Source organism: Anabrus simplex, chromosome 5 (assembly GCF_040414725.1).
Source record: "Anabrus simplex isolate iqAnaSimp1 chromosome 5, ASM4041472v1, whole genome shotgun sequence".
Classification (NCBI taxonomy): domain Eukaryota; kingdom Metazoa; phylum Arthropoda; class Insecta; order Orthoptera; family Tettigoniidae; genus Anabrus; species Anabrus simplex.
In genome coordinates this window covers 348,911,197-349,055,375 of record NC_090269.1, presented here as the reverse complement: position 1 = coordinate 349,055,375, position 144,179 = coordinate 348,911,197, and the positions used below count along the sequence as shown (strand labels likewise).

At 40.4% G+C, this 144,179-nt stretch overlaps 1 protein-coding gene across 1 annotated transcript; it reads right to left on the bottom strand.

The window, feature by feature from the left end:
- Window positions 1-26,476: 26,476 nt before the first annotated feature.
- On the bottom strand, window positions 26,477-137,230 carry Hdc (histidine decarboxylase). The gene is made up of 15 exons (XM_067148166.2): window positions 137,185-137,230; window positions 136,786-136,958; window positions 113,184-113,297; window positions 107,926-108,048; window positions 93,179-93,313; window positions 90,275-90,418; window positions 73,262-73,328; window positions 64,848-65,010; window positions 61,041-61,111; window positions 59,513-59,532; window positions 55,204-55,302; window positions 49,667-50,006; window positions 36,737-36,913; window positions 30,624-30,797; window positions 26,477-26,682 (listed from the first exon to the last, which is right to left on the bottom strand). Exons 1-15 carry the CDS (start codon window positions 137,228-137,230, stop codon window positions 26,477-26,479), a joined length of 2,052 nt encoding a protein of 683 aa, XP_067004267.2.
- Between the last annotated feature and the right edge of the window lie 6,949 nt (window positions 137,231-144,179).

Sequence of the window (144,179 nt, the reverse complement as noted above, 5' to 3'; positions counted from 1 at the left end):
CAGGAAGTTGAAAATTTCAGAAGCGAGATTTCCACTTCCGGTGGGGTATATAACCCTAAGATTCACTCAGCTTACAACAAACATGAGTGCCAAGTTAATTCCTGGACCTGGCATGGGGCTAACACTATATCTCACTTTGTGTCGAGATTACGAATATTGGAAGCCTTCTGCTCCACCAAGGACCTTAGTGGCCTGTATGAAGATGGCTTTTCTTTGTTTTGACATATATGAGTAATTTCTGAAACCATTAAAAATCACTCCTTGCACATGTTGCTGTTGGTTAATAATCATAAAGGCATTAAACTACTTGGGCTCCACTACGCGCTCCATGTACTAGCAATGCAGGAGCTAACTTAATAAGTCCAGGTCTATCACCTATTCAGCTGATTATTAAAAAGGAGAACGTTTTGGTTGTAAAGCTACTTTTTGCACCATGACGGGAGTATACTTCCCACCACACACCCATGAATGAATCATAATAGAGGAATATAGCACAGCCTTCAATAACATAAACAAAAATGAACATTTCATAAACACCGGTGATTTGTACTGTAGAATAGATCCTCACACCACTAAAACAAAACCCATTCTAGATTTCCTAGAAACAGAGGCTTTGATGCTTCAATGGTTCAGAGAAGAAAACCTACTTCTCATATGACGGGAGCAGTACAATCGATCTCGTCTTCTCAAATATGAAGGGACTCAACCTCAAGAAACAGGGAGTTCCTGAAGACATAATTGTCAGGAAGCACTTACCAATATAGACGACCCTCATCATAGGCAGAGGATACGACGGGGTCTTACATTCACCACAAGAGACGAATTCGAGGATGATTAATAGCACCCGCTTAGTTGAGGAATTTTCAAAAACACCAGATTTCTTAGAGAGGATATGTTTGGGAAATCTGAAGGAATCGTAGAAAATATACTGGAAAACTCAAAGGTAACAGAACTATCAAACAAACGTAGAGCTAAACCATGGTTCAATGCTGCTTTCTACTAGACAAGGAGGAATGCATTAGATGCTCTACATAAAGTGGCCAGATTTCAAACAGAAACAAACATACAAACATAATCAACACTAAGGAGGCTTTACAAGAAGGTGATTAAAGAAGCCAAGGAAGCATTGTTGCTTTTCCAGATAACCTATTTATTGAAAACTTGTAAAAGGGAATTACAGAGCTCAAAGACGCTTGGGCATCCGTCATGAATCAATGCCTCATAAGAGGATTAAATCCGGACAGATGGATATACACCACATTAAAGGTACTATACAAGGGGAAAGAAAGTCATGAGGATCCACACGCTTACCGGGGCACTGCATTACAATGCATGCCATTTAAAATACTGACTAAGCACGTTGCAAAAAAGACTAACAGAACTTGTGGACCGTGTGATACCTGAAGAGAAATTTGGGTTTCGAAGGGGCAGATCTACTCTACACGCATGTTCAGTGCTTACAAAATGACATACTAGAAACAACAGGGAGACAGAAAGGGAAGCTACATGTAGCTTTCATCAACTTCTCAAAGGCCTTTGATTCGGTCAACAGAGCATTACTGATAGGAAAACTGGAGCCTCTTATTGGAAGGGATAATGCCCTATTTGTTCTGATACGAAATATGCTTGCAGAGAACTACGTACAAATTGATGACAATTTGACAAGGTCTTTTCCGATAAAACAAACAACAGGACTGCTTCAGAGGCATCCGTTGAGCCCAATCCTTTTCAACTTTGCGACCATGGACGCAATCAGGAGAGTAAGTACGGAGAATGTAAAAATTTATGTCTATGTGGTTGAAATGGCAACTGCGCTTTCGTCAAGTGAAGATCTACAAGCAGTTTTTGACAGATTAGTGGATTGGGCAGGTGAAATGTCGTATGGCTTTTAGTGCCGGGATATCCCAGGACGGGTTTGGCTCGCCGGGTGCAGGTCTTTTTACTAGAGCTCTGCATTTGGAAGAAAACAACCGCTCGAGCATTGCCCACTTCGTGCCGCTGCTCGACGGCTGGGAAAAGCCCGCGCTGCGATAAGGCTGTGGCCGTCTAATTGACCATGTGGCCGGCAGTCCTTCACCTCTCGGGTGATCAGTGGAACTGTCGAGCACTGCCGGACGCTCGAGCGTAATCGTAATCCCGGTCGGTGACAGTAAAACTGCCGCGCGCTATACATTGCGGAATTCATTAGAAATCGTGTGTAAAATCAGTCGTTGACTGGGCTTTGAGCAGTGCAGACAGCGTTATAGATCAACCAAGTATAGGTCGTAAACGCCGCATTCAAGAAAGGAAGAGAAGTATTCTGGAGAGAATTAGCAGCGGCTCGTTAGTCCTGAAGAAGAAAGATATGTCGGAAGAGGAGGCGAAGAGTGAAGCTTGGAAATCGTTTGCACTTGTAGTGGATCCTGTCACGCAGGCTTCTTCTGGGTTCGTGCAGTGTGCCACATGTGATACTGTATTTTCGTACTAGCCAAGCACAAGCACAACATGTATGATTTGAACCAGATGAGAGTCACAACGAAGTTAGAAATACAGTATTTTTATAAGTTACGATCGTTTATAAACCTGCTGAATTATCGGAATTTAATTCTGTATATATTGTTTATCCTTTTCAGTGCAAGACGAAAATAAAAACGAGAGCAGCATACTTCATCATAGAGAAGTGCAAATTGGAGGCTATCCATTACAAAGCCACGGTTCTATGGCCATCACGACGTCATTTGAAGAAAGTCACAGCAGAAGAAAAGCAGGTCGCGTATGCTGAAGTTCGACGATTGTGCTCGGAACTGCCTGTAAATGGTGAGCTCGAATAACTGAAAAAAATTAGTAAACGAATGTTTCTGTATAGGCTTTTGGGCTTATGCCGTTTCAAGAAAATAAGGCATAAGCCCAAAATCCCATACAGGGCCATGTCTTTAGTACGGGCCGGGAAACCATTAATGGCAGCAAACCGAATGTTTGTTTGTCTAATCTTCCACCTTTCGTTAGATCAGCGATTATGCCGTCTAAAATCAATATTTGGGAAGGGTTTCACAGTCTAAAAATTCCACAATGCGTTTTGATGTAATTTTTGCGATATATTTAGGAATTCACTGGAAATATAGCTTTTCAGTAACCAGTAATCCTAAGTATTATACATATTTAAAGGTGACAGGAATGCATTACGGATGTTTTGTTCATTTTTATAGCCCATTCAAGCAAACAGTGACCAAGTTCTTCCCATGAAAAAGTCCAAGGTGGACTGGCGTTCGGATGAGGACGACGAAGATGGACACACAAATACTACTAATGATCTCGACAGGTACCTTTCGCTCTCCAAATCCGACTGTAGCTGTGCCGAAGGACACATTTTGAAGTGGTGGAAAACGCATGCGGAGTTATTTCCAAGGCTGTCGGTAGTAGCCAGAAGAGTACTCCGCATTCCTGCCACTAGTGCTGCCAGCGAGAGAAATATTAGCCAGGCCGCTCACCTGCTATCCAGCGAAAGATCGTGCTTGGAATCAGACAAGGTGGATGCTCGCTTATTGATCTATCACAATTTCGTAAGTATTATGAACATACCACGTAATCAAAAGAAAGGAAACATTCCTCAAACGCTATAAATGTATGATTCCACTTTCATTTACTTCACATGAAGAAGTGCACAAATGAATCCTGTGCATCAGGCAGCACCAATGACGAAAAACGAATTGTATATTTATGATTCACATATAAATTTATTTACAGGTCATAATTTGTTTATAAATTAACGCTTGTAAAATGAAAATTGATGAGTATTTGTTTAAAAACAATCCTGCATTCCTTCTTGATCCTGCATTTGATATTAGTACAGTGTATATGTGGCCGAGTCTGGAGATAGGCTACACATAGCCCACTATTACTGTGTCCCCGTTTTGCAGTCGCTTAAGTGCGGCCAGTATCCAGTATTCGGGAGATAGTAGGTTCGAACCCCACTGTCGGCAGCCCTGAAAATGGTTTTCCGTGGTTTCCCATTTTCACACCATGCAAATGCTGGGGCCACGGCCGCTTCCTTCCCACTCCTAGCCCTTTCCTCTCCCATCGTCACCATAAGACCTATCTGTGTCGGTGCGACGTAAAACAACTAGCAAAAAAAAAAAAAAAACTGTGTCCCCGTTTATCTAGCGAACGGAACAAAATACCATATGAAGACATTACAGTTCATAACGTTACAATTATTGGAATACATAATCACCTCAAAGACGAAAATCCAATAGTCTGCAACATTTTAACACACTTCAAATGTAACATTATTGTAATATTTAGGTTATAGAACTGATCGTAAAAAACGAAAGACATTTGTAAAAGAAATGGGTGAGGATTAATGTAAAGTAGTGGCCTATGATCTCGAGTCCGGCGAAGCGCAGCTCACTGGCTGGCTAGCACTGAGTCCGCCGGTTACTGGCGACCGACCGAGCGTTTGGCGCGCTCGGCCAGTCGCTGATGATCGATAGCCCGCAACCGGCTGCACAGGACGCTCGGCCGCATACTCCCGAGAGCCAGAGAGGCGAGCGGTACTCGCCGGTAAAAATCGGAGAAAATGCAGACCTCTACTTTTTACTGTATTTGACTCCCGTAGGCGACCTGCGCGTCGTGATGAGGATGAAATGATGATGAAGACAACACATACACCCAGCCCCCGTGCCGTTGGAATTAACCAATTAAGGTTAAAATACCCGACCCGGCCGGGAATCGAACCCGGGACCCTCTGAACAGAAGGCCAGTACGCTGACCGTTCAGCCAACGAGTCGGACATTGGGCAGGTCGAAACGATTCATAGAAGAGGAGAAAAAATTGCATCGAAAGACACAATTTATTATGAGAGTGAGAGATTATTGACTCCCGCTTCCTTTAAGTACCTGGGAATGACTCTACAGGTCACGGGTACCAAATTCTTGCTACATATAAAAGACAAGGTCGCTGCTGCGGTCATAGCCATGAATGAAATCAAGCATCTGAGGAGACCTCAGTGGATTCGGCGATGAAGTTCTTTAAAGTCAAGAACTCTCCAATAGTGAGTTACGGACTACAGCTAATATGAGAGACCATCTTCCAAGAGTATCTTTTTTCTTTTGCTAGTGGCTTTTCGTCGCACCGATACAGATAGGTCTTATGGCGACGATGGGAAAGGAAAGGCCTAGGAGTTGGAAGGAAGCGGCCGTGGCCTTAATTAAGGTACAGCCCCAGCATTTGCCTGTTGTGAAAATAGGAAACCACGAAAAACCATCTTCAGGGCTGCCGACAGTGAGATTCGAACCCACTATCTCCCGGATACAAGCTCACAGCCGCGTGCCCCTGACCGCACCGCCAACTCGCCCGGTCAAGAGTAATTTAAGAGAATTAGAGAAGACCAAGGCTGTTTATCTAAAGAAAGTTCTAAACCTATCGAAATTTACTCCTTCACGATTGGTGTATGAACTAGTAAGAGAAAGGTTCTACATAGAGGACCTACAAGAGTGGATGGTACTACATTCTGCCGTGTTCTACAAGAACTTTATTCAAAGAAGAAGAAAATATGGAGCACGTTTTATACCACGGATGCCATGATGACTCAAGATTGGAGACAACCAAATTATGAGCTACAACATGTCATGACACGATTTGCGGTACATGGCTTTCATCACAGAATAAGTCCGACTCGTTGGCTGAACGGTCAGCGTACTGGCCTTCGGTTCAGAGGGTCCCGGGTTCGATTCCCGGCCGGGTCGGGGATTTTAACCTTAATTGGTTAATTCCAATGGCACGGGGGCTGGGTGTATGTGTTGTCTTCATCATCATTTCATCCTCATCACGACGCGCTGGTCGCCTACGGGCGTCAAATAGAAAGACCTGCACCTGGCGAGCCGAACCCGTCCTGGGATATCCCGGCACTAAAAGCCATACGACATTTCATTTCATCACAGAATATGTGATAATACGAAACATCATGATCAGCAGGAGGATCCTTGTGATTGCTATCAGCTTCATGAATGTGGGAAAAGAGTGGTGTCTTTGATCTCATTTTTAGTGATTAACACAGAGTGCTGCGTATTGTATTCTAAGTGAACATTTATTTATGTATTTGTGTATACATGAATTCCATGGCCATTGGCTGCATTAAATTTTATTATTAAAACTACATGTCACCACAGATACTTTGATAAACATGCACACCCTCACTTTGCTTAAGGCTCCTAAGAACAAAATTCACGGACTTTTTAAAGATATTCCGGTTTTCTAATAAATTGGACACGAATTTGGCCTATTTAATAGCAGGGGGGAGGTGAATCAGTAATTGATTCTTTACACCATCTTCTCACGAGTAGATATGTCTTTTCTTTGAAAAGAAAAAGGATGATTAGTTCCGTGCTTTACCTCGCACCGACACAGACAGATTATGGCGACGATGGGATAGGAGAGGGCTGGGAGTGGAAAGGAAGCGTCCATGGCCTTAATTAAGGTATAGCCCCAGCATTTGCCTGGTGTGGAAATAGAAAACCACGGAAAAACATTTTCATTCCTGCCGACAGTGGAGTTCGAACCCACCATCTCCTGAATGCAAGCTCGCAGATGCGTGCCCCTAATCGCACGGCCAACTCGCCCAGTAATAGTTATGTAACAGCGAGATTGTTTTACTTGTCAGTAGAAATAAACATGAAGATTCTGGCGAAATACTGTGCATCTAGAGGGAAAATGTTCAACCTTGTGGTGGTATGACAGCATCATCACGGAAAAGATCACAATCAACATGCAAACTAATCTCCTGTTTGTTATTAGAAAACCGAAATTACGGTATGTCACACATGTACAGTAAATTTGTCATTAACTATCTTATGTAGAAATATTCGTTTGTATCCACAGATAGATCTCCCGTATTATGATAGTCAATATTCTGACATTCATTGACAACAGTACATGTATTTTGTGGCTATAATGTTCTGCGTGTCAAAATATGTGCCTGACATGTTCTTATTGATGTTGTTTTTGTTTGGGTCATCAGTCCATAGACTGGTTTGATGCAGCACTCCATGCCACCGTATTTCGTGCTAACCTCGACATTTCAACGTAACTACAACATCCTACATCTAACTAATGTGCTTGTCATATTCATACCTTGGTCTATCCCTGCCGTTCTTACCGTCCACAGTTCCCTTAAAAAACAACTGAACGATTTCTGGTTGTCTTAAGATTTGTCCCATCATGTTATCTCTTTTTCTGTCCGACTCGTTGGCTGAACGGTCAGCGTACTCGCCTTCGGTTCAGAGGGTCCCGGGTTCGATTCCTGGCCGGGTCGGGGATCTTAACCTTAATTGGTTAATTCCAATGGCACGGGGGCTGGGTGTATGTGCTGTCTTCATCATCATTTCATCCTCACCACGACGCGCAGGTCGCCTACGGGTGTCAAATAGAAAGACCTGCACCTGGCAAGCCGAACCCTTCCTGGGATATCCTGGCACTAAAAGTCATACAACATTTCATTTCATCTCTTTTTTTTGATTAAATTTCGTCAAAACGTTCTCTCCTCACCTGTTCGATTCATTACCTCTTTATTTGTGATTGGATCTACCCATCTTACCTTCAGCAATTCTTCTGGTAACACCACATTTCAAAAGCTTCCTTTCTCTTTCTTTCTGTGCTAGTTATTGTTCATGTTTCACTTTCATACAATGTCATGTTCCAGATGAAAGTCACACAAACCTAAAACGAACTATTCTAGCGGGGTCTGGATCCGTTTCTAGTCCCACGTCTTAACTATTCACCGGTCACACAGGACGTTTAGCTTCGCTCAAATGGGGAAAACCCGGAAAACCATCTTCAGGACTGCCAATAGTGGGGTTCGAGCCCACTATCTCCCGAATGCAAGTGATCCAAATCAAGCAGCCACTTGCTCGGTGAAGTTTATCCTCAGATAAGATATGATGTTACTATTACATTTCCCTGCAATTTTCCCATGTACATGGGCTCGGCGTTGAAAGTGGTTTGTGTGTGTGTGGTCATCCTTCCTGACGTCAAACAAAAATAGAGAAATATTTTTTTTTGCTACTAGCTTTACGTCTCACCGACACAGATAGGTCTTATGGCGACGATGGGACAGGAAAGGTCTAGGAGTGGGAAGGAAGCGGCCGTGGCCTTAATTAAGGTACAGCCCCAACATTTGCCCGGTGTGAAAATGGGAAACCACGGAAAACCATCTTCAGGGCTGCCGACAGTGGGGTTCGAACCTACTATCTCCAGAATACCGGAAAATGGCTGCACTTAAGCGACTGCAGCTAGAGAAATATATTCACTATTGCGTGTTTCTATGGTGGTCAGTGGTATACTGTGTTGCGAGTAATTGAAGATATGTATTAAGACAATCGGAAACACTGAGCTATAAACCAGAGGAATATAAAACGTGGCTGAAACTCGCGACACGGCAGATTGACAATTCAGCTTAAGGAACCGAAGATGAAATCATGTTACTGTGACTGAGGACAATATGGAAGAATCGAAGAATGTTGATCGAATACTATATTGAGTAGAATACTGTTTTATCTTGATTGTATGTTGGTCTGCCTTGACCTAGGAAACATTCCAATAATTGTTACGTTATTTACTCGTTAGCATCAACTGATACATATGAGCTAATTAAACTGTTGTGGTTGTACATTAACTTGTGGTGTGTGACATCTGTCTCTCCTCGGCTACGTAGCTACTTCTGCGTGTTTGTGCAATTGAGGAATTTTCCATAAGTAGGGCACGTCCGTATAGGTTTGCAAAGGAGACGAGCTGATCGTCTAAGTGGTATGTTCCGAGCTGTCAATGACGTTAGTAGACGGATACATCTGCGTAGTGTTTTAAAAAGTGTACCGGGAGGTACACCCACCCGGTTCATTTACATGAAGCGCCTTGAGGAATGCCATCTGATATACGAAGATTGGAACAAATAGTGCAAAAATTTTGGACTTTTCTCTACAGATGTATCTACCAAAAAGAACTTATGTTATGCCCTCTAGTGGGAAGAGGAACTTTCTTTCTTGAGAACCGGCCAAACTTAGGATCACTCCAATACCACTTCACTTCCTTCTTATCATCCCTTCTTCCTTCCTTCCTCTTTCTCCACAGTGCCGTCGTTCTTTCAGAATGTTGCACTCTTCTCTCTTCAGCCCATCTTCCACCTCTGCGCTCTTTCTTTTCTTCCACAAAAACTTTTATGTTTGAAAGTCTTTTCCTGAATTGGTCTCTGTCACGATATTCTTCATCTGCAATTCCTAACCTCTTGAGTACTTCCTTCATCTGCTTGGCATATTCCCCCTGGCTCTTCAAGTAGTATATTTTATTAAAATTTTCTTTATTTAACCCTGCTGGATCCATTCTGACCATGTGTTCATAGAATCGCAGCCGTTTTTTCCTTATTGTTGTTTCCAGGTCTTCTGTCCTTTTGTATACCTCCTTATTTGATCGTAATCTGTAGTTACCCTCTACCACCCTTGGGCCGTAAATCCTCATTAATATTCTCCTTTCAATCTTTAGTAGTTTTTCCACGTTCGTTAGTGTTGCTGTTTCCACCCCATACAGAATCACTAGTTTTACCACAGCATCATAATGTCTTAGTTTGGCATTAATGGAAAGATTATTTTTGTTGTAAATGACTTTGGTGGCAGTATTTAGCTTTTCCAACTTAAGTCTCCTATTTTCCATGGCCTCTTTATCCATCCCGTTGCTACTGACAATTTCTCCAAGGTATTTAAACTGCTTTGTGACCTTCACTTCGCCACATTTCGTCTTCATTGTTCTTTTCACATAATTCTTGTCCGTGCTCATCACCTTTGTTTTTGTGAAGGAGATTTTTAAATGAGGTTTGGTTTTGGAAATTAGGAGATCTGTCTCCTTGACTATTGAGTGGATGAAAAAATAGTGCTCAAGTAATTTTTGTTAAATCGGGAGTTGTAAGCTCATATCGTTAATTAGTAATTATGTCGATTTTCTGTTTTCTCCTACCTTGTACCTAAGCTACCTAACGGGCTAGTTCTGTACCTGAAATCTTGTTCCATCGCTGAGCGACTTGTTTGTTCAAAATTTTGCTCTAAAGAAAACACACCAGAAAAAGAAATATAGCTCTGATTTTAAAATTTTAAATTAATCTTCCGATTGCCTCCTATAGACCCTTTCATGTCCGCACCTTCTTTCACCTCTGTCCACCACGGAATCTCCGCAACAAAAAGTAGGAAAGATCACAATACGAAGATAAAGTTGGAATTCAAGAGGACAAATTGGGGCAAATATTCGTTGATAGGAAGAGGACTTAGGTACTGGAATAATATATATCAAATAAATAAATCAAATCAATCAATACTGATCTGCATTTAGGGCAGTCGCCCAGGTGGCAGATTCCCTATCTGTTGTTTTCCTAGCCTTTTCCTAAATGATTTCAAAGAAATTGGAAATTTATTGAACGTATCCCTTGGTTATTCCAATCCCTAACTTTTATTCTTCTACTAATTCCATGCCATATCTCCGCTGATAGCTCGGAACATACCACTTAGTCGAGCAGCTCTTCTTCTTTCTCTCAATTCTTCCCAACCCAAACATTGCAATATTTTTGTAACGCTACTCTTTTGTCGGAAATCGCCCAGAACAAATCGAGCTGCTTTTCTTTGGATTTTTTCCAGTTCTTGAATCAGGTAATCCTGGTGAGGGTCCCATACACTGGAACCATACTCTAGTTGGGGTCTTACCAGAGACTTATGTGCCCTTTCCTTTATATCCTTACTACAACCCCTAAACACCCTCATAACCATGTGCAGAGATCTGTACCCTTTATTTACAATCCCATTTATGTGATTACCCCAATGAAGGTCTTTCCTTATATTAACACCTAGATACTTACAATGATCCCCAAACGGAACTTTCACCCAATCAACTCAGTAATTAAAACTGAGATGACTTTTTCTGTTTGTGAAACTCACAACTTGACTTTTAACCCCGTTGACCATTGCCTGCTGTCCATCTCACAACATTATCGAGGTCACGTTGCAGTCTTGTAAATTATTTATTACTCTATACAGAATAACATCATCCGCAAAAAGCCTTACCTCCGATTCCACTCCTTTACTCATATCATTTATATATATAAGAAAACATAAAGGTCCGATAATACTGCCTTGAGGAATTTACCTCTTAATTATTACAGGGTCAGATAAAACTTCACCTACTCTAATTCTCTGAGATCTATTTTCTAGAAATATAGCAACCCATTCAGTCACTCTTTTGTCTAGTCCAATTGCACTCATTTTTGCCAGTAGTCTCCCATGATCCACCCTATCAAATGATTTAGACAGGTCAATCGCGATACAGTCCATTTGACCTCCAGAATCCATGACATCTGCTATATCTTGCTGAAATCCTACAAGTTGAGCTTCAGTGGAATAACCTTTCCTAAAACCGAACTGCCTCCTATCGAACCACTTATTAATTTTACAAACATGTCTAATATAATCAGAAAGAATGCCTTCCCAAAGCTTACATACAACGCATGTCAAACGTACTGGCCTGTAATTTTCAGCTTTGTGTCTATCACCCTTTCCTTTATACACAGGGGCTACTATAGCAACTCTCCATTCATCTGGTATAGCTCCTCCAAGCAAACAATAATCAAATAAGTACTTCAGATATGGTACTATATCCCAACCCATTGTCTTTAGTATATCTCCAGAAATCTGATCAATTCCAGCCGCTTTTCTAGTTTTCAACTTTTGTATCTTATTGTAAATGTCATTGTTATCATATGTAAATTTTAATACTTCATTGGCCTTAGTCTCCTCCTCTATCTCGACATTTTTCTTGCAACAATCTTTACATACTGCTGACTGAATACTTCTGCCTTTTGAAGATCCTCAAATACACACTCCCCTTGTTCATTAATTATTCCTGGAATGTCCTTTTTGGAACCTGTTTCTGCCTTAAAATACCTATACATACCCTTCCATTTTTCACTAAAATTTTTATGACTGCCAATTATGCTTGCCATCATGTTATCCTTAGCTGCCTTCTTTGCTAGGTTCAATTTTCTAGTAAGTTCCTTCAATTTCTCCTTACTTCCACAGCCATTTCTAACTCTATTTCTTTCCAGTCTGCACCTCCTTTTTGTCTCTTTATTTCTCTATTATAATAGGGTGGGTCTTTACCATTCCTTACCTCCCTTAAAGGTACAAACCTGTTTTTGCATTCCTCAACAATTTCTTTTAACTCATCCCAGAGTCTGTTTACATTTTTATTTACCATTTTCCATTACTTCTTAGAAACTGCCTCATGCCTGCTTTATCAGTCATATGGTACTGCCTAACAGTCCTACTTTTAAGACCTTCCTTTCTATCACATTTATTTTTGACTACGACAAAAACAGCTTCTTGATCACTAATACCATCTATTACTTCAGTTTCCCTATAGAGCTCATCTGGTTTTATCAGCACCACATCCAGGATATTTTTCCCTCTGGTTGGTTCCATCACTTTCTGAATCAGCTGTCCTTCCCATATTAACTTATTTGCCATTTGTTGGTCATGCTTCCTGTCTTTCGCATTTCCTTCCTAATTTACATCTGGCAAATTCAGATCTCCCGCTACAATCACATTTCTTTCCATGTCGTTTCCCACATAGCCGACTATCCTATCAAATAATTCCGAATCTGCGCCAGTGCTACCCTTTCCCGGTATGTACACTCCAAATATATCAAGTTGCCTATTATCTTTAGAAATGAGCCTTACACCTAGAATTTCATGTGTCTCATCTTTAACTTTCTCGTAGCATACAAATTCTTCTTTCACCAGAATGAATACTCCCCCTCCCACCATTCCTATCATATCTCTACGATACACACTCCAGTGCCGTGAGAAGATTTCTGCATCCATTATAACATCAAGCGAGATAGATGTTCAATAAATTTCCAAATACTTTGCAATTATTTAAGAAAAGGCTAGGAAAACAGTAAATAGGGGATCTGCCGCTGGGTGACTGTTCAAAGTGCAAATCAGTGGTGATTGATTGATTGATTGGTTGATTGATTGATTGATTGATTGATTGATTGATTGATTGATTGATTGATTGATTGATTGATTGATTGATTGATTGATTGATTGATTGATTGATTGATTGATTGATTGATTGATTGATTGATTGATTGATTGATTGATTGATTGATTGATCGATTGATTGATTGATTGATTGATTGATTGATTGATTGATTTGATGTTCAGTTAAGACATGTGTAACAAAAGTTACTAAAGTTATTACTCAAGCTGAATGTCAACGATAGTTAACGGTTATAGATAGATAGATAGATAGATAGATAGATAGATAGATAGATAGATAGATAGATAGATAGATAGATAGAGAAAGAGAGAGTAGCTAGATGTCTTTCGCTGAATGGTCAGTGTATTAGCCTTAAGTTCAGTTGGCTCTAGGTTCGATTCCTGACCAAGCTGGGGATTTTAGACGCATCAGGTTAAATAATCTAGCTCGGGGGCTGGGTGTATGTGTACTTCATGATACTCATCTTCTTTTACGTAACGTATCACACTACCATTCGGTAAGTTTTTCTCTCACCTTTTCAATTATGATAGAGGCAGTAAGTGGCCTGTAATTGGAAAAGAATATATTTTCATTCTATAGTACATTATTAAATTGTTCTATATTTTTTATTTTCTGTTCGCCTCTGTCGTGTAGTGGTTAGTGTGATTAGCTGCCACCCTGGAGGCCCAGGTTCGATTCCCGGCTCTGCCAAGAAATTTGAAAAGTGGTTCGAAGACCGAAACTGGGTCCACTCAGCTCTCAGCATTGGAAGGTTATATCAGTAGAGGGGGTTTCCGATTCACAGCCCATCCATCCTCGAAGTGGTTTTCTGTGCTTTCCCACTTTTTCTCCAATCAGTTCCCAGGATGGTCCACGGCTGCTTTCTTTCCTGTTCATTCCTTATCCCTTCCAATCTTCCCATCCGCTAAAAGGCCCCTGTTCGGCATAGTAGGTGAGGCCGCCTCCTTCCGATTTGTATACCCGGCCAAAGTCTCTCGCTCCAGGACACTGCCCTCGAGGCGGTAGAGGTGAGATTCCTCGTCGTGTCCGGAGGGAGAAAACCAACCGTGAGGGGTAAATGGGTTAAATGGCACTTTATTAAATTATTCAATTTTTTTTACTTTCCCTGATAAGTTCTGAAATATTTGAAAGACTGCCTAGTTTTGTTAATACCTTTGTCCCGGCGGAAAAACGCAGTGAGAGTGCGATGTTATATATTTTCATCTTCTCTTCTTCTTCTTCTTCTTCTTCTACTACTACTACTACTACTACTACTACTACCACCACTTTTACCACATCTGTGGGGTTGCGGGTGCGAACTGTGTCGCAGATATCGATTTGGGCCTTTCCTGACTCCAACCCTATGTTTAGGGATATGCTAACTATTGAGTGTGTCTGTGGTAGTTTGTAGTGTGTTGTGCTGTCTGCATATGAAGAGTAGAGTGTTGGGACAAACACAAACAGCCAGTCCCCGAGTCAGGAGAAATGATCAGACTCGATTATAATCAACCTTCCAGCCGGGAATCAAACCCGGGATCCTCTGAACCGAAGGCCTCAATGTTGACCATTCAGCCAAAGAGACGGACTACGATGCCATACTACTACCAGAAGCAAACAAAAAATAAACAAATAAATCAGGTATCCCTGGTTTTTAGCTATGGTCAAGTACACATGACCAAACCGAAAATCAACCCCCATGGCACAACAGCCCCGAAGGGCCATCGCCTACCAAGTGACCGTTGCTCAACCCGAAGTACTACAGATCACGGGGTGTCTTGTGGTCGGCACGACGAATCCTCTCAGCCGTCATTCTTGACTTTCTAAACCGGGACCGCTATGTGACCACCAGATAGCTTCTCAATTGTAATCACGTAGGTGAGTCGACCTCGAATCAGCCCTCAGAACCAAGTAAAAATCCCTGACCTGGAATCAAACCCAGGGCCTACGGGTAAGAGTCAGCAACGTTACACCTAAACCTCAGAGCCGGCTCCATGTACCCATGGCATGACAGAAAAATAAATTTGCTGTCTATTTCCACTTCTTCCTTTTACTAAGTTACTTAGGGCCCGCACTACATGTAAATTAAGCCCAGATTAACGCCCTCATACACCAGCTCTACGTAGCCCTGGTTTCGCACAGCATACATCGGAAATTAGAAGAAGGTTGATTCCTGACAGCAAAGACGATAGGCCATTCTATGTCACTATAACAGAAGCATGAATAATGGTTTCTGATAACTTTCATTCCTTCAGGGGCCTTCAGGGTATGTATGGAGAACATTTCCTTTTTCTTTTAAAACTTTTAAAAGATGATGCGTATGACGCCAGTAATTGTACCCCACGAAAATTCTAACCATCCGTAAGCACGGCACGTTGAGACACTTTCTTTCCAGCGTAGCCACCTATAATCACTTCTATGTTAATTTACGGTGGTTGCCTAGCCGAGGCAGTAAGGCGTACTCGGCACATCTGGGAGGCCGCCGGTTCCAATTCCCGTTAGGATGCTGGAAAATTTTGAAACGAGGTATTCGCTTCAATAAAGGTATGTGTCTCTCAGCCTATACCAGAAAACTATGTAGTTTATCCCTGGGTACAAAGAAATGAGCACACTATCCCAGTTAGTGCCGAATTTTCCATCTCAGTGTAATGGATAGCGCTGTTAGCTGGCATCCTAAGGGACCTGGGTTCGATTGCCGGTGTTATCTGAAATTTAAGACTAGCAAAAGGGCTGGTATGTGGTTAAAAAGGAACATGCATTTCACCTTCATTGGGGGTGTGCCTGAAAATAGCTGCACTACCTCGGGACGAGGAAGCGCATGAGTGGCAACTCAAAAGACCTGCACCAATCCTCTCTGGAGGCCATACGCCATTACAATAGTGCTGAGGTTACGGATTATGGAAGTCTCTACCTTGTATTCCTCCGAGGCCCATCAAATCCTGTACGAAGATCGCTTTGTTATTTCATTTCATTATTCGTTAAACTTCCAGGGTTGGTTTTCCCCCGGACTCTGTGAGGGGTCCCCCATGTACCGCCTTAAGGGGAGTGTCCTGGAGCGTGAGACTTTCGGTCGAGGATACAACGGGGGAGGAGAACCAGTACGTCACGCCAAGGTGGCCTCACCTACTACGCTGAACAGGGGTCTTGTGCGGGATGGGAAGATTGCAAGTATTAGGTAGGGAAATGTCCGTGGCCTTAAGTTAGGTCCCATCCCCGCATTTGCCTGGAGGAGAATTGGTAAACCACGGAAAACCACTTCGCGGGTGGCTGAGGTGGGAATCGAACCCCACTCTACTCAGTTGACCTCTCGAAGCTGAGTGTACCCTTTCCAGTTCTCGTAATAATGTTCAAATTTCGTGGCAGATATAGGAATCGAACCCAGGCCTCCGTGGGTGCCAGTTCATCACACTAACTACTACACCACAGAGGGCGTTCTTTTATTTGCTATGTTATTATTTACAGTGCTTAATTAAAGTCATCCGAAATAAGAATCTAAAGATTAGTTTTATAATAGTAATATTATTTTTGCTCTACGCCCCACTAACTACTTTTACGGTTTTTGGAGACATCGAGGTGCCGAAATGTTGTTCCGCAGAAGTTCTTTTACGTACCGGTAAATCTACCGACACAAGGCTGACGTACTTAAGCCCCTTCAAATACCACCGGACTAAGCCAGGATCGAACCTGTCAAGTTGGGGTCAGAAGGCCAGCGCCTCATCCGTCTGAGCCATTCAGCCCAGATAACATTATTTTTACTTGTATTGATATCTATATCACTGGCTACCAAGGTCAGATGTAATAATAATAATAATAATAATAATAATAATAATAATAATAATAATAATAATAATAGTTAATGTCCGACTATGGAGTGCATAGAACCTAAGGCTATCTGGTTAGTATTCTTCTTCTTCTTCTCCCAGAACCTCTTCATTCTTTCACTTCTAATCTTGCTCTGCTCCTCCGTTATTATTAATTTGGTCCTACATTTTGGTGGTTACTCTGCGAATGTCTTCACCTTGTCAATTCCCCTACTGAACTCCTTTATATTGCTGATCACATCTGCTGTAAGTGCAATTTCCTCAACATTCCTCTTGACCTCTTCCATCCACTTCATTGTAGCCTCGTCAATTGGCTCTCGTCCATTCTCACCAGATGTGCATAGAAATATCAACCTTCGATTCCTCACTGAGGCATATTTTCAGTGTATCTCTAAAGGTACTCTTCTTTCTTTTCTTGCACATACCTCCAGTATCTCTCAGTGGCCGTAGAAATATTTAAAGATTCTTTTAAGTGAGGCGAATGAAGGAGTATAGGTTACCTAGAAGAATAATGTACTCTTTATTGGAGTGTAAGAAAAGTAGAGGGAGACCAAGACGATGGTTATATTCATTTTCTAACGATTTAAAGAGGTATAGAACAAAACGAGACTTCATAACTAGTTATAAATAGAAGATTGTCGCGGATATTATTAAATTCACAGAGGCTTGCAGACTGAACGCTGAAAGGCATAACGGTCTATAGTGAAGATGTGTGTATCTATGCATGTTCGTTTCTTTTATTTCCCTGTTTCCTGCAGTTCCCCTTTCTTATTCAGTGATAGTCAATCAGACCCATATAAACCCTTTGGTTTCACTACTGAGTTTTAGCGTTTGGTATTAGCCTTGTAGGATATTGCTCTCTTGTTTTGCCTGTTAGTCTGTAGGCCAGTTCCAGTTTTCTAGCTCTTGCTTTATATCCGTCTTTATCCAGCCAATTTGATTGTATCCAGATCTTTGAACCTCTTAGTTCCTTTGATGGTTCCATGTATCCATGTCGCTCTCCCCTTCATGTCTATATTCCATGTATTCTGTCTTCTCATACGAGATTTTAATACCGGTTTTCTCAGGGATTTCATGACGATTATCTAGCATTTTTGGGCATCTTGTGTAATATGAAAAGCTCATCAGCAGAAGCTAATCATTTAATATCCTGGTTTGTCTTTTTCTCCTAAGATAATAATAATAATAATAATAATAATAATAATAATAATAATTTGTTTGTCTGCCTTGACCTAGGGAACATTCCAACAATTGTCACGTAATTTACTCGTTATCATCAACTGATTCATATGAGCTAATTAAACTGTTGTGGCTGTACCTTAACTTGTGATGTGTGGCATCTGTGTCTCCTCAGCTACGTAGCTACTCCTGCGTGTTTGTGCAACTGAGGAATTTTCCATATGTAGGGCACTTCAGTATATTATTATTATTATGCAGGTCTTTCGAGTTGACGCCTTATGGGCGACCTACGCGTCTGTGAGAATATGGCCCTACCTTTGATGAATTCTAATGCTGAAAACGTAACAGACACCTATCCCATCACCCCCACCGAGCCATTGGAAATAACCAATGAAGGTTAAAATCCCCGACCCAGCCTGGAATCGAACCTCGAACCCCCGGGACCAAAGGCCAGCACGCTAACCATTTATCCATTAAGCCGGACTTTTTCTATGGTGTATTCCCTTTATTCCTTCCACATCAAAATCTTTCTCCCAGGCTCTCATGCTTTTTTTTTTTCAGAATGATGTTGAAGAGGATCAGTGATAGGCCATTTCCTTGTCTGATTTTGTGTCTTCATTTCAAAGGGACCAGGTATTTATCCGAACAACTTGATTTAGGAAATAATCATAATAATGATAAGAAGAATTGATTAATATCCCTTCAGTTGCTATAAATGTTAAGAGATATCATATTATCAGAATTTGGTCCCAATGGATTTTTTAGAGGTACCGGGAGCCAATGACACGGAATTGTCGCATATAAACATCCTCAAATGTCACTGACATCGACTTCAGCGAGCCTACTATCTTGGAAACAGAAGGAAAACGACTGTACTCCTGAAGTTAGCTACAAACGCTCGCGGTGGTGTCTCAAAGGCGCACTAGTCGAAAGCGTCTTTAAAAGGGCGGCAATCCAACTGAATTTTTTTTTTTTTGCTAGGGGTTTTACGTCGCACCGACACAGATAGGTCTTATGGCGACGATGGGATAGGAAAGGCCTAGGAGTTGGAAGGAAGCGGCCGTGGCCTTAATTAAGGTACAGCCCCAGCATTTGCCTGGTGTGAAAATGGAAAACCACGGAAAACCATTTTCAGGGCTGCCGATAGTGGGATTCGAACCTACTATCTCCCGGATGCAAGCTCACAGCCGCGCGCCTCTTCGCGCACGGCCAACTCGCCCGGTAATCCAACTGATGAACCCATTGCTACACTGTGGCGAAACACTGTTAATTTCACAATTGAAAATGTCTAAAGAGTTGAATGTTCTTAACATTTGAAATTGATTAAATCAAATTATGATTTCCTCCAGCGAAATTTAATTTTGATCACAATGTTTGACTCCCGGGACAGGAGCACTTGTCTTGTGTCTGTTATCAACATTACGACTAGAAAGGTATTTTTGTATGTTGTCAAGAAGAGCATGTGTCTTGAGTTGTGTCTAATCATTAAGAGTGCTGGTGGTTTCAGCTACAGAGAAAGGGGAGTTTTTCATATTTTTTTCTAGAGTGTTAAGGGAGTGTTCTTTCTGGTTGATATAGAGAAATCGCAATGCTTATGTTGATATCCACATATTCATGACTTGTGTCTGGTAAATAATCAGCAAATTTAGTTTCTGTTTGTGTGCTCCATTGTATGCTGTGTATCTTCTTTTGAAATTTCGACCAATGCAAAAAAAAAAAAAATCGTGCACGTTTTCACCCATCAGTATACTCTTACTGAAATGTATTACAGTGGTACGGATACTTTCAAAACTTTCACTCTGTCATTTTTTATTATGTGTACTGGGTTGTCATTAGATACCTCTAGAATTACGTACCAAGCGATAATGTAGCATGTTCCGTGACTATTGGACAGTAATATTCCTATCAGGGATAGCAACAAGAGATGAATTGGGGGTCTACCATTACGTCCCAGAAACGAAGAGACAGCCCATCAAATGGATCCATAAAATTTAATTACACAAAAACAAATTCAAGGACATATCTTCTAGGTTAATATCATGGCAATAGGATCTTTTTCTATTATTTTTACGTCAATCGACACAGACTTTTCTTATGGGGACGATGGGATATTACAGAGGTAGGAGTGGATAGGGAGCTACCGTTGCCTCAATAATGGTTTATCCTCAGCATTTGCCTGGTGTGAAAAGTGAAACCATGGATAATCATCTTTAGGTGCCGACAGTGGGGTTCAAACCTACCATCTCCCGAATGCAAGCTCACAGGTGCGTGAATGAAACTGCGTAGCCATCTCGTTCGGTATATAGCAATAGTGTTTTGGGGCAAAGATGTAGTGTTGATTGTGGATTTCATGGAGAGAGGTAGCACAATTAACTCACTCAATAATTTACTTTACGTCGCACCGACACAGATAGGTCTTATGGTGACGATTTGATAGGAAAGGAGTGGGAAGGACGCGGTCGTGGCCTTAATTAAGGTACAGCCCCAGGATTTTCCTGGTATGAAAATGGGAAACCATGGAAAACCATCTTCAAGGTTGCCGACAGTGGGGTTCCAACACACTATCTCCCGGATGCAAGCTCACAACTGCCCGCCCATAACCACACGGCCAACTCGCCCGGTGGACAATTAAATCAGAGTGGTTGAAACGGCTGGAAGATCGCATTCAAGGAGTTAAACCCGAAAGAAATGCGGATGACATCCTGCTTCTCCACCATATTGTACGGCATCCTGTCAGGCTGCACACAAGAGAAGCAGTTTCAGGACTGGTATAGACTGTTCTTGCTTATCTTTTCATTATCTCATTATCCTTCTGAGCCTTTCAAGGATGCACTAAGTGGTCATCATTTCACTAACAACGAGGAACTAAAAGAAACTGTCCGTGCTAGTGCTAAACAGCAGGAAGGCATATTTCGAGGTTGGGGTACAGCGCCGCTCACGGGTAACGAAAGTGCATTGTTGAGAAATAATAGCGCGTAATGTTCTCATACCGCTTACAGTATTTCAGATATTGCATAGAACAAACCACACTAAAATAATTAATGTGTCAAATCGGTCAGTACCGGGCGAGTTGGCCGTGCGCGTAGAGGCGCGCGGCTGGGAGCTTGCATCCGGGAGACAGTAGGTTCGAATCCCACTATCGGCAGCCCTGAAGATGGTTTTCCGTGGTTTCCCATTTTCACACCAGGCAAATGCTGGGGCTGTACCTTAATTAAGGCCACGGCCTCTTCTTTCCAACTCCTAGGCCTTTCCTATCCCATCGTCGCCATAAGACCTATCTGTGTCGGTGCGACGTAAAACCCCTAGCAAAAAAAAAAAATAATAATCGGTCAGTCTTAGCAGATGTAATAGAGACCAATCATGTCAAAGTTACTGACGTTAAAATACACAGCGTAACTCTCTTCGGAAAACAGCCTCACTGGAATTACATTTTTTGGAAAAGGAAGAATACAGAAAAGATAATCTCCAGAAAGTAACGTAGCATATCATTTATTTATTTATTCATTTATTTATTTATTTATATCATGAGCTATTGCACACTATGATACACACTATTGTGGACAATCTGAGACGAAACACGAAAGGTCAGTATCTTTTTAATTGTAACAACTGCATAGTTTAAAGTACAAGAATTAATAAAATATGTTGTAGCAATTTTCTTTTGTGAATAGAAACTCTCTGGGTTCTGCGAAATAAAAAAACGTAACTTTATTGTAAAAGGAAGTACGATGAAATTAAGTGATAAAATATCGTAACAATTAAGAAATAATGTAATGTTAAAAATCAAAACAATTGTACTTAATATAATACAGAATTTCTATTTTCAATGTAACTAAATTATGAAACATCAATTTGTATTACAATTTATCATCGACATTAATCCAGAAACTCAAAGTAATTACATGAGAGTGGCTGAGCGATGTCTATATTTGCAGATAAAATAGTCCTCAGTTTAATATTTTAGTCGTGTCAAAGATAAAATAACGCGCGACAAAATTAACAATCGTGAAAATAATATATCTCCAAGTATTAGACACATTATATATATAATACAGTAACTCAGATTATTAGCAATGGTCTATGTTTAACGTAATTCAACTTTATAATGATATTTTCAAGCCGTATACATATTACGTATCCACAAATACCTGTTAAGCCAACTAGTACTCACGGCAGCACGTAGGGTACTAGCACCATCCTTATTGACGAGCTTGGAATGATATTCATAGTTTAAAACCTGACTTCAACAGATCCGAGATAACAATCTTGAATGTTGCCTTCCTCCACTTTGATTGTGATAAATAATTAAGTAGTGATTCTAAACCACTAAATTAAATGCCAATGAAAAAAGTCCTGTTTTTTAAATAATCTCAAAATGTTAGCAAAATCTCGATCGTAACGTGCGTTCATTCTATTATGTTTATATTAACTATTTACGAACAGATACAGTTTCGGTCTGAATGCTTGGTTAGCTACATTATCCAACATTAGTTTTATTTGGAAGTCGGATCACTTTCAATATTTTTCGTTTTGTATTCAATTACGTGCAACGCTAATTTGAAGAGAAATTACAACACAAACATTGTGACAATCTTCCAACATCATCATTGCTATAATTACTTGAAACACAGCTAGTTCCTTTCTTAAGAAATCAATGAATGTCGTTTTCTTGATATCGCAGGATCATGCTGCATAACAACGTTTATCACAATCACAGTTCTCTCAGTTATTGACTTTGTCTCTTGTGAAGACACCTGGTACGTTAATGGGAGGTGCATGACGACATTTTAAATAAAACACAAAATACAAAAGTAGAGAAAGAAAAAACGAAAGATGAAGGAAGAAAAAGGAAGGACGGATATTATGTTTGGTTGGAGTTCTGCTAGCTTTAGGTAAAATATTGCAGCATAACACACAATCGCCAACAATTCAAAAGAATACTGACCAACATAATATAAGATAGAACATTCATTCACCTTTCTCAACGATAACTTGGATTAATGACATTTATGTTAATTTTACTCGACAGTCTAGCTGTTGAACAATATTGCGTGCTTATTAGTAGAAAGGCGCAAAGAGCCAAATTAAATACAACTTTGATTTTTTCTAGAAAGGTAAATAGTGTCAAGGAACATTACATATCATCAGGGCATGGTCCAAAGAAGAGAGTAAAAGGTTCTTATGTCCACCAAAAGATGGTAGTGGTATACATGATATCAACTTTTGGGCTTTTGCCATGTCAGAAAACAAGGTAAAATTTTTTACGTTTCGCAAAGAAATTCCTCCGCGTCTTCAGAAGAAAATCTCATCTGTTCACGAGCAAAACTCCTCTAATTATGAAGTTTTGAATTTAATAATGCTTCACCATTGGTCTATAGTGAGTGGTACTTTCGCTCGTCTCTAGATGGCTCAGTGTGCGCTTGGCTTCCGAGCTCCAGTTAATACTTTTCTTGTTCCATGGTACGTGCGCGCTAAGCGATCAGAAAGGACATAATACGAATCAGGGACGAATGTGATAGAAGAAATAATAAATAGAATAAAATAAAGTGCAACGAAAGACAACAATAGAGAAGAATAGAATCGTGCAGAAAATGGAAATAAAAGTGTGTACGACAAAGAAAAAACGAGAAAAATGAGTATGAATCAGGCCGGAGGTTGCAGTGATAGTTCACTCTGGCTATGTGCTATGGGCCATACTGTCATGATCCGTGTACACCTGTTTCTGTATTATTGTTACGTATTTTCACTCCCGTGTCTTCAACCTCGTTCCAGTGCGTCGTTCTCACCCCCCCCACACACACACACACACACAATCTCCTGCCTGATTCACACTCATTTTTCTCGTTTTTCTTTTCTCTTTCTGCTACACACTTTTCTTTCCATCTTCGGCTCTATTCTATTATGTTAGTCTTTATTTTATTTGTATTTATTATTTCTTCTACCGCATTCGTACTACCTGATTCGTCTGATGATCGTGCTGTTTGATTCACGCGCACATACTATGGAGAACAAAAAAATACACGACTCCTATATACCATCAAAGTGCGCAAAACACTATTGGAAATAACGAATCACACAATGAAACTTGGTCAACTATAACTGCTTCCTGGATCAGTACAGCGTCTTTTAAAGTACTGAAGTACTTCTTCTGTTCTTACTCTTTATAAATATAGTGTTGTTTCCGTGAAATATTCGTATTTACTGCCTGAACGAACTCTTAATTTTATAGTTAATACTCGTGGGTCAATTTTTATATCTAGAAAATGTTAATATTTTTAGTGCATGAAGAAATTAATAAATCGTCAAAAGCAATCTATATATATATATATATATATATATTAAAAGTAGCTTTGGCAAATCCGTCCGTCCATTCTACTGGACCTATTTGCTTCATTTTTGTTTTGTTCTCTCCGAAATTACTTGTCGGTGAATCATGAGGCATTGATAGGTCTCTTAAGTTCAGCCCAATTTGTGTAATCATAAAATAAAATCATTAAATGATCACTCCACCAATTGCAGGCGAAGGCTTACCCTAACCCGCAATACATTCTGTAATTAGCAGGTTGCTAAGCGACTAACACTTCAATTAATATTCTGATATGTTATTTCCATCCTTAGTAACGTCGTTGCATGCAGCCATGTTTGACTACTACCTGTCAAGCCAGAGAGTATACACTTCCTCTGATCACGGAAGAATACTATTCCCTGCTAGATAATCTTTGATTTTCTAACCTTCTCCAGCTTCCAAATATATTCAACAGATGGCAGAGCGTTCCTGTTGAGTTACGCGCTGCTAAAAGAAAAAAGTCTACGTACAAACAGACCCCATTATGACATATGCCTGAAGCATTATCTGGGAAAACCTATCGAAGGATAACTAGGTACACTAGAAAGAGTGAAGGCCATGTATCTTAGAAAAGTTCTCTGCCTGGCAAAAAACCCCGCTCCTTCGAGATTAACCTATGAGTTCATAAGACAAACCGTTCTGTATAGAACTGCGATTAAAAATACCATTGCCTTCTACGACACAATACCAAGCTTTACATCAAGAACTGCAGGATAAGAAAGTGAATATATGAATAAATTTTTACCAAACAGACGACATGATGACGTCGGATTGAATGAATTCTGACTACGAACTGCGGCAAACCATAACATGCTTCTTATTAAATGTTGATAAAACCATTGAAAAGTGCAGGCTAAACAATATGACTGACAGGGATATCAAGATGAGTTATCTGACCTATTTATAAGCACGGGTCCTCTAGTAAAATGATTAAAACGCAACCTAGTTTTTTCAAATTAAAACGTTCAAAATTTAGGACAATGTAGAATTAGATCGTGGGTACAAAAGACTCTGGATATTTTGGCAATTAAAACGTATGTAAATCCTCACGAGTAAGCCGAAAATTATTTTTCTTCTAGTACACTATATTTTTATTTTTACAAAGGTGCCCCCGTAATACAGTATAACAGAAGATTACCTCCGACAAAATCTTAGAATCCGAACCGCCGTGACAACTCTGAGCCAAAAGATAATAAAGTCAAGCTGGTTGCTAATATTTCGAACGGATAGTAGTCAAAAAAGGAATTGTAGTACCGACAAGTAGAGCTTAGTGGCCAGTTTGTGTCGTTTGGGAGACCGAATTGAATACAACTGTCAGTAATCCTTGAAGTTGATTATGATAATGTCTTTTTTCAATAGTAAGAACTTAGTCCTTCTTTCAAGGTTGCCTCCTTTCCAGTTACCCGAATAAAATACTGGTATGATCATGAACACAACGCAGGTCACAAAATTTAAAAGATACGCTAACATATTCAGAACCTCAGGTAACTCTAGAATGCTATCTGTAAAATAACTTAGTTTTTCTGCTAATTATACAATGAGCGTATTATTTGAACATATTAATAGAACAGTTTTGTTTTCACGTCAAATTAGGATTTCATCTATTAGGATGTGTCGAGTACCTACAGCACATTACAAGGAAATATTAAGTACACAGCAAAAATGGCCAAATGGACACCGCACAGTGGTCGGATTAACCTAAGCAGGTGGCTAAACCACCGTGCCGTTTCACCGGAATTGTCCAAAACTGGCGGAAAATGTATAGGAATATACACGTATAATATAAGAATTGAACGTATTAAATGTGGTTTCTGAGAGATATGACGTCCTGAACTGGAAACGTAGCATTAGTATTTCCGTGACCTCCTTTGTTAATTTAAGAACTCATTGATTCAACCAATGAAGTCACTAGCGACTTTAAAAATACTCGCCCACGTTCTATATATATATATATATATATATATACTAGACACAATCTAACAGTCGAAAGCATGACATGTGTTTTAATTTCTGTGACTTCAATGGAAAGCAGGTAACTGAAATGTTTTGGTGAATGTATGTTCTATTCTTTTGTTATGACTAGAAACTATTACTGAGATTGTGCTAACACGTGTCCACACTTCAAGCAGAGTTTGGGAGGATCAGCTACAGATAGAGCCTGCTGGATGTCAGACAAGCTAGAACTGCTGATACTGGAGGCCATGGTCAGTTCGTACTTGTCTAGGGGACCCTCGTCCACGGAACGAGATCGCAGTTTGCTCACCACACGACAGCTTTCATCATTCGTCTGAGAATCTGGAACAGGAAAAATAAAATATTGCTTGCATGGTGCTCTCAGACTAGAGTGTATTTAAAAATACACTTTCTGAACAAAAGTATCTGGACACTCGTCTGAACTCGTAAACGTTCAATAAATTTCTAAATTATTTGCAATTATTTAAGAAAAGGCTAGATAAACAAAATCTAGCATCATGATCGTGAGCCAAAAAATACGAGGACTAGGGCTCAAGGCTCAGACAACCACCTATAAAACGCAGCTGCCACTGGTTCGCAGACGACTGAGACTCATGATTTGGAGTGATGACTCTGCCATGTGGGAGTCAAATGGTAAGGTCTGCGTGTGTCGCATACATCCAAGGACTAGGGTTCAAGGCTCAGATTACTACCCATCAAACGCAGCTGTCACTGGACCGCAGGCGACTGAGACTCATGATTTGGAGTGATGACTCTGCCATGTGGGAGTCAAATGGTAAGGTCAGCGTGTGTCGAATACATCCAAGGACTAGGGTTCAAGGCTCAGATTACCACCCATCAAACGCAGCTGCCACTGGTCGGCAGACGACTGAGACTCATGATTTGGAGTGATGACTCTGCCATGTGGGAGTCAAATGGTAAGGTCTACGTGTGTCGAATACATCCAAGGACTAGGGTTCAAGGCTCAGATTACCACCCATCAAACGCAGCTGCCACTGGTCCACAGACGACTGAGACTCATGATTTGGGGTGATGACTCTGCCATGTGGGAGTTGAATGGTATGCGTGTGTCGAATACATCCAAGGACTAGGGTTCAAGGCTCAGGCAACCACCCATAAACCGAAGCCGACACTGGTCCGTAGACGACTGAGAGTCATGATTTGAAATAATGAACCACACTATGCCATGTGAGGAGTCAGATGGCAGAGTTGGGTTGTGTCGAATACCAGGAGAACGATTCATTCCAGACTGTACATTGCCCGCAGTAAAATTTGGTTCAGGTGGAATGACAGTGCGGGGGGGAGGTGCTTTTGATGGATTGGACTTGGTAATTTTGAAGAGCACGTTAAAGAACATTTTGACTATCTGCGTTCAGTTAGAAGACCAGTTCGGAGATCACCATGATAATACTTCCTGTCATCAAGCGGAGGCCGTTCCTGAGTGGTTTGTGGACAGAAAGGTCCCAGAAATGGACTGCTCATCCCGGAGCCCTTATCTCAATCCCATCGAATATCTCCGAAATCAGCTAGAAGCTGGAATTCGCTACAGATCCCAACGGACACAACACTACCTACACTTGTTACAGCGCTGCAGAAAGAATGGTCTGCCCCGGTGATGTTGCCACACCTGGTTGAAAGGCCTCCCTCGCAAAGTTCAAGCTGGAAAAGAGTGGTCAAATATGGACAAACCCACTCCGTATTAATGTCCACTATTATGCAATATAACGGAAGAGCACATAGAAGACAGTTTCGAGTAGATCTCTGGATACTTTTGATCAGACAGTGCAGTAAGACTTAAAACTACAGATATCAACTAGGTTGCAATTCGTGTAATGGCCTTTCGGTTAACAGCCTTATGCTTCCCAGTCAGTTGGCCTTCAGTCAATGGACTGCCACGTAGTCATTGCGATAGCATCCTGAGCCGTATTGCTTGGCTTTTGTGACCAGTTACCACCTAAAGAAAATACATATAAATCTGCTTCCACCCAACTTGATAACTGCTACACCTAACATGGTCAGCCTTTGAAGACATAGAAAATATAGTGAAATCAAGAGCAACAATCAGCTATAACAATTATCACATGAAAGAACAGGTAGGATTAGCTTCATATACTATAATAAACTGAACTGGCCTCAAAATCAATGTTTAAATTGTAAAAATAACATGGTTCACTCAATTTTAACACATTTTAAAAATTCATTGAAGTTTTTTTGCAAGTTTCTTTTTCGTCGCACCGACACAGTTAGGTCTTATGGCAACGATGGGAGAGGAAAGGGCTAGAATTGGGAAGGAAGCGGCCGTGGCCTTATTTAAGGTACAGCCCAAGAAGTTGCCTGGTGTGAAAATGGGAAACCACGGTAAACCATCTTCAGTGCCCTCGACAGTAGGGCTCGAACCCATTATCTCTCGAATACTGGATACTGGTCGCACTTAAGCGACTGCAGCTATCGAACTCGGTCATTGAAGTTTTACCTCCAAGCCTGCATAATCTTATGTTCTGATAGCAACATATTTTGTGACAATGCATACGCCTACCATCATGGCTTAAGTTTCAACGTTGCATGGTCGTCGACATCAAGTGGTACCAAATCTTCATTGCTTAAACAGAACAGTTGCATTTTCCATTCTGAATTCATTGATGTATGATACTGTCAACATAATTCCTTAACATATTGAAGAGTTTTGGGAATAACTATCAACTGTTAAGGATACATTTATAGGAAGTATTGCGTTTCAGTGCGTATGTTGTTCAATTTCGGACCGAGAAGTTAAAAGATATAAAACATGTTATATTCCTTCAGTTTTCCATTTCTTATTTCGTTTCTTTCAATAAATATCCTGATTTAATAACTTTTAATTAGAATAAACTCTCACCTTAAATTTAATTTCAGTTGCATTTAACTCAATGACTTTATTTACGATATACAGTGCTGCCCTTCTATATCTTGATTTTTATTTAATTCCAATTATCATCCTTGATTTAGAGACTTCTAATTAGAATAACCACTCACCTTAAATTTAATTTCAATTTCACTTGGTTTAATGAATTTACTTAGAAAGTTCAGTATTCCTTTTGATGTATTATTGAGCAATGTTGAGAAAAAGAACGATGCAATGAAGAAGCCTTTGAGCAAAGTGAAACATGTCTGCTTCAATAATCACTTAATAGTACTTATTGCCCGTAAGATTTATTAATGATTAATAACCGAGTTAGTGACTGTGCGGTTTGGTCACGTAACCATCAGCTTGCATTCGGGAGAAAGTGGGTTCTAACTCCACTGTTGGCAGCCGTGAAGTTGGTTTTCCGTGGTTTCCCATATTCACACCAGTCGAATGACGGGACTGTACCTTAATTAAGGCCACGGTCGCTTCCTTCCGAAACCTAATCCTTTTCCTATCCCATCGTCGCCATAGGACCTATCTGTGTTGGTGCGACTTTTAAAACATCTACAAAAAATTAAACCCCATGGCACTACAGCCCTTGAAGGGCCTTGGCCTACCAAGAGACCGCTGCTCAGCCCGAAGGCCTGCAGATTACGAGGTGTCGTGTGGTCAGCAAGACGAATTCTCTCGGCCGTTTATCTTGGCTTTCTAGACCGGGGCCGCTATCTCACCGTCAGATAGCTCACGTACGCTGAGTGGACCTCGAACCAGCTCTCAGGTCCAGGTAAAGATCCCTAACCTGGCAGGGAATCTAACCTGGGGCCTCCGGGTAAGAAGCAGTCACGCTACCCCTATACCACGGGGCCGGCTAAAAAATCTATAGTATGATTAATTAATCAAAACGCGTGACTTTCTTTTTCCACTACATACTGTGAATGCTCCGTGTAGTAGCTTAGATAGGTCCTTATTAGTGACATTAATTAGAACTCGACAGGTTTCTTTGGTTATTATACAGTTATTCGCACTACAGAGAAGAAGAAGCAAACGAATTGGATTGTTAATCCTTATTTTCATGATTTGTCACAGTAATTTTGAACTTTAGAGTTACCGTAACGTATATTTGTATTTACTATTCTGGATTTTATTCCTTCGTCTTATTCTCTTTTCGAACGGGTTCACTAAATTTTCACTCTTAGTTATTTTAAATAAATAAATAAATAAATAAATAAATAAATAAATAAATAAATAAATAAATAAATAATAACTCTGCAATTTGTTTCATTTCACTGAAAGGTTATCTCATTCTATACTAGTTTCATAGTGAATATCTTTCTCTTCGATGACTAATACTTCAACTGTTTTTATTTCTCTGACGTACCTGATGCGGCGGACTCCTCGGGACCCTCCTCCGCCATGAGCGGTAACTCAGCCCCAGGCTCCGATAGAGGACGACTGCCTGCCTGTGACACGATCCCGTGCACCAGGTCCATACAGGAGTCGAGTGAAAACTGCTTCCCAGACATGAGGATCCCGCGAATACGGCGTCTCATGGCTGGAACAGAGATATAATCGAGTTTTTTGATGAAGGATTTCACAGTTCGAGATACTAGGAATAGTGGACCGTTTGCTTATGCAACTTAAAAGTTCTCTTAAACGCTACAGGTTTCAGGGCACCGTTACCTTCCTTCGGACAGTACTAAGTGTCACTTAACCAAAAATGAGAATGGAATTGTCCTTAATTTTATGTTAACAGAAGCAGGTTGCTGTCTTTATGGAAAAAATTTCCACAATTCACTCAGAAGCTGAGTGATCAGTACCTTCTCTAGATTCAGCGACTCCGAGCTTCACACTGTCCGACTCGAGCGTGCAACCAACGTTGCCCTACCTGTAACTGGTATTGTATCTTTTTATTTATGACAAGATTTCTCCGATCACTTTGCCCCTGTCTAAATTGCCCTGAACTTGTTCTCTTCTTGTTTTGATTTGCAAGACCTAGAGGAAATGTCATTGGCCGGGCTGAGTGGCTCAGACGGTCGAGTCGCTGGCCTTCTGACCACAGCTTGACAAGTTTGATCCTGGCTCAGTCTGATGGTATTTGGAGGTGCTCAAATACTTCAGCCACGTGTCGATAGATTTACTGGCACATAAAAGAAGTCCTGCGGGACAAAATTCCGGTACCTTGGCGTCTACGAAAACAATCAAAGTAGTTACTGGGACATAAAACAACATTATTATTATTATTATTATTATTATTATTATTATTATTATTATTATTATTATTATTATTACTATTATTATTATTATTAATCCACCGCTTCTTTCAAACCTGGTGGGGTCATGGATGCGATCTGTATCACTCATGTGGACTTGGCCCAGTTTTACGATCAGGTGCCCTCTCTGACACCACCCAATATACAAGGGCGTAATCACTATTCTGTGTTGCTGTCGAGGCTGGTAGTACAATGCGCTGTGAGCAGATGGAGAGGATAGGGGATGCATATTAAGGCAATAACAAATACACGTATCCAGAGCAAGAGGTATTAAACCAGATGTGACTAAAATCCCCAGCCCGGTTTTGAATCAAACCTGGGTCCTCTCTTAATCATACCCGCAAACCACATTCCTGTTTGCAACCGTTATTTCTTAATCTCTATGTCCAGAGGCTTGCCGTAAACACTTCTTGAACGGATCCCACTGACTTGTTAGATAAAATTGTTTAAGGAATGAATGAACGAGTGAATGAGATGAACGAATTAATTTACAGTGTGCCTTACCACAAAAGGGTAAGGGTTTTATACTGTGTAAGAAATACAAACCATCCAATCAGTGGGTAAGAAAACCCGAATGTTTAACCAGCAGCGAATGGAGAAATGCCATAAAAGTGACAACAAATGTAGTTCCAGTTCGTGCATTACCTGGCAGGTCTCAAGACAATAACAACTGTCTGCGTTGCCACAGTGAGATAGAAACACTTGGTCACGTCTTGGGTTCCTGTCCATTTAATGACACACTGCGGAATTCACGACATCATCGAATAAGATCTATGGTTGCTGAAGGCCTAGGAGGAAATCATTATATAGTCTACGAGGAGGTACTTGGATTGTCTCAGGCTGGGTCAAGCCGCCGGATTGACTTGACAGCTCTACCACTGGGCTCAAGTAAAGGGTTTATAATACACCCTGTAACCGTACAACAGGGTTACAGATTCCATTCAGTATGTATGTATTATTATTATTATTATTATTATTATTATTATTATTATTATTATTATTATTAACCCGATTCATTAGATTTTATATTCTGTTTCTCATCATTTAGACTGTAATAATTAGGCATCACGCATATTATTGTATTTAATCATAGGTTAAGTGAAATTTGTTTGTAATTATTCTGTATTGCTGTAAGTGAGATTTGTTGGTTTCATATAGTCATGCTATGGCTTGTAACTCTGGCTAGATGAGCTGGCATAGTATTTTGCAATCGAGGCTATGTTTAACTGAGAATGTTGTGTGCAAGTAGAATTCCCGGTGACGCATGAAACTTAGTCATCTGCAATCCGCTTGGGCACGCTTAGACAACACTTGACTGATGACATCAGTGCGTGGGCACGTGATTGCGACCAAGTGTCAGTATTCGCCAGCTACTGTATGTTGAAGTGGAAGGGATTAACAGAGAGTAGGGAGATGAGTCGTCATCGCGAGGTTATAAAAGTCGATGCAACGGTGGTGAGAGGTATTCAGATCATATCGTTCAGATCATATGTAACAGTCAGATGTATCAAATGGAAGAAGTGGTCTTAGAGTGATGGTCAGAGCTAAGAGTTGTGTTTTCAAGAGGTCTTGTAATAATCGAGGAGGTCTACAAGTGGTGGTTGTATCCGAGCAGAGACGGGTACTATGCTGATAAAGAAACATCATCTTCTTGTGAGGATGGACTTCACAAGATGTTTCAATAATATTTTCCAATTACTTATAATATATTGAGTGGACGTAATTACATTGGAGCTCTCTACACGCGTACATGGTATGTAGGCCAACTCCTTGTTATATAAGAAGATAACAGCAGACGGTTCCCGACTTCAGCTCATAGGTTTTCTCAAGAATTTCAAGTTCAACAGCGGTGTATGCAGACATCAGGTAATTAAAGCATCAGACATGTTATGCATTCATAACATGAAGAAGAATGTAATCAACGGCGATATCACATCTCACTTCAAGTTCATGCCAATAGCTTTTTTTTGTTTAGATTAAATTTTCCTTTTATTAGTACCGCAAATCTCACTAGATATATTTTTTGTTAAATTAAAAGACGTCAATGATTGTTCATTGTGACGTAAATTATAGTCATAAACTCAGTTTTATTTTAATTATAATAAGTGATTCCAGCTCCATGTACAATCCTCAATTGTGGAAATGCAACAGTAATTTAATATTGTCCTGATCCATATCCCTGTATATTGCCAGATATGTGAGTTTATCACCTCACGCCTTAAGATAATTGATATAAGAAGTATGCTCTACCGAATTTTGTTGTTTTTCTTAAAAAAATTCTGGCGCTCAAACAAATGTTATTTATATTGTGTGGAAGATATGAAGGTATAAGAGTAGTGGTTGGAGTAGCCACAACCCCTCAATTAGAACCGAGTCATCATCCACTCAACCACATGATGTACACGAGGAGAAATGGGATATATATGAACCTATAATTTCATATTACGCTGAGAAATATCATCTGGGCTCCATAGATATATTGGGATCGATGATAGGAGCAGAAGGCATCATTACTTACACATTCCACAAATTTTGTTAAGAAATTTGATTTGGATAACCAATTTATTAAGGACATAGTGTTAGCAGCCCTGAAAGGTTCGTTAACTAGTAAGAAGTTATTGTATTATAATGAGTTCCTCATGGATTTCAAAATTATTGACCAATACTATTTTATTAAGCAATAAGTAGGCTATAATATGGTATACCAATCATTTATAGACTTATTTTATACAACCCTTCTAGTTGTCTATCAACTATTTATGTAAGCTTTGACTTTTTGGTAGCCTCCAAATGGGGGAAGGAGAAATAAATACATTTCACTCTCTCTCTCTCTCTCTCTCTCTCTCTCTCTCTCTCTCTCTCTCTCTTAGTGTACAGTAGTTACCATATTAAAAATAAATTATTTCATTATTATTATTATTATTATTATTATTATTAATATTATTATTTTCCTTTCATTTGTAAATATACTTATGCCTGTTGCTCACGGTAAAATTTTCTGTCAAATTTATTGTACAATAATTTAATTTTATAAAATTTCTGTTGCTCAAGGTCAAATTCAAGTTTTATAAAACCTTTGATAAAACTTTTCATAAAATAGGATATGTTCTATTCCGTAAAATTAATTTTATGAAACGAACCAATCAGCGAAACTGACATCACGATGATGCTGGCGCTACGTCGTGAGAAGTTTGTGAAGCTCGATTGTAAACAAACACTTCTTTGTAAAATGGCAGGACCCGGGTGGGCTAAGGAAGCTGTTAGTGTTTTACTGGACGAATACCAGAAATATCCAGATTTGTACGAGGTTAAATGCCACTTTACCATAATAGAAATGCAAGAAGAGGGACAGAAAACACAATCGCCGAATTCCTATATGAATGCTGGTCTTCTAACCTCAACTAATTTTCGAACAACGACAGCAATCCTCTACCTTCTTCTCTTCTTTTGATCCAATCCCGAGTCCAGCATTTCCTGGCATTTCTTTTCTTCCTTTTTACCACCGTACAACATATAATTGCAGCTAAAGCAGCAAGTTTTGCTTTGCTTGTTGGAGTCATACTCTCAAACACACTGTAAGCTGAACAGCTGATTCTTCGTTTATAAGTTTATCGATAGATGGCAGCACATATACATCTTAGTTCAGAAGTGAGTTCATAGATGGTCATCCCGATGTTTCCACGGATTTTATAAAATAATTTTACCGTGAGCAACGCAACTTGTTTTCACCAAATTTTTAAAAATTAATTGTACAACAAATTTTACGAAATAATTTACCGTGAGCAATAGGCATTAGATTTATGCTGTATGATTGCTGTGTGTAAGAGAAGGCCTTGAGCCCTAACTTCGCAACAAATAAAAGTACAGTAGAATCTAATTAATCCATGCCCCATTAGTCCGGGCTTCGCTTAATCTGGACAGCCATTTAATAATAATAATAATAATAATAATAATAATAATAATAATAATAATACAATTTTTGGTCCATGATTTTCAATTTCACGTCTACTGTCATTGATATAAAACCATCAACTTTGATTAACTCGTCGAAGATGCCTTTATTAAATGAAGTGATTGGACCAGATACGGCTGGATTGGAAACAGAGGATTTTCTCAACACCCTCCACCAAGGTGGTGAAAATTCAGCAACACTGGAAGACATTGAGTTGTGGCTAGAAGTAGATGAAGATAATCCAGGTTATCACATTTCAACAGAGGAGGAGATCGTTGAAAGGGTGATCGCTGCAGAAAGCTCTGAAACGGATGAATATGACCAGGATAAAGCAGGTGAAATGTTTAACCCTAAGCCAAAACTTAGTGAAAAGACCATGTAAACATTGTCATTAAAAACGTTGAAGATAAGAACGATGAATACATACCTTCGTACTTGTTACGACCATCTGAAGCATCTGAGTGAGTTAATTATTAAAGATATTAATGTCAAGGAAGACAAAAAAGATCAGCAGTTTCTTCAAAGCAGTAACTTGCATCCGGAAGACAGTAGGTTCGAACCCCGCTATCGGCAGCCCTGAAGATGGTTTTCCGTGGTCTCCCATTTTCACACCGCAAAAATGCTGGGGCTGTATTTTAATTTAAGGCCACGGCCGCTTTCTTCCCATTCGTAGGCCTTTCCTATCCCATCGTCGCCATAAGACCTATGTGTGTCGGTGCGACGTAAAACAAATTGCCAAACCAGTAAGCGTGTCAAGTGTGGTCAGTGAAGGTGTGCCTTGATTGCAATGTTCTAATTCTCAATTGCACTAGTTATTTTGTATTTTTAGGGCTTAATACTGTGTTTTTATATCCGTATTATTGTATTATTATATTACTGTATTACTATATTATCATATCTTGTATACTAAATAACCTTTGTATTTCTTACATTTAAAATACTGTACTGCACACGTGATTTGTACTGAAGAGAGTATTTATGTACGTCGGCTCTTTTCATAAGTTACTTTGTTTAATCAGGTCTCTCATTAATTCGAACAACCTAGAGCCTCAATTAGTCCTAATTAATAAGGTTCTACTGTACCATCTATCTATCTATCTATCTATCTATCTACGTATCTATGTGACCGAAGGCAACGACGCTGACAATTTAGTCATGGAACCAGAACCTTTCCTACCTTTTGGCCAATTTCCTAATTTTTGTGGATTCTGAATTCTTATTTTCGTTAATGTTACAAAGAACTTCTTGCTTTCTCCTCATAAAACTCACCAGGACTGTCCTTATTCTCCAAATGCCACTGTTGGAAGTAACTCCGAGAACACTCGTTGAGGACGCCATCTCCGTGGTCGAAGATGGCTGCGAAGCTGCCATTCACTATCTTCGGCGACATCGGTGAGTTGGCGAGCAGCAGGCTCGAGCCGAAGTGTTCGTTGCGTTGTCTAGTTTCTGGAATCATAGACAAAAATAATAGAGTTAGAAAGGTGACTTCCTGGTCTTCCAAAGAGAACCGTCTGAAGTGAAGATTGGGAAAACACTTCACGTTGTAATGACTCGATATGACAATTCACTCGTTAACATATAACTAATATCCATACTAATGTTATAAAGAGAAAGCCTACGAGTTTGTTTGTTTATTTCTTCGGTCGGTCGGTCGGTCGGTCGGTCGGTCGGTCGGTTGGTTGGTTGGTTGGTTGGTTGGTTGGTTGGTTGGTTGGTTGGTTGGTTGGTTGGTTGGTTGGTTGGTTGGTTGGTTGGTTGGTTGGTTGGTTGGTTGGTTGGTTGGTTGGTTGGTTGGTTGGTTGGTTGGTTGGTTGGTTGGTTGGTTGGTTGGTTGGTTGGTTGGTTGGTTGGTTGGTTGGTTGGTTGGTTGGTTGGTTGGTTGGTTGGTTGGTTGGTTGGTTGGTTGGTTGGTTGGTTGGTTGGTTGGTTGGTTGGTTGGTTGGTTGGTTGGTTGGTTGGTTGGTTGGTTGGTTGGTTGGTTGGTTGGTTGGTTGGTTGGTTGGTTGGTTGGTTGGTTGGTTGGTTGGTTGGTTGGTTGGTTGGTTGGTTGGTTGGTTGGTTGGTTGGTTGGTTGGTTGGTTGGTTGGTTGGTTGGTTGGTTGGTTGGTTGGTTGGTTGGTTGGTTGGTTGGTTGGTTGGTTGGTTGGTTGGTTGGTTGGTTGGTTGGTTGGTTGGTTGGTTGGTTGGTTGGTTGGTTGGTTGGTTGGTTGGTTGGTTGGTTGGTTGGTTGGTTGGTTGGTTGGTTGGTTGGTTGGTTGGTTGGTTGGTTGGTTGGTTGGTTGGTTGGTTGGTTGGTTGGTTGGTTGGTTGGTTGGTTGGTTGGTTGGTTGGTTGGTTGGTTGGTTGGTTGGTTGGTTGGTTGGTTGGTTGGTTGGTTGGTTGGTTGGTTGGTTGGTTGGTTGGTTGGTTGGTTGGTTGGTTGGTTGGTTGGTTGGTTGGTTGGTTGGTTGGTTGGTTGGTTGGTTGGTTGGTTGGTTGGTTGGTTGGTTGGTTGGTTGGTTGGTTGGTTGGTTGGTTGGTTGGTTGGTTGGTTGGTTGGTTGGTTGGTTGGTTGGTTGGTTGGTTGGTTGGTTGGTTGGTTGGTTGGTTGGTTGGTTGGTTGGTTGGTTGGTTGGTTGGTTGGTAATATCTCCGACCACTCACACGATTTCAGTAATTCTTTCACGATTAAACAGCTTATTCTTGGAGCCGGGAAGTATACTTATTGAAGGCCACATGTCTGTGAAAACCACAATAAAGTGGCAGAAAATCATAATTTCAACAGAAATACTTATTCTAGGTGGACAAAAATTATCATGTGCAATGATTGAACTTTGTAGATTATTATTAGCTTATTAGTTACTGGTTACACTTCATGGTTAATTTTATGACAGTTTATTCTTTGCGATAGTTTTCTAAGACTGCAAATTCCCTCCAAGCTGTCGGAACGGTAAACTACGGAACTACTCATGTGGCATGGATGATACATTTCACACCTACTACCCATGGCATATAGGTACAAAGTATACTACAATGATCACATTTGTTGAATTCGTTTTTTGTATGAAAATTTCAAATATTGATGTTCAAATTCTCTTATATATTGTCGATTATTTCGTGGCCTATTTTTCATAAATAAAGTAGTAGTTTACGAACAAGACAATTGCACATTAAAACAGTGTGCCAATTTTCATTGATCGTTCATTACTGGTTACTGAGATATTGTATTAACATCTTTTACTTTGAATGGCTCTCCTGTAAGATGTATCATTTTTAATAAGTTACTTTTACCATCTCTGTAACCTTTAATGACAGAAAAACCAAATTCAGCACTCTGTTTACATGTGCAATTGTTTTAGAAATGGACTATAATCATGAATGTAGCTCGTCATTTATGAAAATAAGGACAATGCAATTACCGACAAAATTTATGAAAATATTTGAACGTTTTTGATAAAAGAAAATTACTATGTATCATGATTGTAGTCAGTAGCGGCGATTGAGAATTAAAAATATACAGACAACAAATAGTACCCGGGTTTGTGGGATATAGCGTACGGGGGGAGGAGGGGTGTATACATCAAAACCGAAGAAACAAGCTACAAAATGGTAAATTTTTTATGCTCTCTGAGCGAGTTTAGACAGAGAGGTAAAGGGTAACATTTTACCAACTTAAGTGCGATAATAGTAGTTTTTAAGATTTTATTATTTTAATTTAGCGTATGATGCTTCAGTTGACAATCGTTTGAAACATATTTTACATATAAGTGTTATTAGAAAAATATATACATATGCATATACATGGATATAGAGTATTTACAAACTAGGAGACACACACACACGTACACACACAACTGCCGGTTCTGAGATTTCATCACAAGCTGATGTCAAGTCCTTCCAGCCAAGTGAGTGCCGTAGGGGTTACTTGATGTAGCTCCTCCACAGGCCCAGTGAATGCTCGTAGAGGACATTCTTTCACGATGTGGCTGATGGTTTGCACTTCAGCAGCACAGTTGCAGGAAGGAGACTCCAACCACCCCCATTGGTGTAGTGCAGAAGCAGTTCTTTCAACGCCGCAGCGTATCCTGTTTAATCTAGTCCAGATGGTGCGTCGGAGGTTGAACCCAGGAGGTTTTGCAGTTGGGTCATCGATGTTGATTAGACCATGTGGGTGTAATCTGGCCCATTCTTGCTTCCATGCTTCGTCAGGTCTAAAAGATATGTCAGTTAGTTCTCTGGCCGTCTTTCAGGCAGGTTTCTGGGATTTCAGTATCGCAACGGCGTTTTCTTCTATATCCTGGTGGATGGGACGCGAGCTGTTCATCATCACCTTAGTCCATAATCTGACAAGGGCATTTTGTCGTCTGATGTGAGGAGGTTGAATGTGGCTCAGTACGGGTAACCACTGTACAGGAGTGGAGTGCAGGGTGCCAGAAATGATTCTCATTGCGTGGCGCAGCTGGACATATACCAGACGAGTATGGGAACTATTCAGCTGAATAATATACTAGTACTAAAGCACTTGTTCGCATGAATTCGCATCTGCACCCCATGATGTTCCAGCTAGTCTTCCCAGAAGGTTGTTACGACTTTTCAGTTTAGCTGCCAGTTTCTGAAGGTTTTGATTCAATACTACACAATAAAACGTTCACCAAAGGAACAATATTACCCATGCATTACAGTTAAATAGAAGTACAGCGTGATTATACAATTAAAATAATTTAGTATTTGAGTACACACTAAGAAACTAACAGACACTAAAGAGACTGCCACGCTGACGAATGCGGGCGGCAAGCGGATGAATCAAACCTCAGTGTCCATGATATTGAAAAAAAAAGTATATAAATATATACACACCTGCTACCCTTCCTCACAGCACGTGCAAAGTCTCCACTACTTGCTGTGGCGCTATACAAATTGGTTAGCCAGTTAATAATTAAAGAAAATAAAGGAAATGGTTAGATGAGAAGACAACAAAGCGTGTGCAAATTGCTTTTCTAAATAATTCCTATAATTCCTAGTTTCATCCGGCTAAAATGCGAATAAAAACGGAATATTTTCTCAAAAAGTGGGGGGGAGGCCCCCCAATCGCCGCTACTGATTGTAGTCTACTATGTAGCTACATGATGTGATTAATACCTGCAAAAAATTTCACTCATGGCACAGTTTCCGAATTTACTCTTCTGACAGCTTGAAGTGAATTTGCAATCATGAAAAACATCACAAGGAATGAACTGTATGAAAACATTAACCATAAAGTGTAACCAGTAACAAATAAGCTAACAATAATCTACACTGTTCTATCAGTGAACATTATAATTTTTGTTCACCTAGAATAAGTAGGCCTACTTCTGTCCAAATTATAATGCGATTAATAGTGATTTTTGCACTACCTAATGTGACATTCAAAGGCATGTGCCCTGAAGTGAATAACAAGTACAGTTGCACCTCGATATCTCGAATATCGAGCTAAATTTTATGTCGAATTACCGAAATTTCGAGACATAGAGAATATCGTTTTGAGCATATTTAGCACATAATTGAATCATGTTTATCTACGGGCTTATTCTGAATACATTATTTTTAACAGTATTTAAGAATACACAGACAAATTCTGCTTTACGGCATCACTTTCATTATAATCCTTGTTATAGGAACTTTTTAGAAGTCAGGATACAGTGCATAGACTTGTGAAACAAGAAACAAACCTCCGTTAACACCTTTGAAAAAATCCGTTAGTCTATACTGTTTGTTATTGTTAACCTTCCCTCCCTTCACACTGAAACTTCTCGCCAAAACCACGCAGCCGAGATTCGTACATTGAGCTTGTCATCCGCGACTTGAAGGGTTGCCTTCGTACGTGACCGGTAATTAATTCACACCCGAGAAACAGCGAGGCTTCGCCGTTTTTCCGATCACTAGCAGTTTTAGTTTTTTGGTTCCCGTCATATTAGCTACCAGCATCAATGTAACCCTTTCTTTACGTGTTAATTGTTCCTCACAAACCACAAATGCCGTATCTGCACAGTTTATGTTGCGAAAATTCGAGTTACAGAGTACTTTTTGCTTCAAGGGAGGAAATGTTTGCTTTGACAAATCGAGAAATTTCTGTAACCGAATTTCGAGTAATAGTGAAATAAATAAACGTGAAGAGTAGGACAAACGACCGGGAAATTTAAGTTTATGCATACAGCTTCATCAATCGAGTCCATTCCTAACTTAGCCTTTATCTCCTCATTCCGATTACCCTCCTGCCATTGTTCCCACCTGTTTGTACCAGCAATTATTCTCGCTAATTTCATATTGAGGTTCGACTGTATACACTAGCCCGGACAACAGCTCTGCCTTGATATTTGCATGACCTATTAGAACCGATAGAAGTTATGTTGCTCTTGCTCCATCCCGGAAGAGGGGACTAGAAGACATTTCCTACTAGCGAAATTAGTATGTATTCTATTTGTACTCTAACCCATTTACCTATATCTCGGGCCTCTGATTATTACTTACAAATTATTATACACACATTCATACATACATACATACATACATACATACATACATACATACATACATAATTGTAGACCGTTATGCCTTTCAGCGTTCAGTCTGCAAGCCTCTGCGAAGTTACTAAATGTCGCCACAATCCTCTATTTGCAACTAGTGCTGTGACCTCATTTAGTTCTATACCTCTATCTTTAAATCGTTAGAAACTGAGTCTAACCATCGTCGTCTTGGTCTCCCTCTACTTCTCTTACTCTGAATAACCGAGTCCATTATTCTCCTAGATAACCTATCCTCCTCCATTCGCCTCACATGACCTCACCACCGAAGCCGGTTTATGCATACAGCTTCATCAATCGAGTCCATTCCTAACTTAGCCTTTATCTCCTCATTCCGATTACCCTCCTGCCATTGTTCCCACCTGTTTGTACCAGCAATTATTCTCGCTAATTTCATGTCTGTTACTTCTAACTTATGAATATCCTGAGTCCACCCAGCTTTCGCTCCCGTAAAGCAAAGTTGGTCTGAAAACAATACAATACAATACAATGGATTTATTTTGTCTGGCAAGATTAAGGCCATTAGGCCCTCTCTTCCATCTAACCATAAAATACAGTATCTACATGTGCAAACTAAAGTAAATAGACTTAGTCCTACAATTGAAACAGTTTTGCAACTACTATACAATGCAATATTATGATGAAAAGCAAAAAATTAAAAATAGGAAAATGATGATGATGATGATGATGATGATGATGAAGATGATGATGAAGAAGATGATTATTTACACAATTATGACATGATTACCTAATTTCAATTAACCTTGATAATAACAGTGAGATTATATAAAGTCTATAGTTTGAGGAAGGCTAAATCTACAAAATTTTCATAACATACAAATAACAATATAGGACTTCATCTATTACTTACTAGGTACCGGTGACAAAGTTGCCTAAAACTAGCAGGTGAGGCTGCTCTAACAGTATTCCACTGTCGTGCCGAAGAAATAACAAATGAGTTTGTGTATCGTATGGTGCGGTGAGGTGGAATAGATAAGAGTGTATCAGATTTTGACCGTATTCCGAAACTGTGATTGGATGAGAGGTGATGAAATTTACTGTACAAGTAGGGAGGTGAGCATGAGGAGAATATTAGATGAAGAAGGCATAAAGCATGAAGATTACGGCGCTGTTTGAGTTTTAGCCAACCGAGTTCATCGTAGGCAGGTGTAACATGGTCAAAGTAACGTAGGTCACATGGAGCGAATACAGGCGTTTTGTGCGCGTTGTAGTTTGTCGTTAAGAGCAGCAGTCAGGTCGTTGTACACGGTGTCACAGTAGTCGAAATGAGATAATACAAGAGTGCAAATGAGGCGTTCTTTTAATACTCGAGAAAATATATTGCGGAATCTTCTAAGTGAGTTAAGTGTCGTAAATACTTTCCTGGAGATGCTGGTAACCTGCTGCTTCCAGGAAAGATGTTCATCTATAATAACACCGAGAACTTTGACAGATTCACTGAAATCAATGGGTGAATTTTGTAGGTAGAGTTTTGGTAAAGTGAGGTTGCTTATGGTTTTTGAACAAAGCCGAGGATGTGAAATTAATATAGCTTGAGATTTTACGTTATTTAATCTAAGTCCATGCATGTCAGTCCAGTTACAGATTTCTTGTAAGTCTCTATTGAAATTTTTAATTTCGTCGGTTAGTCTTTCCGGTTCACAGTGCAAATATAATTGTATATCGTCAGCGTACATGTGGTGTCTACAGCTGTTTAGCGACGACGTAATATCATTGATATAGACAGAAAATAGAAGCGGTCCTAGGACAGACCCCTGTGGAACACCAACTTGTATGGATCGCCAGGAAGAATATTCATTACTGTTATTTGTTACACACTGCAGACGACCGCGGAGGTATGAATTCATCCACTGAAGACTGTTTGTCGAGAACTGGAGTTTAAATAATTTGGAAAGTAGTATGTCTATATCAACTGAGTCGAAAGCTTTAGAGAAGTCAAGAAGAGTTAGGATGGTAACTTGTCTTTTGTCCATCGCATTGCGAATGTCGTCGGTAACCTTAAGTAGTGCAGTACTAGTGCTGTGGTAACGTCGAAAACCAGACTGGTGTTCGTCAAGAATATCGTGTGTTTGCAAGTAGTTGGAGACTTGTTGGTGTACAATGAATTCTAGGGCTTTTGCAAGGACCAATAATATGCTCACAGGTCTATAGTCGGTTACGTCTTCAGGCGGTGATTTTTTTAGCGAGCGGGACGACAACGGCAGCTTTCCATAAGGAGGGATACGCGCCAGTCATTAGTGAATGGTTAAATATGTGAGTTATAGTAGGTAAAATTATGTCAATTATTGTCTTAATAAGTTCTATTTCTATGTTGTCTATCCCTTTAGACTTCGATTTTATTCGAAATATGGCTTGTTTAACTTGCGAAGGTGTCACGTGTGAAAAGTAGAATTTTTCTCTGTCAGGTGCAGGCGAGTTGTAATTGTTGTATAGTGTTCTATGTTTCATTTCTCTGTCAATGGTATGTCCGGGAGTGGTAAAATATGTATTGAGGGAGTCCAGGGATGTGTCAATAAGATGATCGTCTCTTTGTTTACCTATTCCCAAGTGTCTTAGTTCTTTCCAAGCCATACCAGGTTTAGTATTTTGTTTTAACAGGGTATGTGAATGTCTAATTCTAGCGTTGCGTACTGCCTGCGATGTTTTATTTCGTAGCTGTTTAAATGCGTCAAAATTGTCTTGTGTCGGTTGTCGCTTAAACTTTCTGTGTGCGGCATCTCGTCTTGCCATTAACTCTTTTAGCTGCAGGTTTAACCACGGTGCTGAGGCTCGTGTTACCCGTACTGTTTTCGGCGGGGCGTGTCGATCATAGAGCGCTGTCAGATGTAAAGATAATTTCGTCCGGGAGCTGGCTTCTTTCTTACAGAATACTGTTGATCGCAACTGCCAGCTCACTGCATTAGCTTTACTGCACCTTGATTCAATCTCACTTGCTATATTACCATCCTGGGAGAACACACAACCTAAATACTTAAATAGATTTCTATATACTGTAAATAATTTTGACAGATTTTTAAGAGATCAAATATTTCTTTTAAACCAGAATAAATCTGGAAATATGCTCGTCCGGTACCGTTTATATATCGTTGATATATATGAACTGCATATTAGGAGTACATTAACAAGTGTACGGTAAAATAGATAAACGAAAAATAAATACATTTGTATGCACCCTCCGTAAACAATAGAAATATTTCACTTTCCTTGCTTAACTTACCAATTTACGGACACGATAAATATCTTATTGTGAACACTTCAAAACAGTGAGTCACAAACAATTCTTCAGTAGTTAAAATGTGTAGTCTCTTTTTAAAAAATTGTTACATGTAATTGAGGATTGCCTTTACTATGACTCTGCAATTTCGTACATCGTGAGGAAACTGTAGTTTCTCACAGGTAGCATCCTATGAACTAAAAGCAGTTAGTGAAAATAAAGATTATAACAGTTTTTAATAAAATTAATACTAATTATGCTGATGTGTACAACAAGTGTACTGAATTCTTGTATTGTTTACTGTGTTTGTTTTTCTTTGTATTACTTTTCATTTTTTTTTACTTAATACTACTTATTATTTCTAACGCATTCTGTTTCTCATTTCCTTTGTTTCTTCGGTGGATTTTAAATAATAAAAGTAAAATTGTACTCTTCAGCTCTTTATAACCGTGGCTGGTGGGAAACTGTTTTCAACTTTAGTTTTCTTAATTTCTGTGAATATATAACTATGCTGAAGTCACAAAGTAATACACGGTACAGTTTGTGATTTTTCTGTGTTAGTCTGTGTAATTATATCAGTGACATGCCTCCACTGTTGTCGCAGCCTTAATCCAATTCAAGAATGGAACATACAAATTATAGAATTCAGTTTGCTACATAATAGCTCTTACGCGTTTTCTTAACCGACATTTTCGCGGGAAAAGCTGGTTTTCTTTACTTTGGTGAATTATTTATTCGATAAAATCCAAAATAACCGGTGAAAATTAAAAGAACACAGGTATTAGTTAGAATTAATTGCCCTGAAAAATGTCCATATGCGTTTTCTTTGCAAGTATAATGGTTTTACAGACAATTGCACTTTAATTTTTTTATGTTTGATGTTTTGTGGTACGCTGTACTGTAACGGTTCAAATCCCGTTACAAGATGATATCTGCATTTTTATTATTGTATGATTTTATCTGTATTTTATTATTATTATTATTATTATTATTATTATTATTATTATTATTATTATTATTATTATTATTATTATTATTATTATTATTATTATTATTATTATGTCAGTATTATTATTATTTTATCTATGATATTATTACTATTATTGTAATTATCAGTCTTATTCAATTCTATTTTGCAATGCCTGTTGCTTGCAAGATTGTACTTAGATGTATGCATATATACGTATGTGTAGAATAACACTCAATACCTGTACAGTGAGAATTGTTGTATATATCAGAGATTGGAAGTGACGTTGTTATATTGCTATACCACTGGCGATTCTGCCAAGTCATCGCCAAGTCTTGGCTACGTCATCGTATTTATTTAGTATATGCGCTCAGAGAGTCAGCCGCCCAGGGCTATTTCACCACTGGATGTAATATCTGTCGCGTAGGTGGGAGTATGTCATTGTTATTTCTGGAGATTACGTAGCTGTGTCAACTAACGTCTATAAAAGGTGGGTGCATATTGTAGCGTCAGTCATTAGTTATACGGATGCAGTACAGTGAAGAAGTCTACTAGATCAAGAGGCCTCAGTCGGTCAGTCAACAAGTGTGAACGAGAGATGGAGAAGACTCAGTGAGCCATTAATTATTGGTCATTGAGAGAGTGAGGCCAAAAGTTAGTTGGTCACTTAGTTGAAGACACGGACGCAAGGGCTTACCATGAAGTCAGAGAGGGCAACCCTGGATCTGCCAAGAGGTCATACCATATTGACTTACAAAGAAGTCAGATGATATGGAGAAGAAGCAGTCACAAGGATGTATCACCAAGTTAGGCGTGACACATCTACAGTAAACACCAGATCAATGGATTACGTCGTAATTACACTCAAAGTGTTGAAGGTACAGTCAAGTGAATCAGTGAGGGAAATATTTCGTATAAATTGTTAAATGTCCGGTCAAGAAGAATTCAAATTCATGCCTAGTTTCTTTCAGTTGCAATGTCATAATTTCATATTCTCATCTGTTTTATCGCAACAAGACTCACTATTTTTTATATATTATTTAAAGAATATATTTTGTTCTATCAAACGCATTCATAGTTTTATTTCAATTACAGTAAAATATCTTAACCTCAAAATTAATGGGGAAACCGAACGCCAATCTCCTTTTCCCAGAACTTATATGGTATGTTGTCAAAAGTAAGCTTATTACCCCACACCCTAGAGATAGTAAAGAGTCTCATTCTATTATTGCTGCACTGAGTGGCAGCTGGCGCCCTTCAAATAACGTATGTGTAAGTAAGCAGGTAACAAGTAAGTGTGAGTACAAGGTCCGACGAGTGTGTATTTTATTTAATGAATATTAATTTTCAGATTTCCCTTTATAAATGCAGATATTTAGATTTTTAAAGTTAAATGCAGTTTTATATAAATATATATGTTTGTAAAATCAGTCAGACAGTTAAGAAAGTCACAGTACTAACCTCTCAAAACCACCTAAGAAGTGAAGAAAATTCAGTGCGACGTCACGATTTCTGTATTCATCGCACGAAGTTGTCATTTGTTGGTAATGTGATTGCAGATCTGCACGCTGATTGGATGTAGCACAACATAAAGAGTGCCACATCGTCTGCTGTCACGATCATAAATCTGCTGCTTAGGATCAGACAGACGTAACTACATTTTTAGCTTATACTATCATCTTGATCAGAAAGTACAATTCTATCCTTAAATCACATGAACGTATATCAATAATCCATTAATTGCCAGCGTGTCTACATTTCATTATTAAATAGCAAATATCATGGAGACATGAAAGCTATTCCGTTTATATGATTATTATGGCAGGATGGATCATACTGTCGTAAACGATATTACATTTCTTTGATTCTAGACAGAGTGTGATTTAAAATGATCGCGTAAACCGACACCTAAAAATGTACAAACGCACAACTATATTGACGTGAATGTGTATTTCAGCAAGCTAACAGTCCTATATATTTTATGTACTCTACGGCGAACCAGAATATTATGTTCTACCAATAAGAGGCACAACTTGTTGGTGACGTTAAAATAAGCCAGTAACGCAGTTTACTGCGGTTTTAAGTTATTTAGTGAAGCAAAGAAGAAGCACTTGCTAGATATGTGTCATAAGAGTATTACTCCAAGCAGGCACCACTCGGACTCAAAATAGTTGATTGTGAGACAGAAAATGGTAATGAAGGTTCAAAAGAATTGCTAGAATAAAACATGAAATTAACTACCAGAATTTTGTTCTTTAATTTATATGGACTTGTTCCAGGGTAAATAAAACAATTGACCACTTTGACTTGAGTTGTCTCTATATGGAATTCATTAGCGACACAGTTAACCAGCCTAGATCATAAATTAACTCTTATTTAGAATTGGAGAAACGCAACTACATGCTGTAGTTTAGAGTGAGGGAGACATTTCTACATGTATCAATTTTAGGAATAACTGATTTCGTCCGACTGAAATGATCTAGCATTTTACGAATGAGACACAAAAATATACAATTGTATGTATTTTTACGTCCGTCTCGGTGGTGTAGTGGTTAGCGTGATTAGCTGCCAGCCTGGCGGCCCGGGTTCGATTTCCGGCTCTGCCACGAAATTTGAAAAGTGATACGAGGGCTGGAATGGGTTCAACTCAGGCTCTAGAAGCCAACTGAGTAGAGGTGGATTCGATTTCCATCTCAGCCATACTCGAAGTGGTTCTCCGTGGTTCCCACTTTCCTCCAGGCAAATGGTACCTAACTTCAGGCCACGGCCGCTTCCTTCCCTTCTCCTTGCCTGTCCCTTCCAATCTTCCCATCCCTCCATAAGGTCCCTGTTCAGTATAGCAGGTGAGGTCACCTGGTTGGGGTACTGAATCTCCTTCCCAGTTGTATATCCCTGGCACAAGATCTCACGCTCCAGGATACTGCCCTTGAGGCGGTAGAGATAGGATCCCTAGCCGAGTCCGAGGGAAAAACTGACTTTGGAGAGTAAACAGATTAAGAAAGAAAGAATGAAAGAAAGAAAAGTGTATTTTTATATTGCGTTAATATTTTTGAAATACTGACGTGATAACAAACGCTAAATGACAATAGCCTACTGCATTACAATTTTTCTTTTTTTTTCGTGGTTACGCTTACTGATCCTAAGAAGTCGAAATGGCCTGTTGCTCTCTGCTGACCAACGAGCAAAAAAGTAAAATAAAATGAAATTCAAAAACAGTAACGTCTTAAATAGGCGCTAAGTATCAAAATAAGTATTTGTATGCTAAGACAAATCCCGTTTGTTCGTTGCAATTGACCCAAAATATATTTTTAATTCGACTCCTGCATGTTTAGCGCTTTCAGGAACAAATAGGCATTTTAGGAAATATTCTCTGCTGACTATCCCGCACTTTTGCAACCTTTCTGTATAATCTCACTTCTCAAAATCGAGTAGAATAGTCTTATGAAATGCTGTCTTACCTCCCAGCGGTACTTTGGGTCTATGAGCCACCTGAATCACTTGCTCGTACTCTTGCAGTATCTCCTGAGCTGTGGCTCGTATTTCAGCCCAGTCCCTCGTGATGTCGTCCACTGTGGTTCGTTGTGACGTCACTGTAAAGCGAATGACGTAACGTCCTTTGAGCGCGGCAGGTACACAGTGCACACGACCTCTGGCATTCATCCTCTTGAGGAGCCTCTCAGTCAGATCGTTGTCTCCTCTCAGCCGAAACACCACCATACCCAGGTGTCTGGGAGCAGGGATCTCGAACCGCGCGTCTGCCATCACCAGCGCCTCGAACTTCTGGGCGAGGCGCACTCCCTGGAACAATGCCATATTGCTTAAGTGTGGAATTATTGACAACTTCTTAGCATTAAATAGTAAGTTAACTCGTGTCCCCATCCCGAGGTGGTGTAGCCCTTTTCAGGTACACCAAAATGAAGGTGAGCTGCATGTGCCATTTCAACCACATACCAGCCCTCCTGTCGTTCCTAAATCTCTAGCACTACAGGGAATCGAACGTTGACTCTCGAGGACGGGAGCTAAGAGCACTAACCGTTAAGCTAGGAAGGCGGACAACATTAAATATATTACTTTACTGTCCAGATTTTCAACCTTAGAACCTATTATATATTATATTATATATTATATATATTATATATTATATTATATTATATGCCGAACTCTCACCATTCAGAATATTTTTCTTCTAGGTTTCTCAACTTTAAACACATTACTTTTTCATTTGATTTCCAACATTAGTCATTATGCTTTGTTATTGGAATTTAAGCGTTAATCAAATTTAGTTATTTCCGAATTTTCAGTCCGCACGTTTTCTCCTCAATAAATTATTTTAGATTTTATTTAATTAATTGATTAATCAATTTAATTTAAACGAGTTTACCTCCCTTTTAACATATTCTTAACGCCAAACTTAGTAGTGCTTGTTTCAACCACAAACATATCGTGTTACTGTCAGATTCTTGATTCAAGCAATATCACTTTACCCCTGGAGTCTTAATCTATAAAATATTTTACCCATTACTATAATGTTCAGCAGAGAATTAAGTTCCTTGGCTAGCTGATCAACGTCACGGCCTTCAGTTTAGAGGGATCCGGGTTCCATTTCCGAGCGGGTCAGTGATTTTAGCCACGTCTGGTCAGTTCCCCACTCTCAGGGACTGGATATTTCCGTTTATCACAATACTTCCCGCTTCATATTCACACAACACAATTTACTACTAAACGCTAGAAAGGTACTCAATAGTACATAATAATGGCGTGTGGCCTCCAAAGAGGCACAGTACAGGTCTTTCGAGTTAACGCCGTATCTGCGCGTCTATAAGAATGGGGCCCTACATACAATGAAGACGGCACACACACCCAGCCCTCGAGTCATTGGAATTCGCCAATGAAGGTTAAAATCCTCGACCCCGTCGGGAATCTAACACGGGAACCACTGAACCAAAGGCCAGCATGCTAACCATTTAGCCGTAGAACCGGACATAGAAATAGTGAATGCATTCTTCCACATATGGCAGGTGTCAAGAAGGGCAACCGATCGTACAACAGGCCAAGTCCACATGTGCAACACATTTCACACCGTGGCTCCACCGAGGCCCGGGAAATAGTGGCAGAAGAAATGTCGGTGACAGAATCTAGTTTTTACAGTAACTATTAACAGAAAATTATTTATATAGAACTTGCTCATTTCGATCGAGGATTGTGGCGACGTTTAGTAAATTCACAGAGGCTTGCAGACTGAACGCTGAAAGGCATAACAGTCTATAATGATAATGTATGTATGTGTGTATGTTGCTCATTTCATACGTATGCGTGACATATTTATCACAGGAATTATTAGAATATAGAAATACAAATCTCTCTACCCTTAAACCTCTAGGCCTACTGTACATTCACTACATTATATCGAAGATAATTTTATATGTATTCAAATAACAAGCATCGAATTAAAAATATCAAAGCACACGACAAACTAATCATAACACTTGCCACAAAATACTTTTTTCCTCCGGTGAAACGTTTAATAAGCCATATTACCCATCTTGCGTATGTTGAGTTCAAATTTACTTTCCATTTTCCTGTATCACGTAAAATATTTTAACAACAACCACACCATTTCCTTTAATATCATGATTTTGATCACATTTCACTCAATTTTGACATCCCTTAAAGAACTGCAAGAAAATTATGTTTCCAACAAACATCTTTCTGAGGTGTGAGATGTCCGGAGTCCGGTTTCCTTACAGTGTACAAAGCATGCAATACGATATAACATTGAGATTTTATTTTGTTTTCACCTAGGGGTGCTAGTATATTTTTTTGATAGTAAGTCATAATATTACATATTCTACGTAACTGTTATGACTGGCAATTTTTTTTTTTTTTGTATGTGAGAAAATTATTTTCATATTTCCGTAAATTTGTATAATATATTTTAGGATATATTTTATTGATACCTTGTAAATGGTACATGATAAAGCATTTCTTTTTTTCTGTCACTGAATTCTGCACACCATTAGCGTTGTTCATGTATTCTGATGCCTGGTAAGAAATTTGAAAACGTGAGGAAATGAATTCCAATTTTCTTAAATTTACATTAAATCGCGTACATCAGCATATATATAAAATACGTAATTACATAATATCTGTACATGTTACAGGAAAACGGTTGGTGTTTGTGAAATCAGCACAACGTTTTCCATATGAACCGCCTATTTTCACCAAAACAGGGAAATCATTGCAGGCTAGTGAATCATGCAACAGAAATATTAGCAATCCAGTCTCACAGTTCAGACAAGTTGCTTTACGTCTCACCAACCCAGATATGCCTCATGACAACGATGGGATAGGAAAAGGCTGGAAGTGGGAAGGGAGCAGCCCTGGCCTTAATTAAGGTGCAGCCCAAACATTTGCCTGGTGTGAAAATAGGAAACCACGGAAACCATTTCCAAGGCTGCTGACTGTGGGGTTCGAATCCACTATCTCCGTAATGCAAGATCACAGCTGCACGCCCCCAAAATCAATCAGTCACTACTGATCTGCATTTAGGGCAGTCGCCCAGGTGGCATATTCCCTATGTGTTGTTTTCCTGGCCTTTTCTTAAATGATTGCAAGGAAATTAGAAATTTATTGAACATCTCCCTTGGTAAGTTATTCCAATCCCTAACTCCCCTTCCAACGAATACTTGCCCCAATTCCTCCTCTTGAATTCCAACTTTATCTTCATATTGTGATCTTTCCTACTTTTAAAGACACCACTCAAACTTATTCGTCTGCTGATGTCATTCCACGCCATCTCTCCACTGACAGCTCGGAACATACCACTTAGTCGAGCAGCTCGTCTCCTTTCTCCCAAGTCTTTCTAGCCTAAACTTTGTAACATTTTTGTAAGTCTACTCTTTTGACGGAAACCATCCGGAACAAATCTAGCTGCTTTCTTTGAATTTTTCCAGTTCTTGAATCAAGTAATCCTGGTGAGGATCCCATACACTGGAACCATATTCTAGGTGAAGTCTTAATAGAGACCCCAACTGCACGGCTAACTCTCTCGGTCTCACAGTTCAATTGCCTTCGTTAATACTTCTCAGTTGTCTACATAGTCCTATGAATTAAATCATTGCAATCATTTCAGTTTATCTTCTAACACAATACCTCCATTTCTCATAGCATATGCATAGTAGGCTGATTCCAAGATATGGGCGGTGATCACCTACGAATTAAGTTTTTAAAAATCCCATCTGATTCCACTGAAATGTCTGTATCTTTTAATTTGTTATATTGCCACTTACTGACCATTATTATAAACTGAAGTTGTTTTAGTTTAATGAAAACCATTCTATAATATCCGTGTCCAAGTAGTTGGCACTCTGACCTTCTATCTACGAGGTCCCAAGGTCGATTTCCATCGGGGTCGGGGATTTTGACATTCATTGGTTATTTCCTCTTGTTCGAGGACTGTTTGTTTGTATCATTTTCTACATTAGATTTCATCGTAGGTAGGGCGCAATACTCACACATGCGTAGGTCACCCATGGGCGTAATATAGAAGGACCTAAATCAGGTCTCTCCGGAGGCCATACGCCATTATTATTATTATTATTATTATTATTATTATTATTATTATTATTATTATTATTATTATTTAGTTAAATGTAATTGGTATGAGCATGGCAGCGTTAAATAGATGAACACATTAAATAAAGCTTTATTTAGTTTCGCCAGATAATTAAATTAATTTATCTGCTGATGTTACCATAGGAGATACCAATTGCAGCAACTTTGCCCTTAAAGGAGTTCTTAACATGTCAGTAAATCAACTAACAACAAGTTTGAATCGGAATATGCTTATCTCCAGACACATTTATCATTCAATATCGATTCAGATTTTAATTTCCCACATCAGGATCTCATTGTTGTCTCAATGATGTTTCCGTTCAGAACATTACCGGTAAAAGTTTTGTTCATTTTCAGTTCGCTGATAAGTATGAGATTTGTTTTCTAGGTGCTTATTTTAAGGCCATTACTGTATCGTGCAGTAGTGTGATGGATGAATGTGTTTCGTAGACGCAGGGCCATCGTTTAGGACCACTCAGAAACAAAGAACACCACAATTCAACTCCTTGTGTTCCTGGTGGAGATGGATCAACAATGGACCATGCGTGATTTAGTCGAGGAAGTAGGCGTATACTACAGGAACTTGCTCGACATGCGTCACATAATTAGATCGCGCACAGGATACTACTTGAAGTGCAAATGTAGCAGCGTTAATCACTTACAAAGGACTTGTTGATCCATTATCAGGGTGGAGAGGAATACTTTCCTTTGAAGGCTCCTCACTAACGCTGAAAGCAGCAATCCAAGGAGTGGATCCTCATCGCCACCGAACGAACATGTACTCTGCACAGGGTGGCTGATGTGAAGTAATGTCCATTCTGGCGTTTGGCGTTCACTAAATCATACTGAACGTACTCGGGGAAGACGTCGGCACTTGCTGTCCAGGATCCCCATCATCCTCCATAACAATACACGGTGTCACACTGTTAACGCAGAGATGAATCCCCCACGAGAGTGGAAATGATATGGGAGGGGTCATAGAACATCCGCCATATTTACCGGATATGAACCCATGTGAATAATTATAATCTCTTCTAAAAAAAGGGGAAAGTAATACCGTTCGTGGAAAGCATAATGTCACAGGAGAAACGATCATCCGGGATGTACAGTGGTTACTCCAGGACATCACCTGAGAGGGACACGCTGACTGTGCCCAACGCCGTCCACAAGTGTGGCAGAAGATTGCTGACATGAGGTGGGGGGAAGGGAGGAGTACACAGGCAATCATAACTGATGTCTCTCCTGCCAGTAAATGCGGGCAAAACCACTACCTTTTATCAAACCTATGACAATAGAAAGGAGTGAATAATTAAATTCAGAACTAAATACATGCTCGAGTAATTCATGGAAGGTTTGTAGACTTTAAAAATTGATCACTCACCTCTCGGATGTGCTTCTGAAGGCCCTTGATGCCAAAGTTACGGATAACGAACCACAGCTTGAGTGCTCGGAACCTCTTGCTCAGCGGGATCTGCCAGTGCTGCGTAATAAAACAGAAAATGACCGCATTTGGATTTTACAATGAGAAGTGTAAGAAACAATAGTGTAGTATTGTTGCACACTTTTAAAAAAGTACATGGAACAGTTAACAGATAACAAATTCAGATCCCAGCTTGACCGCTGTAATACTGACAGTGAATTTTCCACTCCATTGCTGAACGTGCAACTCTTTTCCAAACGTGGAAATTTCCCAAGGCACTAAATTACATATGTAGGAATTTTAACTGGTTTTCTCACCAAGGCAGTTGTAATTTGAATTCCAGTTACGAAATTAAAATTCATTTCACAAAAACTGGACGCCCCTTGGTTATGATTGAGATATCGCGATCACGTAAATTGCTAGCTGCGTATTTGCACAAAAACATAGTCCCACATATTACACAGATTAACAAACAGTTATTATTCTCCCAAATGATAAAAAATGTGCACCTTTCAATCTGCAGGCCTTTGGGCGCTTAGTAGGCCAAGGCCCTACGGGGTTATTGCGCCAAGAGGCTTGGTTTAAAAAAATTAAAATGTGGCCAGTCAATTAAATGATCTAATATAATATTCTATTAAATATTAATTATTTATGTACAGGTAGACCTCGTTATACGCGATAGTTACATTCCACAGAATTGCCGCGCATACTGAATTCGCGTAAATCGAGTCATTTTGTATGTGAAATATAGGGTTAGTCTTCTGTTTACTCGTGTATTAAGTTTAAAATAGCAGAGATTCTTACTATTTTTACAAAAAAAAAATAGCCATTATGTTTCTGAAACGCATTTTAATGCAAATTTCATATAAACTTAATTTTTTAACACTGAAACACAATAATGAACTAAATTCTGCATACAAGCTCTTGGCTTTAGCTTGAATAGCAGCTCCAGAGAGAGGCATGTGTTGTTTGTGCTGCTCAATCCAATCCATTATTTCCATCGCTTCCGAGCGAGATTTGGTCACTTTAGTCACACTTAAGTTAGTAGAAGATTGAGCAGTTTTTCGAATTGATTTCGCATTGTCACGAATAGTTCTCACAGTGGGTTCAGTAAGTCCCAAAGCACGTTGAATATCAACAATACGCTGACCTTTCTCAAAGCGATCCAAAACTTTCCGCTTTGTTTCTAACGAATAAGACTTTGGTATACGTTTCTTTCCTTTTACCTGGCGGTTTAAAATAGGAAATCTGTCAAGTGTAAATTCACAGCTCTACTGACCGAAACTGACGATTCACGTCTCGACAAATACGACGGAACATGCGCTTGCTCCGTTTAACCTTGGCGCGCGACGTAGTGTACGTTACAGAGTTCGGCACGCATCTCTGTACCCGCCTTAAGGCATTGCAGCTTCCATATACTGTTAACAGATGGTAGCACTAGACTAAAAATCAAAATCGCGTATATGCGAAATCGCGGATAACGAATCCGCGTATAACGGGGTTTACCTGTATATGTGATATAGGGCTGCTCCTATTTTTATACTCTATTACCATTATCATGGAAATGTATTTTTAAGCTTATAATTCCTTTATTTCTTTGTAATTTTCTTAACCTTCATATTGTACTTTGTTTCTAATCTTTGGATGTAAGTCATTCGCGTGTCTAAATGTTAATTTGAAGACCACTCCGCTCTTCATCTCTCGCAGTCGTTCGAGCCTCTACAAATACATGCACCACTTCCACATTTGTTGGGCTGACAACTCTTTCTCTCCGTTTACAGACACAATCCTCCTGTGTTCGATTTGCATTGTAAAGTGTTTAATTATAGGTTTGCCAATATTTAGGTCATAATAATAATAATAATAATAATAATAATAATAACGTACGACCTCCGTACAAGCCTGGTGAAGGTCTTTCGACTTGACTCCCAATGGAAATCCCCCTGTGGGTGGGGGCGGTAGAATAACACCCACGGTATCCCCTGCCTGTAGTTAGAGGCGACTGAAAGGCGCCCCAGGGGCTCTCAACTTTGGATCATGGGTTGGTGACCACGGAGCCGTTAGCTGAGTCCTGGCATTGCTTCCATTTACTTGTGCCAGGCTCCTCACTTTCATCTATCCTATCCGACTTCTCTTGGTCAACTCCTGTTCTTTTCCGACCCCGACGGTATTAGGTTCCCGAGGCCTAGGGAGTCTTTCATTTTCACGCCTTTCGTGGCCCTTCTCTTCCTTTGGTCGATATTTTCATTTCTGGAAGTGTAGGATCCCTTCAATTTTTTCCCTCAGATTAGTGCTAAATAGAGGATGGTTGCCTAGTTGTACTTCCTCTTAAAACAATAATCACCACCACCACCTCCCAATAGAGACCTACCTATCTATGAGGATAGTGTTCTTACCAGGATGATAGTAAAGTAAACTCGTTTCCTCATCCCGAGGTGGTGCAGCTCTTTTCAGGCACACCCCCAATGGAGGTGAGCTGCACGTACCATCTTCAGCATATATTATCCCTCCTGTCATTGTTGAATTCCTGGCAGTATCAGGAATCGAACCCGGGCCTCCGAGGATGGCAGCTAATAGTGCTACGCTACGGAGGCGGACAGGATGAAAGCAAATTAAATAAACTGAATCTACCAGAGCTGTAAGCATTAAGTCGGTTTTCACTACATTTCAGGACAGAGAAAAATGTAATTACTCGAATAGAAGTTAACAAAAGCACTATATTAAAGTTATTTATTGTCAATCAGTTACTCTGGTTATATTTTTTCCAGTGGAAGGTCAATTTTAATTTAATAATCGATATTTAAAGTGAATTTTGAAGAAAAAGAGCCTTTCAGCTCCGTGGTCAGTTTGATATGGCGTAAAGCAATCCATCATCAATATTTCACCTGATATTTTGTCTAAAAATATATTTGTAACACGAAAAAACTATATCCTTTGCAAATATAATTTACAACACCACTCATGGTATGGAACGTTATAAGGATTCGCTTTCATTTGCCGTATTTGGTTGCATAAAATCAAATGCTATGGCAAGTATAATCTTGTTATCTTGGCACAAAGTTTTCATTTCTTGCACACATATATGAAATTTACGATTTCTACCGCCAACATTAAGTAAGAAATCCGGCACTGAAAGGCAGCAAGTCATTGACAACGATTTCTTCCTCCGACCTTGCTACACATAGCAGTGTTTTCTATCATAAAGAGAAGAATGACTTAATTCTTGCTTATGCCGTTCTAAGGCCCTTGGTTCAATACTTGAGAATACTGAATGTTTAAAAACACTTTAACTTATTCCTTTTCACCTCCGGTCGATTCAATTATACAGTCTATTTGTATGTTGTAGAAAGAGACTTGTCTTGAAAATATTGTGAAATACAGTACTATCTATCCTTACTTTCACAGACATGTGGGATGTAAGGCTTGTTCTTCTTCAGTCTCGTTTTAGTTATTTTGTACTAGAATTGAGCAAGATGTATGTGGTGGTTCCTGTAATCTAATATAGAATTATTTTTTTTTTTGAAATCTTGTTAAAATGCACCATCTTCGATTTCTTTTCATTCCTCGTTCTGACTTTAATGTTTTCAATTTGAATACTTTTATGTAAATTTACGCCTATTATGTGGAATGGATCGTTCAAAAATTGCCTTTCACATCGCGAAACTCATTCGTTAATAATAAACAAAGCCATTATTATACAGGCCATGAAGACCCTTGGAGGAGTGGAGGGTAAAGGCTTCTGTCAACCTTAACCTCGTCGCTAAGTGGGATAGAATGGTTAGCCGCATGCCTAAAAGGCTATATTAATCTGGTACCAAATTTTAGTGTAGGCTAAGTAATACTCAAGCCCATGTGCCACTACAAACGTGAAAATCATATTCCCTGAATTGTTCTACTTTCTGTCGGATAATCTTCTGGATGAGCAGAGTACGAGTTATCGGCCACGGCAAGGGAGCTCCTATTTATTAATAAAATACAAAAAAATAATCAAAATGCGTGTTCTTTGTTTAGGATCTGAGCCGTAATTCAACACTACACTTTCAAAAAGAAGTGACCCATATCACTGCCAGGATTAATACATCATAACACTGTAATGGATAATGACTGACTGAACCAATTTACTGGCCAACAGCACTGAGTATGCGGCGTCGTATGTCAGGTAGAGAGTACGACAAACAGCCGATGGAACTGTATTTTCCCCTTAATGAAGTTGATTACTATCATAATTATAGGTAACTGTGAGGGTAGTTACCAAAATACTGATACTTACCATGTAGTCTATGGCAAGACCTGCAGAAAAGAACACAAATATTTAGAAGAATATGTATTTTATTTTATAAAAAAACATTGTCATTTTTTTCAACGACACAGGATAAAGAATAATAAGATTTATTTAAAAAAATAAAATCATAACTATTAATTGTATCAATCAAACGTTCTTGACGTCGTTTTCCGTGGTTTCCCACTTCTTCTCTACGCAAATGCAGGGATGGTACCTAACTTAAAGCCACGGCCGCTCGCTTCCCTCTTCCTTGTCCAGCACTTCCAAACTTCCCATCCCCCCACAAGGCCCGCGTTCAACATAGGGGAGACCGCCTGCGCCAGGTACTGGCCTTCCTTCCCAGTTGTATCCCACCGACCCAAAAATGACACTGTTCAGTACGCTGTGGTGGGAATCGAACCTCCCTCTACTCAGTTGACCTCCCGAGTCTGAGCGGACCCCGTTCCAGTCCTCGTACCACTGTTCAAATTTCATGGCAGAGTCGGGAATCGAATCCGGGCCTCCAGGGGTGGAAACTAATCACACTAACCATTGCACGACAGAGGCGGACTTAATAATAAAACTCAAAAAATGAACTATTCAGTACCAGAGTTTTAAGATTTCAGCTGGTCCACTGAAAATAAATATACACATTTATTTTCAAATTACTATACCATACTTATACGCGAAAATAATTATACAGGAAGTAGTTTTCCCCGTATAAACTAATTAATCTATTGCATGGCAGTTACAGAAGAACCGAGATATTTATTTCTCACCAACAATTTAGCTTCCCGGATATCCTCACTATTTTGATGGATGAATATTGACAGTTTCCTTTTTACAACCAATAACGATGGGGTATATCATGAAAGAGAACCAATAATAGATACAACGCGGAAAAGGGGAATTGCCCGTTCTTGTCATATATTCAGAGTACCACAAACCCGACTAGTGAAGCAGTTATTTATTTACTTCTGGAAAAATAATACAAAGAACACTTGGTTCACACGGATCATGAATGATTTAGAACAATTAAATTCATCAGTGCTCCAAATTGAAGGCAGAGAAGAAAATAGGATTCTAAGGAATAAACATTTACGATTCAAACTCATAACATTTGAACGAAGGAAGTACACCATTACTGACAACCAAAGGGCAGCCAGGTCCGACAGGATGAAGAAGCTTTGAGATCAGAAGAAGCTGAAAAGCTGACTCTATTGAATACTATTAGACTTTAATGTATATGACTGACTAAAGTGCTCCAATGGGGGCGTAAACTATGTAAAAATAGTCGATAGGGTTGGGCTAAGAAACACTTGATTGCCCTGACACTGTCTGCGGAAGGGGTACTCTTCAATAGAAATACGTCACGGAGTACTAAGTTAAGCATGATTTCTTCACAGTTGATACATTGTATTATTAAATAACTATGGTAGAATCAATTCGCTATTAGAAAATTTTGGGTGTGAAACTACTAACATGTGATTCACTCCAAATAATTGTCATAAGAGGATTGCTACGTGACGGAACGTACCTGAATTTTCGTGTTGCAAATAAAGTGGCTCCACGTTGAAGGTGCGATGAAGTGAGCCACTGTTCTTCACCCTGTAACAGTTCAAATTCTTAGAAAACAAGTTGTAACAACACGATATAGCCTAAATTCCAGGACACATTCCGTACACCTAGAAAAAGAAAATACGTCACATTCACATCAGCGTATCCGGGATTCACTGCAGCGGCTAGGTGATGCAGGAATTGATGCTAACGAAGGGCATTTTGGACATTTCATATGTTTAAAAAAAGAGTTTCATGCGGTAAGTTGGTGTAAGTTCTTGCAATTTCCTCGTTAACGACCGGCACGCTTTTGAAGCCTAGCTGGCGGGTATATTTACATTCCTTGTCCGCGGAATGCCAGGATTTCCCCAACTCGTTGTCAACTCTCCGTTTTAACTACTTACCCTCTGATAGCGAGCAGCGAGACTGGACGGGACTGCATGCAGCTGTGCAACACTGGAGACCTGACAAGCGAGCCGGCTCCAGGACCGGTGCGATTTTGAAATACTCCACTTGGACTGTCACTGACAAAGCAAGCACGCTATTGGTCAAGAGCCATCTGTTATTGGTCACAACAGAGGCGTATGTTGACCGTCATAAATCTAGTTACTGTCAGGGGGTGGTACTGCTTAACGTCTGAGTCGCCGATCATAAACGAGGAAATTCAGAGAATTATACGTTCTGTTGCTGTGTGTTTCCCATGATTAATGTACTGTGTAGAGTTGTAAAAATCGAGTTCTAACATGGAACTAAAGCGTTTCCAGACCCATGCCCATTTAACATATTTTCTTCTTCTATGCGTGATAAATGCGTCCTGAAAGTTTGCTCATAACTTACTGTTACATCCTGAGCATAAAAAGCAAGTGTTGGAAGAAGCATATCATATTATGTCGAAACAATTTGGTTTAACTATACCTAGAATCCTTCCCACTTCGAGGTAGTAAAACCCAATATTCGTTGATATAGTTCACAGAACTACATATCCGGCTCCCTTGCGCAATATTAGCATTGGCCATGGAGAACAATGGACAGTTTAATTTCGTGATTCGTTTTCTGTTTCTGAAGAGGAATAGTTCGCACATTCTGAATTCACGTTCTTCTTAACGACGAAAGTTAAAAGTTTCCTGCGATCATTTTGTAAACACCTGCCTGAAGTAAAGAAAATAAGTGTTGCCAATATAGTTATTTTGTAGTTACCTATAGCAGCCGATTTTTCTGTGCAAGTGAGACATTTTTGTTTCGAACTCTTGGCTCCCTAAGTTTTCCTTAAAGGAAGAAAATCCAAACTATGAAATGTCTATGATATTCTCATGTTATCTGATTCCACAAAGGGCCTGGAAAAAATGCTGAATGTTACGGACAGTCGTGGAAGAGGAATATAAAATGAACATAAATCGATCTCAAACGAAAGTAATGCTGGATTTATCAGATTAGGATGTCCCTAAAGGAAATAGATCAATCTAGTCCGTAGATTAACCAACGATGGTAGAATTGATGAGGGCATGAAATGTAGACTACCCCAAACGAGTATGGTCCTTCTTGGAAACGAAAGTTGCTCATTTCAGGCATAAAAATGTGCAGATAGAAATATTGCTCAAGGCTTTTGTACTGAGAAAAAGGGGAAGGGAAATACTGAATTGCAACAATCCAGAAGAATGTTGATGGTGATGTGAGTAGACAGAACTACAAATGAAGGATACTCAATCAAATTTTTGATGATGCTGATGGTGATTCTTGTTGTTTAAAGGGACCTAACATCTAGGTCATCGGCCCCTATCCAATTTTTAAGAGGAGAAGAATGCATAGGAGAAATTTGACCAGGAGAAGTAATATATTTTGATACATTTTAAGGCACCCAGAACTTGTCCAGTTGATTTATGGGGGAAGCATAGGGGTACGAATGGTGGGGGTGATCAAGACATGAATATAATAAACAGATCGTAGTAGACATAAGAAGTAAAAGGTAAGTTTTGATGTTGATAGGATGCCATGGAGCGCTGCATCTAACCAATCTATGGACTGGTCGTATTCAGTCACATTCCCGTGATTTTGTTCCAATTCGGTCAAGTACGAGTAATTTTCTTTCTTTCTCTTTTAACGCCCTTACGGAGAGATACGTCTTGTTTTAATAACATTGAGATATCCTTCATTTATTATAACCAAATAAGATTGTCCTTTCCATTATACGGCCATTGATATGCGCATTAGCAACTAACCAGTTTTATTTGAGCCAACATTGTGATATTCTCTTATGTAAATGATATAGTTTTTTGAATGTATATTTTACTCTGATCCATTGTGGGACTACCAATAGACAGTGGCATTTTAAGTCACCCCTATTTGACACAAGTGCAGTTTTGAATGCAGCTCCACCGAAATTACTTACAAATTTCGTTAATCTTGTTATCTACTGGTTTTTATTCTGGAATCCCAAATCCACTTGACCATTATCAAGTGTCTAATGTTTGGACTGTTCAAAGTGTACATTAGTGTATTTTATGTCTTTGTATTTGTAGTTTTAACTCAGGATGTTTAACCCCAGTTTTTTTTATAATGACACTATATCCTTATAATTCAAATTTGTATGATGGATACCTGAGGATGGCCGCTTTGTAGGTTGAAACTGGTACTGTCTGAAAATAAAACTATGTATTGACTAGGTGGAGAATAAACTAAAATTTGTAAAAAAGTAAGTCATATCCATCAATACGGGCCTAACTATGAAATCTATTTCTTATCCATGTTCATTTACCACCCTCAGCCTCCTTATACCAGGTGTATGCATAAGTCTTTTCCGGTTTCAATAAGGGATGGCGCCAGCGAACAGTACGCAGTGTATGAATTTGACACATACAGCAGTTTGTTCGTCTGACATTAACCTACCAACACACACAACATGAGTCCGCCAAACACTAGCGTCTGTGTTGTATCGTTCAGTGATCATGTCGACGTTTGTGCCTGAAAAAGAACATTTGCGGCACGCATTGCTTTTCTTATTTAATCAAAAGAAAATGGCTGTGGAAAGTCATCGTTTGCTGGTAGAAACATATGGCTAACACGCTCCATCGATGAGAACATGTGAGACATGGTTTCGTCAATTTAAACGTGGTGATTTCAATGTGAAAGACAGTGCGCGCTCTGGTAGACCACAAAAGTGCGAAGACGAGCAAGCCCGGTGAAACCGTTAATGCACAACGCTATCGCCAACAAATGATTAATTTAAATCACGCATTGATCGAAAGACGACCGGAATGGGCCAGAAGACATGGCAAAGTGATTTTGTTCCACGACAATGCGCCGTCTCACTCAACAAAACCGGTGAAAGACACCTTGGATGGGGCATCCTTCCGCACCCGCCGTACTACCCCGATCTGGCGCCATCTATCGCCTCTTCGCATAAATGGGGCACGAGCTCGCAGAACAGCACTTCAGGAATTTCAAAGAAGTTGGAAAATGGCTCGACGGATTGTTTGCCGCAAAAGACAAGCAGCTTTTCTGGCATGGTATTCATAACTACCTAAAAGATGTGCGAAATGTGTGGCGGCCGATGGCCAATATTAAAAAAAAACAAAAAATGAATTTCCCTTGAAAATCTCGTGTTTTCTTTACCACAGAAAGGGGAAAAACGTAGGCATACACCTGGTAACAAACAAATTGAACGAAACGGGACGTTGATGATGATAATTGTTGTGTTCAGGAGTCAAACAACAATGCCATTACGCCTATAACCCAATAGTGAAATACCAAGCATTTTACTAACAACAGAGATAACAGTTTCACTACTCACCACATGGCGGTGCAGTCAAAGTGAACCATCATCCATTTAGAAGGATTGAAGGCAATGGAGTCAGCATAGTGAATCCCATTGAGCCATACGCGGAACTCGGGGCAAATGAAGGCTGTGCCTGCATAGGCTGCATCAACATGTAGCCACAGTTGCTCTTCCTGACCTGTGAACATGGAATTATTACACATTTATGTTTAAAATAGGCCCATGAAAAATGGAGCCCACGCCGAGAAGGTAAAGGAATTATCGGTTCACCCGGAAGGACGTGGGTTTGATTTGCCATGTTTACTGGTTCCAGTGTATGGGACTCACACTAGGATTGTTTGACACCAGAACTGGTAAAAGGTCCATAGAGAATCAGCACGATTTGTTCTGGGTGATTTCCAACAAAAAAGTAGTGTCATGGAAATTATACAAACTTTGGGCTGCGAAAACTTGGGATTAAGGAAACGATCTGCTCGATTAAGCAGTATGTTTCGAGCTATAAGTGGAGAAATGGTGTGACATGGCATTAGTAGATGTATAAGCTAAAGAGGGGATTGAAGTCTAAGAAAGATAACTATATGAAGATAAACTTACAATTCAAGAGGACAAATTGGCATAAGTATTCTTTTATAGGAAAGGGAGTTAGGGATTGGAGTAATTTACCAAAGAAGGCGTTCGATAAATTTCCAAATACTTTGAAATTATTGAGACCTCTGAAGGCCTCAAGTTCTTCGGTTCCATCCCAGCCAAAATCAGCTCTCAACTTGGGAACTGGTAACAAGACGGAGGGTTAGTCCTAGTTGAGTCTATTACTGTTTCGATTTACTTGTGACATACTCTTCACTTCCATCTTTCTTGTTTGATCTCCGTTAGCTGTCTCTCAAAGATTAGAAGGTCTTGGAAGTTAAAATTATACATGCAGATAGCACCCTATCCATAAGGTTACAAGTATTGTGATGAGAGAGGAAAACCCTCTCGTGTGTGCTTCTACAATTGTAGGGGGCTAACCCTGGTTACCCTCTTCAATTGAAGATCCTCTTCGTGGTGAGGGGGACTAGTAGCTCCTTTCTTGCGATGCCGAATGGAGCCCCTTTGGGTAACCGTTCGGTATACAAGGAGGAGGAAGCCGAAGCACCGCCCAACGCTAAGGTGTAAGGCGACCCGTGCCGATGGGGTGCATGGCACATGGGAGATGTGTCTTGAACGGAGCCTTCGAGATACTTGGCGCCCTCTCGAAGTAAGTAGCCTTACCCAGGTACGCGGGGCTCTGCCTGGGCGGACATATATTTCCCTAGCTACTCGTGGGATTTGAATGAGTACGGTAGCCAGCCATAAACCGGAGAGCTCTTCTGGGGCCTCCGAGAGAAACATTACAACAACAACCGAAGGGGACTCTGCGGAGATACCCTCGGATAGTTCATCTTCGACAGTTAGAGGGCTCACTCAAGAGGTGGGCAATCTACAGGTCCAGAAGAAGAAGAAGAAACAGCGCTCTGGCGCTGAGAAGAGGAGATATAAGAAGGCCTTAAAGGCCCGGGAGCAGGTCAAAGAGGGCTTAACTCCGGGAGCTGAAGGGCCTTCTAATACCACGACAGTAACAACTGGGGGGGGGGAATCCAATGGGCACAAGAGGCGGGACCCTGAAAAGGGCTCTGCTTCTAGGGCACAGAGGACCCCACCCACCAAGATGCCAGCGGGGAAACGACTTCTGTCGGGGGCAACCCCAGAAGAAGACTTGCAGACCCGCAAAAAACCTAAGGTAGAATATGCTAGGATAGCTAAAGCTGGGATCAGGATGGCCATAGTACCTGTAGGATATCCTGAGCAGCAGCTAACCGAGAAACAGGTGGAAGCTGTGGAAGAGGCTATCACCAATCTGATAGATGAGCTTCCGGAGCAGGGGCCCATTAAGCCTCAGTTCCTGGATTGCTATCTGTCGAGAGGTGCGGCCGTCATTATAGCAGAAAACGACGATACTGTAGCTTGGCTTTCCAGTCTTGTTACAGGTATACAACCGTGGGAAGGAGCCAGGCTCACAATTGTGGGCATGGATAAACTTCTTTCCTACAAGAGAGTCATGGTCTGGATACCAGGACAACCAAAGGACAATAATATCCTTTTGGGAAGAATGGCACGCCAGAACCATGGCTTAAATCCCACCAGCTGGAGGGTCTACGACCGCAAGGAGGAGAAGAGAGGTGTCCGACTTGTGGTCAGCATGGACTCCAGAGACGTGGAGAAAGTGGTGGGGAAGATGATCTTCTGCGGGGTGCATGTGGCTACCTTCACCTTGGTGGAGGGAAAGCGTGACAAGCAGAGGACCAACCCCACCACAGACAATACTGAGACTAACAGGGGCGAAGAGCGGGAGCCCGGACAGGAACCTGGGCCAGCCAAGCCTCAAGACACATCGCGGGAAACGGAGCAGCACGTTCCGGAGACCGCATAAGGTAAAGTATTGCATGAAGGTAAGAATGATTACTTTCATACAAGCAAATATACAACATTGTATAGCGGCCTCTAGGGTACTTATTAGAAGTATCCAGAAGGGCAGGTTTTCGGTCGCCCTGATACAAGAACCCTGGCTCAGACAGGGGCATATCATGGGACTAAAATGTGCAGGTTTCACTTTATTCAGTGGAATAGCAGAGTAGAAGCCTAGAGCATGTATATTAGTTAAAGATCACAACGCCTGGGCTATACCAGGCTTCATTACTAGAGACCTGGTAGCAGTCCTAGTGAGATATAAAGAGGACGGACAGCCAAAAGACTTGGTTGTCTGCTCTGCATATTTCCCAGGAGACTCTGAATCTCCACCCCCGCCGGAGGAGTTTAAGAGACTGGTGATATACTGTAGGAAACAAGGATTAAACCTCATAGTAGGATGCGACGTCAATGCTCATCACAGCATTTGGGGAAGTAAATATACAAACCGAAGGGGAGAGCACCTCATGTACAACTGATCTTGAGATCATGAATATTGGTGATACTCCTACCTTCATTAATAATAGGAGTGAGGGGATCATAGATCTTACCCTGGGTTCCATGGGAATCATACAGGAATTTAAAGACTGGAAGGTTTCTTTGGAGCCTTCCTTGTCAGATCATAGACACATTGTGTTTTATATAGAGGGCTCCCTCGAGGTCCCGTCTTATAGAAACCCTAGACGAACCGATTGGACGTCTTTTAGGGAGGATGTAAGGAGGGGACTGGAGGGAGGACCCTCAAATATAATTAAAAATAAAGAGGAGCTGGAGCTCAGTGTGAGTTTTCTCACACGGACACTGGTTATCTCTTATGAATTAAACTGCCCTATTGTTAAGGCAAAAAGAGTAACAGGAAGTTTGAAGTGGAATAGTTATCTTGAACACCTGAGGAGAAATACACGACGGCTCTGGAATAAATACAGGGAACTTCAGGATCAAGAAAGCCTAGATTCTTACAAAGAATCACAAAGAAGGTACAAGTCAGAAGTCAAAAAGTCTTCTAGGAAATCTTGGAGACAGTTTTGTGACTCCATTGAAAGTCAACATGAAGCGGCAAGGCTTCATAAAATTTTAACCTTGGATAGAAGGGCAAGGCTGGGCTCACTGGAGTCTCCTTCGGGTGGATATACATCCACAGAGGGGGAGACCCTGAACTTACTGCTTGATGCCCACTTTCCAGGTTCAGTAGTCACGAATAGTGAGGTAGAATCGAGCGGATCCTTCAGACCCGATAAAAGTGGCTGGAAGGAAGCCGCAGAGATTGTTACCCCAAGAAGGGTCAAGTGGGCATTAGAATCCTTTGCCCCTTACAAAAGCCCAGGGGTGGATGGGATCTTCCCGGCACTTCTTCAATAAGCGGGGGGGGGGGGGGGGGAGAGGGTCCTCATACCATACCTGGTCAGAATATTTAGAGCCTGTCTCACTATGGGGTACGTGTACTCCTTGTGGCGTCAGGCGAAGGTGGTGTATATACCTAAACCCGGAAGGTCTTCATATACTAGACCTAAGGATTATAGACCCATTAGTCTAACGTCTTTTCTACTTAAGACCTTGGAAAGACTGGTGGATAGACACATCAGGGAGAAAGTATTAAGTGACTTTCCCCTGCATTCTCATCAACATGCATATCAACCAGGGAAGTCGGTTGAGACGGCACTACACCAGCTAGTTTCTAGGCTGGGGAGTGCCTTGGATCAGCAACAACTTGCTATGGTTGTATTCCTAGATATAGAAGGGGCCTTTAATTATACATCTTTGGGCTCCATAGACCGTAGTCTAGAGAGAAGAGGAGTGAGCAGTATGCTCATAAAATGGATTATGGCCCCACTGCAGGGCCGTCAAATTCTGTTTACCCTCAACGCTGTAATGTTGAGAGCTAATATAGATAGGGGGTGTCCACAGGGAGGAGTATTATCACCAACATTATGGTGTCTGGTAGTGGATGAACTACTTACCAGGTTAAATGTTGGAGGAATATACGCCCAAGGCTATGCAGACGACATAAGCCTGATGGCGGTAGGAAATTTCCCCAGCACGGTTTCCGAGCTCGTACAGAGCTCTCTACGTAGGGTGGAAAGATGGTGCCACGAGACAGACTTGTCGGTTAACCCCGATAAGACAGAGCTCGTGGTATTTACCAAGAGGAGGAGGCTAGACGGACTGTCAGAGCCTTTCCTATTTGGGAAAAAACTACCTAAGACAACCTCAGTTAAGTACCTAGGGGTAATCCTTGAGGCAAGACTGAGCTGGAAGAAACATATAGATTATAAGGTGGATAAGGATCGCAAGGTTATGTGGGCCTGTCGCAGGGCCGTCAGGAAGACTTGGGGCCTAAGACCTAAGGTGGTCCAATGGCTCTATATCTCTATTGTACGGCCCACGAACACCTATGCATCTTTAGTCTGGTGGCCAGGTTCGGAGAATAAAACTGTGACCACCAAGTTAAACAGTGTCCAAAGACTTGCGTGTCTAGGAATAACAGGGGCACTGGATACTACACCATTATGTGCAATGGAGGCCATCCTAGGTTTTCCCCCCTTACATTTATATGTTAAGGCAATAGCGGGAATGAGTGCCTATCGCCTCTGGTCACTCGGAGGATGGTCCTTCAAAAACCCGAATAGAGGTCATGCCTCTATTCTTACAAGGCTTCACCAGACTTGCCCTATAACAATGATGATTGGGGATCTGATGAAGCCTAGCTTTAATTTGGATTATAAATTTACAGTCGTGATACCCACAAGGGAGGAGTGTGCCGCGGATGCTGGGGCCCGTCTTAAGTCTGGGGGCTGTACATGGTACACAGATGGCTCGCGGACGGAGACGGGCACAGGCGCCGGGGTCTGGGGGCCTAAGACAAGGCTCTCCCTTCCTATGGGTAAATATGCTACTGTTTTCCAGGCTGAAGTATACGCAATACTAGCCTGTGCTGTATATATATGGAATATGCCTGGACACAGAAGACACATCACTATTTGTAGTGATAGCCAGGCAGCACTAAAAGCACTTTGTGCAGTTAAAACAACATCAAAACTGGTATGGGAATGCCAAAGGATGTTAGATCAGCTGTGTGAATTTAGCTCAGTTACCCTATTATGGGTCCCTGGGCACACAGGTATCAGTGGAAATGAAGAAGCTGACAAACTAGCGAAACAAGGCTCAAAAGGTTCTTTCACAGGACCAGAGCCTTTCCTGGGAGTGTCACTCCGAAGCGTGAGACTGGTAATATCCCAATGGACAAACCAGTGTCACTTAGATATTTGGAAGAGGTTAACTATAGCAAGGCAGGTACGTGAACTTATCAAAGGGCCTAGCCAAAGTTATAAAAAGGTCCTAATGAATTTGAATAGGACCAGAATGAGAATGGTAGTTGGACTGTTAACAGGCCACAATACCTTACAGAGACACCTACACATCATGAAAATCACTCAGGATCCGATGTGTAGAAGATGCGGTAAGGAGGAAGAGACCTCCGCGCATGTGGTATGTCAGTGCGAGGCTCTTGCTAGCACTAGACATCGATACCTTGGCTTACATTTTGTGAGCCTGGAAGACATCAGAAATGCCAATATCCGGACACTGGTATCCTTTATAGGAGTACTAGGGCTGGACTAGGCAAACCTGTTTAAGGGGCACAAAGGGTCTTCATAGACCTACGTGTGGAGCTCTGCGAAGACAGGGCTCACCCATTTCTTATCTATCTATCTATCTGAGAGAGGAAAAGAGAACTGGATTTTAACTATATAAGAGTATTATTTTTTTAAATTATTATCTGATCCACGCCTCAAGTTTCCATAGACAGAATTTCTAAGAACCGTACATGCACAAACTAGATACAAATATCCTCGGATATTATTAGTTTTGTTGTCAAGATAATTTTCTAAAACCAGAATTCATTTTGAGGTTATTCCAGAAACACACCCGAAGCTATCCTTAATTTTTGTTTTCCTTCCAAATCTCTACTTTCAACATACCATAGGTATATTGTGTAGGCCTACATTTTACAGTATTTGAAGCCGATGTTGCGAGTGTGCTTAATATGAAATCTTAATGCATGTACCTGTGCTGTCACATAATACAACTACTTTTAGCTTTCATAGAACCGAAAGGAAAATCATTAACAATGCTGTATCATAGAATCTAATCTCAACAAAAATCCATCCTTAACACTAACAATGGATGTGTCCAGGAGACAATTCCGAAATCCAAAGGCAGTGTCATAGTGAGGAGCACTAGGCAAAATGAGGAGTGAGGTAGTTCGCCATTCCTTTCTTCACTGAGTAATAAAATGTTTATTTTCGCACGACTGATCCAATGAGTAACAGTTTTCACAGCATCCAGACGCACTAGTCGTGCTTTGCATATCATTACTAGGAACCACCCATACCTCAGCAGCTTCAATACTGTCGCAGCCATAAATAAGACCGAGACATCTACATTTTGATCTGAACCGTGCCAAGAAACAGGTGTAGAAAGACTGCATCTACCAACAAATAGCAGAAGGTAAATTGTCGTTTATCAGAACGTCCAAAGTAACTATGCAGAAAAAATATGAAGTGGTACTTAGGGTAGTGCATGTCCGACTCCTTGACAAAGTGGTCAGCGTCGAGGGCTTCGGTTCAGAGGGTTCGATTCCCGGCTGGGAATAGTGGTTGGCGTCAGGAAGCGCATTTGGCGGTAAAACAGAGCCGAATCCGCATGTGGGGCTTAGTTTCCACCCGCGACCCCCAGGTGTGGACAAGAAGGAGGAAGAGGAGACTTAATGCAGTGCAGATTTTTCTACAGGAGATGTTGGGAACGTCCTCCCATGGCCTGCAGACATGGCAATGTACGATGCGGCATGTTGTTGAGCACTTTCTGGAGAGTGCTGTTACCCCGTTTTGTTGGGAGCAGCCCCACTTGAATCTTCCGTACTCCGAGTTGGGCACGAAAGCTTCCAGAATTTCGGAGCGGTAACGTTCTGCGTTGATGGTTTCATGGAAGAAAATTGGCCCAATAACACGCTGCCAACTTAAGGTTTACCATACCCCGATCTTATGATAGCGTAGGGGCACTTAATCCACTCATGAGGGTTGTCAGTGCTCCAGACACGAGTGTTCTAAATGGTAAATTATCCGAACAGATGAAACCACCACGTTATTCATCAGTTTTCTCTACACCCCATTGCAGCTAGTTTTTGGACACCTTATTTAAAATGTCAGGTATCAATATAGTAGTTGATAATTTAAAAAAGAAGACTGGCTTAAATCGCGAGACCGCGTATTGCAAGTGGGTATAAAGAAGAGTATTTAAGCCAGAAGTTTATCACTATTTCTGGAAGGCGAACCAAATCAGAAACATTTTTGTCTACGAAGTATACCACCCGTTATCACAGCATGATACACAAATTATTTTGTCGTTTCTACAGCACGACTGTGAAATAAGCTACTTAGCTCTGACAGAGAAGCCACACCTGTTAGCTTCAGGAAACATTGTCAGCAATATATCCTTAATAACAACTACTAAAGAGTGAGGATTCAGTTGTACACCTTAGTCCTTTTTGTAAACATTTTACTACTTTGTGATTGTTTTCATCCTCATAATCATCGTACATCACTTCGTACTATAATTATTGGTATTCTATAAGTTAATATTTCTAATTAATTTTTCATTTCTGATTATTCTTGTATAACTGATATATTGTATTGTATCTCATAATCTGGTTAGATGAAAGACAAGGCCAAATGGTCCTGATCTTGCCAGGAAAAATAAATCCAATCTAATTATTACTCAAAAAAATCTTAAGTGACATCAGATGATTATGAAAGGTATTCATTTCTAGGTGAATAGGTTTCATAGCTGGGGCGACTTTTCAGGAAGCTTTGAATGTAGGACAGTGGCATAGGATATCTGAGGGGTTCAATTCTCAATTAGTTGTTAAGAATCATAAGAATAATACTTACATATAGGACCAAGTTCCTGTAGGTTATCAAATGCGCAAGCACCTGTTGTACCCAAAGTAGCGCACAGCTATGAAACAAAGAAAGATCAGTATGAAATATTATTGTCATATCTTATTTCTAGTTGTAGTACAATCACTTAGTATGTACATGCGTAATAATTTGGTTAACCATTTATTGAGCATTTTACAAGCAACTGGGACTTTCAGATATATGTGGATACTGGTTTAATATCTTCATGTTCCAAAGTTGTACATTAGAACCTCAGTTATCCGAAATACTGTTGACCGAAATACCGTTTAACGGAAGCGATCGGAGAGAAAATAAAGTCGTCAAACCTGGGAAAATGTTAGGATAAACTTTTGACGGGATTTTAATTGAGGACGACACTGAGAAAGACGAAAACTTTTCAGACCTAGTTGTACAAATACCAGGATGTGAAGAGATCAACAAGGGTGAAATAAGTGAATGGGTAAACGGTTATGACTCGGAAGTTCATTTCAATGACTAAGACATGAATCACACGATAACAATGCAAGAGACGACGAAGATGATGTAGCAGAAAACACCACCCATGACACCGCAGACGAGATTTTCAATGCCTTCGAGGTTTTATGACGTTCTGCTAATGAAATATTGGCGGGCCATAGCGGCTAGCAAACGATGGGAAAAGAAAATACAAGATTTTTTCATAAATATGGTAGCACCTACTGTATATTTACAGTGAAAAGGTTTCATAGCTGGGACGACTTTACAGTAAGCTTTGAATGTAGGACAGTAGCATAGTATAGCTGAGAGGTTGAATTCTCAATCATTTGCTAAGAATCATAAGAATAATACTTACATATAAGACCAAGTCCCTGAAGGTTTATTTAGTAAATAAAGTTGAGTAGTTCGGGTTTCCAGCATTGAAATGCTTTGTCAACAATGTAGTAAATAAGTAACCAATTTTCTTCATTTACTTTCATCTAAACCTTCCAAAAAGCCATTCTTGACCTCTAAAAATGACATTTCAATTATTATTCGATTTGTTTTCTCCGATACCCCCCTTTCCCTTTGTTTCGGTTAACAGAGCTTCTACTGTATTTACATTGGTAGGAGTGTTTGATAGAGTATCTCTCTCTGAATTAGAAATAAGGATGTGAATGCGGGTGCTATAAAATGTGTACTGACAACACGAAAACACAAAAATTGAAATAGTACCAAACTTGCATTCCTTCCTGCCAACCTAAATTTATAGCCCAAATATGCCAAGCCTGATTGCCATAATAATTCGATGCTTAGTCATTTTACTGATGTTTTCTCTCCCAGAGCTTCTTTGTACACAACGTTAGATATCCTCCCAGGGGTGAATGAATGTACTGTTAAATAAGGCGGCCGATCTGACCCGAAAGCAGGCAATGAAAGACTGGTTCTGAGAGAAGCACCCTTCACATTGGCAAATATTCATTGTAATCATGAAAAATTCACTCTTCATTAGTTTCACAGGCAATTTAATCAGAGTCCAAATAAAATAATCCGTATGCCACACATCTAATGTTACGGTACTACGCAATGTTTATGAAGACTGCTGCAGTTAGCCCGTTGATGTCTTACAAGTGTCTTGTAATATTTCCGTTTGATAACGGTGAAACGCTTGTGGACATTAAATCTATTACACAAACCCACTTCAAAATTTACTATCTGTCAATTTTTTTTAAAATTCTGCATCAAATACCTATAATGTAGACACGTTATAAACGCAGGTATTAGAAAATTTAGTTTTTTTATGCTTAAGGGGCCCATAGACGTGCAATATTATTGTGCAATATCGGGGTTTGTGCAATATAATTGATAGTGTGTACTTCGTATTGAAGGGTTGTGCAATATATTGTACGAAATCAAAGAAGTTTGAAATATATTGCACAAACCACAAAATACTGTGCCGTGTGTTGGCAATATTGTGCAATATCCCGTCCTCCCGCCAGTTGTTATCAACAGTTGGGGGAGAACGTATCGCGATGGCAGACAAACAGGAGGAGAAAAAGTTTCTTTTGGAGTTTATCGAAGTGTACCATGACCTTCCGGCTCTATGGGACGTTAAGAGCAAAGATTACAGTAATCGCGTAAAAAAAAAAAAGTGAACAGTACGAGGTGCTTATTGATAAATATCGCGAAAAATACCCGAACGCCGATAAACAAGAAGTTATTAAAAATCAATTCTCTGCGTAATAGTATTCTTTTTCTCGATTTGAGGCGTAACCAAAGCGATAAGTTCATCAAACAATTCACTATTCATGCGCAGAAAGTTTCGAAAATCATTTGGCTCGCATTTTCTCAGTTCAGTGAGTAAATTTTCATGAGTGTACCTTTCTCTGTCCAGAAACCACTGTTTGGCCCATGTCCTTTTCCGTTTCTGCTTCTTTTTGGCACTTACGCCCACGGCGAGCAAAACGCAGCAAAGATCAGTGTCACTGAACATGTTCACCAAACAAAATAACGGCATGGACTGACTATGTATTGCAACGCATATTGTACGTCTGTGACCGCTTTGCACAATATATTGTACAACCCTTCAATATTAAGTACACACTATCAGTTATATTGCACAAACCCCGATATTGCGCAGTAATATTGCACGTCTATGGGCAGCTAACAATATATTGCACAATCCATTTTGCGCAATAATATTGCACGTCTATGGGCCCCTTTTTAGGCCTTCATATTTGGACTTTAACTTCACTGAATTTCCTTTGATATTTCTCTTAATTTTCTTTTTATCTGAAGAAGCACACAAGAGAAAGTTTGTAAATAATATGTTAATAAACAAGGATTGGATAATTAAGTGCTTAAATATATTTTATTTAACTCAATGTCTTTTAATTATTTGCTTATTTTTGCCGCTTTTATAATTGAATACATATTCTGGCATATTTATTCATAAGTATACGTTTCCTATATTCGGCGGTATGATTTATTTCTTACATGTCTCCTGCCCTCATTTTAGATCCTTGGGAATTCTAACAATTGGGTTATTTGTTTTGACCAGCATTTGTGAGAAATCCATAGCCGCAGATATGCATTCACAATTTACACAACATACTTCGACAGCAAAACACGTGGCATGTGCAGCGTTAAAGAAGTCGACACAACATTCGCTTCCCGAAATGCAAGATCTGAGACCTGGTCCAGGAAACTGCCAGTTCTCACAAGATATTTGTCAAAGACTTCCTGCGGCTGATGTACCACTTAACCAATTGCAGCACCCAGTGCTACGTGAAACGTCACAGAAGTACATCAGACTTCCCCCCCGGGACAAGTCAACAATGCCTGAGTACTATCTTCCAAAACCTTACTCTGAGACAGCACAGAGAATCCGTATTGAAACTGGTGACAATGCAGAATGGATTACAATGGACGAGACACTGTAGCTGCAGGCTGTTACATAGCCAACGTCATAGTCGATGCGTTAAAATGCGTCATTTTTACAGACAACGGTTCATCTTGAGAAAACAAACAGTCATACACTAGCTTGAGTTATTAATGATGCTGTGGCTCTCTGTAGCCTGATGGGATCCAATATGATTGTATCTAATAATTACAGACGCTGTATCTTACACGGTTAAACAAACCAAGGGTTGAAAATTCTGTATAGAGAGATGATTCATTTAACTTGTTCACCGCACTGTATGTATTGTGTTAATGAAACAGTAATGAGAATTTTTCCAATTGTGAACGGAGTGATAGAATCCGTGGAGAAAGTGTTCATTAAGGCACCCAGTCATGCGCGGAAGTTTATTCAAACAGTGGCCGCTGATTTTCCGCTGGCACCACTTGGCTGGATGCAGCGTGCTGTTATGCGGATAATTTTGAGCTTATTTAATCAGTACTTAAAAATCTAAACAAGGATGTGCCTTAGTGAGTCTTAGGCGGAGGATTTCCACGGCCCATACCGCGATTTCAACTAGCATGATCGTATCTCAGATTGAATGGCAAGGAATAGTAGTTCTTAGAGTAAATTTTCACAACAGTAATGAATAACTTTGGTCAGATCCCATCCTCTTGAGAAATATAATTCAACTAAAAAACTTCCTCACAAAGAAGTCAATACTATGAGATGCAGACTTTGTTAAATATATCTCAAGGGAACCAGGATTCTTCCTCTATAAACCGCTTGGCTCAATTACACACTGATATACAATTAGTGAAGGCTCAACAGCACAGCAAGACTCCAGCCAATCAAAGTCAGCAGAGCGGTGAAAGGAACCCACGCAGTTTCCAGCGTCTTTCCTATACAACAGAGCATCGCTCAGAAAGCACGGTATTACTCAGATCACAGTTTAGCATAGTGCAATATCCTATACCATAAAGGTCTACTATTAAGAGATTACCTAGTTATTATCTTACTTCACTCTTGAAGTACCATTTATAATAAATAGTTATCCTAAAATTGTCAAATCAAGGATCAAATCCTGAATAATAATAATAATAATAATAATAATAATAATAATAATAATAATAATAATAATCTACAGATTTTACCACACCTGTGGGGTAGTGGATGCGAACAGGGATGAACTTATGGATTTGGCCGTGTTTTACGGCTGGATGCCTGTCCTGAAGCCAACCATGTGTGGAGGGAAGTAATCATTATTTCGTGTTTCTGTGGTGGTTAGTAGTGTGGTCTGAGTATGAAGAGGAGAATGTTGGGACAAACAAACAGAATCACCCAGTCCCCGAGACAGAGGAATTAATCACACGCGGTTATAATGCCCGACCCGGTCGGGATTCGAACCCGGGTCCCTCCAAACCAAAGGCCTCAACGCTGATTATTCAGCTAAAGAGTCGGAAAATAATAATAATAATAATAATAATAATAATAATAATAATAATAATAATAATAATAATAATAATCTTCCTTTCTTTCTTAACTGGTTTACCATCCAGGGTAGGTTTTTCCTCGGACTCAGCGAGGGATTCCACCTCTACCGCTTCAAGGGCAGTGTCCTGGAGTGTGAGACTTTGGATCGGGGCGATACAACTGGAGAGGAGAGCCAGTACCTCGTCCAGGTGTCCTCCTCTGCTATGCTGAAAAGGGGTCTTGTGGGGTGATGGGAAGATTGAAAGGGATAGACAAGGAAGAGGGAGGAAAGGAAGCGGCCGTGGCCTGAAGTTAGGTACCATCTCGGCATTTGCCTGGAGGAGAAGTGGGAAACCACGGAAAACCACTTCGAGGATGGATGAGGTGGCAAACGAACCCCCTCTACTCAGTTGACCTACCGAGGTTGAGTGGACCCGTTCCAGCATTCGTACCACTTTTCAAATTTCGTGAGCTAAGAACGAAAGAGCATCACCTTGAGCCCTCTTTGCGCCGAGCCTCCATCTGTGCACTCTGGTGCTCCAATCCTAGAGTTGTATATCATGGTGGTATTCTTGCTGATATTTTGAAAACAGTCATCTTTATTTAAGATAATTTCAAGAAAAATTTTGCATACATCATAAGAGCGTTTTTCATAGAACCAACTCTGATCGACATAATTACCAGGGGCCCTAACTCTGTCACTGATACTCACAGGAGGGCCCTGAAGTTAATCAACAGTAAACTATCATTAGTGATTGACTATTGTTAACAGTTGTGTTCTCTGCCCCTTCTGCTGCCACTCACTTCCACTAGGTGGTACTACTGCTGCATTTAGATAAATAACCAACATCGTCGGGTTTAGCAGCTAGTTAAAACGTAGACTGTAAAAAGAGATATTTTTCACCATCTGTTGAAGTGAAGTGTGCATATTTTGAATAAGAAAATCATTATTCTACGCTCTAGGTTTTTAATGTATGTTCTTCATATACTACATGCTTGTCTTTACTATGCTTCAAAGCACATCCATTGTTCATTTGAAGACATTCATGCCTTCTCCCCGAGGAATTTAGAATACTCAGCTTAAATAGACTGAGTGAGGGGCATTTAATGGTACCGGTACCAGTAAAGAATTCAGACTCACCCCCACCCCTTCTGGGGGAGGAGGCCTAAGTTTATTATGGAAAATTCCTAAACATGACCAAAACTCTTTCAACTACTATATTCTTCACTTCAATTTCATGTTCCTCTAAACCGCTACTCTATATTCTGTCTTCACTATTACTAAATATTATCTTTTATTTTTCCATCACAAATTTACTTCTCAATGACTAATTTAGTACAAAACAAATAGACTGGGTGAGGAGCGACCTTTTTCGCACCGGTACCAGTAATGAATCAGGACTCCCCCACTCCTCCGTGTGTATGTGGGGGCGTAGGGGCCTAAATCTATAATGGATGACCAGCACTGAATTTTATTTTGATGGTATATAAATCAATTTTCAGGTAGCTGATCAGTATGCAGCATATGCACTCAAGGCGTATTTTTATAAGTGATCTGAAGAGTGCGCCCTTTCACCTATGACTGAGTGGTTCAGACGGTTGAGGCGCTGGCCTTCTGACCCTAACTTGGCAGGTTCGATCCTGACTCAGTCCGGTGGTGTTTGAAGGTGATCAAATACGTCAGCCTCCTGTCGGTAGATTTACTGGCACGTAAAATAACTCTTCCGGGACAAACTTCCGGTACCTCGGCGTCTCCGAAAACCGTAAAAGTAATTGAGGGACATAAAGCCAATAATATTATTGTATAACCCGAGACTTCAGTCCTTGTACAAACATTGTAAGCCTCGCCAGGGAACTAAATACAAGCTCATATCGAAACCAACCTTGAAATTTTGTTCAAATCTACGTGCCATAGAAAGCTCACTTACCAAAATTCAGCGGCGAATATTAAGTGGAAGGTTCCAAAGTCGAAACCAGGATCCCTAGAAAAATAGTATTATTCAGTCAATTATTCACCACTGATCTGCATTTAGGGCTCTCACCCAGACGGCAGATTCCTTATCAGTAGATTACCTAGTATTTCCTTAATAATTTCAAAGAATTTGAAATTTTATCGAACATGCCGATTGGCAAATTATTCCAATCCCTAACTCCTCTTCCTATAAACGAATATTTGACTCAATTTGTCCGTCTGAATTCCAACTTTACCTTCATCTTTCCTACTTTAAAAACCACAACTCAAAATTATTCTTCTAACGTCAACCACTCCATCTCTCGGCAGACTGCTCGGAACGTACCTACTGTACTGCTTAGTCGATCAGCTCTTCTCTAAGGTTCCCCAGCCCAAAATTTGTAACATTTTTTAACAAAGGTATTTTTTTAAATCACCCTGAACAAATGCAGCTGCTCTTTTCTTTGTACATTTTCCAGTTCTCGAATCAGTAATCCTGTTGATGGTCCCATACCTAATCTAATTGTGGTCTTATCAGAGGCTTATAAGCCCTCTTGTTTACATCCTAACTGCCCTCATAACCATGTGAAGAAATCTGTGACCTTTACTTACAATCCCGTTTATGTGATTAAACCAATGAAGATCTTTCCTAGGTACTTGCAGCGAACCCCATGAGGTACGTTCATCCCATCAACAAAGTAATTTAACTTAGAAGACTTTTCCGCTTGGTGACATTTAACCTGACTTTTCACCCCATTTACCATGATACCATTGCCTGCTTTCCATCTCACAACATTATCTAGGTTTCTTTTTACAGTCGCTCAAAATATTCTCTTTTATTTTTTAACATCATACCTAAAAAGCCTTATCACTGATTCCATTTCTTTACTTCAGTCATGACTCGTTGGCTGAACGGCCAGCGTATTGGCGTTCGGTTCAGAGGGTCCCGGGTTCGATTCCCGGTCGGGTCGGGCATTTGAACCTTAATTCGTTAATTCCAATGGCACAGGGACTGGGTGTATGTGTTGTATTCATCATCATTTCATTCTCATCACGACGCGCAGGTCGCCTACGGGAGTCAAATAAAAAGACCTGCACCTGGCGAGCCGAACCCGTCCTGGGATATCCCGGCACTAAAAGCCATACGACATTTCATTTTTTACTTCAGTCATGTACAATATATAATAAAACACAAAGGTTAAATAATACTGCCTTGAGAAACTCCTCTCATATCATTGCAGGATCATATATCATACTCCTACTCTAATTCTCTTTCTATTTTCTAGAAATGTAGCCAGCCATTCAGTCACTCTTATGTCTAGTCCAATTGCCCTCATTTTAGTCAGTAGTCTCACATGATTTACCCTATCAAAAGTCTTGTGTAGGTCAATGGTGATGCAGTCCATTTGACCTCCGGAATCTAAAATATCTGTTATATCTTTCTGGAATCCTACAAGTCGAGCTTCAGTTGAATACATTTTCCTAAACCCAAAATACTTCCTATCAAATCAGTTAGTAATTTCCCAAACCTGTTGAATTTAATCGAAAGGAATGCTTACCCATAGCCTACATGCTTACTTGCAACACATGTCCGTTGTATAACATTTGTAACATATGTTTTATTTACACATGTATGTATGTTGGGTATTCAGCCCGAAGGCTGGTTTGATCCTCTGCAGCTCTGCCAACAGCTGTCATAAATAGCCTAGGCGTCACTGAAGAGGCGTACTAGGGAAATGAGGAGTGAGGTAGTTTCCCGTTGCTTTCCTCACCGAGCCAGCCGCTGCTATTACATATCAGTCTGCCAAGCCCACTGAAATGCATGCACCAACCGACCCTATGAGCGATATCTTCACACCATTCATAACAGGGACTGGCTGCATAAGCAATGGTATTACTAGCATCACTCATACCTCAGTCACTTTCATATTGTCAAAGCCAAGGATGAGACTGAGACAGATCAATGAAAGTAACAAATTTGATATAGCCCATACCAGAAGACATAGTGCACTGTTAACACTACATCTCACCAGCAAGGGTATTATTTACACATATGTGGTCGGAATTCGTATTATCGCTTGCCATGGATTTCGTCATGAGAAAAGCATTGGGCGACCTCGGCAAGAACATCATATAATGGCATGAGCAGTGTGATGAAAGGAAAAGAAAAGCGTGAAAGAATAAAAAAAGGTACATTTGAGGGTGTTAGAAGCAAAGGGCTACAAGTACTAACATTTAAAACAATGACTTAGTACACGGTGAATGTAGGGGAAGAACCAATCTGTTTGGTGATAAAACAGTGCAAGTGCCATAATTGATAGGTGCTGTAATTCAGCAGGTTGTTTCAGACCGCTCCATCAAACTGTTATTTTGTCTGGCGGTAGAGGGAGACAAGTACACTCCAAAGTGCTTACAATAAGCCAGCTGGAATAAATCTGAGAACTGGATGGATGCAGCTGCAAAGTCGCACTGCAAGTTACAAGTGCCTAGTCAGAATGAATACTGAATATCTCCATTCAACTGAAAACATGAACGATTCCCTACAATAAAGAGTATGTTGTGGGGATCAGCAAATTTCAATGCATCCGTTTAAAGAAGAATCAGCCAATCACACTTTACTAGGTCGGCGGTTGCAGAGTAGTCTTCCACTACAAGTGACCACGGCTGGTCCATGGTCCGACAGCTCTGCATTCCGACCGACCAACCGGGAAGAGGAGCGGTGGCCATGGCTCTACGCCTTTGCATTCGGAAGACGGAGAGTGGCTAGTCCCCACCGTTGGCTGTCCTCAGACTGGTTTCCAGTGGTATTCCATTCTCCTGCACTAAGGCGAATGCTGGGACACTTACTAGCATAGGCCACGGCCACCATCCCTCTCACCTTCTCCACACATCTCCATCACCACCACAAATCTCCTGGCCTGAGAGAGGGCACCACCCTACATGAGGACCCGTCCCTATTCAGGGTAAGAATTAAAGCAGTTTATTAGTAGTAGTGCCAACGGCCGTAGCCGTGTTGAAACACCGGATCCCGTGAGATCTCCGAAGTTAAGCAACATTGGGCGTGGTCAGGAGTTGGATGGGTTGCCACGCGCTGTTGGTGGGGGTAAGGGAATGGAGGAGCGGAAAGGAACTGGCCACCCTACCGCACGTAAACTCCGACTCAGGAACACCTCTGCGGAGGTTCGGACCTGCCTTCGGGCAGAACAACCCTTACCTTACCTTAGTAGTAGTGGTCGCAAGTGGCCGCTCAATGAAGATCCGGAGAATGAAACTTGTGACACGGAAAAATATAAGGTTGGGCGCCGAACAACCAGTGCGTTAATTTTAAACCCTGGGTATGAAATGCTTCCAGAGATCACCACTGTAAAGTACTGTACTACGATTTACAGTCTTCTCTGCAATATTTGCCGCCAATCTTCCATGAACTTTTGTGAACACTGAAGCAAAGCGACAGAAGAAGAAATGTCTCGGCTGCAGTAGCGTCTTCTTCGACAACGGCGGAGGACAATGCTGATGAAATGAAATGGCGTATGGCTTTTAGTACCGGGATGTGTCCGAGGACTTCGGCTCGCCAGGTGCAAGTCTTTTCATTTGAAGTGTCGTGATGAGGATGATATGATCATGAAGACGACACATACACCCAGCCCCCGTACCAGAGAAATTAACCAATTATGTTTAAAATTCCCGACCCTGCCGGGAATCGAACCCGAGACCCCTGTGGCCAAAGGCCAGCACGCTAACCATGATGACGCCATGGAATATTTCTGGGATTCAGATCAATAATCATTCATGCCTAACATTTAAAGTACAGTATCATATTTATTAATGATCCTGAACATTATTAATTTTAATAATATATTTTATAATTTTCTTAAAATAAAATATTATATATAACTTGTTTTCATATCCATAAAAATAACCGAAGCTTGTAATTCTTCTTAAGCCGTTTACCCTGGAGGGTTGGTTTTCCCTCGGAATCAGTGAGGCCTCCCACCTCTACCGCCTCAAGGGCAGTGTCCTGGAGTTTCAGACTTTGGGTTGGGGGATACAACTGGGGAGAATGACCAGTACCTCGCCCAGGCAGCCTCACCTCCCCCCCTCTCTACTTACTTGACCTTCCGAGGCTGAGTGGATCTCGTTCCAGCCCTCTTATCATTTTTCAAATTTTATGGCAGAGCCGGGAATCGAACCCGGATCTCCGGGCTGGCAGTTAATTACACTAACCACTATACCACAGAGGCGGACACCTGTAATTCTTTGAAGGGAAAAAGCGTGCAAGTTACTGATTCGAAAGTAAATGGGTGCAAGTGATTGCTTGGACGAAAAAACGTCGTTTGCTCCCGACGCGAAACCTGGTGTTTGTGGGTTCGCATCCCACCGGTGTCCAATTGACCATTTTTGTTCTTTACTTAACATCTGTTCAACACGTACTATACGTACTGAACACGACCTAATAGGTTGAAAGTCTATTTCGATGATAATATTTTTCTTATTCCTTCAATAGGCGCCACTGTGATGGAATTTTGTCCTGTTGGAATTGTTCAACATACCAAAAGTGAACGACACGAAGTAGACGCATTTAAACATCCTCAAATGCCGAAGTATCATTCTATCTTTTGAAAGTACTTACCGTTCAGCTTTTATGACGTACCTTCTCGTCTCTACGGTATTACAAATTGCGTTCAGTTGACTGATAGCTTATCGCAATTAGTCTGTGATGATTAGGTCCGGCTACGTGGCTGAATGGTGAGCGCCTTGGCCTTCGGTTCGGAGAGCCTTGGGTTCGATTCCCGAACAGGACGAGATTTATAACTGCGTATGGTTAATTCCTCTGGCTCGATGACTGGGTACTTGTGATCGTTTTAATACACTTGTCTTCAGCTTCATACAACAGACCACACTACCAGCCAAGACAGTAACATGGCGAGTCTTCCCTCCATGTAGGACTGGCATCCGTCTGTAAAACTGGACCAAACTACACCCGTTACTGATCCCGGTAAATTGTGGGAAGAGTCAGGAAGAAGAGGAGGAGAAGGAGACTGTGTCGATGAGATGCTGCACAGGACCTTCCTTCTAAATGTAAGTTTATTATAACTCCACAGTCTCATTTCATAGCACAAGAAAATCAAAATATACCAGCTCTCGTCGTTTCATTTTCGATGGAAGTACATTATTTATGTGAAATTAAAATAAAACGTCAAGTTTCAAAATGTGTTATTTTCACAATGGCTTCGAAACTGGGTTCGTCGCACTGCTGTTATTTGATTTAATACGGCACCACCTTCATCTGTCCACTGACAAGGGAGCATTCCCTACTTGTCACCACCGATTTCGCTCAAATTTATAGAACATGCGGGGCTTGGCTAGAAATGAAAGTACCCAAAGCAGGAACTCCAAATGGCCAAGCGCATAGAAAATAAAAATAAAAATGTTGACGCGACTCTCGCACCGTATAGGCCACTTACGTTAGCGCGCCCACCGAGCAGTATATGGCGAAGCGGTAGCAGGTTAGACTAGTAATACAATGGTCGTGAGTTCGACTCCCCGTGTGGAGAATATTTTACTCAATTTTTATATTATTCATTTATTTATTTATATGCAAAAGGCATATAGGGCGTCATTTTTTTTAATGAGCGCACAACTGTAGAAAATTTGGAGTTGCGAACTTTCCCGATGTGTTCAAACAGACATTCTTCTTTTTTTCTCCTTTATTGGCTATCTCCCCTCCTTGGGGAATGTGCCATAAACGTGAATAGACGTTTCGCTGTAGGATTCGTTTCCACCTGACAAGTGAAGGTTGCTCCTAGCGGCTGTACACAAACAATAGATTCTTGGCGCAGGTAGAAAAAAGTCTGAGAATGAAATCTCAATTTTTTACATTTTCAATGCCTTTTCTTCTTCTTCTTCTTCTTCTTCTTCTTCTTAATCTGTTTACCCTCCAGGGTTGGCTTTTCCCTCGGACTCGGCGAGGGATCCCACCTCTACCGCCTCAAGAGCAGTGTTCTGGAGTTTCAGACTTTGGGTCGGGGATACAACTGGGGAGAATGACCAGTACCTCGCCCAGGCGGGCTCACCTGCTATGCTGAACAGGGGCCTTGTGGAGGGATGGGAAGATTGGAAGGGATAGACAAGGAAGAGGGAAGGAAGCGGCCGTGGCCTTAAGTGAGGTACCATCCCGGCATTTGCCTGGAGGAGAAGTGGGAAACCACGGAAAACCACTTCCAGGATGGCTGAGGTGGGAATCGAACCCACCTCTACTCAGTTGACCTCCCGAGGCTGAGTGGACTCCGTTGCAGCCCTCGTACCACTTTTCAAATTTCGTGGCAGAGCCGGGAATCGAACCCGGACCTCCGGGGTGGCAGCTAATCACGCTAACCACTACACCACAGAGGCGGACCTGCGTATAAATAAATAAATAAATAAATAAATAAATAAATAAATAAATAAATAAATAAAATTAATTATTCACCTTTTTGTTTAATTGGAAAATGAATAATAAGAAATTGACAGAAAAAACATTCTCCACACGGGGAGTCGATCCCACGATCATCGAATTGCCAGTCCGAGCTCTTACCGCTAAGCCAACAACTGCTTGGCGTGCGCAGTAACGTAAGTGGCTTATACGGTGCGAGAGCCGCGTCAACATTTTTATTTTTATTTTCTATGCGCTTGGCCATCTGGAGTTACCACTTCGGGTACTTTCATTTCTAGCCAAGCCCTACATGTTCTATAAATTTCAGCGAAATCGGTGGTGACGAGTAGGGAATCCCCCCCTGTGAGGCCGCTATCTGTTTCTCGGGAAGCGAATTCCAACAGTCGTGTATTCGTTTCTTATGGAATTCACCGTCTCAGATAGCACGACCAAATTCTTAAGTTGACTCCTAACAAAGTTATCCACAAGTTTTTATTAAATCTAGACCGAACTACCGAAAACTAACAGACGCGAGTTCTGGATAGTTGACCTAGAGACAGATGATATTTTATGAGACTCTGAACAAAACAAAAAACAAGAAATCGGGAGTTCTGTTTTCGAACATCATATAAATTTGCAAAGAAAACTCAAGCTTTCAATTACTTCTAATGGCCATGACTAAATTGTTAGCGTTATGGCCTTTGGCCCAGAGTCCCGGGTTTGATTCTCGTGTGTCGGGGATTTTAACTTTCATTGATTATCTCCGATGCTTCAGGGGCTAGGTGTGTATGCCGTCTTCACCATTAGAATTGATCATATGTAGGGCCCCATTCTCTCAGACACGCAGGTTGCTTATCAGGCGTCAGCTCGAAAGACCAGCACCAGACATCTCCGTAGGCCACGCGCCAATAATAACAATAATTTCGAATCAGAAATTGCGTTGCAACAATTGAATAGCTGCATCATGGATGGAATTCTACACTCCGAAAACGCTTGTATCAATTTAACAGATCGTATTAAAGCAAAACATACAAACCCAAACCGTGAGATAGATATCTCTTTCGCAGTGGCGTGCGGTGAACATATTTGTTACCCCAGCTGCAAAAAATAGTTTTTATTTAATATACGCAATCGTAGCCCCACTACACTCTCTAAAGTCAACATTACAATTTTATAAGGTTGAATTTTTCGTGCAAAGGTCTACCTGAGAAAGGGCTCTCAATAATATTTTCAACCACATAATCGCACATATCTCCAAATTGATATTCAGACAGTGACGACACCATCACAACTTAATCTATAGCAGATTTTAAACAATGTACTTACAAATTCACCCGGTGATGCTTCGTGATTGTACAGTCATTGTTTCCACAAAAATACACTGGGACTATTTGTTTTTAACTTAGAAAGCCTTACCAAAACTAAATCAGCAAAATTTAACTGGTATTTTACCGTCGCCGAACTTTTATAGTTTCACTCGCTTACGGAGTGTACGTGCATCAACGACAAACGAGAGAAAATAGACATCACGACATATAACACACGTTGTATTAATGAAGAATGGCACAGAACTCACGAAAACTTCACCTATAATCCAAGAGGAACACTACAAAAATTCACTATATACCACCATCACAGACAACCAAATACAACCTTATTTTACTTCCTGCTTAGCTTTGTGTTCATGCTGGGCAACATAAACATTTTTCTGCTGCTATCGGGAAACATTCTCTACACGTGCCATCAACGAATTGTTCGAAGAAACTTTAAACATGCCGAAATCCAAAAAAAAAAATATATTCTTCTAAATTACAATTGATTTCATAAACTGGCTCTATTTTTATTACCAAGAGGATGTGCAAGTGGCTATACTGTTAACATGTTTATATTTTCTTGTAGTCTCTAGTGTGTGGCGTTGAACACTTCGAGTATCAAGTATTATAACTAACATGCCCTACCTAAGCTAGCTGGCCTGTCACCGTAAATTGCTGTCGGGGAAGGACCCACAACCCCGCCCCGCTCCCAGGACAAGGAAGCTTCAATTGCATGCGTCAACCAAGCGACTTAAATTTCGCTGGGGTAGTTCTCTTTCGCGCCGGCAAGGACACCCAGCTCGTTGGAGAAGTTGAACTGCGGTAGTGCGAGCGTACTTGGCTTGGCTTAAAGTTCGCAGCTTTTTAAACTTTGTAAAAAGCGTTCTAAGGAATAATAAAATGTAAATACAAAGTCATTTACCCCAGCAGCGCTGTGGTAGATGGGGTTCAGTACACGCCACTGCTCTTTCGATTAACCCTTGATTTACGTTGTCAACGACCATAAGTGAGAAGTTAAAATTGAGTCAGTCTTAGTTCTGAAAAGTTAAAATGGACACCATCTTAGTTCTTAAACACTGTACTTGGAACGCGTTACGAATCTTTCGGACAAATATATGCATATTGTTCAGCCCTCGGCGTATTACCTAAGGATATCCCAAAACACCCAGAGTAAATCAAGTTTCCAGCGTTCACTTAAGACAATACACATACAACTGGTAGTTTCCTTGACAACTTTGAACACACGAAAGATTATATACAAGTGATAAGCATAAATACATCTCAGTCCATAGTTCTCTTGAGTTAACATACATGTAACTAGAAGTTTCTTGAACAACTTAGAACATATGAAAACTTACTTAAAAGTAATAAACATGATGTGGCCTTAATCTGAAGAAAATACACATGATTAAACCTTAAATACGTAACCTGGCCCACACCACACACATAGTCTAATTTGTGTTAAACCTCGCGTGATATCCAGCCATGATGGAGTACATCCCTGTTAGTGGCTATGTGATCTTCAACTTCATTCCAACGAGCCATGTTGCCGATCAACAAGAAACAGAGCTGTTAAGAGATATCTGCAGAATGATAACGAATGAACTTCTAAAGAACTCCACAAAACAGGCGGTAATTAGACCTCTCCAGTGATGGGCTAGTGGTATGTAAAGTGGGGTTGGGATCTGCTACTCGATCGTCTACTTTACTGGATCGAGCCATATCCAAAATTTACAAATTCCGTCGTTTTCTACCGATCACAATAACATTAACCGCCAATACAAAATCATATGAGAAATCACTACATAAAAGTTTTTCATCAATCAATTTTTAATTGTATGTATTTTACCATGCAGCACAAAATACGCTCCTTGAGTGATATCATTTAAATTTTTGAACTGAAATTCGGACATCTAGTCCTTAATATATTAACAGTTAATCTGCGTTTTGTTTTCAGGAAAGAAATGCAGATGAGATGCATTTTCAAATTTCTCTTAGAAAATGTGTACAAAAGGATTTTAGAGCCAATGAAGGTTGTATTATTCACTTGAACATGGAAATACATAGTAACTTTTAAATCCTATACATACTGGAAGATTTACTGAAAGTTTCACAGGAATATGAGAGAAAATGTTATGTAAGGAGCTTTTTGTTTGCGACAAACTGCTGAAAAATATAAAATTAAGAAAACAGGAACTGAAGGCGTGGATTTTCTCTCTAAATCCATAAGCTTTTCATTTAAAAAATGACAATTAGACCTTCAAAACTGATGGTAGGGTAAAGTTAATTACAAAGTTTGCAAGAGAGAAGTGAAGAAGTTTTCAAACCAAAACCTGAGAATTCGATATCTTGGACGGGAATGGCCTAAATTTCAGTCGCCACTGGACTAAATTACTGGCCATGTTTTGTCGGTAGATCCCCATAGTTTTATTCATAGCAATGTAACAAAAACCGGCAGACCTAGTCTACATTCTCGAAGTAAATATGGTGCAGAACTCACAAAGAAAGGTATGAGTCCTTTGGCCCTGTCCCTGGCTATAGCCTCTAACAGATGGTCTCCTCGCAGGGACAGATTGTCGTCAGTCTCAATATAGCGCATCTTCACCAGGCCGATGAGCCCAGCCTTCTCTACAGAAGAGTGTGCCTGAAACAAGAGAGAGCACAGGTTATGGTTCATAATTTTACTTATTCGCTGGAATCATTGATTGTGTGGTTGATATATTTATTCAGTGAATACACATGAATTGGGCCGTACCGGTATCGTGCTTTTCCCCATAATGTATACTTTGACAATGTTTCGAATACATTACTCATTATCGAGACGTTTGAATTACCCGTGTAGGATCAATGCAGTACAGTGAAATATCCGTACAACGATAATCCTTCTGTAACAATAAAACATTGCGGTACCTGCATTAATTCCGTTAATTTATTGTAAAATTCCTCTCGATTTAGCCATACTCTTGTTAACGATGAAACTCTCCATTCCGATTACCACTTCAGGTACTGTTACTACGATAATCTAAGCACATAATTAATTAGAAACATATTTCACTGTCCTGCGAATATTGAACTTTCCTATTGTGTAAACATAGCAAGCAAGAGTATTTATGCCTGGCTGAGTGGCGCAGTAAGTTGAGGCGCTGGCCTTCTGAGCCCAACTTGGTAGGTTCGCTGAGTGGCGCAGTAAGTTGAGGCGCTGGCCTTCTAAGCCCAACTTGGTAGGTTCGCTGAGTGGCGCAGTAAGTTGAGGTGCTGGCCTTCTGAGCCCAACTTGGTAGGTTCGCTGAGTGGCGCAGTAAGTTGAGGCGCTGGCCTTCTAAGCCCAACTTGGTAGGTTCGCTGAGTGGCGCAGTAAGTTGAGGCGCTGGCCTTCTGAGCCCAACTTGGTAGGTTCGCTGAGTGGCGCAGTAAGTTGAGGCGCTGGCCTTCTGAGCCCAACTTGGTAGGTTCGCTGAGTGGCGCAGTAAGTTGAGGCGCTGGCCTTCTAAGCCCAACTTGGTAGGTTCGCTTAGTGGCGCAGTAAGTTGAGGCGCTGGCCTTCTGAGCCCAACTTGGTAGGTTCGCTGAGTGGCGCAGTAAGTTGAGGCGCTGGCCTTCTAAGCCCAACTTGGTAGGTTCGCTGAGTGGCGCAGTAAGTTGAGGCGCTGGCCTTCTGAGCCCAACTTGGTAGGTTCGCTGAGTGGCGCAGTAAGTTGAGGCGCTGGCCTTCTGAGCCCAACTTGGTAGGTTCGATCCTGGCTAAGTCCGGTGGAATTTAAAGGTGCTCAAATACGTCAGCCTCGCGTCAGTAGATTTAATGGCACATAAAGGAACTGGTCTGGCCTCGGCGTCTCCGAAAAACGGTCAGAAAATAGTTAGTGGGACGTAAAAACAATAACATTATTATAAGAGTGTTTATAGCTGGGAAATTACCAGAGGGGTGAGTTTGTTGAGTAAGGCCGGTCATACACGCTGCGGCGTACCGGAGAGGTTTACTTGTACAGTTGACCTGCGCAGGTAAACCGGAGCGTGGATGGCACCTACGTTCGATGAACCTGCACAGATGGCCAGACCTGTACAGGCGAGCCAGGAAGAATCGAAAAACAATTCCGTTACCTGCGCAGTTGAACATAACTGCACGTCTGTGTGATTCACCCTAGACCTGCACAGGTTTCAGTTCAGTTGAAACAGGACAAGCGTAGGAAGAGGGTCTGGCGTTCTGTTTACTTGTTTTTACAAAACCACTCGGTTTGTTTTGTTTTTTAATTTATTTTTGGTTGACGGTGATTTTTTGTTTTGTTTTGATAGAATACTATACAAAACATGTCAAACCGTAAGCGAACTCAAGTTTTAGAGGAGTTTATCGAGTTGTACAAATCTGAACCTTGTCTGTGGAGCGTGAAGAGCAAGGAGTATCATAATCGTGCACTGAGGGATGCCGCTTATACAAAATGATTGACAAAGTTGAAGGAATCCGAGGAATTGTCGTGTCGATGCCATAAGGTCAACTGATGGGTAAACCGTACCGTGTATGAGGTCGTCGCCTGTACAGGTTTACTGCGCAGGTCAACTGTACAGGCAAACCTCTCCGGTACGCCGCAACGTGTATGGCCGGCCTAACTCTGGGAATTCAAGGGATGATACCAGAAGGATTTCTTTTTTTGCCATCTTTTTTTACGTCGCACCGACACAGATAGGTCTTATGGCGACAATGTGACAGGAAAGGCCTAGGAATGGGAAGGAAGCGGCCGTGGCCTTAATTAAGATACAGACCCAGCATTTGCCTGGTGTGAAAATGGGAAACCGCGGAAAACCATTTTGAGGGCTGCGGACAGTGGGTTTCGAACCCACTATCTCCCGGATCCGAGCTCACAGCTCCGCGCTCCTAACCGCACGGCCAACTCGCCCAGTACCCAGAAGGATTTAAACAGTAGCACTGTAGCTATAAGACACCTGCTTTGAACTAAAATAATCCCTTTGTAATCTCGTTTTTACACATTGTTGTACATTCCAAGGACTGTTTTAACTATAGCAGTGAAACTCGACGCAATTAGGTTTTTGTGTGTTTCTTTATCTGCGAAGAGGAATGTGAAACAGACTGTCATTTCTGATTTCTTTAACTACGATAGTTTACTGCAGTTCTCTTCAAACTGTTTTTGTCACACCCTTTCTTTTCATCATAATTTGTTTTAAATTATAGTCAGTGGATGCATTTTAAAATTTTAATTATAATTTCGTTTCACCTCGTACCATTAGGGGCCCATGACCTAGATGTTAGGCCCTTGAAACAACAATCATCATCATCATCATCATGAGGTCCGACCCTGCAACCCTGAATATTACAACAAACTCGGATACGTAGCCGATGAGAGTCTGTTTTAATTGACATGTATAGTAACTGCACAGGTCCCTAGCTCCTCACCTGGTCAGAGCAGTAGGCCACTAGTCGACTGTTGATTTCGGCGTCCTCCAGTTCAGGATCCTGTTGCTTGTACCTCCTGATCGCCTCTGTCCTGCCGGCCAGCAGACACACGAACGTCGCCTCGCTGGATGTGGTCTGCAACAGTGGTGAAGTTCAGTGGTCATATGAAGCTCGCGTTCAACTGCTCACTTAGATTTACACAAACGGCTCAACTTTTTAGGGATTAGCTGGGATTATTTTGCAATTTGCTTTACGTCGCACCGACACAGATATGTCTTATGGCGACGACGGGATAGGAAAGGCCTAGGAATGGGAAGGAACCGGCCGTGGCCTTAATTAAGGTACAGCCCCGGCATTTGCCTGGTGTGAAATTGGGAAACCGCGGAAAACCATCTTCAGGGCTGCCGACAGTGGGGCTGGAACCCACTATCTCCCGATTACTGGATACGGGCCGCACTTAAGCGACTACAGCTATCGAACTCGCTGGGGAAGGAAGCGACCGTGGTCTTAACTAAGGTTCAGCCCCAGTGTTTTCCTCTTGTAAAAATGGGAAACTACTAGAAACCACCTTAATAGCTGCCGACTTTGGAGTTCGAACCCAGCATATCCTGAAAGAAAGCTTGGAACTGTAAGACTTATACCCCGCAGCTAACGCCCCACATAGTTCCGAATATTGTTCGCAAGCATAATTTGTCCTTGATCACATTCTAGAGAGATGAGTTACTTTACTCCACCACAGGAGCGTCGCGAACTTAGTAGCGAATGAAATAGAAATACTAAAACTGGGTGAGTTGGCTGAACCAGACCAATCTAAGGAGGCAGTCCCGGGTTCTCAGGACTGAGAGCGAGCCCTGAGGGAGAGAGATAGCGAGTGAGTGGAAAGAAACGGAAAACAATAGCGATGGTTTGTGCGATTAGTTGCCACCCCCGAGCGCCCATGTTCAATTCCCGGTTCCGGTTATCATGAAATTTTAAAAGTGGCACGAGCCTCGGAAGGTGAGTGGAGTAGAAGGGGTTCCATTCCCACCTCAGCTATCCTCGAAGTGGTTTTCCGTGTTTTCCAACTTCTTCTCCAGCCAAATGCCACGGCCGCTTCCTTCCCTCTTCCTACTCTATCCCTTCCAGTCTTCCAATCCCCCACAAGGCCCTTGTTCTGTATAACAGGTGAGGCCACTGGGGAAAGTACTGATCCTTCTCCCCAGTTGTATCCCCAACCAAATATCTCACGCTCCAGGACACTCCCCCTGAGGGGGTAGAAGTGGGATCTCTCTCTGAGTCCGAAGGAAACACCAACCCTGGACGTTAAACTGACTAATAAAAGAAATCGTCCTCTTTCCTGCATTTAGGAAGCTTCCTGACATTTCATTGAATTCAATAACTTAGTGATGTCAGTGTAAATTGTTTGCGCAGAATGATCTTACGACCTTGCTTCCAACACAGAATCACACGGACATGACCTAGTTTTATTCTCATTCTCGATCTTGATTGACTATATACGAGGGCTGTAAATAAAGCAATGACAACATTGTTTGGACACTCGCAGGAGATCGGGCATGCGCAAATAAGATATGAGAGCGATCAGGTGACGCTGTTGTCGATGTGTAGTGGCATTTGACGTGCGTCAAGTTGGGAGTGTTGTTGTTGTGTGGCGTTGAAGTGAAGAGCGTCGATTTCCCCGCTCTAAAGCCTGTTTTCAAAAGGTAATCAGAGTTCGTGGATTAAAATCGAGGTTGCCCGTGGCAAAAATCCATCAGAATGTCACCGAGGCCATGTAATTGATCCCACAGTCGGTATGGAGCATCACACCTAACAACCTTTAAATTCCCGTTAATGTTATAATAAGTAATGTATTGTTCTTTGATTTTTTGTGTGTTTCCAAATGTTAATGCTGTAGACTGTGTATTGAGTTGTTGTTATTAATTGTGATTACTTTTATTTATGCAGTTAAACTTTGTTCTTATGGCAATATGGAATGTCTAGAAAGTACTTCAGTTTTTCAGTAAAAAGGATTAGATTAAGATTAGTTTAGAATAGATTTAGGCTAGGTAATACTTAATAATATTATTTGTAAGTTCTCTGTGTATCACTAAGAATGCTGCTGTAATTGGGATGAAAATCCTGTAGCAAGCAATAAATTAAATTACGTAGAGCCTGTGGTGAGAATGCCATACCGTATAGAACGGTTGCACGATGGGGGTCAATGCGTTTCGTGAGGGTCGGAATGGGACTGCAGTTGGCCGCCACTCTCGGTGAGTGGAAGGTAACGTGCCTCTCTCTCTCTCTCTCTCTCTTTTTCTCTCTATCTTCCCCTCTTTCTCTCTCTCTCTGTGTGTGTGTTAGCAGCTTGTGGTCGGTCTTATGGCGACGATGGGACAGGAAAGGGCTAGGAGTGGGAAGGGATCGGCTGCGGCCTTAATTAAGGTACATTTGGTGCGAAAATGGGAAACCACGGAAAACTAAATTCGGGGTTGCCGACAGTGGGGTTCAAACCTACTATCTCCCCGATGCAAGCTCACAGCTGCGCGCCCCAAACCGCACAACAGTATAACAGTACTATAAATAATTCTGATAGTTTTGATACTTAACTTTAATGCAAGTGAGTTTATTGTGTAAATACTCAGAAAGCAAACATGACAACAACATTCACACGTGAAAGTAGCTTGAAATATTCATTTGAACGAGACAACAGACTTTCGGCATGGGAAACTTTTGAATGAATCCAACACTTCTTGAAACTGAATGCGGACCGGATAGAAATGAGTCAGCTGGGCAATCTAGAAAATGGTACCTTCATCAAGGTAATATCAACTACTCTTTTTGAAATGTGTTATAACTATCAGAGTACACACAATATGACATTATTGGATGGTTGCATAGGGAAGTATAAATGGAGTGACGCATACACAATACGGAAAACGGTTCCGGTGTTAAATGTACCACCAGAAGTCCCGATAGAATCTTTTAACTCGGTGCTTGGTAAATACTGCAAACAGAAGAAAGGTCTCAGGATTATCCCTTCGGAGTGCATAATAGTATACGTGCTTTATGAATAGAAATTGAAACACCTATCACATTAATCATTTGTACTGAAGCATACCGTACGCAAATTATTTATGATGGACAAGTGCGTGCACGTCTAGCCTTTTTTAATTCCACAAATCATTTGCGACCAGAATGTGCCTTACGTCAGACTAGGTTAGCCGAGAAGAGGTCTGTAAACAGTGCAGCTGATACAAGTGACCCAGGAGGGTTAGCAGTTAGTCAACCGGACCCTGCTCCAGTGATCTTGTCTGACAACACAGCGAAACCAACTCAGCGCGTCGAAGAGCGGAACGTAAACAACACACAAGTTTGAGTCGACCGTCCATTCCTCAAGATCATATTGACATCGTGAGTGGGTTGCCGAGGAGTTATTCCATAGAGGTTGGTCTCAGTCATCAAACGGTGTGGCACGTACTGACGAAATGTGTTAACATGAGGAAACTTGCGTCCCATTGGGTTCCACATTAACTTACGGACGTAGAGAACTGGCACCGGTATGCACTGGCTGATTACACCTGGACAGATACCGCAATGAAGGAGACTAATTTCTTCAGCAAGCCTACAAGCCTGACTTAAGCGTGAATCGAATGAAAGGCGTCACCCAGGTTCGCCATGTCCACAGAAATGTCGACAGAAACCCAGCGGGGTGAAGCTTATGGTGACATACGACTACAGGATGTTATTCTTACGCACGCTGTGCCTGAGGTAAGAGGGTGAATACTATTGCCGATTTCTGGAGCGACATCTGCGTCTGGCTATGCGACGCAAAACGTACACGTTTATTACGAGACGATCACGACAACGCACGTTGTCATGTCGCAATCAGTTATTGCAACGGTGGCATTGGGAGGTCTTGGAACACCCTCCGTACTCACCACACATGCGTCCTTGTGTCTTCGATCTATTTTCGAAGTTCAAGGAACTCCTACGAGGTGCCGTTTCCCGATGTTGCATCTCTACTCCGCGCAGTGGGGCGCTCCGTCGCTATCGTCAGCAGAGAATGCCTTGCCAGCGGTCCCCTACGGCTTCCCGACTTTTGGCAAAAGGTAATAATAGACTTTGCGGGTGACTATATTGAAGGAATGTAATGCAATTGTACTTGTAAGTCCATTAAATATTGCGTTCTATCAATCCTTCTTCTTCTTCTTCTTCTTTGTCTTTATCTGTTTACCCTCCAGATTCGGTTTTTTCCCTCGGACTCAGCGAGGGATCTCACCTCTACCGCCTCAAGGGCAGTGTCCTGGAGCTTCAAACTCTGGGTCGGGGGATACAACTGGGGAGGATGACAACTACCTCGCCCAGGCGGCCTCACCTGCTATGCTGAACAGGAGTCTTGTGGACGGATGGGAAGACTGGAAGGGATAAGCAAGGAGGAGGGAAGGAAGCGGCCGTGGCCTTAAGTTAGGCACCATCCCGGCATTTGCCCTCGTACCACTTTGCAAATGTCATGGCAAAGCCGGGAATCGAACTTGGGCCTCCTGGGATGGCAGCTAATCACACTAACCACTACACCACAGAGGCGGACGTTCTATCAATACCGCTACTTCTTTCTTTACAGCTCTCGTACGTTTGCAAAGCTATTAGAGCCAAATACGGTAGCCTAACAAATTTGCATGCTCATGAAGGACAGACGGAAACTCTTTTCGTTCTTAGTTCTCGTAAAATGCAAGGAGATCGCCAGGAATATTGATTACTTGTCTTTCAAAATTAGCCAGCCCCGTGATGTAGGGGTTGCGTGCCTGCCTCTTACCCGGAGGCCCCGGGTTCGATTCCCGGCCAGGTCAGGGACTTTTACCTGGACCTGAGGACTGGTTTGAGGTCCACTCAGCCTACGTGATTATAATTGAGGAGCTATCTGACGGTGAGATGGCGGCCCCGGTCTAGAAAGCCAAGAATAATGACTGAGAGGATTCTTCGTGCTGACCACACGACACCTCATAATCTGCAGGTCTTCGGGCTGAGCAGTGGTCGATTGGAAGTGTGCCATTTCATTGCCCTAAATATAAAATTTTTATAAAAAAAATAACAGGGAATTGAAATCGTCATTTGCCGAGAATAGCGGTAAAGTTCCGTAAATCGTGCGGCAGAAAATTCGAAGTAATGAAATACAGACTAATGGAATCCATGTGGCCGCTAACATAAGGGAAAGTATACAGGCAAACGGAATCCAGGTAACCGTGATATAAGAAAAGTTCACTATAAACCAACAGTAGGAACACTCGAAGATCGTAAAAAGGAAGAATATACACAGAAGATTTCAAGAAGCTACTTATAAAGAAATAGCAGATTTTAGAGAGAAGATACTAAAATTATCGGAAGAATTAACAAAAATACGAAGTCCAAATGTTATATTTCTCGTAAAGATATAGGGTCATAGGCAAATTACACTGCATGAAATAAAGAAGACGACTGAACGGAAAGCAGGGTTGAACTGAGGATCGATGAAAGTTTATTGAAGTAGATTTCTATGAAAATAATATCTTGAAGCATTTAAACATTAACCTGACAGTATTTAAGCCACCATTCGTGTCGTTAAAACTGCAGTAGTTGAATTTACGTCATCATATTCTCCTCATAAGAACCTAAAGAATATAAGAAGGCTTTATAACTATGGAGACCGTGGAATTAATGTTATATTTGTCTATGTTTTACATGTATGTACGTGAAAACGCTGTGATGGCCTGCTAAATGGAGATGGGATTGGCGACAGACGGAAACCGAACCGGCCTTGCCCGACAACACAAGTCCAGCGATCAAGACTCGGAGATGCCGCGGATATAAACCAGAGATGATCGCCACATAAGAGGACGAAATTACAGCAGTCCCAGCCCAAAACACAGGCAGAATAAGATAAGTTTAAAAGCTGTATTTTTTAAAAGTAGATATTTGTGTAGTATCATGTAGTAATTTGTTGGTTGTGTTGATGTAAGGAATGGATCGATGTATCTTCGAGAGATGACTTATAAAGATAGTTTCATCGCGAACGTATTGATAGTGCTGTTCAGATGAAGGTGTTTGGTAATCTTCAAAAGCAGATAAAAACTTCCATCTGTAGGAAATGTCGCATTCGCCAATGAAGCACTATAATAACGTCTTGTCAGTCGATTTTTAAAGAGTTATGCCATAATCAAGCCGTTCAAATGTACTTGGAGTGAGTAAATACCGGTAATGCATATCGAATCGTAGGTTACCAAGATCATCATTAATACCAACTTACTGCCAAACGTGAGTAAATATGGGTTATATTTATAAATATATTTTGAAAAATCAAGTGCATATTGTCAGAAATAGATGTTGTCGATCCATAATATTGTCATTTCATTGGGATATGGAATTATTCAAATCGAGCGTTACATTGAATAGATCAAATGAAGTTTATGCATGCGGTGATGTAAGGATATGATGGAAATATGAGATAGGGAGTGCGAATAATAAATAATACATATCCTTGAATATTTGTTTGGGGAATGATAATAAATGGAAGGTCGTTTGAGGAAAGAATCTCATGTATAAGTAATTAATGAGAGTGTATGTAACGTAGTGTAGAATTAAGGTTTTATTTAATGCTTAAAGCGACGTAACCTCGAAAAATCTATATGTGACGTATTGGCAAATTGAAGATGGGTTTACAGGATGTTAATGAAGTATGGTCATCGGAAATTAACCTACAACTCAGGCTATTATGGCAACCTCAAAGAAAATGTCCACATCCTATTTGATATTTAAGTTGATTTAAGCTGAAACACTAGATTAGTGTCGGCAGGTATGAAATTAGTGTCATCGTAATGTTAGCTAATCACTACTAATGGCTTAGGAACTGTCATCTAAGGTATTCCTTGACTTATTGCAAACATATAATTGAATTTATTAAGCGGTGCGACATATTATAACCTGAATGCAAAGGTGTTGAGTCTATCTTGAAGATTTTACAGGTTTCATAGGAATATTCTGATCACATCTAGTCATGAATAATGATATATATATATATATGTGTGTGTGTGTGTTTATATATATATATATATATTAACGTAGGTAGCTATTACGAGCTACAATCATGAAACATTTCTTATTCTGCGTGTGTTTTCTGAAAGATAAAGTTAGTTGAAGAGCCCAGACAGATAATTAAGCTTACTTACCAAAAGTTAAAAAAAAAAATATATTCTCGGATTCTTAAGTTTGAAACTTTGTAAAATATCAATAACCGAAACTGGATGTATGTCAGAACTCGACATTCTGCTGGAGCTGAACAGTAGAATCTTATATTTCATGAGAATTTGACTTTATTCATAAAAGAGTTTCACTTTTATTTTACTCTTGTTGTGTCATTTACACAATTTCAAGCTAATTCATTAATCTAATTAATTTCTAAATGTCAATATAAAGAACTATACAATTATAATTTTTTTCAATAAGAGAATGAGAATATGAAGATAGATTGTAATTCATAATAAGTCAGGATGAATTCATCAAACAATCTTAATCCATGAAAAATTTTAGGAGAAGAGTTATTTGGTAGGATGAGACCATAGGCAATAATGAGGTAGATTTTGATTAATGATCATGGACTTCAAGGACGATTTCAAGATTTTTTTTTGTTTGGATGAAATACCAATGTACATACAAAATATTTAGAAAACATTTAGCTCATCTGAAAATATGATATAATTTTGAATAAATATTAATAATTTAGAATTTAAGTGATTTTATATTATTTATAGATTATAAGATTAATTTAAGGTAATATCTTACCTGATGATGGTAATTAATTGAGTTTGAAACCGAGTCTTCATGACCAAATATTCCAATCGATGTTCGTATATAATGAAAGGTAGAGAGGGTAATCCCAGTCGGATTCACGGTAAAAAATGCTGATGTAACTTATTCCCTGAGATATTGTTCGAACATTGAATTTTCTTGATTGCCGAGGAGGACCGAAAGGTGAGATAGGCACTGTAGCACGGCTCTAGATAAATAGTCAGTCACCCATAAGAACGGTGCAAGAAAAAAATTGTTACCCACTCGTAGAGCTCGAAAGGAGAAAGACACCGCGGGACTAAGCGTTCGATTCAGGAAAAAGGCAGTCGCCCACTCATGGCAAGAAAATTTTTCCCTAGCTCGGCTCAAGAAAAATTGGCGCCCATCGTTGGAGCAAGACTGAGGATACCAGACGTGGATACAAAAATTAATGTTGGGCGTAACGACAACAAAAATTCAATGCCTAACAGTACAGCAGGACTGAGAGATTGGAGGATGCCCAACAGTGAGGCAAGTCGTAGGAAGAGGATAACATGACCAAGAGAAAGAATAAATAAGAAAATTTGATACATAATTTTGAAATGAAACTGAGATGAATGCGAAGATAGCTAAAATTTGACACTTATGATGGAGGTCAAGAGAGGAAAAGGAGAGTAGAAGAACAAAAATTATGTAATACTACGGTATAGAAGAGTGAGAAAAGGAGGGCAAATCAACAGTCAAGAGAGAAGTCCTGCAGATGCATATAGAAACAAAAGAAGAAATAGATAATAAAAATATTAATTAAAGTTGCAATAATAATTTGAATAATTGATAGGCTAAGATAATTAATAGTATTATTTTAGATTATGGTATGATTTAATATTAAGATAGATATAGTTAATTAGACAATAATTTAAGAAATACCGAGAATATTTTTATGAAGGGCTGGGACAATAGGATAGTCGGTTTATTGGTGAATGTCTGGTCGTCAATCCCAAATTGGATTGAAGTATTGATATAAGTATTGTAATTATAATCTATACATATATTGAGAAATTGGAACTTTAGCGAAACTTTATAGTTCAAATATTAAAATGTCCAATATAAATTAACTTCGCTCACAATTCGAGGAGTATCAGAAGGAGCAGCAAGAGAGATTACAGGAAAAGGATGAGGAGATAGAGAAGATAACCGAGGACTTAGAAAAGGCAAAAGAAGAGCAGAAAGGAATAATAGAAATATTGAAAGAGATGAGCAGAAAACAAGAAAAACAAGAAGAAATGATCAGAAAACAAGAGGAGAGACAGCAGGAAATGATTAAGAAGCAAGAGGAGAAACAGAAGAAGCAGTTGGAAGAATTATTTGGAAAATTTCAAGAAGAGTACCAACAGAAACAGGAAGAGCTGCAGCGAAACCAGATGGAAGAGATAAGAAAAATGGAAGAGAGGCAGAAGGAGATGATGAAAACAGAAATTGGTAAAATCGGAAGAGAAGTTTTCGAAATAAAAACTGGATTAACGAATCTTCGAACCGAAATGATTGAAACAATGGAAAATAAGAATAAGGAGATCTATGAAGAAGTAAATAGAATCAGAGGCGAATTAACAGAAAGTAAGAAGTATATTCAAAGCTTGAAAGAGGATGAGATCAAGAGACTAACTGACAATATGGAGTCAATAAAGTAGATTCACAAGAAAAATGGAATCAGTACGAAGGAAAGATAGAAACAATAAACGAAATTGTACAAACGACGAACAAAACAATGGAAGTGAACTTTATAACAGCGCGTGACCAGATTGGAGACAAAATTGGTATCATAAAAGAAGAAATAGAAAAGAATAAGAATGAAACCGAAGAAAGAATGATTAGGACAGAGTAAGGATTGGATCAGATGAGGAAGGAGATCCAAAATATTAAAAATGAAATCCAGATAACAAAATCGGTAATATCCAAACAACCGAATGAACAGAGGATGGTGGAAGTGCAGATTAATAAGAGAGAGGGAACACCGACTGTATCTGGAGAAACAGACCAGAGCAATAAAGACATTATAATAGGAACTAACGGCAATGGACATCCAGCTATCATAAATATTATTAAAACTTACGATGGCCGACCTAGACATTTCAACAATACCGCAGCCATGTCACCAAAGAGATTTCTGCGGGAAATTGAGGAGTATTTCCGAGAAAACAGGATACCAGATGAGAAAAAGCTCAGGGTAGTCGAGAAACACCTAGACGCCAACCCAAACCTTTGGTATCAGGCTTTCAAATATACTTTTCACCATTATGAAGAGGTCAAATTAGCCTTTCTAAAACGATTTTGGAATCCTGAGATTCAACAGAATCTCAGATTAGAGTTGTATTCAAAGAGATACTCATCAACAGCACAAACTCGATACAGCGAGTATTTTTCATACCAGTTCCATAGATTTCAAGATCTGGACTCAGCGCCTAGTGAACTGGAGGCGATAAAAACTATACAAAAACAATTCCCTCCAGAGATCCAAAGGCTACTTGCGGCTGCAAATGTAGAGTCGGCAATAGAAATGGAGAGTATACTCAGACAACTCGATATGACATCTAGTCATACAACGAATATAATAAATAGAAGCCCGAACAATGAAGAAGTAATAAATGTATTGACTCGGGAAAACGACAAGGAGAAATCGTTTACCGAAAGGAGAGAAAATTATAGGGATCCTAGAAGAAGAGAACGGAAAGAAGACGAGGAAAGGATGAGGGAAGAGAGCCGATGCAGGTGCAGGCAGGAGTGTCACGAGGTCGGAAGGCAAGATGGAAACGGAAGATTTGTGCCATATCATCGACCATATAACCAATACAGGATTAGTGGAGATAGAGGCAATTATAGAAGGAGACCTATGTATCGAGGAAGACAGATTAACAATTATGACGGAAGAGAAAACAGAAATAGGCAATACATTCAGGATCTGAGGAGAGAGACCCAAGAGAAGAAGAAATGGGAAGACACAATCAAGGATCGGAACATAAACGGAGACTTAGAAGGAGCCGAGAGCTTGGAATTACAAGAGTATAAAGGAAAAAAAAGGGATGAACAAAAGCTAAACCCGGAAGCCCAGGCATATGAGTTGGATACCCGGAACAAAAAAACGCCAATTATAGATTAGGGAATCAAACAAATTGTATGAAAGATGAGCTAAATCACCAAATTGAATGCAGGTGCATATAGAAACACACATAATGCCGTCAACATGTTGTACCATGAACAAGATCAGGAATAGAGCCTAAAATATGATGTTAAAAATTAAGAAAATGATAGAATAATACAAATAGGTCAATGAAAAGTTCCATTTGTATGGAAAATTGGAATGAAAATAAATATACTGCAAGCAGTACATTTATTTACCCATAGCAGGGGAGAAAAATGTACCATTTCATTGCCCTAAATATAAAATTTTTATAAAAAATAACAGGGAATTGAAATCGTCATTTGCCGAGAATAGCGGTAAAGTTCCGTAAATCGTGCGGCAGAAAGTTCGAAGTAATGAAATACAGACTAATGGAATCCATGTGGCCGCTAACATAAGGGAAAGTATACAGGCAAACGGAATCCAGGTAACCGTGATATAAGAAAAGTTCACTGTAAACCAACAGTAGGAACACTCGAAGATCGTAAAAAGGAAGAATATACACAGAAGATTTCAAGAAGCTACTTATAAAGAAATAGCAGATTTTAGAGAGAAGATACTAAAATTATCGGAAGAATTAACAAAAATACGAAGTCCAAATGTTATATTTCTCGTAAAGATATAGGGTCATAGGCAAATTACACTGCATGAAATAAAGAAGACGACTGAACGGAAAGCAGGGTTGAACTGAGGATCGATGAAAGTTTATTGAAGTAGATTTCTATGAAAATAATATCTTGAAGCATTTAAACATTAACCTGACAGTATTTGAGCCACCATTCGTGTCGTTAAAACTGCAGTAGTTGAATTTACGTCATCATATTCTCCTCATAAGAACCTAAAGAATATAAGAAGGCTTTATAACTATGGAGACGGTGGAATTAATGTTATATTTGTCTATGTTTTACATGCATGTACGTGAAAACGCTGTGATGGCCTGCTAAATGGAGATGGGATTGGCGACAGACGGAAACCGAACCGGCCTTGCCCGACAACACAAGTCCAGCGATCAAGACTCGGAGATGCCGCGGATATAAACCAGAGATGATCGCCACATAAGAGGACGAAATTACAGCAGTCCCAGCCCAAAACACAGGCAGAATAAGATAAGTTTAAAAGCTGTATTTTTTAAAAGTAGATATTTGTGTAGTATCATGTAGTAATTTGTTGGTTGTGTTGATGTAAGGAATGGATCGATGTATCTTCGAGAGATGACTTATAAAGATAGTTTCATCGCGAACGTATTGATAGTGCTGTTCAGATGAAGGTGTTTGGTAATCTTCAAAAGCAGATAAAAACTTCCATCTGTAGGAAATGTCGCATTCGCCAATGAAGCACTATAATAACGTCTTGTCAGTCGATTTTCAAAGAGTTATGCCATAATCAAGTCGTTCAAATGTACTTGGAGTGAGTAAATACCGGTAATGTATATCGAATCGTAGGTTACCAAGATCATCATTAATACCAACTTACTGCCAAACGTGAGTAAATATGGGTTATATTTATAAATATATTTTGACAAATCAAGTGCATATTGTCAGAAATAGATGTTGTCGATCCATAATATTGTAATTTCATTGGGATATGGAATTATTCAAATCGAGCGTTACATTGAATAGATCAAATGAAGTTTATGCATGCGGTGATGTAAGGATATGATGGAAATATGAGATAGGGAGTGCGAATAATAAATAATACATATCCTTGAATATTTGTTTGGGGAATGATAATAAATGGAAGGTCGTTTGAGGAAAGAATCTCACGTATAAGTAATTAATGAGAGTGTATGTAACGTAGTGTAGAATTAAGGTTTTATTTAATGCTTAAAGCGACGTAACCTCGAAAAATCTATATGTGACGTATTGGCAAATTGAAGATGGGTTTACAGGATGTTAATGAAGTATGGTCATCGGAAATTAACCTACAACTCAGGCTATTATGGCAACCTCAAAGAAAATGTCCACATCCTATTTGATATTTAAGTTGATTTAAGCTGAAACACTAGATTAGTGTCGGCAGGTATGAAATTAGTGTCATCGTAATGTTAGCTAATCACTACTAATGGCTTAGGAACTATCATCTAAGGTATTCCTTGACTTATTGCAAACATATAATTGAATTTATTAAGCGGTGCGACATATTATAACCTGAATGCAAAGGTGTTGAGTCTATCTTGAAGATTTTACAGGTTTCATAGGAATATTCTGATCACATCTAGTCATGAATGATGATATATATATATGTGTGTGTGTGTGTTTATATATATATATATATTAACGTAGGTAGCTATTACGAGCTACAATCATGAAACATTTCTTATTCTGCGTGTGTTTTCTGAAAGATAAAGTTAGTTGAAGAGCCCAGACAGATAATTAAGCTTACTTACCAAAAGTTAAAAAAAAATATTCTCGGATTCTTAAGTTTGAAACTTTGTAAAATATCAATAACCGAAACTGGATGTATGTCAGAACTCGACATTCTGCTGGAGCTGAACAGTAGAATCTTATATTTCACGAGAATTTGACTTTATTCATAAAAGAGTTTCACTTTTATTTTACTCTTGTTGTGTCATTTACACAATTTCAAGCTAATTCATTAATCTAATTAATTTCTAAATGTCAATATAAAGAACTATACAATTATAATTTTTTCAATAAGAGAATGAGAATATGAAGATAGATTGTAATTCATAATAAGTCAGGATGAATTCATCAAACAATCTTAATCCATGAAAAATTTTAGGAGAAGAGTTATTTGGTAGGATGAGACCATAGGCAATAATGAGGTAGATTTTGATTAATGATCATGGACTTCAAGGACGATTTCAAGATTTTTTTTTGTTTGGATGAAATACCAATGTACATACAAAATATTTAGAAAACATTTAGCTCATCTGAAAATATGATATAATTTTGAATAAATATTAATAATTTAGAATTTAAGTGATTTTATATTATTTATAGATTATAAGATTAATTTAAGGTAATATCTTACCTGATGATGGTAATTAATTGAGTTTGAAACCGAGTCTTCATGACCAAATATTCCAATCGATGTTCGTATATAATGAAAGGTAGAGAGGGTAATCCCAGTCGGATTCACGGTAAAAAAATGCTGATGTAACTTATTCCCTGAGATATTGTTCGAACATTGAATTTTCTTGATTGCCGAGGAGGACCGAAAGGTGAGATAGGCACTGTAGCACGGCTCTAGATAAATAGTCAGTCACCCATAAGAACGGTGCAAGAAAAAAATTGTTACCCACTCGTAGAGCTCGAAAGGAGAAAGACGCCGCGGGACTAAGCGTTCGATTCAGGAAAAGGCAGTCGCCCACTCATGGCAAGAAACTTTTTCCCTAGCTCGGCTCAGTAGGTAGCCAAGGCCCTTCAAGGGCTGTAGTGCCATGGAGGGGGGTGTCTTTCAAAATTGTGTTACACTAATTTCTTATTAGTTATCTTTTAAATTTGACTGTAGCCTACTCAAAATTTACAGAAAAGATTTTCATGTAAATGTTCAATTCAGGTGACATTTCTTAGATATTTTTAAATCATTGCCGAAGGGCTTCACATATCGCAGCAAGATACTTGGTTTTAAAGATGAGAATTCCGATAAACACTACTCGTTAGAACTGTAAACGAGAGTTATATAATCTAGTTTTTGTACCTGAATGATCGTGTCGGTATATTTAATGGCACGTAAAAAGAACTTCTGCGGGACTAAATTTGGGCACCTCGGCGTCTCTGAAAACAGTAACAATAACCAGAGGGACGTAAAGCCAATAACATTATTATTGTACCTGAATGACGCCTCCACCTTGACTGTCAGGTCTTGTGTGCAGAAACTCGTCCGGGAGGCCAATCATCTTCCCCAGCCAGTTCATCACTACGGTCTCCAGCTCCGTGCATGCTGGACTTGAAGCCTGCAACGAGGTAAGAAATAGCCCTTACTCTTCAGTGTTCATATCAAGAAAACTGAAAACGACGTCTAGAACACTGAGGACCTGTTTCCCTCTCAGACAATGTAGTACTTCCTCTCTATGTGCAGGTGAAGAAATAGACTATGTTCTGCATCATAAACATCCAATAAATCCGAAACAAATGTAAGAGAATGCACTTCAATGAAATCATGTGATTCGGAAATTAGATCTTAAAGGAAATAGATTAATATTGTCACTTGGGTGGCAGAATAACTAATAATGTCAGAAGTAAGGACTTTAAATGCAGACTAGCACAAGCAAGAAAGAAATTTTCGAACGATGAATTGGAATTAGAAGGATATTTTTGAAGACTTTCGTCTGGAACGTGGCACTGTATGGAAGTGAAAAATGAACGATAACTAGTTCAGAAATAAAGAGAATATAAACTTTTGAAATGTGGTGTTACAGAAGAATGCTGAAGGTGAGATGTGTAGATCGAATCACGAATGAAGAGATACTGAATCGAATTGGCGAGAGGGGAACGATTTGGCGAAACTTGGCCACAAGAAGAGATGGGATGATAGGCCATATTTTAAAACACACAGAACGTGTTCAGTTAGTTTTGGAGGTAAGTGTAGGCAGTAAAATGGCAGGGGTAGACCAAGGTATGAATACGACAAACAGTTTAGAGTAGACGAAGGATGTAGTAGTTACGTAGAAATGAAAAGGATAGGGTGACATGGTGCGCTCCATCGAACCAGTCTGTCGTCTGATGAGCTAAACAACAACTAAATCATACCCTCTTTACTGAGAGGAATACTCAGGAATGTTTACGTTTCGAAGTAGTGATGCCGTCAATGTTTTAGGCGTATATTTCCTCTCCTCCGGTTTCAAGAAGTGACTGAAATAGATTATGTCAATGTTGTTGTTGTTTTTTTTAACGCATTGATTCACATAGGTTTACGGAGACGACGGGATAGGACAGGGCTATGACTGGGAAGGAACTGGCCGTATTCTTAATTTAAGGTACAACCACAGTATTTACCTGGTGCGGAAAAGGAAACCACGTACCATGGTGTTGTTCGAATTCATAATCACTCGAATGAAAGCTTATAGATACACGGCCCGTACAGCGCTGCCAGCTAGATCGGTGAGTAAATAATTAATCATAGTATTCATCATTGGGAGCCTCCGTGGGTCAGACGGCAGCTCGTCGGCCTCTCACCGCTGGATGCCGTGGTTTAAATCCCGGTCCCTCCATGTGAGATTTGTGCTGGACAAAGCGGAGGCGGGGCAGGTTTTTCTCCGGGTACTCCGGTTTTCCCTGTCATCATTCATTCCAGCAACACTCTCCATTATCATTCCATAGTCCGACTCGTTGGCTGAACGGTCAGCGTACTGGCCTTCGGTTCAGAGGGTCCCGGGTTCGATTCCCGGCCGGGTCGGGGATTTTAACCTTCATTGGTTAATTCCAGTGGCTCGGGGGCTGGGTGTTTGTGCTATCCCCAACATACCTGCAACTCATACACCACACATAACACTATCCTCCACCACAATAACACGCAGTTACCTACACATGGCAGATGCCGCCCACCCTCATCGGAGGGTCTGCCTTACAAGGGCTGCACCCGGCTAGAAATAGCCACACGAAATTATTATCATTCCATAGCATAGTGGCGACCCCATTGTAATAATGGCCTATATCTGGTTCATTCATTCCATCCCTGACCCGGTCAATGACTAGAAACCAGGTTGTAGTTTTTCATTTTCAGTATTCATCATTGTGCTACTTCACATAAACTTCAATAATTTTTTATCGAAATAAATAATATCTGATTCTTGTAGCCGATTTTAATCTGTGCTGGGTACAGTGAAGAATGCCGAGATCAGAAAAGCGGTACTTTATAAAAAATTCAAGTGTCCAGGAAAATAATCTATCTCTACAGAGTATTTGTGAAAACGTAATCAACTTGAAATCGATGTTAGTTCAACATATAACACTGGAGTAGTGCATAAAGAGATGCAGTAATAGTGTTAGTATTTAACACTGGCATACTTCTCATTTGAAGGTAATTTTACAGACATTGTTTCTAACCCATGAATATACACCATATCTGTACCACGGTTAAAATAAAGAATTGCCCCTCCTGTATTACTCTACAACAGGGCCTCTCAGGGTGCATGCCCCAGTGTATTGCGCTGTGCACGATGCAAAAGACGACTTCGCTTGGTTGACCAGAATGCAGACCCCACTCTTCGAATTGGAGCAATAGTGATGTCTCTCTCTTTCCCCACGCCTGTCTCGCTCGCTCCGCTGTCTCCCTCTTCCTCACTTGCTCCGTAGCGCTCCAAATCCGAGCCGAGTTGAGCCGAGCTTAGCCGAGCAGCCCAGAGACGAGCGTTGGTCCGAGACGATCCGAGTGGGACCGATGCACTGTGCACAGGACCTCTGCGCCTCAGTTTGCATGCGTGAGATTTTAGGCGTTTGAGATGCCCTGCGCTACAAGGTAGATGGGTTAAAATTATGTAGAATTTAAATGTTCGCTCTCAAGCAAACACATAAATAAGCTACCAAGTGTGTGGATGACCTTCATTTACCTTGTCATTTAAGATATCTATCTTTCCATTACATTTCTTTTCACGTGAATCACGTGACTCAAATTAGGGTCGGGGCCTCTGGCGGTAAATAGAGGCGATGCTTTTCATCCACCGAATCAAGATTTCTTTTTTTGTATGTTTTACATCTTCCTTTACGTCGCGCCGACACAGATAGGTCTTGTGATGACGATGGTATGGGATAGGGCTAGGAGTGGGAAGGAAGCGACCGTCGCCTTAATTAAGGTACAGCCTTATGAAAATGAGAAACCACGGAAAATAATCTTCAGGGCTGCCGACAGTGGGGTTCGAATCCACTATTTTCGGAACGCAAGCTGACAGCTGCGCGCCCTAACTACACGGCCAACTCGCTTAGTATGCATAAAGTGATTATAGTCCAAAAAGTATTACATGTATACGAAAATGGATTTGTATATTATTTTAAAGCAGAAAGTTAAACGAACAAGATGTGGCCGCGGTAGCTGATGTAATTCGCATGACGTATTAACAGTATCGCTGTGGTGGTCGAAAGTCAGATACTACGTGTTGTAGCTTGTCGTGTATATGTTGCCCAAAAACGAAAGAGGTGTTATTTGACTCACCTTGACGAGATCTACCGGTATCAGAAAACACTAGGAAAATTAAAATGTGACTGTAAATAAGCAAAATATTTAACGCTTTGTAACTAAAAATTCACGAATTTTGGAATGCATTATATATGGTAATGAAATGTCGTATGGCTTTTAGTGCCGGGATATCCCAGGACGGGTTCGGCTCGCCAAGTGCAGGTCTTTCAATTTGACTCCCGTAGGCAACCTGCGCGTCATGATGAGAGTGAAATGATGATGAAGACAACACATACACCCAGCCCCCGTGCCATTGGAATTAACCAATTAAGGTTAAAATCCCCGACCCGGCCGGGAATCGAACTCGGGACCCTCTGAACCGAAGGCCAGTACGCTGACCGTTCAACCAGCGAGTCGGACATTATACATGGTGTATCAGTACGACACGGACAAAAAGCAGAGATACTCTTCGTGTTATTTAAGAACGATTGTGGAATCGGATTGGCGGAGAAAATTTTTCTTTTCGAGAAAATTAGGTGATTTTGTTACTTCCGGCGTTTGATTCAAAATGAGGAACTTGCCGCATTTGCTATGCCAGAGAGCCAGCCGCCGCCATGCTTCAGGGAAGAGAAGGGAAGGGACGGGAAGTGGGGTGTATGATGAGGACAGAGATAATGCTCCGCACGTATGCACAAGTTCCCTCGTTCGACTCGAACAGGACTGTCTTTGTCTCTTACAGGCAATATTCATAGTTCGTTTATTAAACACCTGTAACTGCCCTCACATTTCAATAAAACATTGAAAACAAGACACACTTGTCAGTCAAGAATGCACCAGATCGTTTCTCCTCTCGTCTATTGGTCGCTGTAACGTTACTTATTATTTAACATGCTCGAAAAAGCAACACTGCCACCCGGTGATTGTGCATTCCTTCATCACAACACTGTCAATGGAATGAAATACTGAACAAAGGAAACAATACGCCCAGTGGTTTGATTACAGTAGACGTTCAATATCCCCCTCCCCTCCTACTTCGCGATACTCAGTTCACAACGGTGTAATAGAAACCATTAGACTCTGTTCAGGATGTGTGGTGTGTCACGAACGACCTGTAAAGCTGCCTGCATTCGTGGTACAAGTTCATCTTCTCTTTCTACGGGGATCGCATAGTAGTCAATTTGTGCAGCACAAACTGTACACTGCCTACTGGGGGCTGGGAAGCGATTATGCGAAACGAACGAGAAACTTGTGCATTCGCACCGAACATTACCTCTGCCTCCCACTTCCCCTCCCTTCCCTTCCCTTCCCTTCCCTTCCCTTCCCTTCCCTTCCCTTCCCTTCCCTTCCCTTCCCTTCCCTTCCCTCACCTGACGCATATCAACAGACATCACCTGGCTCTCTGGTATAGCAAATACAGCAAGTTCGTGAAGAGAAACTTTTTCGGCCAATCCGATTTCACCATCTTTCTTAACGTAACACGAAGAGCATCCCTAATTCTTTCGTCGGTATAGTTCTGATACACCCTGTATAAATGTCCAAATATGTGACTTCACTGCCTGCTGAATTTCAGTGGCATTTCCTCCAATCGGGAAAGCAGCACCCAACTATAATAAAGGAGCTCCTCAACCTAAAGCCGTGGGTCCCTCAATAGAGATGGGTTAACCGCTGCCGAACATGAGTCGCTGACTGTACGGTCTACTTCGTCTCGTAGCAGCCATACTTAAAAATAAATTGCTGAAAGGAAATTATTGTTGTGAGAATAAACGGCATTTTCGGCATTTTCCATGACGCAGAAATTCTGGTCATTTTATTATTAATAACTAACAATTTCATTGAATCACTTAACCTCATAACTTATTTACAAGATTTGTAAAGTTACACCTAAATAGCAATATAATGATATACTCCATTAAGGAGAACCCAATAAAGCTAAAATGTAAACGTTTATTAAGAGGTATGGTGGATTCAAGTACTCACCCACGTGAATCCTAGACAGTTGATAGCGTCAGCTAACATATCTCCAAGAAGTGAAGGAAAAGAGTTCAGGGCCGGAAAATACGCGTGCATGTAAGGGCTCTGCCAGTGGGTCACCTGAAGAAGCAGAATGTAAAGTTAGTGAACTAAAAATAATTGTGCTGTCAACTGAAGTTAAGACTTTCCTGTAAAAGAATGCAATTTTAAGTAAGTGAAAGTCGGAATCATTTCTATCACTAACGAATATTTTATAGATCATTTAAGGAATTACTTATACTTCAGATTGTCACATACATATGTCTAAGCCAGTAGTTCTTGAGCTTTATAGGTCATGGATCACTTTTCATGAGAAAAATTCATCTCGGAGCACCAATTTTCACCTATCACTTAATGACCATGCTATTTGATAATGGAATGTATATATTTAGATTTTACAACACGATTTATTTCATTTAAATGTCTATTCTCTACTCATATTTCACGAAAAAGCTTTTTAAAAATAAGACAACTTCAGAAGAAGTAAAAACAAGTATCGTAAATCCACAAATCATCGTCATATGCTCGGTACTCAAAACACTGTTTAAAACTACAAAAATAATTATACCATTTGCGATCATGAAGAAACTATGAGAAGGATAACTGTTTTTATTATAGCAGGTTGAATTTGGGACAGCTGAAAACTGCAAAAATTATCTGGCTTTAAATCAAGACAGGATCTTGTATTTTTGTTTTAGTAATTATCTGAGCACAAAATCCTGATTTACATGAATACTGTACTTGGTTTGCAAAAGGATGATTTTAGATTTATCTAATAAAACGTTAAATTCGTCTTTAAATTGGTAATTTTTAAAATTTCTTTACCCTTTTAATATGTCCATGGAGCACAGTTTATAAATCACTAATCTATGCCATGTTGAAACACAGGCTCCCATGAGATCTACGTGGTTAACCCTTAATGTGCCATAATACGTTTGGCATTGCGTCTTATTACGTGCTTTTAGTGTGGTTGTTCCACATAATGTATTAAATATACAAGTATTTGTGACGGTCTGGCACATTGACTGAATGGTCAACGTAGCTGCGTTCGAATCAGAGAGCCCCGGGTTCGATTTCTGACAGATAAGGGGACTTTCACCGTGTATGGTTAATTCTCTAGCTCGGAAACTGTGTGTATATATTCTTCCTAAGTCACATGCTAATTTACATATAACACATTTCACTATCAACCACCAGAGAAAAGAAAGAAAGAGAACACGCAATAGTAAATGCATTCGTCCGTATTACTGTACTTAGTGCACATTTGGGCTTACTTCAAGTAGTTGGGATAAGGCCAGGAATAAGAATAAGTGAGTGTCCGTCAGACGAATACTTTATTCCTACATCTGCAGTTGAAGAACGAAAATGACGACAACAAACAGTGATAAGAACGTAACTAGGTGACTATGTTTGGTAGTGACCACAATGTCCCTGGTCTCGGTTTCGATTTCCTGCCAAGGACGGTGCTTTTAGCAACAATGTATGATTAATTCATCTGGCTCAGGGGTTGGGTGTTAGCGTTCATCTTAATTCTCTTCTCTTCATTTATTCACCACACACTACACTACCAACCACCATTAAAACACGCAGATTCCCACTTATTTATTTATTTATTTATTTATTTATTTATTTATTTATTTATTTATTTATTTATTTATTTATTTATTTATTTATTTATTTATTTATTTATATTCTTCTGTCATCGATTCTGGTCTACTTTGGACCACGGTAAAAAATTGACTAGTTGGTTGGTCCTTTTTTTTTTCTCCCAGAACTTTGTCTTCATTTCGCTGTGGTTCTTCTTCCTCGCCTCTGACCACATGTGCTTGGACTTTTCATTTTGTTTTTTCCCGGAACCCGTGGAATTTATCAATTTTAGCTCGAAACATATCTCTATTAAAGATTTCTTTTGGATTGATGCGAACTAGCTCCATGTCTTTTCTTCTTTCTTCTACACATTTATTTATTTCATTATTAATCATATGGCTTTTAGTGTCGGGTGTGTCCGAGTACATGTTTGGCTCGCCTGGTGTGGCCCTTGTAAGGCAAAACCTCCAACGAGGGTGGGTGGCATCTGCCGCGTGCAGGAAACTGAATGATTTTATATTGGAGGATAGTTTTGTGTGTGGTTTGAGATTTTCAGGAATGCCGGAGACAGTACAAACAGCCAGTCTCCAAGCCAGGGGAAATAACCATTTAAGGTTAAAATCTCCGATCCGGCCAAGAATCGAATCCGGGGCCCTCTAAACTGAAAACGACTACGCTGAGGGCTCAGCCAAAGAGCGTGACGCTGTTCCCCTTACATGACACGCACTCACACCCTTGTCAGAGGGTCTGCTTTACAAGGACTGCACCGCTAGCAATAGCCATACAAAATTATTATTATTATGATGATTATTATTATTATTATTATTATTATTATTATTATTATTATTATGTCCGACTCGTTGGCTGAATGGTCAGCGTACTGGCCTTCGGTTCAGAGGGTCCCGGGTTCGATTCCCGGCCGGGTCGGGGATTTTAACCTTCATTGGTTAATTCCAATGGCCCGGGGGCTGGGTGATTGTGCTGTCCTCAACATCCCTGCAACTCACACACCACACATAACACTATCCTCCACCACAATAACACGCAGTTACCTACACATGGCAGATGCCGCCCACCCTTATCAGAGGGTCTGCCTTACAAGGGCTGCACTCGGCTAGAAATAGCCACACGAAATTTAAAAAAAAATTATTATTATTATTATTATTATTATTATTATTATTATTATTATTATTATTATTATTATTATTATTATTATTATTATTATTATTGGGGTTTGTTTCATGGTAAAACACTATTTGAATCAATTGCATATGCAGGTGTACAAACGGGTTCGTCTATTAAAACAATGTTTTATTTTTATAAGTTAAGTTTTCAAGAGTCCGCCTCTGTGGTGTATTGGTTAGTGTAATTAGCGGCTACCCCCGGAGGCCCGGGTTCGATTCCCGGCTTTGCTACGAAATTTGAAAAGTGCTACGAGGGCTGGAACGGGGTCCACTCAGCCTCGGGAGGTCAACTAAGTAGAGGTGGGTTCGATTCCCACCTCTGCCATCCTGGAAGTGGTTTTCCGTAGTTTCCCACTTCTCCTCCAGGCAAATGCAGGGATGGTACCTAACTTAAGCCACGGCCGCTTCCTTCCCTCTTCCTTGTCTCTCCCTTCCAATCTTCCCATCCCCCGCAAGGCCTGTGTTCACCATAGCAGGTGAGGCAGCCTGGGTGAGGTACTGGTCATTCTCCCCAGTTGTATCCTCCGACCCAATGTCTCACACTCCAGGACACTGCCCTTGAGGCGGTAGAGGTGGGTTCCCTCGCTGAGTCCGAGGGAAAAACCAACCCTTTTAATTAATACTTCGTTACTAGGGAAAAGTGGGCAACATATGAGTAATAATTCAATATCGTTTGCTTTTACCGCATACCGCATGTCAAGAAACCTAAACTAGTTCCAGTCGCAGTCTGTCTGGATACGTTTGAGAAAGATACCTAGAGGAATTGCGACAAAAATGCAGAACGTTTACTTAACAATGATGCCAAAAGTTTGATTTCTGGAAATTGAACCATTCAACTTCGTGTTTGATAGCATGGCTAAAGCGGGCACTGGGAAAGTAGAGGGTTCAAGTACAAAATAATCACTTATATTGGAAAGCTGTTCATAAGTTGAGTTATATTGATTTTAGTATTTTGATTTGGTCGTCACCAATTAGATACTCAGGTTTCCTGCAAAACATCCTTTAAGAACAAGTCCCCACCACTGGCCAGTTCTATCCTCTTTAATTTAGCTATTAGCTTTCAACTCCACTGAAAGCTTCTGTTAAGTCAATTGCTCCCTGGCCATTTCTCCTCGTATGTCCTGACTTTTGCTATATCTTGATGAAGTCTCTCCAGCTGAGAGACACATGAATTGAGGGGGAGGGGGGATATCAGACCTAAGAGCCATTATCACTAGCTTCTTACGAAGGGGACCGCGGTTCGAAAACCGACCAATGCATGCATATACGTGTATAATTTTGGTTGATATTGGAAGGGAATATAACCATTTCATATTTAATAGGTACCACTTAGGTATTCTATTTAAAGTGAAGTAGGAAATTACGGAATATCATTTCTAAGATACCCAGAAGTGTCATTAGGACCAACATCTCTTCTTCGTAGTTGTACTTAACGAGGCTGGACTTATCTTCTAGAACTCTTGTAAAAACTTTATCTATTACCACAACAAATCCAATTTTGCAATTGGAAAAGGTCTTTTTGGATACTGTCAAATAAAATTATAGGCCTATTCTTGCACTCTTTATGGCCTACTTTTTTACAACACTGCCCCCACAATGTATCTACATCAAGAAGGTAGTGATAAGTTCCTGTTGAAATAATAAAAGAAGATTATAAATTGAGAATTAAAAAAAAAACATGAATATATTTTAATAAATGTACTATATTCTGAGCATAACCTTCTCCCACCCAGCGAGTTGGCCGTGCGGTTAGGGACGCGCAGCTGTGAGCTTGCATTCGGGAGATGGAGGGTTTTAATCCTCCTGTCAGCAGCCCTGAATATTATTTTGCGTGGCTTCCCATTTTTGTTTACACTGTGTACCTTAATGATGGCCACGGTCATTACCTTCCAAACCGAAGCACTTTCACATCCTTCCGTCGCCAAAAACCTTCTATGACATTAAACAAGCAGCAAAAACAGAAAGAAGGAAAGAAAGAAAGAATTCATATCCACGTTATTTTTAAGAAGCCCTTGTATTAAAGACAGAATGTACAATTCGGTGTATGTTTCTGCCCATGGTGCTACGACCCTGATGGGCTTTGGCCTACCATGCGACCGTTACTCAGCCCCAAGACCTGTGGATTATGAGGTTGCCCGTGGTCAGCGCGACTAATCATCTCGACTGTTATTCTTGGCTTTGAAGACCGGGCTCGCTTTCTCACCGTCAAATAGATCCTCAGGCATTCTCCTGTAGACTAAGTAGGAATCGAATTAGTCCTCAGATTTAGGTAAAAGTCCCTGACCTGACCGGAAATAGAACCTGAGGCATCTTGGTAAGAGGCAAGCTTGGTACCCGCAGACCGCAAGACCGCCATCGATATAATATATTATAATATTTCTGTTCCGCTAGTTTAGACGATTCAAGGCCTCGTATAAATCAGCCTCCTCCTCCTCCTAATAATAATAATAATAATAATAATAATAATAATAATAACAAAGTTACCGAGCTCGATAGCTGCAGTCGCTTAAGTGCGGCCAGTATCCAGTATTTGGGAGATAGTAGGTTCGAACCCCACTGTCGGCAGCCCTGAAAATGGTTTTCCGTGGTTTCCCATTTTCACACCAGGCAAATGCTGGGGCTGTACCTTAATTAAGGCCACGGCCGCTTCCTTCCACTTCCTAGCCCTTCCCTGTCCCATCGTCGCCATAAGACCTATCTGAGTCGGTGCGACGTAAAACAACTAGCAAAACAAAAAGTTATTCGCTTTACGTCCCACTAACTACTTTTACGGTTTTCGGAGACGCCGAGGTGCCGAAATTTAGTCCCACAGTAGTTCTTTTACGTACCAGTAAATCTACCGACACGAGATTGACGTATTTGAGCACTCTCAAATACCACCGGACTGAGCCAGGATTAAACCTGCCAAGTTGGAGTCAGAAGGCCAGCACCTCAACTGTCTGAGCCACTCATCCCGGCCCAAAGCCTTCTCCGTTCGATTCACATGACACGCAATTATGATAAATATACTTTCTGTAACAGCGTATACAAAAAATCCCAACAATTACAATGAACCTGACTTCTTTTGAATATGTTTATTTCCCTAAAATTGATTTTTTGTTATGGTACTAGAAAAAACTGTGTTTGCAATTTCTAAGTCGTGGAGTTTCTTGCACTCATGTAGGTAAGCTCCATTTTAGACTCGAGTTGCACAAATGACTGTTTTCCTGCTTACCCTATTTCTAGTGTCACTGGAGCCAACCTGGCTCATTTTGGATTTTAGATGTCTATCCTGACGATGCTACGTTATTTTAAAACTGAAAATTCAAGGCTGGAATTTAAAACTCGGTCATTCAGATAGAACGCCGAAGCTACTGCGCTAATCTACTCCCCATACTCTCTAAGCAGAATTTAAATCGCTCATGAGAGAGCAATAGAACCTGGGCAAAGAAGTGGAGAAATTACGTTAAAACCTACTTGATGACGTGGCTTAGAAAGAATCTTACCTCGTAATTAACAAACAATATAAATTCCGATAACAGGTCTAGAATTTTAAAGTCCTGACTTTGAAAAAGCACGGAGAGCCATAAAACGTTATAAGGATAAAATTGTATTCAATGATTTGATTTTATAGACTACAGTGGACAATTTTCATAGACAGATGTGTAAAACACTGGTGTAATTAATCACAGTCACAGTAATAATCGCGTGTTTGAGCTCTAAGTAAGGCGCACTTTCAGAAATATGCCACTCCCCGTTCACAGATCGCCAAACACAGGGAATGAAAAGTAAGCATACGTTCTTTACAAGACATAACGGTACATGGGCCTTTTGAACAGTTCATACTTTCGATTACCACCAAATCAACGCTTTCCATGTAGAGTGGTGAATTGTCTCTTTGCTCGACAAGGACAGCCATTTGAATCTTCCTTCTAGAGGAATTAGAGTGCCGCACCAGGGGCTCTGAACTTGGGAGCGAGGATTTGTGACAAAGGGGCCCTTAGCTGAGTCCTTGAATTCCTTCCATCAATTTTCATCTATCCTATCCGACCTCCCTTGGTCAGCGCTTGTTCTCTTTCGACCCCGACGGTATTAGGTTTTACGAATCCTAGGGATTATTTCATTTTCAGATCCTTCGTGGCCTTATCTTTCCTTAGCTGATAGCTTCAGTTTTCGGCAAGACTGAACTCAAATCCTCAGACCTTAATGCTACTCTCAATCTTCCAAGACAGCGAATTGAGTAGCCGGGCATGTCGGGGTTTGTTGTTCCCGCATGCAGTCGGTATAATTTCATGACAGTTGACGATAAATATTAGTTTCTTTGTAGAATATAAGTGTATGAGTGTATTTATATGAATCAGTAGACCCTTAGGATCTGTAATTATATACAGTAATGTGAGAATGTGTTTGTTTTGATCGTGTTGTAAACCGGATTTCAATAGAACTATGGCAATGCCTCTCATTCAACTATTCTTAAGTTTTCTAAGGAGTAAAACATGAAGAGAGAAGTGTATTAGGAATACTATATACATCGTGACTATTTTGAAATCGATGACAAAACAGAAGGGTGCACAAATGATTTTGAGCATAAGTCTGATGTTAAGGAAGACTGGTTTCCTAGTTCTAATTAGTGAACCTGCTCGTATTCCTCGATGAATAAATTAAAATTAATTTAGGTAGATGATGAGTGATAATTAAAGCCCGGATTTTCATGCGGTAATAGGTTAAATTGCAAACTAATTTGGTTAGTAGGAAATGTCGGCCACCCGCTCCTCCATAATGTAGAAAGAGTAACATAAATTACAGGGGTTCTGATGGGCTGTACCCCTAATGTTTATGTAAACCCCCTAGCATAATCGTTGTGTAGGTAGACTATACTTTCTTCTCGCTTCAGTAAGTTTGCATTCTAACCTATTAATGCATAAAATTCCGGGCTCTAGTGATGACTGATATGGCGATATTCCGTCATGTCTACGTACTTCAAAGTGTTGAGTAACTTTGATCCAAGTGTATTTTACAAGAATTGGTGCTTGTCTTAAGAAAAGCCTTACCAATTACAGTGATATTAATATAAAACTGTACCTCTATGAAAGAATTACTTAAGTGATAAATGTATAAGTTACAGAAGAAATAGTGACTTAAATTCATGCTGTGGTTATCTGTTATCAAACAGACTACATCAAATTGAAGCTCGTCCCTGTAGGTTATAAACATCAATGGTTAGAATCAATAGAATTTTTGCAGTCCGCCTCTGTGGTATAGTGGTTAGTGTGATTAGCTGCCACCCCCGGAGCCCGGGTTCGATTCTCGGCTCTGCCACGAAATTTGAAAAGTGTACGAGGGCTGAAACGGGGTCCACTCATCCTCGGGAGGTCAACTGAGCATGAACGCCCCTGGAGGGGTGGAAGGTAAAGGCTTCCCCCATCCGCAACCTCGGCACTTGGTGGGGTAGAGTGGTTAGCTCTACGCCCGGCCACCTTTGCTCATAGGAATTAACCTGGTACTCATTTTTGGTGTAGGCTGAGTGAACCTCAGGGCCATATGCACCTCCGGAAGTGGAAATCTCATTTCTTAAATTTTAAGATTTCCTGAAGGGAAATCGAACCCACGTCCTTCCGGGTGACCGAGCACGCCTTTACCGCCTCGGCCAGGCAGCCCCTATAAAAGCATGTCAATTCCTCCAAATTTCGCCAAAGCAAAACAAGTACACTGTGCCTGGAAGCAGAAAGAACTCCGCGGTTCTTACCCTCACCATCTGAGCCTACCATCCTTTGACAGACGGAAATCCACTCTCTGGCTGAAACATGGTTACCTCCACGGAAAAACAGAGGGGTTCTTGATAGCAACCCAGGATGGAATCATAAGCACTCGTAACTGCCGTAAGTATGTCTTAACGGAAGAAATGAACGACAGCTGCAGGGGATGCGGGGAAACAGCTGAGACGGTGGAGCATACAGTACATTATTGTTGGAGCATGTAAGGCTATGACAGATAAAATATATACTTATCGGCATGGTGAGGTAGCGAAATTTGCGCACCATAAGCTAGGAATCAAGTTGGAACTTACGTATGAGAAAATTCCATCTTATGAATACAGATCCACCCGATATGCTCGAAAACGAAAGGCTCAAGCTGTACCGGCACCGATCCTTGTGTCCGGCTCCATGGCTAAGTATTTAGCGTGCTGCCCTTTAGTCACAGGGGTCCCGGGTTCGATTCCCGGCAATGTCGGGAATTTTAACCATCCTTGGTTAATTTCTCTGGCATAGGGGCTGGTAATGTGTTGTCTTCATCATCATTTCATCCTCATCACGATCCGCAGATCGCCTACGAGTGTCAAATCGAAAGACCTGCACCTGGCGAGCCGAATTTGTCCTCGGACACTCCCGGCACTAAAAGCTATAGGCCTCTTCATTTTACCGGTCTCTGTAGACAGACAGGACCATAGATCAAACAGGCCGGATAGTGCCCATATCAACAAACATCTCAGGAAGACTTATCTGCTGGATTTGCCAGTCCCTTCAGATCACAATATCCATCAAGCCTATGTTCGGATGATTGAAAAGCACGCTGACCTCGCATCAGAAGTTTGAGAACTGAGGGAAATGTATCTGGCAACAGTTAGGCCTCCCGTGATCTCTGCCACACGACTTGTGCACAGTTAGCTGCAACAACACCTATACACTTCCTCAAATGCAGAAGGTTGGAATGTACTCCTTGCCGTATGGCAAGGACCGTTCTACCACAGCAGTAGAGCTGGGGAGAACTTGACAACAGTCCGTCTCCTGACAGGTGAACGCAACAATCTCCCGAATACAAGCTCACAGCTACACGACCGTAACCGCACGGCCAATTCGCTCGTTAGGGTAGACAAAAATCAGTTTGTTCTAGACATTTTACTATTGATATGTATAGGTGACATCAGAAGCCGCCTCGAAAATTATAACGTATATGTGGACAACATGTCTTGTCTCACATTTGACTCAAGTGACACGTCACGTGGATCTTGAAGCAAACGATTCCGATGAATATACGCTCACACTAAGTTTTTTTCACTAATTGAGTACTTTTCACTTAATAATGCAGTCGATAACGACCCAGTCTGATATATATCTGAGTAAATATGTGGCCAACATTAAAAAATTCAATAAAACAGCGAATAATTCACACGTAACTAAACTAACTCACGTGCTAAACTTCCCCCCTAACGATCAGCTGGTTGCTTTCCCGCGCTTGCTACAGTACGATCTGTACTTCACGAAGGCAGTGCCCCTGTTCAGCATACCAGGTGAGGCCGCCTGGTGCGAGGTATTGGTCATCATCCCAGTTGTATCCCCCGACCCATTTACCCCACCAAGTGCCGAGGTTGCGGATGGTGGAAGCCTTTACCTTCCACCCATCCAGGGGCTTTCATGGCCTGTACGGAGATGACTTTGCTTTGCTTTGACATGCTTTTACAATTGAGTGGAGTAAACTTATCATCAGCATAACAGACAGCTGCGAATATATTTTGATCTTCCTTTGAATCGAAGTATCTTCATAAATTTTCTGCCTGATCGTAGTATATTTTCCTGAGGTTCAATATTGCTCTTCCTCCAGCAGACCTGGCTTTCAAGTGTAAACATGTTCCTGAATTGCTGACTAATTTTACAAACATTATATATAAATCTGGATTTATATTGAAAAATCTGAATATCTGCATTTAAAATGGAAATTATGAAAATTAACATTCATTAAATCAAATACACACTTGTTGGACCTTGTACTCACACTTACTTGTTACCTGCTTACTTACACATACGTTATTTGAAGGGCGCCAGCTGTCACTCAGTACAGCAATAATAGAATGAGACTCTTGACTATCTCTAGGGTGTGGGGTAATAAGCTTACTTTTGACAACATACCATATAAGTTCTGGGAAAAGGAGATTGGCGTTCGGTTTCCCCATTAATTTTGAGGTTAAGATATTTTACTGTCAATGAAATGAAACTATGAATTCGTTTGATAGAACAATATATATCCTTTAAATAATATATCAAAAAAATAGTGAGTCTTGTTGCGATAAAACAGATGAGAATATGAAATTATGACATTGCAACTGAAAGAAACTAGGCATGAATTTGAATTCTTCTTGACCGGACATTTAACAATTTATACGAAATATTTCCCTCACTGATTCACTTGACTGTACCTTCAACACTTTTAGTGTAATTACGACGTAATCCATTGATCTGGTGTTTACTGTAGATGTGTCACGCCTAACTTGGTGATACATCCTTGTGACTGCTTCTTCTCCATATCATCTGACTTCTTTGTAAGTCAATATGGTATTACCTCTTGGCAGGTCCAGGGTTGCCCTCTCTGACTTCATGGTAAGCCCTTGCGTCCGTGTCTTCAACTGAGTGAGCGACCAACTAACTTTTGGCCTCACTCTCTCAATGACCAATAATTAATGGCTCACTGAGTCTGCTCCATCTCTCGTTCACACTCGTTCACTGACCAACTAAGGCCTCTTGATCTAGTAGACTTCTTCACTGTACTGCATCCGTATAACTAATGACTGACGCTACAATATGCACCCACCTTATATAGACGTTGGTTGACACCGCTACGTAATCTCCAGAAATAACCATGACATACTCCCACAACGCGGCAAATATTACATACAGTGGTGAAATAGCCCTGCGGCGGCCGACTCGCTGAGCGCATATCTAAATAAATACAATGACATAGCCATGGTGCGGCGATGACTTGGCAGAATCGCCACTAATCTTGCACAATGTCCCAACGTCACACCCAATCTCTGATATATACAACAATTCTCACTGTACAGGTATTGAGTGTTATACTACACATACGTATATATGCATACATCTAAGTACAATCTTGCAAGCAACAGGCAATTGCAAAATCGAATTAAATAAGACTGATAATTACAATAATAGTAACAATATCACAGATAACCTAATAATAATACTAACATAATAATAATAATAATAATAATACAGATAAAATCATACAATATTAAAATACAGATATCATCTTGTAACGGGATTTGAACCGTTACAATTCGCCTCCCTCATAAATAAATCGAAGAACAAATAATCGATTGATTTATGAACAACATAATATAACACTAACACATATAAACACTTTAAATGAGTATACAACAATAATTTTCTTTTTTAGCATCTATACATTTTATAATACATCACGTATATGAGAACTGTTCTCGCATATTGTTATCGCAGTTAACTGTCCAATGTCCTGTTCTCCGTTTTTTTGTCACACAGTACATGACAATGTAGCACTTATTCTTCCAATACACCAATACGACACTTGGTTCACACGCAAATTCGCAGATGTTAGTTTTATTTTGCCAGTTTCTCACAAAAAATAATCATCTTAATCTTATCTCAATAAATCTCCCGTGAAGTACTTCTTTACATATATAATACTATAAATACCGACAATATCCCTTTCCTGATCTATTAAAAATATGCACACTTCGCGATACGGTTCACAATAGTGAAATACCCCTGATACAAAAGAACAACTACAACATATTTCCCGCCTCTGCAGATGATGAAATGGAACTCTGAGTAGCACTCTGTCACTCAAACTGAATCAATTTTGCCCTTGTAAACTTACATATCTCAAGAAATCACATCCTACTTGGCAACAATAATTAAAAGAATCAATACTATCGCTACAAGATGGTTCAATTATTCCGTAATCCAGCATAATGTTTATCTGTTCTTAGACGTCACTAGCATTTTTAAGTTGAATGGGATACTTACCTCCCACAAACGATGAATGGTCATGTACTACAAATTTATGTTCATATACGTGTTCTTCCTCACTTACCACTAAATACCTCTCGATGCTTACCTAACATCGAACACAATTACTCCTCCTGTAATTCACCCAAATTACCTCACGTCACTGCCTCATACCGACTATCCCTCGGATACTGGTCGTACAGGCACGTAACACACCCAACAAAACATTTCCTCTCACTAGGAACAACTTCACTTACCTCTCATATATTTCAAAGAACACACGTCACCAACACACTTACCTCAGACCATCATAATTAACACGTACTTCTTTGCTAGTTTCCTCCCAGAACAAACACACACTACCTAAATTAAAGTCTATTCTACTTCCATGATTTGCAACCAAGTTAGCTCCTAAAACAACTGAATACACAAGTTTTGGTACAACAATTCATGACTGAAACTTACAATTATCTTTACTTATGATCGGTACCGCTGTCATTTTATTTACTCACTTTGACTCACCCAACGGCTGTTATAAGATCTGATAGTACCTTCACTTACCTTCTTCATATCACAATTTCCATCATCGGAGTTACTACCTCACTACTTACGTCATATTCTCAGTAGTATAAGTACTTACATCACTTAACAGAACACTTCTTACGTCTAGCTTACTACTACTATTAATTACTTCATTATCTACGACTACGTCATTACTTAAATATCTCACTTAACATTACTTAGGTCACAATCACACTACTCTTAAATCTACTTTCATTACATAACTAACTATACTAAATACCAGTTCATCTTCTACCTTCGGCCTGTCCACTTAACTTACCCAATTCCCTGTGAATTTGAGATACTCTGGCTCGATAACGTCACCTGGATAACATTCATATTCAGCTTATCATAATGTCTCTGATAACTCAAATCCGTACGCCTCCCATCTTCCGATTCTCTCTGATTACTCTTCTGATACTCTCTCTCACAACTCAAATTCATACGCCTCCCATCTTCCGATTCTCTCTGATTACTCTTCCGACCACTATCACCATCAACACAACTATTAATCCTCTGCGGATCATGATCACTACCTCTTCTCTGATACACGGCTAACATTTTTCCCCTTCTCTCTACTATACTACTTTCTCCAGACATCATGCGCTCTCTCTCTCGCCCCTGTAAACATTCTTCCCAAAGCCTGTCAATGAACTCTTTAATCTCTCCTAGATTAGACATATTATCCCAGTACACTCGAAAACATATTTTACTTTCACCGATAAAAACATTAGACAAGATTTCCACCACGTATTCCCATTCAATAACATTATTCCTCAACTTACTTGCAAATCTTTTCTCAACTACTTTTACAAATTCTATAGAACTGAACTGTTCTCCAGAAAACCCGGTTAAATCACGATCCCTACTGAACAAACCACTCACTATCACCTCACACGCCGACTCACCTGTACCTTTCTGCCGTATCACTCCCTAGCAGTTCACAACTTCTTCTTCTTCTCCTTCCGCTGCTCTTTCAGCATTCTCTTCCACTATTCTCACTTCTTCCTTCAATTCTTCCTCTCTTTCTCTTACCTGCTGTGATAGCATTTCCTGTTCGTTCCGTAGTTCAGTGACCTCCACAAGTTTGCTTTCAATTTGTTCAATTCTACTAATCTGTTCCCTCGTATCTTCCCTAACTGCATTGTAAATTTTGTCCAATCTTTCCTCGACTACCTCATAAATTTCTTCCCGATTACTAGAAATCTTATTACTTAACTCTTTGATACTCTCTGTACAAGTTCCTTTGACATGCTCAATTTGAGTATGAAGATCGCTCCGACTCGACTCCATTTCTCCTCTAAGGTCAACACACTCTTTATTTAACTTGTTTTCTAACGTAGATATTTGATTAGTTACCTCTACTACCTTAGTATCTATTTTAGAATTTAGTGATTCACTCAACCCATCTATTTTATCATTGATCACATTAAGATTTTCGTTACAACTACCAATCATTTCCTCCATTTTACTCCTTATGGAGTCAATCTGTTTATTACAATTTTTATTATTAGTACAAATTAATTCTTTCATATCTTCCTTACTATTTTCGTTACTACTAATTAGTTGTTCCATTTTACTACTTAGAGAGTTAATCTGTTTATTACAATTTTCATTACTACTATCAATTAATTCTTTCATCTCTTTCTTATTATTTTCACTCATCTTTTCCATTCGTGTATTACTATTTTCATTACTATTACTAATTAATTCTTTCATCTCTTTCATCTCTTTCTTATTTTCACTACTACTACTACTAAAAAATTCTTTCATCTCTTTCTTCTCTTTCTTATTTTCATTACTGAGCTCGGTAAATCTGGCCATCAACAAATTTAGAATATCTTGGTTCATTCCCCCCGCGATTTCTTTTTGAATTTCAGTGTGCTTCTCAATTTCTGCACTTTCCTGAATTATCCCAGAAGCTTCCATCGTATTCACCTGCTCCCTACTCTCAGTTTCACCTTGGATGTCCGCAGAAGCAATGACCTTGTCGTCACATGACTTGTTATTGTCTTCCTTGCCCATCTTTGGTTCACTAGTGATAGTACGCGATCTCAAATTAATTTCCCTCTTCAAATCCCATGACATATCCCCAAAATACAAATATATCACAAAATTACACTCTAACATTTACCGGTAAAAATTCCGTTGGCTTAAATTTGCATACTCCTCCCAAAATGAACCTATGATATGCTGTCATTCAGAACAAATTCTGAATTTATTCGAGCACCACGTTGCGGAGCCAATTTGTAAACATGTTCCTGAATTGCTGACTAATCTTACAAACATTATATATAAATCTGGATTTATATTGAAAAATCTGAATATCTGCATTGAAAATGGAAATTATGAAAATTAACATTCATTAAATCAAATACACACTTGTTGGACCTTGTACTCACACTTACTTGTTACCTGCTTACTTACACATACGTTATTTGAAGGGCGCCAGCTGTCACTCAGTACAGCAATAATAGAACGAGACTCTTGACTATCTCTAGGGTGTGGGGTAATAAGCTTACTTTTGACAACATACCATATAAGTTCTGGGAAAAGGAGATTGGCGTTCGGTTTCCCCATTAATTTTGAGGTTAAGATATTTTACTGTCAATGAAATGAAACTATGAATTCGTTTGATAGAACAATATATATTCTTTAAATAATATATCAAAAAAATAGTGAGTCTTGTTGCGATAAAACAGATGAGAATATGAAATTATGACATTGCAACTGAAAGAAGCTAGGCATGAATTTGAATTCTTCTTGACCGGACATTTAACAATTTATACGAAATATTTCCCTCACTGATTCACTTGACTGTACCTCAACACTTTTAGTGTAATTACGACGTAATCCATTGATCTGGTGTTTACTGTAGATGTGTCACGCCTAACTTGGTGATACATCCTTGTGACTGCTTCTTCTCCATATCATCTGACTTCTTTGTAAGTCAATATGGTATTACCTCTTGGCAGGTCCAGGGTTGCCCTCTCTGACTTCATGGTAAGCCCTTGCGTCCGTGTCTTCAACTGAGTGAGCGACCAACTAACTTTTGGCCTCACTCTCTCAATGACCAATAATTAATGGCTCACTGAGTCTGCTCCATCTCTCGTTCACACTCGTTCACTGACCAACTAAGGCCTCTTGATCTAGTAGACTTCTTCACTGTACTGCATCCGTATAACTAATGACTGACGCTACAATATGCACCCACCTTATATAGACGTTGGTTGACACCGCTACGTAATCTCCAGAAATAACCATGACATACTCCCACAACGCGGCAAATATTACATACAGTGGTGAAATAGCCCTGCGGCGGCCGACTCGCTGAGCGCATATCTAAATAAATACAATGACATAGCCATGGCGTGGCGATGACTTGGCAGAATCGCCACTAATCTTGCACAATGTCCCAACGTCACACCCAATCTCTGATATATACGACAATTCTCACTGTACAGGTATTGAGTGTTATACTACACATACGTATATATGCATACATCTAAGTACAATCTTGCAAGCAACAGGCAATTGCAAAATCGAATTAAATAAGACTGATAATTACAATAATAGTAACAATATCACAGATAACCTAATAATAATACTAACATAATAATAATAATAATAATAATAATAATAATAATACAGTTAAAATCATACAATAATAAAATACAGATATCATCTTGTAACGGGATTTGAACCGTTACACAAGATTATTCGATTAATTGCACAATTAGGGTGAAGCATGCTGTTTGTTTTCAGATATGTTCTCAGTTGTCACTTTAAATCCACTAAATTTGTTTCAGACCGTTTAATGACACCAAATGAGTAGATGAGAACAGAGATTACGAAAGAGTTAATAGCCTTTATTTTGGTTCCCGCATTTAGGAATGATTTGAAATGGCTGTGTGCTTAATTAAAGGAAATCAGTCTAGTCTTCCTTTGGTGGTTGAATGACTGATCTGTTTAACTTGATCGAACCCCAAGTACTTGATAATTCTCCTGGCTCAAGATATTCCATTACATCCTTTTCAGCAATATGAAACGCTTCAGTATTCTCAAGTTTCCCTTGTTTCAGAAAATTCAGAACTCCATGTGTACATCAGAGAATCTCTTAGCTAAGGCCACAAACATGGTCAGGTTCCCATCGCTAGCAGTATACATGTACGGAAGGTGACTTATACAGGGAAGAAGGAAGTTCACCGGCCACTTCATATCGTACGATGTCGACATGTAAAAGATCTGTCGTGACACATTTGATGTTTGCCCGACAAAATTAACTAAAACTCTCCCACAGATCACTATCAGGACCTGTTTTTATACCATCCGTCAGAATAAAACGGAACATCGGAACTGACTCGCAGTAGGCGACAAATCGAAATGCCAGCACACCTATACTTGATTATATTAGACATGTTTGCGAAATTAATAACTGGTTTGATAGAAGGCAGTTTGGGTTTAGGAAAGTTTATTCCACTGAAGCTCAACTTGTAGGATTCCAGCAAGATATAGCAGATATCCTGGATTCAGGAGATCAAATGGACTGTATTGCGATTGACCTATTTAAGACATTTGATAGGGTGGATCATGGGAGACTCCTGGCAAAAAAAGAGTGCTATTGGACTTGACAAAAGAGTGACTGAATGGGTAGCTATTTCTAGAAAACAGAACTCAGAGAATTAGAGTAGGCGAAGCTTTATCTGACCCTATAATAATTAAGAGGGGAATTTCTCAAGGCAATATTATTGGACTTTTATATTTTCTTATATATATCAATGCTATGTGTAAAGAAGTGGAATCAGAGATAAGGCTGTTTGCAAATGGTGTTATTCTGTACAGAGTAATAAATAAGTTACAATATTGTGAGCAACTGCAAAATGACCTCGATAATGTTGTGAGATGGACAGTAGGTAACGTTATGATGATAAACGGGGTTCAAAGTCAGGTTGTGAATTTCACAAATAGAAAAAGGCCTCTCAGTTTTAATTACTGCGTTGATGGGGTGAAAGTTCTTTTTGGGGATCATTGTAATTACCTAGGTGTTAATATAAGGAAAGATCTTCATTGAGGTAATCACATAAATATGACTGTTAATAAAGGGTACAGATCGCTGCACATGGTTATGAGGGTATTTAGGGGTTGTAGTAAAGATGTAAAGGAGAAGGCATATGAGTCTCTGGTTAAGACCCCAACTAGAGTATGGTTCCAGAACTGGAAAAAATCCAAAGAAAAGCAGCTCGATATGTTCTGGGTGATTTCCGACAAAAGAGTAGCGTTACAAAAATGTTGCAAAGTTTGGGCTTGGAAGACTTGGGAGAAAGGAGACGAGCTACTCGACTAAGTCGTATGTTCCGAGCTGTCAGTGGAGAGATGGCGTGGAATGACACAAGTAGACGAATATATTTGAGTGATGTCTTTAAAAGTAGGAAAGATCATAATATGAAAATAAAGCTGGAATTCAAGAGGACAAATTGGGGCAAATATTATTTTATATATAGGGGAGTTGGGGATTGGAATAACTTACCAAGGGAGATGTTCAATAAATTTGCAATTTCTTTGCGATCATTTAAGAAAAGTCTAGGCAAACAACAGATAGGGATCTGCCACCTGGGCGACTGCCCTAATTACAGATCAGTAGTGATTGATTGATATTATTATTATTATTATTATTATTATTATTATTATTATTATTATTATTACTATTATTATTATTATTATTATTTGCTAGCTGCTTTACGTCGCACCGACACAGATAGGTCTTATGGCGACGATGGGATAGGAAAGGCCTAGGAGTTGGAAGGAAGCGGCCGTGGCCTTAATTAAGGTACAGCCCCAGCATTTGCCTGGTGTGAAAATGGGAAACCACGGAAAACCATCTTCAGGGTTGCCGACAGTATTATTATTATTTTTATTATTATTATTATTATTATTATTATTATTATTATTATTATTATTATTATTATTATTATTATTATTATTATTATTATTATTATTATTAACAAGTACTAAAACAGCTTTGTCCTGCCCGTCCAGCCGTTCTGCTGGATCGACTTAATTCATTTTCTTCATTCTCTCCGGAATTAATTGCAGATGAGCCATCAAGAATTGACACGTGTCTAAGTCGTCAATTTTGAGTGATCCTCTATGTATGTTCCAACATAACTCTGGAACACACGGAGTCATTTCAACCAAACTTTGTACACATATGACTTACTATGAGAAAAAAGAATTATGTGGGAGTAAGACATCGTTAGCATTCATGGGGATAAGGGTGGGATAGGTGGGTCGTGTAAAAATAATCAAAAACGACCAACATTAGTATCGATTTCATAGTTTTCGAGGTCACTGAGATGAATTGTGACACTCTGGACGCTGTCTAAGTCCAATTTCAGCCTCTGTCGGCACGGGAAGTGAGAAGAAGTGAAAAAAAAAGAATGTGTCCAAAGTGACCGAGATTAGGGCTGAATCCACAGTCCTCGTGGTAGCTAGGCTGATTGTTGACAAGCCAAATGTGTGCCGCAATCGTGTTCATCATATGTATAGCGCACCGCGTAAATGCATACTCACTCATTTGTATTATATTTTTGAAAGTATCAACTACGTTCGAAAAATCAGGGCTGGCACAAGGATAAAGTTTAACGCGAAACAAAACAATCTAGAATTAAACACATAACAATAACTCTAAAACTACAAAATACTTCGTAAAATATGAATCACGTGATAATAAAGAAATCTACGAAAATTCACTTCACACACATTTAACAGGTAATACAAATCCTAAATGTAAACATTCACAAAAGTACCAGGGCTGCGCCGGTATTACAGTTAATCATATTATTATTATTATTATTATTATTATTATTATTATTATTATTATTATTATTATTATTAAGCCGACCCTGCGATGTAGGAGTAGCGTGCCTGCCTGTTACCCTGAGGCCCCGGGTTCGATTCCCGGCCAGACTGGGGCTTTTACTTGTATCTGTCGGCTGGGTCGAGGTCCAGTCAACCTACCTGATTACAATTGAGGAGCTATCTGACTGTGAGATGGCGGCCCGTTCTAGGGAGCCCAGAATGACGGCCGAGAGGATTCGCCACGCTGACCACACGACACCTCATAATCTGCAGGCCTTCGGGATGAGCAGCGATCGCTTGGTAAGCTACAGCACTTCGGGGCTCTTGCGCCATGGGGTTTGGTCTTATTATTATTATTATTATTATTATTATTATTATTATTATTATTATTATTATTATTATTATTATTATTATTATGTGCGTATGGACCCAATGGATCAACCAAAGCTCTAACGATTCTGTTTTCTGAGTTGCCAAACAGCTCTCATCCTTTCTCAGTGGATCCTTTTTCGTTCTTCCGTCCACTTTGCTCCAGTCTTCTTTTTCACTTCGTTCTCTGGTTGCACTTTCCATCCATTAACTTTTTCCTATAGAGGTTTCTGTCCGCGGTGTCGGTTGAGATCATCTGGGCTTTTTTCCAGATCTTTCTTCACTTCCAGTACCCATGGAATATTTTTTAGACGTTCTATGTAGATGAGAATCTTGTGTGTCAGTCTACTTGCCGACAGTCTGCAGACGTGCCCATAAAATTTCAGACGTCTTTTGCGGATGTCTGCTGCAATGTTGGAAAGCTCTTCTGTTACTTTGCGTGACCTCAGTCTATTACCATCTTCTGTTTTACGGGGGCCGAGAATTTTCCTCAGGATTCTTCTTTCTTCTTTTAAAATGTTTTCTATGTCACCTTTCCCGTTTAGTGTAAGGGTCTCTCCGGCATATAAGACTTCGGGCTTGATTACTGTATTATAGTGTCTGATCATTGCATGGCGGGACAAGCACTTTGTTTTGTATAGCCTATGTTATGAACCTACCGTAGGCTTTCCGAAACTTTTGTAGGCGAATTTTCTGGCCAGTCTTCTCGCCTCCCATTGGTTCAAGTATTTTTCCCAAGTAGGCCTACTTGAAGTGTGGTACTGGGTTGATTTGCCCATATGTCGTGTTCAAATTTTGGATGTCAAGTTTTGAGCAGAAGAACTTGGTCTTTTCATTTTCTTCACGTGCTCGCTTAGGCTTGAATCACATATAAAATTGTTGGCACGACGATAAAAAAACAACTAGAGTACAATTTCGTGCTTTCGTTTCTCGGTACCGCCATTGTAGAGTAGGCTTACATTGACTGAAGAGTCCTTTTGTAGTTTGCTCACTGTATTGCTGGAGCAATGTTGGATTGTAACGCCTGCTAGTGGGAATCTTCTCCGTTATCTATTCCGCTTGAACAGAGAGGAAGCCGGTCAGCGGCTATCACTTGATGGACCGACACTCCTACTTACTGCTACTTCATCGAGCAGCCCGGAGGATTTACCGGCTCTCAGCACCTGTTGCGTTCCCTCAGTCTAGTCACCAGATCACTCTCCACCCACTACTTGGGGGGAAAAGTCATCTGGAGGAGCTTTTCTTCGCTGTTCGGTAATGATGGGGACGACGACTTACTAACTCCACGGTCATATACGGAAATATTGTAAAAGGGGGTGGATGGCAATTATTGTTTTAAGGTTAATAATAATAATAATAATAATAATAATAATAATAATAATAATAATAATAATAATAATAATAATAATAATAATAATAATAATAATAATAAATTCCCGCCTCTGTAGTGTAGTCGTTAGTGTGTTTAGCTGCCACCTCCGGAAGCCCGGGTTCGATTTCCGGCTCTGCCACGAAGTTTGAAAAGTTGTACGAGGGCTGAAACGGGATCCTCTCAAACTCGTGAGGTCAACTGAGTAGACGGGAGTTCGATTCCCACCTCAGCCATCTTCGAAATGGTTTACCGTAGTTTCCCACTTCTCCTCTAGGCAAATGCCGGGATGGTACCTAACTTAAGGCCACGGCCTCTTCCTTCCCTCTTCCTTGTCTATCCCTACCAATCTTCCTATCCCCAACACAAGGCCCCTGTTCAGCATAGCAGGTGAGGCCGCCTGGGCGAGGTACTGGTCGTCCTCCTCCGTTGTATCCCATCTACCCAAATTCTCACTCTCCAGGACACTGTCCTGGAGACGGTAGAGGTAGGATCCCTCACTGAGTCCGAGTGAAAAACCAACCATGGAGGGTAAACAGATTAAGATATAAATAAATAAACAAATAAATAAATAAATAAATAAATAATCATAATAATAATGAATGTATTTTTGTTTAAGCTGCATGCGCTTCAGTTTCGGCGATCCGTTTTACTCTGACACATGGCAGAGAAACTGAAGCTCTATGGCAACTTATGGCTGAGTTTAAAAAAATCAATTTTGTAGGGTAAACATCAAATTTGTCAACCATGGTTTTTTTATATGCCGAGATCGTAAGGTGTGATGTGTGGAAGGGACATTTTTATTCACCTTTTACAAATCTAGCTACAACTACCAGGTTTGAACCTGTATTCTTCTGATCTGAAAACCGATACTCTTAACAGTGATCCACAGAGCACGTTTTAAGGTGAAATACTTAGTACAGAATAATAATAATATTATTGATTTTACGTCTCACTAACTACTTTTCCGGTTTTCGGAGACGCTGAGGTACCGGAATGTTGTCCCGCAGGAATTCATTTAGATGCCAGTAAATCTATCGACACGAGGCTGACATATTCGAGCAGCTTCAAAAACTACAGGACTGATCCAAGACCGAACCTAGCAAGTTGTGGCCAAAACGCCAACGCCTCAACTGTCTAAGCCATTCAGCCTTGCAACACAGAAAACATGCAAGAGTTATCTCCCTTCAAAGTATGGAGTTATTGGTAAATGGAACGGAGGGGCCATTCCCCAGATTTCGCAGTACCATAGCGACTCATGAAGGGAGGTCAATCGAGTAGTATGAAATTGAAGATCCTAGTGTAAGTCTTACCCAGCTAAGGTCTCAGTGGTTGCCATTCTACATTGCCTAATTGAAAGCTCCTAAGAGGAGAAATAAATTGTTGACTAGCAAGAGAGTTAGCACAATTTGGAATCAGCGAGAAGACAATTACAGAGTGAGCAGGGGAGTCGTATTGCTGCAAACACGCACGGGCGCTGTGGTGGTCAGTGTAATTGTATCAGATAACTGGTCGAGTTCAGTCGTGATTGTATGTTGATTTCTGATGTTGAAGACGACACAAACACACAGCCCCCAAACCTGAAGAATTAACTGAAGAAAATTTATATGTCTGGCCCGGCCGGGAATCGATTCCGAGACCTCACGGACCAAAGGCCAGCATACTAAACATTTAGCCATGGAGCAAGAGTTGATATCAGAAATTATTCTGAAGAACCTACAACTATGAACGCTGTGAATGATGTACTACAATGTTTCCTACAATCGAAACTAAACTACTTTTGGAATATAGAGTGTAATGATAGGACGGCATATTTGAGTATCGTGCCTTCTCTTTGAAGCTATCTTGTAAACACAAATAAGCTATTTCTGTCTACTTACTCCAGGCATGATGACACTCTCGATATCCGCCATGATGTTGTCCCAAGGTTCTGGGTCCAGAGGAGCACTGTCTGGTAGAAGTGATCTCAGGTATCCTGGCTTCACATCGGGGTACACCCTTCTGTCCCTGATATGTTGGAGGTAGTCTGCGATGTAATCTACCATTTCCTTCCCTGTGGATCAACACAAACACCAAATTATGACTCGCAAGGCAATTCACAAGTTGGCAGAGAAAGGATTTATAAAAAGATTGTAGGAGAGTTCCCAGCACACAAAAGAATAAACAGAAATGGAATATGGATATGGATATGGATATGGAATATGGCTTGTCGAAGTATGCAAGGCTTTTAATCCCAAACTAATGTTTACCTATTTTAAAAAGATAAGTAGAAAACAAACCTGGCTGTCCCCAAACCCACAACTCGGGGAATTCCAAATTGACCATGTAGCTATAGCCACTGTCGGCAGCCCTGAAGATGGTTTTCCGTGGTTTCCCATTTTTACACCAGGCAAATGCTGGGGCTGTACCTTAATGAAGGCCACGGCCGTTTCCTTCCAACTCCTAGGCCTTTCCTACCCCTTCGTCGCCATAAGACCTATCTGTGTCGGTGCGACGTAAAGCCAATAGCAAAAAAGATCAAATTCGTCGTTTCTATAATGAGACTATGGTACAATTATTATTATTATTATTATTATTATTATTATTATTATTATTATTATTATTATTATTATTATTATTGTTACCGTGTTTTAGCGGTAGGTAGAGGTGTAAGAAGGTGCGGGCGTGAATGGGTTTTCAAACTACGGAATCAAAGTTAATGTAAAATTTAACGAGGTTATATTTTCTTTTCAATATTAAGTAATAACAAAGAACAGGTACTTAGTAGCCAAAACACAATTTGAAATGTACAATTACAGGGGTTACAGAGTTTGGGCTTCGAGCCCTGAGTTCACAATTCTTGAGCAACTAGCCCAACTTTCCGATATACAAATTTTAACAAAGGGGCAGAAGACCCCAATCAAACCCTGGAGCACTTGCTCCAAATTACACAGTTAAGCCTCCTCGAGGCACACAACACTCCGTTTCCAAAAGAGCCACCCGCTCTTTAATTTAAGCCTCTCCCAGGCCACACCAAACTCCACCTTCAAGTTGTCCACAACGGACACAAACCCAGGGGTAAAATACCCAATCTACTGAGGTCTATTAAATGAAAAACAGGTTAATTAAATGACCTCTAAAACAATTTGAGAGGAGGCGAACTTGCACTCCTAATACACTTTGATTTTAAAACCTACTTTGGCACTAGGCCGTTATTACAAGGGCTAATCCCATACTACAGAGGTGACTTAATAGCAATTTACATTACATTACGGAAGAATTGGTTGAGAAACAATAAGTTCACCTCAAAACATTATGAGTGGGAGCTCGAGAGGGTTAGCACTCTCTATCCCAGTATGTAGCTTTTCAAGAGAATAGAAGAAAAGACTAGTTACATTTTAGGAAAAGGTTACATGGTGGAACGCTTCGCACCCGCCCCGAGAGTTAAACTGCTGAGCAAGAAAAGAAAGAATTTATTAATCGGCCATTACCTTATTGTTGACCGCTGCCGAAGAAAGAGGCGCCTCCCGCCTCCTGCTAGGTACTTAACACACTGAAAGATGGAACAGAAGTGGCCCAGAGACCCAAAAATCAGCAGTTTAAATACTCTCGCGGAAGTTTCTAGGCGTTAGGGGAAAGAAAACACCCGCCCACAATGTTTTTATTGGATAGGACCCCGCAACAGATACAAGTTGGGGGAAAATACACCAGATTGGTCAGAAATTACTAAAAGAAATTCGGGATTGGATAAATCTAAAACAAGGGGAAAAAGAGGGGTAAACAGCCAACTTAAACCATAACAGAAAGAAATTTAACAAGAAACAAACTTTTGAAAAAAAAAATTTCTCCAACAAAATAGTTCTTTGACTCCGCACTAGGGTGCACTATTGTTGATCTTCAGTAGTGTCCTCTAGAAGAGAAAGTTCACACTTCTTACTTCAAGCGAAACAAAAACACATCAAAAGTGACACAGTTCAAAAACTCAAAATTTTCCACGTGGTGACATCTTCTGAGAAAGTAGAGAATTAATAGAGTAGATAAAGTTCAACCTTCCTCCAGAAGAGGAGTTTCAACTGGCGCAACTTTTAAATAAACGGTGTAGAGGTGTACCGCCCGGTACAGACCTCCCCCCCCAAAAGTTCCTCCAAGGGGTAACACAGAAGAACATAAACTTTTGTTTGAAAATAAGTTCCAAGTTTTGATGTTGAGATTAAGATAACTTGCAGAAGTATTTGAGAAATTTCTTAAGTCGGTTCCAAAATTTTGTTGTTGCAGGTGAAGTAAAGTCTTTATGTTTATAGAAGTTGAATTTCTGAAGATAAGCTTTTAATACTTAAAAGTGAAGGAAAAATTTGCAATGTCCACCAAATATTGCTGTTGAATTCCCAAGTGTAGTTATCTCTTATAGTAACTGTCCATGTAGTTGATGTTGATGAAGTTGGATGGCCGGACCGGCCGTTGCAGCTTGCGTCCAAAAGGAGGCCGCTCGGACCCCTTAAGTACCCTGAGATACCGCTCGCCCGCACTATGAGGGGAGCAGAGGTGTTGAAGCACGCCGCGCCCGCGGTGAACATATACAGGCTGCGGGCAAGTAGCAGGTCGTGCGCCGCACATCAGCCTTGGCCGGGAGGAGAGCTCCGGCTCGCCGTGCACATGTCGTCCTCGCTGGAGAGGAGGGGGCCCATCCCCCTCCCCAGTTACTGCACGGCGCCGCGCGGCTGCGGGGGCACTGAAACATTAAAGCTAGGCGGCAGAATTGTGTTGGACCATCATGTTTCTTTTAAGGGCACAGGCATGTAAAGAGATTGAGGGGCCAGCGGCGTGCAGATATCCATGGCATTTCATCTAAGCCAGCCACTGAGTGTAGTGGAGCAGGAGACGGGAGCGTGGTAATGGCCGTGGAAAGGACAGAATGGCAGTTTAACGGGTCGGGACAGGTTTTACAAAAATGCTTACATCTGAAACAAAATATTATAGGTAGTGCAGAATGCCTTAAAAATGAAACTCAAAAAAAAATATAACCTTCATATCCTTTCAAAATAATATAAAGCAAGTTAACACAGAAATTACACCGGCTTCACCTGGGACAGGTGAACTCTAAATATCCTCTCGGTGGCTGGATTACTTAACAATAAGGTAACCGGCGTAAGAAAATCGAGAATGATACAAGGCCCCTGAAATCTGGGGGCAAGCTTGCCCGCGGGAACAAAATTTTTGACCATTACTTGGTCACCTACCTTTAAAGGGGTGGGTCTCCGTCCACGATCATACCTTTCCCTAACCTTTTCATGAGATACCTTAAGATTGGCTTTAGCCTTCTTCCAAAGATCTTTAATATTATCCGGATCTATTGTCTCGGGCAGAATGTCACTCAGAGACCAGAGGTTAGAGAGCGGCGTGTTGGGAACAAACTTAAACATCAAGGAAGCTGGAGTAAACTTGTGTGATTCATGAACCGCCGAATTCAAAGCAAAAGCTAACCAATGCAGGGACGTGTCCCACCTAGAATGATCTTCATGATGATAGGCAATAAGTGCGGACCTGAGATTACGGTTAACCCGTTCAGCCAGAGATGGTTGAGGGTAATAAGCAGAAGTGGTTACATGAGAGATGGACAAGTCAAAACAGAATTTACGAAAAAGATTTGATGTGAACGCCTTAGCATTATCAGATACAATATATTGGCACGGACCAAAAGAAGCAAAAATAGAATTTAGACAGGTAATGGTGGACTGAGCGGTAGCCAGCTTAGTCGGAAATAACCAAGAAAATCTGGTAAAACCATCTACACATACAAAGATGAATTTGTTGGCATTTCCCTTCGACTGGGGGAAGGGTCCTACATAATCAATATACAGGCGTTCCATGGGGCGCGACGCTTGATGAGAAGACAAAAGGCCTACTTTAGTGGACATGGTGGGTTTACTGATCAAACAAGATTTACAAGCTTTTACAAGTTCCCGAATTTCACCGTCCATACCTTTCCATATGAACATTTCACGAATCTTTTCACGAGTTTTAAAGATACCCAGATGCCCTCCTAGTGGGGTCTCATGATAATACTTGAAGATCATAGGTACCAGAACAGCTGGAACGACAACTTTCATCATCCTATCATGCCTCGATGGGCAACATAAAACACCATTCCTCAGAACATAAGGGACAACATGTTCCCCAGAAGAAAGGGTTTCCATTATCGGAGCCAGCGTCGGATCTTCACGTTGGTATTTCTCGATATCCCTAAAAAGCATGGGAGCATCTGTTAGGATGGCATTAACCTCAGATAGCATGGACTCGGAAGGTGATGAACTGTCGACCGGTTCGTGGGTCTCGACGTCGTTATGAAACATACGGCTGAGTCCATCAGCAACAACATTTTCGGTACCTCTGATATGTCTAACATCAAACTGGAAGGCGGAAATATGAATAGCCCAGCGGGCTATACGACCAGTACGACGCGGCCTACCTATGACCCAGCTTAAGGCTTGATTATCTGTCTCCAGGTCGAATTTGACATGTTCCAGATAGAGACGGAACTTTTCTAAGGCAAATAAGACTGCCAAACCTTCGAGCTCATAGATGGAATACTTGGCTTCTTGAGCCGACAATGTCCTAGACGCATAGGCGATGGGTCGCCTCCCTAGTTCAGTCTCTTGAAGAAGGACTGCCGCTACTGCTGACGACGATGCGTCGGTTTGGACAATGAATTTCTTCGAGAAATCAGGCATAGCAAGGACAGGGGCATTACAGAGAGCTAATTTCAGATCTTCAAAAGCGGCTTGTTGAGAAGGTCCCCACTCGAATTTGATGCCTTTCCTACGAAGAAGGTTTAAGGGCGCCGCTCTATTAGCAAAGTTAGGAATGAACTTTCTGAAGAAATTCACCATACCAATGAACCTGGCGATACCTTTAATGTCCTTGGGAGGTTTAAAATCACGGATGGCCTGTGTTCTAGAATGATCGACTGCTACACCATCGGGTGACACAATATGCCCTAGGAATGACATAGAGGGCTTAGCAAAGGCAACCTTGGACAACTTAACAGTTAACCCAGCCTTACGAAGGCGATCAAGAACTTCTCGCAGATGATCTAGATGTTCTTCAAAAGTCTCTGAAAATACTACGACATCATCTAAGTAGTGATATAAGTACTCGAATTTGATGTCGGAGAAGACCCTATCTAGCAGCCTAGTGAGCACAGCTGCTCCCGTGGGGAGCCCGAAAGGCACGCGGTTGTATTCATATAAATTCCAGTCCGTGGCGAACGCTGTAAGGTGTTTAGACTCTTCGGCAAGGGGAATTTGATTATAGGCCTGATTTAAGTCCAAGATGGTGAAGAACTTGGCCTTACGAAACCATGAAAAACAAGAATGAAGGTCGGGAAGGGGCACAGATTGTAACACCACCTTCCGATTGAGAGCCCTGTAATCAATGACAGGCCTGAAGCCTCCTTGGGGTTTCGGTACTAGAAAAATAGGCGAAGAATACGCTGACTTAGAGGGCCTAATAATACCGTCCTTCAACATCTGATCGATGATTTCCTTCAGAGCCTTCCTTTTAGGTGGAGATAGCCTATACGGTGGAAAACGGACAGGAATCGAATCCGTAACCTCAATTTTGTATTCAATAAGGTCAGTAACACCAAGAGTATCAGAGAACACCTCGGGAAACGACTGACACAGTTCGCGAATACTATCAGCCTGCTCCTCAGGTAGATGTCTAAGGTCTAACAACATCTCATCCTGGGTAGGCGAAATAGAAGAACATGACACAGAATTACACTTTAATAGTGGTATTTTACAACTAGAAGCAAATTTGAATGTGCACGACCTAGACTTGAGATCGAGCACAAGACCAGTGTGAGAGATAAAGTCAGCTCCCAATATAATGGGGCAAGACAATTGCTTGGCCACAAACAATTTAATTTTCCATGTAAACTTAAAAACACGAATTTTGACCAGTAAGGAACCTAGAATTTCTAATGGAGATGAATTAGCCGAAACGTATTGAACAGGAGAAGAGACATAGTCAGGAAGTTTACAAACCGATTTCAATTTAGAATACCATTCAGCCGCAATAATCGAACAAACACTACCTGAATCTAAGAGAGCTGTTATAGGCTCGTTATTTAACTCAATCTTAAGAAAAGGAACAGGTGCGGGGGTATCCGCCGCAATCCTAAGACATTCTTTAGGGCATTCAAAAGATGAATTTGAAGGCTGATCGTTCTCTGCATTTACAATCTGTTTACTAGGGGCTGAGTCTCGGGAAGATGGATTAGTCGACTCAACCGAAGCCACTAGTCACTTTTTATTATTGGCATAGGTGGAATTTGCACCAGAAGTTGAGCAGGAGGGGGTGCTATTTGAGTTCGGACAATTCTTGGCGATATGTGAGAAGGCCCCACATTTAAAACAGCATTGCGCTGAACCAGCTCCATTATTTGCCCTACTACTTTTGACCAATGGACATTTATTGCGAAGATGGTCAGGCGACCCGCAAGCATAACATTTACGGGGTGTGACTGGTCGGCGAGGTGGAGGCCGAGTGTTACTAAAGGAAGGCGGGGGTTCTTTCGCTACACGCAAAGAATCGGCGTATCTAACTCCTTCCGCTGAGACGGCCAACGCTTCAAGTTCAGAAAAAGTTTGCGGGCACGCCGCAAAACACAAGTATGACCTATAAGATGGTGAAATACCTTCCACAATAGCTTGTACAATTTGGTCCTCAGGGAAGTGAAGAGCAAACACCCTGGTATAAAACTTAATGTCTTGTATGAAATCAGCCAAGTTTTCATCCAACCTCTGTACTCGATAATAGTATTTCTGAATCAGAGATGACCTTGCGCGGGCAGGAATAAAATTAGCAAGTAGATGTGCATGAAAATCTTCGATGGATGACTGTTCAGCTATGGCTCTTACTATTTTGTCGGAGAGAATACCAATAGCATACGGATAGATAATTTGCAAGATTTGACACGGAGACAGAGAAAAAACAAGGGCATGATCCTGAAATTCCACTAGAAATCTTAAAAATGAAATTACGTCACTGGTGGTATTAACAGAAAACTTGGATATACCTCTGAGCAACATTGCCAATGGATGAGGCAAGCTACTAAATCCGGGTGACATAGTAGGTAAAGGTTTCAATGGCAAGGAAGTCAATTCAGAACGGATGTTACTCAATGATGCACGACGTTCAGATTCGTTGTCCAATGGGGCAGGGATAGTTTGAGCAGCAACGGTTATCCTATTAACTTCTCCCTTGGGAGGCGCTTCCTCACTACCTGCATTCA

Coding starts and splice junctions, on each gene's coding strand:
- Hdc (XM_067148166.2), bottom strand. CDS start 137,230: ATGGTCAATTTGGAATTCCCCGAGTTGTGGGTTTGGGGACAGCCAG. Junction 90,419..93,178: donor TGGCCTACTGCTCTGACCAG/GTGAGGAGCTAG, acceptor CTCTTGTTTCAG/GCACACTCTTCTGTAGAGAA. Junction 59,533..61,040: donor TTTGCAACACGAAAATTCAG/GTACGTTCCGTC, acceptor TCTTTTCTGCAG/GTCTTGCCATAGACTACATG.